The 114,923-nt window shown below is 48.0% G+C and overlaps 9 protein-coding genes, 1 long non-coding RNA gene and 2 pseudogenes across 25 annotated transcripts; 5 read left to right on the forward strand and 7 right to left on the reverse strand.

The window, feature by feature from the left end:
• Positions 1 to 2,062: 2,062 nt before the first annotated feature.
• LOC117834363 (cell division cycle 20.2, cofactor of APC complex) lies at positions 2,063 to 5,066 on the forward strand. Its single transcript, XM_034713963.2, has 7 exons — positions 2,063 to 2,625; positions 2,734 to 3,012; positions 3,124 to 3,393; positions 3,523 to 4,113; positions 4,198 to 4,418; positions 4,544 to 4,613; positions 4,702 to 5,066. The coding sequence occupies exons 1-5, from the start codon at positions 2,488 to 2,490 to the stop codon at positions 4,339 to 4,341; spliced, it is 1,422 nt and encodes a 473-aa protein (XP_034569854.1). The 5' UTR covers positions 2,063 to 2,487; the 3' UTR covers positions 4,342 to 4,418; positions 4,544 to 4,613; positions 4,702 to 5,066.
• Positions 5,067 to 19,251: 14,185 nt separating this feature from the next.
• LOC117834295 (valine--tRNA ligase, mitochondrial 1) lies at positions 19,252 to 29,127 on the forward strand. Of its 8 annotated transcripts, none has more exons than XM_034713922.2 (21): positions 19,253 to 19,612; positions 19,837 to 19,884; positions 20,089 to 20,174; positions 20,298 to 20,467; positions 20,575 to 20,647; positions 20,805 to 20,870; positions 20,954 to 21,037; positions 21,681 to 21,758; positions 22,772 to 22,855; positions 22,990 to 23,069; positions 23,225 to 23,282; positions 23,377 to 23,676; positions 23,770 to 23,940; positions 24,355 to 24,548; positions 24,673 to 25,075; positions 27,204 to 27,455; positions 27,538 to 28,038; positions 28,138 to 28,202; positions 28,331 to 28,430; positions 28,611 to 28,756; positions 28,857 to 29,127. In XM_034713922.2, the coding sequence occupies exons 3-21, from the start codon at positions 20,166 to 20,168 to the stop codon at positions 29,020 to 29,022; spliced, it is 3,000 nt and encodes a 999-aa protein (XP_034569813.1). In that variant the 5' UTR covers positions 19,253 to 19,612; positions 19,837 to 19,884; positions 20,089 to 20,165; the 3' UTR covers positions 29,023 to 29,127. The 8 variants fall into 8 exon arrangements, with proteins under 8 accessions (XP_034569824.1, XP_034569822.1, XP_034569813.1 ...); XM_034713916.2 differs by having other exon boundaries at positions 20,104 to 20,174; XM_034713927.2 differs by having other exon boundaries at positions 20,115 to 20,174.
• An 11,415-nt stretch (positions 29,128 to 40,542) lies between these two features.
• LOC117834399 (nuclear transcription factor Y subunit C-4-like) lies at positions 40,543 to 41,559 on the forward strand (annotated as a pseudogene).
• A 1,605-nt stretch (positions 41,560 to 43,164) lies between these two features.
• LOC117834383 (putative protein phosphatase 2C 23) lies at positions 43,165 to 44,528 on the reverse strand. Its single transcript, XM_034713979.2, has one exon. It carries the CDS (start codon positions 44,255 to 44,257, stop codon positions 43,247 to 43,249), a length of 1,011 nt encoding a protein of 336 aa, XP_034569870.1. The 5' UTR covers positions 44,258 to 44,528; the 3' UTR covers positions 43,165 to 43,246.
• A 1,466-nt stretch (positions 44,529 to 45,994) lies between these two features.
• On the reverse strand, positions 45,995 to 49,265 carry LOC117834408 (uncharacterized; annotated as a pseudogene).
• Positions 49,266 to 50,988: 1,723 nt separating this feature from the next.
• LOC117834415 (uncharacterized) lies at positions 50,989 to 52,084 on the reverse strand. 2 transcript variants are annotated; one of them, XR_004635741.2, is made up of 3 exons: positions 51,950 to 52,084; positions 51,695 to 51,849; positions 50,989 to 51,628 (listed from the first exon to the last, which is right to left on the reverse strand). It is a non-coding gene; the product is annotated as an uncharacterized lncRNA (long non-coding RNA). The 2 variants fall into 2 exon arrangements; XR_011897284.1 differs by lacking the exon at positions 51,950 to 52,084 and having other exon boundaries at positions 50,989 to 51,355; positions 51,428 to 51,628; positions 51,695 to 51,901.
• Positions 52,085 to 55,678: 3,594 nt separating this feature from the next.
• On the forward strand, positions 55,679 to 58,662 carry LOC117834391 (myb family transcription factor PHL11). Its single transcript, XM_034713985.2, has 6 exons — positions 55,679 to 56,193; positions 56,463 to 56,539; positions 56,661 to 56,718; positions 56,828 to 56,903; positions 57,751 to 57,820; positions 57,908 to 58,662. Exons 1-6 carry the CDS (start codon positions 56,043 to 56,045, stop codon positions 58,301 to 58,303), a joined length of 828 nt encoding a protein of 275 aa, XP_034569876.1. The 5' UTR covers positions 55,679 to 56,042; the 3' UTR covers positions 58,304 to 58,662.
• Positions 58,663 to 58,911: 249 nt separating this feature from the next.
• Positions 58,912 to 60,790, reverse strand: LOC117834373 (ubiquinol oxidase 1c, mitochondrial). Its single transcript, XM_034713970.2, has 4 exons — positions 60,095 to 60,790; positions 59,868 to 59,996; positions 59,297 to 59,785; positions 58,912 to 59,200 (listed from the first exon to the last, which is right to left on the reverse strand). The coding sequence occupies exons 1-4, from the start codon at positions 60,434 to 60,436 to the stop codon at positions 59,141 to 59,143; spliced, it is 1,020 nt and encodes a 339-aa protein (XP_034569861.1). The 5' UTR covers positions 60,437 to 60,790; the 3' UTR covers positions 58,912 to 59,140.
• A 1,360-nt stretch (positions 60,791 to 62,150) lies between these two features.
• On the reverse strand, positions 62,151 to 65,631 carry LOC117834341 (polyamine transporter PUT1). Of its 3 annotated transcripts, none has more exons than XM_034713956.2 (3): positions 65,308 to 65,466; positions 64,111 to 64,460; positions 62,151 to 63,984 (listed from the first exon to the last, which is right to left on the reverse strand). In XM_034713956.2, exon 3 carries the CDS (start codon positions 63,940 to 63,942, stop codon positions 62,500 to 62,502), a length of 1,443 nt encoding a protein of 480 aa, XP_034569847.1. In that variant the 5' UTR covers positions 63,943 to 63,984; positions 64,111 to 64,460; positions 65,308 to 65,466; the 3' UTR covers positions 62,151 to 62,499. The 3 variants fall into 3 exon arrangements, with proteins under 3 accessions (XP_034569847.1, XP_034569842.1, XP_034569836.1); XM_034713951.2 differs by having other exon boundaries at positions 64,111 to 64,485; positions 65,308 to 65,463; XM_034713945.2 differs by lacking the exon at positions 64,111 to 64,460 and having other exon boundaries at positions 65,308 to 65,631.
• Positions 65,632 to 73,800: 8,169 nt separating this feature from the next.
• LOC117834451 (cyclin-dependent kinase F-4) lies at positions 73,801 to 80,255 on the forward strand. Of its 5 annotated transcripts, none has more exons than XM_034714041.2 (19): positions 73,801 to 74,140; positions 75,188 to 75,448; positions 75,533 to 75,586; positions 75,689 to 75,850; positions 75,956 to 76,078; positions 76,187 to 76,265; positions 76,350 to 76,418; positions 76,499 to 76,588; positions 76,670 to 76,808; positions 77,289 to 77,391; positions 77,495 to 77,547; positions 77,641 to 77,707; positions 78,016 to 78,124; positions 78,700 to 78,765; positions 78,855 to 78,923; positions 79,015 to 79,081; positions 79,167 to 79,283; positions 79,384 to 79,494; positions 79,590 to 80,255. In XM_034714041.2, exons 5-19 carry the CDS (start codon positions 76,071 to 76,073, stop codon positions 79,820 to 79,822), a joined length of 1,380 nt encoding a protein of 459 aa, XP_034569932.1. In that variant the 5' UTR covers positions 73,801 to 74,140; positions 75,188 to 75,448; positions 75,533 to 75,586; positions 75,689 to 75,850; positions 75,956 to 76,070; the 3' UTR covers positions 79,823 to 80,255. The 5 variants fall into 5 exon arrangements, with proteins under 5 accessions (XP_034569932.1, XP_034569937.1, XP_034569915.1 ...); XM_034714046.2 differs by having other exon boundaries at positions 75,188 to 75,429; positions 76,156 to 76,265; XM_034714024.2 differs by having other exon boundaries at positions 75,188 to 75,429.
• A 251-nt stretch (positions 80,256 to 80,506) lies between these two features.
• LOC117834488 (protein Brevis radix-like 2) lies at positions 80,507 to 86,635 on the reverse strand. Of its 2 annotated transcripts, none has more exons than XM_034714060.2 (7): positions 86,196 to 86,635; positions 85,637 to 85,752; positions 84,014 to 84,203; positions 81,690 to 82,150; positions 81,464 to 81,605; positions 80,959 to 81,368; positions 80,507 to 80,850 (listed from the first exon to the last, which is right to left on the reverse strand). In XM_034714060.2, exons 3-7 carry the CDS (start codon positions 84,116 to 84,118, stop codon positions 80,772 to 80,774), a joined length of 1,197 nt encoding a protein of 398 aa, XP_034569951.1. In that variant the 5' UTR covers positions 84,119 to 84,203; positions 85,637 to 85,752; positions 86,196 to 86,635; the 3' UTR covers positions 80,507 to 80,771. The 2 variants fall into 2 exon arrangements, with proteins under 2 accessions (XP_034569951.1, XP_034569945.1); XM_034714054.2 differs by having other exon boundaries at positions 84,014 to 84,206.
• A 7,921-nt stretch (positions 86,636 to 94,556) lies between these two features.
• Positions 94,557 to 98,219, reverse strand: LOC117862569 (growth-regulating factor 4). The gene is made up of 5 exons (XM_034746099.2): positions 97,946 to 98,219; positions 97,594 to 97,811; positions 96,526 to 96,952; positions 94,932 to 95,356; positions 94,557 to 94,825 (listed from the first exon to the last, which is right to left on the reverse strand). Exons 1-5 carry the CDS (start codon positions 98,053 to 98,055, stop codon positions 94,818 to 94,820), a joined length of 1,188 nt encoding a protein of 395 aa, XP_034601990.1. The 5' UTR covers positions 98,056 to 98,219; the 3' UTR covers positions 94,557 to 94,817.
• Between the last annotated feature and the right edge of the window lie 16,704 nt (positions 98,220 to 114,923).

Genomic DNA, 114,923 nt, shown 5'->3' on the forward strand with positions numbered 1-114,923 from the left:
CCCCTCCGGCTGGCCGATCTTCACCCATGGGTGCTTGGGAGTGGCTGGATCTGGCCTAAGGTGGGATTGATCCATCCCTTCTCGGTGCCCCGTCCCTGCTCAGTGGTCGCTGCGGGTGGGGAGCTTGTGTCATTCAACCGGCTGACAAGTGGACTGGTCAGGATTAGCACGCTGCGGCTGCTCGGAGTGTGTTGCAGCCCTTGACACTGACATAAGACTGCTGATGTCGTCCATGTTGTTGCTACTTGGGTGTGAACACGCACTCGTGCAGGAGCACCTGCCGAAATCTTTGCTCGACTATGTGCTGGAGTCAGCAACGGCGACGCCCTCGGGCATCATTATATTACCCTTCCTAAAGGTGTAGTCATGGTGCTTCTTGCATGTTATGGTGGTTCTTCGATGAAAATCTTTTCTGGCTTGCCGGACAGGCAGCATCAGTGTCATGTACGTCGTGTTCTCCTTTGAGAGGTCGCTTAGGAGATTCGTTTTATGCGGTTTGGTGGCTATGGGATTTGATTTAGGTGCCTTACGACCACGATTATGCCTAGTTCAGCTAGGTCGTTGGTTTTTGTTGCGGTGTTTAGTCCTAATTTAGCTAGATACCGCAATCGTGTTTTGTGTGGTTTTTGCTCCGTTTCCTAACTGAACGACGTACCGTTTGAACTTATTTCTCTTAATATGAGGCAGCTTCTTCGTAGATGAAGCTGTAGTGCTTCTGTCTTTTAGTTTAAAAAAATGTATAATTGTGTACCATGCAACAACAATTAGGAGGAAACACCGGAACATCTCTTCCTAAAATTATCCTTTATCTCGATAATACTGGAACATTATCAATATTTTAGTCACATCACAGCTAACAATATACCAATGGTTAGAGGGCATGTTTGGTTTGAGTTGCTTATTATAAGCAATTTCTTAAAGTTGCTTATTTTTAGTTCAGCTGTTTGGATACCCTTGCTTATAAGCATTGAATGAGGTGGATATTGTCATGTTTGCCCCTAATTCTTGAGAGAGAGAGGGAGGATAACCAGACATTCAATGAGGACAAGAGGTGTAAAGTGCTAAAAATAAGCAGCCCCATAAGCAACCCAATAAGCAAGAGTGATTGGTTTCATAAGCAAATAAGTTGTTTATTTTAAGTTGCTTATGCATAACCAACCCAAACCAAACAGGGCCAGAGTCATCCATTCATCAGGTAGCTATTCCATTCTTCATGGAAATTACCATCCTCGTATCCCGGAGCACTTGGGCCCTAAGAAATGGAGTGATCTTCACATTGCAGCCATAATTGACTCGTGCAAAGTTACTTTCAAGTTTCAAGTATGAATTTGCTACAGTTATTCATGGCGCAAAGAAGTATTTTTTTCACAGATGTTAGAATAGCTGCATTCTCCTTTGTAATCAGCTCTTTCGTTTTCCTTTTTTTTCCCTTTATAAATGTTTTTATTTAGTATCCTTTGGCAGGGCTTATGGTTTTGGGTCAAAAAAGTTGGCCCGCGTCTGGCCCGTGCCAACCAACGGGTCAGATTTTTGGCCCGCACCGGACCCTCACATGGTTGGGTTGGGTCGGGTTAAACCCATGTTTTTATGTGTAATTTTTGGGTTGGGTCGGGTTTTTTGGATTTTGGGTTAAAAAGTTTGCCCTCTGTCCGATCCGTGTTTTAGATCGGGTCATAAATATCGGTCCGCGCCCTAACCATGGAAGGGTGGGAAGGAAAGAGAAGTAGGAAAGGATTAAAAAGGGAGTCGGAAGAAAAGAGAGAAAAAAAGAAAAATAGAAAGGAGGATAAGAAACAAGAAAAGAGATAAGGCTATTATAGTCATTTCACCTGAAGAAACCTTTTTACCAAATATATTTCCAACAAACAAGCTAAAAGAAAAAAGAAAAATAGAAAGAGAAGAAGAAACAACAAAAGAGATAAAGTTATTATGGTCATTTCACTTCTTCTTACTAATCCGTAAATCAGAATAAACCATTTTATCAAATATTTTTTCAAACCAAAAGTGAGCCACCTCTATTTTTAGACGAGTGCCGTGCCAAACGAACCCCTCGTGGACGCCCATTGGAGCCAGCTCTAAACCCCTAACCAGCAACGGCTATATTCTCCGCCGTCTCCTCTCCCCCTCGCGTACTAGCCGTTGCGCTGCGGTGGCGTTCCCCTCCCCCAACTCCTGCTACAAATACTCCTCAGCGGCCGATTCCTAAACCCCACAGCGCAAGCTGCTCTTCTCTCTCTCTTTCTTTCATTCTCCTCGCCTCCCCACGCCGATTTCAAGCGCTTGGGGGGACGAGATCGCGCTCATCAAAGCTCTCGACGTTCTTTGCATTTTTTTTCGCTGTTAATCTGCTCGTTTAATTATTCTCGTATTAATTTGTGCTCGATTCTAACTTGCTAGTTTTTAGTTCGCGTTTAATTTCGTTGCTTCTGCTGTTGCTATTACTATTCTCTGTTGTGCTTGTCTTGTTCGTTTGTTGCTGCTATAACCATGGACGCAGGTTCCCTCTCGATCTCCTCCGAGAAGAGCCGCGCCGCCGCGCCGCGGCCGCCGCTGCAGGAGGCGGGCTCCCGCCCCTACATGCCGTCGCTGAGCACGGGATCGCGCAACCCGTCGGCCAAGTGCTACGTAAGTCGTCTGCTCTTCTCCCCAATAATTTGTGCGCTCGCGTAGGGTGTTCGACGATTTGCCTGACCGGGCTTGGCGGCTTCTCCCTGTCTTGTTTGTGCGCTGCAGGGAGACAGGTTCATCCCGGACAGGTCGGCGATGGACATGGACATGGCGCACTACCTGCTCACGGAGCCCAAGAAGGACAAGGAGAACGCGGCGGGTGTGGTGGCGTCTCCGTCCAAGGAGGCGTACCGGAGGCTGCTCGCGGAGAAGCTGCTCAATAACCGGACGCGGATCCTCGCCTTCAGGAACAAGCCGCCGGAGCCGGAGAACGTCTCCTTCGCCGACGCGGCTTCCTCCAACCTGCAGGCCAAGCCGGCCAAGCAGCGGCGCCACATTCCCCAGGTATGTGCACGAGCTCTTCTTATTCCGCTTCCTAGTCATCTAGATTGATGCGTCTGATTTAATGGCGCTGGAATGGTGGATAGCTGACGCGGCTTGAATCAATTTGTGCAGTCTGCAGAGAGGACTCTGGACGCACCGGAGCTCGTTGATGACTACTACCTCAACCTGCTCGACTGGGGGAGCAACAACGTGCTGTCCATTGCTTTGGGCGACACGGTGTACCTGTGGGACGCATCGAGCGGATCCACATCCGAGCTTGTGACCGTCGACGAGGACAGCGGTCCTATTACTAGCGTTAGCTGGGCTCCTGATGGTCGGCACATTGCTGTCGGGCTCAACTCGTCTGACGTTCAGCTCTGGGACACCAGCTCCAACAGACTGGTATGCACATTATCCTTCATCCAACCTTGTTGTAGTGAACTTGTGACTCACTTCCATCCAAAATTGTTATGGTGATGGTACTGCAATACACGTTCTCTGGTGCTGAATTAGATCGTTCTTTCTGTACAGTTGAGAACTCTCAGAGGGGTGCACGAGGGAAGAGTCGGCTCGCTGGCGTGGAACAACAGCATCCTGACGACCGGCAGCATGGACGGAAACATCGTGAACAATGACGTGAGGATCAGGAACCACGTCGTGCAGACGTACGAGGGGCACAGCCAGGAGGTGTGTGGCCTCAAGTGGTCTGGATCAGGGCAGCAGCTGGCCAGCGGGGGCAACGACAACCTTCTGCACATTTGGGATGTGTCAATGGCATCCTCCATGCCATCTGCTGGCCGCAACCAGTGGCTGCACAGGCTCGAGGACCACATGGCCGCTGTAAAGGCGCTCGCCTGGTGCCCGTTCCAGAGCAACTTGCTGGCCACTGGCGGTGGTGGGAGCGATCGGTGCATCAAGTTCTGGAACACGCACACTGGTGCATGCCTAAACTCTGTTGACACCGGATCACAGGTGTGCGCTCTTCTCTGGAACAAGAATGAGAGAGAGCTGCTGAGTTCACACGGATTCACACAGAACCAACTGACTTTGTGGAAGTATCCATCAATGGTGAAGACGGCTGAACTCACTGGCCATACCTCTCGTGTCCTTTTCATGGCTCAGGTGAATTTTCACACACTTTTTACAGATACCATCTGCACTGACTATATGCAAAGCTTTGCTGATGGTTCTTGTGTTGTTAAACAGAGTCCTGATGGTTGCACAGTAGCATCAGCTGCTGCGGATGAGACCCTCCGGTTCTGGAATGTTTTTGGAGCCCCTGAAGCACCCAAGCCTGCAGCCAAAGCTTCATACACTGGGATGTTCAACAGCTTCAACCATATCCGATAGGATGAGACGATTACTGATGATCTTCTTTTGGATATGGTCCCAGTGTTCTTCTAGTTCATATAGATCGCCTCTCACTGGTATTTGTTAGAAACTCATCTGTTCCTAGTTTAACCATCTTGAGCATTGACTTTTTGTTGTTGATTTGAAGCTTTTGGGTTGGATTTTTTTTACTTATTGGTTCTCCTGTGCAATGTCATTGCAGATGTGATCTACCAAATTGGCTAAGCAGGCAGCTTGAGGGAAGCATTGCAATCCAAATACATCATTTTTAGGTATTGCTCAATTGCTCAGTACAAACACAAATCCAAGCTATTGTAAGTGGAAACTGATATGACGCCTTGTTCGCTTTCTTCTTGATAGTTTTCCGGAGGGTCAGAAATCAATGACACAGGGTTGCCTTCGTTGCCGTCTTCATCATCACAACATCACAGGCACGGAGCAGCATAACCTCCACATGTAGAGCCTGAGATTGAAATGCAGAATCGCAGAGCCCTTGACTTCGGACAAGACACGCTGCGGCCTAGCCTCAGAGATTACAATGCAGAGTCCGACAATTTTGCTACTTCTCCTGTCATTTGTAATTTGTATGCCAGTCATTAGTGCTGTTCGATGTAGAATGTTTTCGCCTTTTGATGCAACATCAAGAGAGCTTGTTTGATGTGGCATTAATTGTAAATCAAGACACAACCTTTCCTTTCATAATTATAATGGAATATTTGTTCTCATTTTCCTCTTCCAAAAGTGTACTGTGTTTGAAGCTCACTAGTTCAGTGTTCAGACATATGCAACTGGTAGATTAATTTAAATGACAAAAGATTGGCTGTAAGCAAGGCTGTGATAAACTGATATCCTTACAAAATGTCGAGACCAATGGCAGCTGGCAGAGTAGTTTGAACACATTACATTTTCCTGATTTTGAAACCATTTTCCATACTCAGAGAGCATTTTCTGTACTTTTTTTAAAAAAAGGAATACTCCATCAGTTTTGAAATGAATTTTATTAGCTAATTAGCTTGTCAACACAGGGTGCATGGAATAGATTTGGGCACGTAAGAGTTAAGACATTCACACCAAGGATGTTCCAACTAAGGACGCAAACGTAGTGAATTCATCTGGAACCGATGGAAACATAGGGCCGGTTTGGAAAAACTGGTGATGCGCACCACTGTATCACTACCTCACCAAGGTACATGTTGACTGAAGACATGTGCCATTACGATTCCGGCATTGACACGGCCAGCGGCAGGGGGAGAATTCGTTGCTACCTAATATTGGTATTTCAAATGTTCTTAGGAACAATGGTGATGATGATAGAAAATGGATATGCCATGAACAAGACCAATCTCAAAGTGCAAGTCCATCAAAGTTGAACTTTCAGTTCGTCGGCGGCCCGGCAGTACTTCATTGGAAAAGCCATAACTCCTTCATCCGGAGAGAGTTTGAGGTCCATGAGCACTTGATGGAAAGATTATTTGATAAGATTTCAAACGAATCTGGTTTGACATCAAGATCACATCGGCACGGTCTCCAAACCATCACGACAAGTTGCCGCTGTTTCTGTCGAGAGTTGTGTCGTCGTCATGGGCCTGATATTCACCCTTCAGACCCTGGCCCAAGTTGGAGCATGCCCCAAGGAGATGAAGAACACACAAAGAAAGCCCTTGGACGTCCTCTTGGCCACCTCCTTAGGAGGCCAGCAAGGGCGTCCAAGCCAAGCCAGAGTCCCAGTCCAACTCGAGTTCGAGTCTGCCTCGGCCTTCAGGACCAGTGTGTAGTAAAATGGACGCATTCGGACTCCGTTTTCAACGATCCACGTATGGATGGAAATATAATTTCATAAGATAACCAATGGATTTAGTTTGAGGTCCAAATTCGACCGGGGTGAATGGGAATCGTCGAAACAACTCAGCATCCAGAATCTGTCAGGTGCTGCGTCCCTGTTTTTGTCCATTAGGCTGTGTATGATCTTAGAGCCTGTTAGACAGCGCGTCCAGGGGGTGTGACAACCCTTAGACCTTACAATCTGTAGCCTCCACACACGTTAGGGTTTGGATTTTGCTTTAGATCAATCCGTCTTCGAACGGTCATCGTCTTCGATTGTGAAACCCCAACTTCGAGTGCTTAATCATTCATCTGCAATTGTCACTTTCAATTGAGTTGCTTCTTTTGAGTTCTTGTTTGTGTTCTTCGTTTCACAGGTAGGGATTAGCCTTCTTGGCGAGGTCAACTGGATTAGTGACACGATTGGTAACCAAAGGAGTCGTGGTGCTAAGATTGCAGAGTTTGGGTCTTTTGATCTGAAGCCGGATTGGTGTGTCGTGCTCCACCAAAACGATAGTTATCTCTACCTGACGGAAGATCGGGAACCCTATCTCCATCAATTGTTCACCTCTAGGACCCATTAGCGGGGTGTCTCAACATAACGTCCACCTTACGGTCTTCTTTTCGCCATCGCAGAAACTTTGCATGCTCTTTATTTCAGAACAAACGTTTCAAATGTGGTATTATTGGAGCATACAATATTACCTTGGCAGGGATTCTATTCTTGGGGCATTCACCCTCAGTATCACCAGGGTCATCTCGCCTGATCTTATACCGCGATGCACCGCAGACTGGGCATGCATCCAAATTCTTGGACTCCTTACCGTGGTAGAGGATGCAGTCATTATGATATGCATGTATCTTCTGCACCTCTAATCCCAGAGGGCAGACAACCTATTTTGCTTCGTATGTAGTGATAGGCAATTCGTCATCCTTCGGAAGCATATTCCTTATGATTTTCAGTAACTCCCCAAATACCTCCTTTCATTACAACAATTCCAGTGTGGTACCCAGCTTTTTCTGCCCCTCTTCGCAATTTGGGTATAGCAATTTCATGTGATCCTCTAACATGCGCTCGAACTTAATCCTCTCCTTTTCACTTTCGTAGTCTCTTTGTGCATCACGAATGGCCTGACCAAGATAATCAGTGGGCTCATCTTCTACCGCTACCTCTTCTTCAGCTTCCCCCATTGCAGTTTCATCAAAGGCACCGTATTTAGTGAACCCAGGAATGTTGTCATCGTCATCTTCTGCTTCATCGTCTTCCATTATAACACCACTCTCTCCGTGCTTGGTCCAACAAATATAGCCAGGCATGAAACCCGACCTAAACAAGTGTTCGTGAAGGGTCCTTGATGAAGCATAATCCTTCACATTCTTGAAAAGAACACATGGGCAGCACATGAAACCGTTCCGCTTGTTTGCCTCAGCCACACTGAGGAAAAGATGCACGCCCTCAATGAACTCTTGGGAGCGGCGGTCAGCGTTGTACATCCATTGCCGGTTCACCTGCATTACATGAGCATATCAAAAACTTGAACATGCCAATATCCATATATTACACAACATGCATGATTAATTAATTAATGAAAAGGTCCAAAATATCCATTACTCAACATGATTAATTAGTACCCTACCATAGCTGTTTGACTTGAACATTAATTTATTAAAGCCTTGATACAATGTAGGCAATCCCAAATAGCACTAAACAAACCAAACCTACAAGGCACTTCAACAGAATAAGGATTTCACGACCAATTCCAACTAAAACAGACAAATTCTTCGTCATTTCCTCATCAATGGGCTTCTTTTGCTGGTTCACCTCTTCATGCACATGTGCATTCTCATCAGCCGCCTCAGCCAATTTTTGCACGTGCTTAACATGCTCTTCCTCCCAGTACCAACCGGGACATCCAGTACTATCTGGCATACATCCATGGGCCCACCATAAGGTTTGTACTGATCCATACGAGAAGAAGTACACCGAGACATACCAAGACATGGAGACTATGATACAGGGTGGCGTGCTCTACATGGACTACCAGGAGACTAGTCATAGACAAGGAAACTACTCTTCCGAGTTAGAGTAGAACTCTGCAGTCGTATCTGACTAGTACTCTTGTAAAATAACCACCCTGTAACCCTGCTCCCCCAGCATATAAGGGTGAGCAGGGACCCCCTCAAAACAAGTTCGATCCAATACAAACAAAACAACACACATGACGTAGGGTATTACGCGATCTAGCGGCCCGAACCTGTCTAAATCGCGTGACTACGTACACCATGGAGCTCCTGATTTCGGCGACACCCACCAACCAAAACTCTACCTCGGGTACTCCCTTGGTAGGTTGCTAGATTTAAAGCACTGACAAGTACCATCCCACTAAAATTAGAACACCAAATCAAGAACTTTAATCAAAATCATCACAAAAAATGGCTACAATCCATAAAAAACATGGAGAGAACTCACATTGCGATCCGGACACCTGTAGAAGATGTGGCCCTTGTTGGGACACTCCTTCACTCTATACTCCAACACAATCTTATTCTTACACTCGCCGCACGCAATGAGAGGGAGGTCCGGCCTCAGTTGCTCACGAACTCCATGCGAGGCTGAGGACTCAAAAACAGTCGCCATCTATGCTATACCCATTTTGGTCAACTACTATAAATTTCTTCATTTTTAAACCATGAAATGAGCTATATATACTAGCAATGAAAGGTGGATACTCATTTTGATCAACTACTAAAAGCTTTCTTCTTCTACATATGCAAACTATCAAGTGAGTTTGAGCTCAAATGGGTATAAATAAAAAAATCCACCATTATTCCCAATCTAAAAGACCTCAAATTTCTCCATTACTAAACCATGAAATGAGCCATATATACTAGCTATGAAAGGTGGATACTCATTTTGATCAACTACAATCATGTTTCTTCTTCTACATATGCAAACTATCAAGTGAGTTCGAGCTCAAATGACGTTGTAAGGAAAATGGACCCTTGGCCCATTTAGTTTGGATTTTGGTGTTTGATGATCAACACGACCAAGTTGGACTAATGAATTTGCAAGGGTTTATTTTGTAGTTCAATATGATGCACGTGTGGAATTGGATGTAGGCGACATGGTGATTTGGATGATCAGCACCTCAAACAAGACTGAGAAGACATGTTGAAGACCTTCATTGATCAAGCATAGTCCAAGACTCAAGATAGAAAAGACCCGGAAGAAGACACGCGAAGAAACCAAACAAGTCGGTGCTGCACAGGAAGCACTGGACATGTCCGATGTGCTCAGGGAGGAGCACCGGACAGCATGGTGTACACTAGGCAACAACTGCAGCAGGCACATCGGACATGTCTAATGCAGCATCGGACATGCACCGGAGCCCTCACTGGATAGGGGTTCCATAGACAGTTGCAGCCCAGTTGGAGAGGCTGTTAAGGCACCAGACGTCTCCTGTGCTCATAGGTCTGGTGCACCAGAAGTGCACTGTAGCTCCAATGGTCAGTCCTGATAGCCTAACGGCTAGTCCACATGGCAGCACCGGACATGTCCAGTGACGGTGCAGAATTTCTGAGCCCGCCCCAATGGCTAGTTTATAAATAGGGGCTATAAATACCACCCCCAACCGGCCATTTGGGAGGTAGAGGATCAAGGAAACAGACCAAGAGAGTTGAGGCTCACTTCTAGTGCTCTCCATATGCATAGGGCTTAAAGAATCACTTGGTGATTAGCATAGGTGGTTTGCGAAGTGCTTAGGTTAGTTAGACCACGCTCATATGTGCTTGCTCTAGGCTTAGGCTTAGTACTTAGTGAGTTTTGCATACCTCAAAAGAAGAAGGTGCTTGCGCGCACCGTGTTTGTACTCGGCGAGGCTTGTAAGTCTTGCAAGACCACACCAACCGCGTTTGTGGTGTGGCCGCCATTGTGTACGGAGGGAACAAGGCCCGTGGCATTTCGGCTGGAAGCTTGATAGTGGAGATGGTGGGAAGCATTTGGGAGAGGCTATTTCGGAGACCCACTTGCGCATGGGAAGGCCTGGAGCTATCCATGGAGTTACCTGATCGGGAGCTTGGTCCCTGCGAGAGCTTCCTTGCGAGGAGCTCGAACGAGGACTAGGGGAAAGCTTGCACGCTTTTTGATACCTCGGTAAAAATACCGGTGTCGTCCAACGGGAGTTTATATCTCTATCTCAATTAAGCTTCCGCATTTACTTTGAATACCTAGGTTGTGTTCTTTATCTTCCTAGCTTAGTTGATAGGCTAGTTGATAGGATTGGAACGTAGATTGCATAACTCTTTTGCGGTAGAGACAGCAACACACCTAGAAAAACCGTAGTTGCACATTTAGATAGTTTTTCTCTCTCTGTTGCATAGGTTTTGCCTAGGTCAGAAAACTGAGGCCATAGTTTAGAAATAGATTTTAAGTTGCCTAATTCACCCTCCCCCTCCTTAGGCATCACGATCCCTTCAAGTGTTATCAAAGTTGGTTGGCTCATTTTGGACCTTTGGCTTCACCGCTGTTGAGCTGACACTAGATAAGAGTGGGAAAGGATGGATACCTTTAGGCCTTCGCACTTTGACAGGACTAAATTTCTCTACTATAGTGCTCGAATGGCTTGCTACCTTGAGGCGGTAGATTTGGGAATTTGGAGAGTCACTCGCGACAGGATGAAACCCCTAAAAAATCTCGAAAAACCAACCACAAGTGATGAAAAAGAAATTCATCTTAATGCTCGAGCCAAAATTGCTTGTTTGAATCCTTGAGCATTGGAATTTTTAACCAAGTGTTAACTGTCACACCCTGAAATTTTTGAATTTCAGGATGTGATTAAAAAGAATACATAAACAATGATTTTCTCATAATTTTAAATTTTTTTCCAACATTTATTTTTCTTCACAGGAAATTTAGTATAGGAAAAATAATTGTTTGTTTTTCAGAATTAAATAAGGTTGTTCTGTGTCTGTGCATTCATGCCGATGCATCTTGGTATTTCATGAGTGCAAAAGTTCCAAAAATGCTTTTAGACATGCATTGTCCAGACCCTTCTAATATTCTCCAAGTTTTTCTAAAATTTATTCTCCTTTTCCTAGAGTTAAATTCAATATTTGGAAGACTCTAAAATCCTTTTCACGAGCTCTGTTCACTGAGTCTAAGGTATCTTCCTTGCTAGTCCCTGTAGTCTACGGTTTCACAAATAAGTCCTTAGAACCTTGTTCAATCTAAAGGTTACACGTTCTAGCTCCGTTTCTATCCGTTCAAATTGTGTTAGATTTATAACAACATAAAACACACTTTAGTAGTGAGGTTGTCCACCATTGCATGTCTTTAAAAATAAATTTAATATTAATTTGATTAAAGCCTATTTGAATGTCTTTTCTTAATAAGAATTTAAGTAGGGTTTACATCGATTTTTTCATAATCAATATTAACTTGACTAATTCTTATTCAATTCGTTTTCTAAATAAAAGTTGGTTAGGTTCTATCCCATTTTCATAAACTAAGATTTAATTGGTTAATTCTTATTTATAACCAACTTTTCTAAATAAAAGATATCTAGTGTTATCCATCGGTTTTCATAAATAAGGTTAATATGCTTAATAATATTATAAATACCTATTCCACATTAACATGTTTAGTTGAACCCAAAATACAAAGTTCGATTAGATGATTTATACATGCTCTGAGTTTCTAAAGTTAATTGTTAAATTGGCATAACTAGTACTATAATATCTACAAATAAAATATGATTAAGTTTACCGCGTTTTCAATGATTAAATATAACTTGCATAATTCCAAATAGGGTCTTTCTTTGAAATAAGCTATGTGCATGTTTTATTTAATTAAAATGGATCAAGCATATAGTCTTTTTTATTTCTTTTATAAATCAAACCTCTCAATAGTTTTGCTTTGTCAACCATAGTTCCGTTCTCAGTGCTTCTTGTGTTCACGTGACCTTAGATTCGAGCCCTATCCTTTAGCATGCTCTTTTAAAACTTTTCTTTTATTTTGATGTATTGTTCTTAGTTATACTTGTTTGTTTGCTTTGTATATTTGTGCCAGTGTTTTCTTCGAGTAGAAGGATCGTTGCTCCAAAGTTTTGAAGATTTAGAGTTTCAAGAAAGCAAGATCTGAAGAGCAGTAAGAGTAACTTTTCGTTGGAGAAAGGCAAGTGTCCCTAACTATCCTTTTATCTATGCTTATTTATAATACCATGTTGATGTTAATTGGAACATGGAGAACCACCCAAGAAAACAGTGCAACCACAAGAACTATCATGGCTCTGGTCTTGGCTAATTAATTAGAGACATCAGTCTGGGGTAATCTTATCGAAAGGGCAAGAGGGGTGGCGGCAGATGGGGTATAACCCGGCCCTCAGACTGATCTGCTCTATGGTAGCTTCGAAGTCTTGAGAGAGGTTTATGCACACTACCGATCCGGAAACCTTAGCGGGTTACCACTTACTAGGGAATCTTTGTAAAGACCTCATAGTGTCCCTATGCAATCACACCTCATAAGTGTGGTATTGTGCCTGATCAGCACATCATGGTTGGGTCTAAAGTTCTTTAAACTTTTACGCAACTTGTGGGTAAAGGTGTGCAACCTCTGCAGAGTGTAAAACTGATATATCAGCAGTGCTCACGGTTAAGAGCGGCCTGACCCTCACATGATTAATTACACTTGAAGATGGACTTAAATAATTATTCTGGTTATTTCTTATGGCCTTGCTAAGAACCAACCATAAGTGTACTCACCCTTGCTTACTGCTGCTCAGAAGAAGAAGGTGTGTGAAAAATTCTGAAGATGATGCTGAGTTCTAGGCGTACGCAACCCCCAGTTGATTGCCTGTGAAGTTTGGAGCCTCCGTTTCCAGGGTTAAGCTGTGTATCTCTGATGGTCTTGTAAGTCTTTGTTTTCCTTTACGTGATAATGTTGCTGTTATTCGCTAATGATGTCACTATATGTATGAAACTAGATCCTGGCATACATATAGGTAGCACTTGATTTTGTTTTAAAACTAGGTGTGACATTAACCCCTGCTAATGTTAATAAAATTTTGTTAAAATTACATGAGCACCTTGAAGGCACAAGTAATGTCCATGAGCAAAAACATTGCCTAGCTAAACAAAGCTATGATTCCTTTAAAATGAATGAAAATGAGCTTGTTCGTGATATGTACTCTTGTTTGAATCTGATTATCAATGAGCTCAATTCTATAGGATTGACAAAGCTAGGTGATGCGAACATTGTGTGGAAGATCATCTCGGTACTACCACATAACAAATATGCAAGCATGATCACCATACTCCACAACATGGAGGACTTGAGCAACATGACCTCGGCCATTGTCATTGGTAAGTTGGTGGCATTTGAGATGTCACGCAAGATGGGTTAAGAAGAAGCTACTTCATCAAGCAAGAACATTGCTCTCACTTGCAACGAGCACAAGAAGATGAAGAGCAAGAAGCAAGTTGAGTCAAGCTCAAGCTCCTCAAGTGAAGAAGAAGATAAGGATGATGTTGATGATGATAAATCAAGTGATGATGACCAAGCCTCCTCCTCCTCCTCCTCTGATGTTGATGAAGAAACAATCAAGCTTATACAAGGAGTGGAGAAGTTGATCCATAAGTTGAATGTCAAGGGTGTGCCCATCCAAATTGAAGATTGCATCTTCACCAACCAAAGAAGAAAGCAAAGAAATAAAGAATGCTATGGTTGCAGCAAAAAGGGGCACTTTGTGGATGACTGTCCAAACAACCCCACACCCAAGGCAAAGAAGAAGGCATGCAAGGCCAAAGCCCTCAAAACAATCAAGACATGGGATGATTCTTCAAGTAAGGAAGAAGCCCATCACAAGAGACGTGACCGCAAGCACTCATCATCAAGATCTTCTCACATGTGCCTTATGGCACGAGGTAACGAAATCTTACCCTCTAGTGAGAATGATAGTGATAGTGATGATGATGAAAAACCTTCTTACGAAGAACTTGCTCATTCCGTCAAATTCTTTAATGAAGTTTGCACTAGACAAAAGGCTCAATTTAGTGAACGTAAAACTAAGTATGCAAACTTGAAATCAAAGTCAAAGAATTGTGACAACACTACCGATATGCAACTAATCAAAATAATCAATGATCTAAAAGCAAAGTTAGCTAGCTTTCAAGAAGGTCATGAAAATTTGCTAATTAAAATGCAAATCCTTGAAGGTGAAAACAATGAGCTAGCTAGCAAACTTGAAGCTATTGGTAGTACCCCCACCGAGGCACCTAAAATTGAGGAACCAATTAAAATAACTAAAAAGGATGCCTCTACTTCTTGCGATAATTTATTTAAATTGGACTCACCTCTTTGCGACCAAATTTTCTTTAAGAATGTGTTTTTAGAAACATGTACACAAGAAGTCGCAATGGAGAATGAGCAACTTAAGCAAGAAGTGGCTCGCCTCACCAAGGACTTGATTCAAGTAAAATGCAAGATGGAGCAAGCCCAACCTCATCAATATAACACCGTCAAGGGAGTGAAGAAGCTTGATGAGGGAGCAACCGTGGTTTGCTACGTATGCCACAATGAAGGACGCAAGTTGACAGGTCCATAGATCTGGGGTCCCCAATGGGACTGCCTTTCCGCAACACTCGGCCCAACAAGAGGTACAGCGACAACGCACGCCTAGGCCGGCCCAAATATGCGATGCCAGGCCGGGACCATAGTCCGATCCCAATCCAGTTCCCTCGACCGGGGGTATGTCGAACCGACGCACACCGCTCCTCCCGACCGACACGGTCGGGACCGACCGGGGATGCCCGCTCAGTGTGGGCCGGGGAGTACGTGGAGCAGCTAAGGGAAAACACCCAGGTCAACCACCGTACAAAGGATCGTACCTCACCACGCCTTGCGCACGCACCGCACAATGTCGTCATGCCGTGTTAGACGTACATTGTGCTACCTACCCGTCACAACGGAGCATGAATAGGGAAAGAGGGTGATGGCCATACCGTACCCGACGATGTAAGCAACGACAAGACTAGGCAGCGCCCGTGCACTCTCTCTCCCTCTCCCTGACTTGTAAGGCCGTCCCCTTGGACTATTAAAGGGGGAGGGCCCTCTTTCTCCCAGACACACACGAAGCACATCAAAACTCTCTCTAACTCTCTCAACACTTAGCGCACGTTTGAGCCCCCGTCACTCTCCTCCACTCGGACCTGAGCACGACCGGACCTCGAACACCCCCTTCTCCACTCCTCGCTCGTTTATAACCCCACTGCAAACTTTGAGCACCTGGGCTTAGGAATACAATCGACCAACCGACTCCTGACTGGACATAGGGCCCTCGACACTAAAAATGGCAACAGGTAAAACCCGCGCGGATATACGAACCACAAACCCGCACCCGCGATAATATATTCGTGCTCGCGCCCACACCCACCACGGGCAGCACTATGCGCCCGCGCCCGCTATCCGCTATCCGCGGGCATACCCGCCAGAAGTATAAATGGATGACATTTAACATATAAATAGATCACAACGTTCATAATCTCAATTCATCACAATCACAAATCACACAGCACAGTTCAATAGTTCACCAATCACCACGGTCCACACACTCAACAATACAGTACAGGACTACAAGCCTACCATACAGTACACATTGTTTAACTGCAAAGTCTTCCAAGTGATGCAAATAAACAAGACATGGACAGGTAATTAGTCGGAATCCGCTCTAGTGATGCAAGATTCATCTTTCAAATCTTCTTCATTGTCTTCAAGGCATGACCAAAAGCTATTGAACCTTCCATCACCCTCATCTACATTCAAGTTCAAACATTAGTAGCTGCAGTATACAATCCATGTATTAATGAAAACAATTCATTGTAAATGCACATTTTTATACCTTTGAGATTGTGATGAAGCCAACTTTGACTGCACATCAAAACTTCCAACATTTTAGGAGTAAGACGACTGCGATGCTCACTTAAAACCCTCCCACTAGTACTGAAAGCCGATTCAAAAGCTACTGTGGTGATTGGAATAGCCAAAATGTCACGAGCAATTAGCCTCAAAGTAGGATAATGAGCTCCATCCAACTTCCACCAGCCTAGGATATCAAAATAATCATTCTCATCATGAGGAAGAGTTTCCTCTTCTAAGTAGCGATCAAGCTCATTCTTACTTCTAACAAAGCTTGTAGTCTTCTTATTTGCAGTAAGGGTTTTAAATATGGACAACACAGCAGCTGCACTAACTGTAGAAGGGGCACCAGCAGAGGATGTGGCCTCATTATCTTGGTTCTGTCACATGATAATATTTCATTAAACTAGTAAGCAATTCCTGAGCCTCTGTAACATATTTTCCAGCAGCCTCTTTTCCAAAAAGAGCAATATAGCAAGCATGTAACATTATCATCTTAAGATGTGGATCAAGAATAACAGCAACAACCATAAGACCATGGATGTCAGCCCAATACTTATCATACTTTTCTATCATGGCAGCAGACATGTTCCTAATAGTTTCATCTTCATCATGACCCCAAGAGTTGAGTTTAAGTTTAATCTCACATACTTTAGGGAAGAACAGGTTAGTTGTAACATATTTTGTCCCAGAAAATAACTCAGTAAGCTCATAGAATATCCCTAATTTCTCACAAACATTAGTAGCAAATGTCCAATCATCTGCTGCTGGACAATCATAGTTCCTATCGAGCTCACCCAAACATTCCAAAACCTTCCTATAAGGTATAGCAATACTAAGCATGATGTAGGTTGAGTTCCATCTAGTTTTGCAGTCTAAATGCAACTTCTTGTCCAATTCAACATTTTCATCTAGAGCAGTTTTCTCAAACTTTTCATACCTTTTTGGAGTAGCAATCCAATAAGCAACACTTTCTCGGATGTGCGCAACCGCAGTTCCAATTACTGCCATGCCATCTTTCACAATGAGGTTGAGAATATGTGCACAGCACCGCATGTGCAACCATTTTCCTTTCAATAGCACATTAGCCACCCCAAGCCTTGTGTCCATTAAGCCAATCATGTTATCATTGGCACTGCAATTATCAAGAGTCACAGTTGATACCCTCCGATCAAGATCCCAACTCTGCAGGCATTTATGCAATGCGTCACAAATAACCTCTCCTGTACGGGGGCATGGCACATACATAAACCTACACCAAAACAATGCAATAATTCAGCTGAACAGGTCATAAAATATCCTGGATAGCAAGCAATAATTTAGCTGTACATAATTAACATAATTATACAATCTGGACAGCAAGCAGAATTAAGATATTCACCTCAATATGCAGCTTCTAAGCGTCCATGAGTCATCAATAAAATGTCCAGTCACTGCCATATAGCCTCTCTTTTGATTTTCAGCTGTCCAAAGGTCAGTTGTGATAGCAACACGACAATTTATCCTTTGGAAGAATATCCTAGCTTTCCTTTTCTCTCCCTCATAGAAACTCACGATGTCCCTTCTAATAATGTTTCTAGTTGCCATTTTGAACAAAGGTTGTAATGCACTAACAAATTTACGAAAGTCATGGTGATCAACAATGGACAACAGGTACTCATGCAGTATAATCATGGAATAAAGAGCTTTTCTAGCTACATCTTGATCAAACACATAGCTTTCTACAGCTACTGCCCCCTTTTCAGTGGTTGCAAACCTCAAATTAGTTTGAACTTTTGTTCCTACCTTATTGTTATTGTAGGCACAAGTTTTCAAATGAGTTTTCAAGTGAGTTATACCATTTTTTGATGTGGCTGAAAGCTTCTTGGTGCAGTGGTTGCATTTGGCCTTCCAAACTCCATCAACACGCACTTTTTCAAAGTCATTCCAGACTACAGATGTGAGCTTTCTCTTTGAAGGCCGCCTACCATCATCTGAGTCCTCCTCCCCCTCTGATACGTTCACAACATCCACAACTTTATCCTCCTTAGTACCAACTGCAGCAGTTGCATGGGAGGTTTGCACTTGGGAGCTACCGGGGTCGACATTGTAGCTGCACATCACAGTATGTATTAAATTATCACTTGATTTGTTACTCCAGTAGACTAGGCAGATCTACAATATGAAGACAAGCACCAAAAAGCATAAATATATCATAAATATATCATTGACTTCATTCTGAAAGTTGGGCCTTCTATTCACAAGTTGATCTTGTTTTATTCTGCCATCCATCCACTATATCCATGATCTATTAGTATGTGTAGACAATGGAATTGCTAAGAATACAAATTCAGGTAGTAAAAGATGTCTAAACATGCAACTCAGATTGCTTATAGTTAAAGGTGCAGTGAGTCAGATAGGAACTAGAGAGATTGAACTTCTCTCATAAAAACATGATGATTTATCAAACAATTCGAAAGCAATTCATTCATTTTATCTACTGAACACCACTGAAAAAAATCACAAAAAAACTAGTTCATGGATCTATCATTCTACTGAATAGAGATTGAAGAAAAAGAGAGAGGAAAGTGACTGACCTGGGGCTAGGGGCTGAGGCGGTGAGGCGGCGACGGGGGGAGCGAGGGCGTCACCGCGCCGAGCAGGGCGGGCCGTCAGGACTCAGGACTCGGGAGGGCGGGCGGCGGCCGGAACTCGGGAGGGAGGGCGACGGGCCGTCGGGATTCGGGACTTCGGGTGGGAGAGGCGGAGCGGAGGGCTGCGGCGCTGCGCCTGCGGGCCTGCGCCGCCGCGCCTGTGGGCGGCCGGCAGCGAGCCTGTGGGACAACAAGAGCGGGAGGCCGGAAGCCGGATTGCGGCTGTGGCGCTGTGCACCTGTGCGGCTATGCGGGGGCCGGGGATTGGGGTCTGGGCGTATGGGCCCGGGGGCGGTTGGGCAGCTGGGACTCGGGAGGATAAGGATTAAGAAACCCTATCAAATTCAGACCCACCTGTCATGCGGATTTGCAGATTTGCGGGTACGGGTAGTGTATTTTCATACCCGCAAATTTTTTACCCACAGGTATAAAATCAAACCCTCACCGATACCCGTATCCTCACCCTAACGGGTTTTTACCCGCGGGCACGCGGGTAATCTGTGCCCGTTGCCATCTATACTCGACGCGCCTGCCTCCAGACCAATTGAACGGCGCCGCCAGCCCTCCTGCCGCCAGTGCCCGTGCCTGCCCCTGCGGCCGTCGCGGCGCCGCCGCCCGCCCCACGGCTCCGCCCCCGCCAGAACATCACCGGCCGAGGCGCCGACGGCCGACCACCCGACCCGCCAGGGCCAGGCAGTGCCGCCACCCGCTCGCGCTCGGCCGCCGCCAGGCGCCCACCGCTGACCGCCCCACCGGACCGTCGCTCGGCACCTGCGCGGCCGCGCGGGACGGATCCAGCCGCCGGACCAGGAGCAGGACTGCAGGAGGCCCCGCGCGCTCCATCCCCAATCCCCGATCCAGTGGCCAGTGCTGAGTGCTCGACTTGATCTGATTTCTTCGTTTAGACGTAATGAAAAATTCAAACTCCCCTTGCCCTACACACCACCACCTACACACCGACCGCACCACCACGCCTAGGACTAGGAGGAGAACGCAAAGTGTCATTGTTGCCCAGCATCGCGACAACTACGAGCAACTCCGACTTCGCCCCTGCATACAATCGAACTGTCTTCTGTTTACAGTTTATAACTCCACAACTCACTCTATTTACTTCTTTGTGGATGCATGCAGCAGCTTTATGAGAAAAAGTTAGAACGGAAACTGAAGAACGATCAGAAGGTATTGATTAAATTCCATCTAGGGTTGCTCTCAAAAGATTTTTTTGTTTGTTTTCTTTTTTTTCTTTTTGTGTTTGGTGTGAATGGCTTAGCTGTAACCTAATGGCCTAATGGCAATTGGAATCTCACTGAATGGTGATTTTAGTGAGGACATAATTTTTTTGAATTATAAAATTTGTTTCTTTGTTACTCTTTGTGTGAGTAGCCATACGTGTCAAAGTATGTTCGCAGGCTAAAGAGAAAGAAGAGAAAAGACTTAAAGCAAAACAAAAGGAGGAATATATGTTTCAGGTTCAAATAAAGTTTTTAATTTTTATTATGCGAATGTGCAATTGATCCAGATCTGGTATAAATGAAATGATAATTGGAGATGACTTTACTTATTTTTTTTTCACACTGCCTCGGTTTCTGTAGGCAGAAGCAGCTTTAGATGGGCTCAAGAAGGTTGATAAGAAACAGAATAGAAAAGCTTTCCAGAATGGAAACCCTGAGGTTTTTATTGATCAAGACACTCCTTATGGGAAGAAGAAACAGCTATCACCTCAAATGGCCAAGCAATATAGTCCAAGCTTGGTTGAGAAATCGTATGATGCCAAGTTACCTTTTTACATTTCTTGATATTGTTAGGCCATAGCTTTGTAAATTTCTACTGAACTGCATGCCTTTAATTTTGTGTATCTTCATAATGCAGATGGTATGCCTGGTGGGAAGCATCAGGATATTTTGGGGCAGATTCTGCAAGCACAAAACCACCATTTGTCATAGTAAGTGTTTAATGCTCTTGAAGGTTGTGCATGATATGCTGTAAGCTTATTTAGCAAACTTCATCTTATATAATCACCTTTAGTGCTTTTATGTGGTCCAACCGTTGGCACAAATGCTGATTAGCTTCCAGCAAAGGGTTAAGTAATTTCTTTTCAGGTTATGCCACCTTCAAACTTGACTGGAGCTCTTCACATAGGCCATGCTCTTACAGTGACTATAGAGGTAGCCTTTTTTATGCTTGTAGAAATCTCTATGCTGTTTTAACTGTACTGGTATTTACTAAACAATGGTTTTGAACAATGCAGGATGTCATGATACGCTGGCGGAGAATGTCAGGTTATAATGCTCTTTGGGTCCCTGGAGTGGACCATACTGCCATCGGTATGCAGGTATGCATCTAGCAGTTGGTTCCATCTGCTGGAGTTCATCATATGAGACATACAGTATAGACAGTAGAATTTATTAGCCAATGTATTCCATGGTAGCACGTTCTGCCATTTGACTTATGGAATGGACATATAGAACTCAGTACTAGCAGTGGTAGCTGTCCATGTGCTGCCATTGGAAGAAAGCTTTCAACAATAGTATTTGTGCCATGCGAATAAAAGCACTTGTATAGTTTCAACAGAATTTTCAGTTTTAACTGAATTTTCATAATTGTGTTTTGAATCATGCTATTAATCCGTATACTTCTAGACTAAGCAACTGCTAATTCATCAAATATATGGCCGACTTTTTCCTTTACATACCGTCTAATCTTTTTTCTTTTGTTGCTTCTGCATCCTTTAGAAACTTGATACTGTGCATTGTTGTGCATATGCGACTAATTTTTTTATCCATTTATACTTGTATTTTTTTGATAAATTTAATTTAGTTTGGCATCTTTAGTTCCAAGTTCCTTTTCTGTGGACTCGGCATCTGTGGATGATTGACTATTTCAATTTTATGAACTTCCTTACTAGTGTGCTTCGTTTTTTTTGCGAGTTAGTGTGCTTCGTTTTGACCTCTGTCTGTTGCTGTGTTGAACATCAGGCTGTAGTAGAAAAGAAGCTTATGCGTGAAATGAATATGACAAGGCATGACATAAGACCTGAAAGTTTTCTTTCTGAAGTGAGTACCTTTTTCATAACATGTGATTACGTTTGTCAGCCAATGGTTTATTGATGTTAATTATAGTGTTGTCTGCTTTTTTTTAATTATTAATTCTGTACCTGATGTGATGCAATGCACTATATTGGAGGAACCACCCTGATGTGCTGATAAGTAGATATAGCGTGAAGTATTGAAGGAACAGATTCAATGTGAGTAGTATATAAGTCCCTAAGGACTGTCTGAATCCGACAGATAATAGATCTTAAGCCAAAGCTCACAGAAGAGATCTAATCCAAGATCTGAAATAGGAACATCTAGATAAGGTTCTGAGCATATGTGAACTACAAAATTAGAGGACGATGCCTCTATTTATAGGCTCCAAGGCCTTACACAGCTCATATACAACTAAGATGAGAACTAAAGTGACAACTAAGATATTACTCCTAAGTACTCTTCTTTACTCGATGACACCTAAGAGACAAGTTGTAGGCAATGTTTTAAAAAATGCTAGGCGCTAGGTTGGCGGTCAAGCTCCTCCTAGTGCCTAGGCATTCATAGGCAATAGTATGTTTTTCAACCGGTTAAAGTAATGCAATGTTAAATAGAGAGATTTGGCACATTACTTCTGTAACCATAAATTGTCTTCATCTCCAATGTATTCCAAGTTTCACATAGAGCAAACCCTAAGTCACACTAGGTGGAGAGGTGCCTAGACAAAGCAGGGCAAGGCGAGCTGCTGCTGCTCCATGTAGTGCCTAGGCGCTGGATCAAACCCTAAGTCACACTAGGCGGGAAAGAGCCTAGAAAAAACTGGGCTAGGTGAGGTGGACCGCCTTTCTAGAACAGAGCTTGTAGGATAGCCAAGTATCTTCTAGCTATATAATGACATATGCTATGACATCACCATTCTTCTTGAGCAAGGTTACCTTCATGAAACTTGTATTGATTAGTCATATGATTTTCCACATCATGATGTACCATTTCCCTTTTGATATTTTCTTATTCCATTTTCTCTTCCATCTTTTGTGAAGATTCGCAAACGGAAAGAGCAGTATTGTGGTACCATAATGAATCAATTGCGCCGCCTTGGTGCCTCACTTGATTGGTCTCGCGAGGTAACTTTTCTATTTTTTTCTCGAACTGACAGTTCTATTTTTTTCAGTTAGGAAAAGGCATTACTTGCTCTTGAACCATGCATGGTTCTGTAATTCGAACTCTGAGTTGTAACTTAGTCTCGTCATGGCATCAGGCTTCTACAATGGATGAGCAAAGGTCAAATGCAGTAACTGAAGCTTTTGTAAGGTTACACAAAGAAGGCTTGATATATAGGTAAGCTACCTCACTTTTTTGTGTTTTTAGTGTTAACATGGACAATATTCAACTATCAGTGTTGCTATGATGTTTTACCTGTTTATCTTGTACATTCCTATTTTCAATTGCCAGCCTAGTTTTTCACATGCTATGGATGATTTATTCCCTTGCAGAGATTATCGCCTTGTGAATTGGGACTGCACACTTTTAACTTCAATTTCTGACATAGAGGTTTGCGGAACTTTTTATTGTTCATTGTAGACATTAAATCTGCGCATACACGACTAAGATGTTTTTCTTTGTTGGAAAATGCTGTGTTTTTAAGGTTGATCATATAGATCTTAAAGAAGAAACAATGTTAAAGATCCCTGGTTATGCTGCTCCCGTACAGTTTGGTGTGTTGATATCTTTTGCCTATCCGCTTGAAGGACTAGGTGAGATTATTGTTGCAACAACTCGAATTGAAACAATGCTCGGTGATACAGCAATAGCTGTTCATCCTGAGGATAGAAGGTACCAGCATCTGCATGGACGGTATGCAGTCCACCCCTTCAATGGCCGAAAACTCAAAATAATCTGTGATCCTGAATTTGTTGATCCCACTTTTGGTACTGGGGCTGTCAAGGTAGGGGCTTGTGTGTAGCTACTTGTTATTGCTGTCTTGTCTCACATAGTTGGGCCTTATTTGCTAAATGTTGTGTGCTGGTCTTGTATGCAGATTGCACCTGCCCATGATCCAAATGACTTTGAGGTTGGACGACGGCACAACCTTCAGTTCATAAATATCTTCACAGATGATGGGAAAATAAACAGCAATGGAGGTGCACAATTTGAAGGAATGCCAAGATTCACTGCTCGAATTTGTGTTATTGAGGCATTGAAGGCAAAGGTATTAATGGATTTGTTTAATTATACTTTCAAAAATGTCTACATCACCAGAATCTCTAAAAGATAGTTACTGCATATTGATGGCATGGTATGGATTTGTATGCATTATAATGTAAAGCATGGCATGCATAACTTTAACAGAGCTATATTAAAACTAATGTGCATCATGTTATGGCTTTGGGATTTAGTAATGGGTATTCATAGTTAGGATATTATAAGTAGATCTCATGTTTTCGTGGGATCCTTGATATCTATGGATACTAGTGATAGACTTTACCCTTAATAAATCATGATGATTCCTTGTTTTTCCTGTGTGTGGTGGGTAGGGGTAATAGTGTTATTGCCTTCTTTTTTTTGTCTCATATTGTTTTAAGTAGTTCTGGACTTCTGACGATGTTTGATTATGCTAATTAAGGGCTTGTACAAGGGTACAAAGAAGACAGAAATGACTTTGTGCGTTTGTTCAAGAACCAATGATGTACTGGAGCCTATGATAAAACCCCCCCAGTGGTTTGTTAATTGTAACACCCTGGCAAAGGTAGGCCTTGATGCTGTAAGGTCTAAGAAGATTGAGATCAGTCCCCAGCAGTACGAACAAGATTGGTATAGGTATATTTATCCTGAGTTTACACACTTGATATATTGTCATATCTTTTTTTTAAAATCATGTCTTTTTGTCAAATCAATTAAATAAACAGAAAAAATTATAGAAAAATTGTCGCTATCTTTGCAGATGGCTTGAAAATGTAAGTGATTGGTGTGTTTCAAGGCAACTTTGGTGGGGACACCGTGTACCTGCATGGTATGTGACACTAGAAGATGACCCGGAGAAAACACTAGGTTCTGACAATAACCGCTGGATAATTGCAAGAAATGAAAGCACTGCAAACCTTGAGGCACAGAAAAAGTATCCAGGAAAGAAATTTCTACTGACTCAGGATCCTGATGTGCTGGACACATGGTTTTCATCTGCTCTGTTCCCATTAACAGTACTTGGTTGGCCAGATGATACTGCTGACCTCCGTGCTTTCTACCCCACTTCGGTACTAGAAACTGGACACGATATTCTCTTCTTTTGGGTAGCACGGATGGTGATGATGGGAACACAACTTGGTGGTGATTTGCCGTTTCAGAAGGTATGGCACAAACCCCCCCCATTTGATACCATTAAAACTATATGTTATGCTTAGTGGTCTAATATATGCATTTCATTCTCTTGCGTATTCGAGAAAAAATATATGCATTTCATTCATGTTGGATATTATTGACTTATTGTTTGGAGCCTATCATTGCCATCTATATCCCCATAAGATGGTTAAATTTTACTTTGCCAAACACTATAATCTAGGACCAATTGATGAACAGCTCTTCTGATGCTGACAAAAGACTCAATCCATGTTGCCAACAAAAACAAGCTGTAGGCCGATTTAGCATAGGATGATCAGATGTCAAGTGTTCATCTGCATGTCGGTTGTCGGTTGCAATATTTCCCAAAGCGGTAAATGTTCAACCAGCATAAGGATGGCTAGAGATATCCCTTAATGTCAGGAATTCCACTTATATTGATGAAGGGGTTGCTGAACCATACTTTGTTTCCTCGAACACTTGGTAACTAAGGCCAACTAATCATGAGTCAGGTCAGCTATTGGCATCCCATGTAGCCATTTTTCGGTCGAGAATATAGGTCGTCACCCACTAAAGATCAGCTACCAACGTCTCATTTGTTGTATTTACATCCACTGAGAGAAGCTAGTAAAAAGAGATTGTGTGTGTGTGTGTTAAACACTGAGAGATTGGAGTGAGGCAGGGGTGGATCCAGGGCCTGGGGGGCTTCAGCATGGGTCAAGGACGCAAAACCTTTATACTGCTTGCCCCACAACATGCAAATCAGCCCGATTCAGGGCCTGTTTGGCAGACGTCCCAGAGCAGCTTCTAGGCTGAATCCATGAGGAGCTCTACCAAACAGTTTGACTGAGAAGTGATTCTATGCTGATTCTGTGCTAGGAGGCTGGGAACTGAAACTTCCCACAAAGAATCAGGAGCGAGCAGGAGGAGCTCTACCAAACAGGCCTTCAATGGCATCTATCACCTGCCAAGCAAGCAGCGGTATCAATTGTGTGCTTGTTTTGTTGAATCTGCACGAACTCTACATGCTCCCACGCCACCACCCATCCTCCCTCATATCATATGACTCATCGGCACCCATAGTTCCCTCCTACCTATAATTATCTCTGTCCTCAATTCTCAACTTCTGGGAGCTGGTGCTTGATGGTCTATGCAACTGTTGAGTCATCACAGCCATATGCCCATCTCTACCTGGCCACAACTTTACGGCCTGATTGTGCAAGGGCACTCTGATTTCATTTGGTAGTAGTTTTGGTGATGAACTTGAAGTGTTTTGACAATATAATGAATAGACTATACACTATAGGTAATCAATGATTTTGCAACAAGTGTCAATGGTGTGGGACTGGTCCTGAATGATATTTATTGGTGGCCGCAATTCTAAATTATTGGATATTAAATTGAATACGTAGGCTCAACCTGAATTTTCAAACCCCTACAAGATGCAACACATGTTCTCTTTGTATTACGTCTATGATGTTGATGATTTGGATTTTTGTGAAGCATACTGGATGGGTCAAAGATTCAGTATCTTAATGCTTCATGAATACCAAAGGTTTTTCTAGGTCACAATGAATTAAAAAAATAAAAGGCCATGTATTTTGTGTTACTACAAATTTTTTGTTATATATCTGTATTCTTGTCGTAATTACTGATGTTTTGTTAATCGTTAGCATGGCATGGACATAGGATTTTGTTACTTATTATATCTATGCAATATATAGTTCAGCCCCCTTCTTGATTTCTGGATCCGCCACTGGTTAGGCGGAGTTGATTGGCTGGGTCATCTCCAGCAGTGGTCGCATGGTGAAATCAGATAAAAATACTGGTTTCCTTCTGAATAATTTCTGTTTCTTGGTAATATCAACCACATATTACTCACATTTTTGCCCACACTATCCTTCATCTGAGTGGTGCTGGACTGCTGGTGACATGGGTTCGTACTTTTAACAGATATAATGCCACCACCTTTCCTTTTACTTTTGGCTGTAAATAATATATTTCTGAGTCCTTAACTCACTTTGTAAATCAACCATGAGGGAAGGTTCTATTAGATATTAATTGACTAGGTAAGGCAGTATAGTAGAATATATGTGCTAATTATCTCTTTTGCCATATCTAATGACTATGCCTTCTTAGGTTTATCTGCATCCTATTATCTGTGACGCACATGGCCGAAAAATGTGTAATTCACTTGGTAATGTCATTGATCCTCTCGAGGTGATAAATGGCATGACACCTGAGGGTATCGCAAAACGTCTGGAAGAAGGTAATCTGGATCCAACTGTATTAAACATTGCAAATGAAAGGAAGCTGAATGATTATCCTGATGGCATTGCTGAATGTGGTACCGATGCCCTCCGCTTCGCACTGATTTCTTACACTTCTCAGGTTTGTAATCAGCTTTTCATTTGAGTTTTCTGCATTACACTCACAGTTCAGATTTTATGGCAATCTCCTTTTCTTTCTCAAGTCTGACAGGATAAATCTCGATATCAAGAGAGTGGTTGGATACCGACATTGGTGCAATAAATTGTGGAATGCCAGCCGCTTTGCCATGGGTAAGCTTGGTGACCACTACAGTCCACCTGCAACTGTTGATGTGTCTCTCATGCCACCAATCTGCAAGTGGATACTTTCTGCACTAAACAAAGCTACTGGCAGAACCATCGCCTGTTTAGAAGCATACAAGTTCTCTGATGCAGCATCTGCTATATACTCTTGGTGGCAATACCAGTTATGTGATGTATTTATAGAAGCTATAAAACCATACTTCTTCAATGACCCTCAAGAATTCGAATCCGCAAGGGTCGCCTCCAGAGATACTCTATGGGTTTGCCTGGACACTGGTTTGCGCCTGCTCCACCCATTCATGCCTTACTTAACAGAAGAGCTCTGGCAGCGTCTTCCACAGCCCAAATATTCTTGTAGGCAAGCTTCAATTATGATTTCTGAATATCCATCTCTTGTTGAGGTAATATCTATTTGCAAAAGAGGTTTGACTGATATTCAGAGAACTTATTCTTTAAGTACCTTTTTACTCACATGGAAAAAATCTGGTTCTTTATGACAGGAATGGACTAATGACAATCTTGAACACGAGATGGACGTTGTCTTAGATGCCGTGAACAAAATAAGGTCTCTGAAGCCTCCAACAGAAAGAAATAAAAGCTGTGTGTGCATGGTGATCATGTTTCTTTGTCTGGTGTTTGCTTGCTTTATTGGTCTTGTTAACAATGCTGTCACTTTTTCTTTGCTCTGAACAGACGGCCTGCTTTTGCACTCTGCCGAGGCCAAGATATCATTGCCACTATTCAATGCCACCAATCTCTCATCGTATCACTTTCTTCCGTTTTACTTCTTAAGGTTCTGTCTTACACTTCTGTATGACTGTTTACATTTTTAATGGAAGCTTTTCCTTGCACAGTCTGCAATTATTTTCTCCTTTGTGGATCAAAATTTATGTATATTTACAAATGTTTTAAAATCAAGTTAAGTTTAAGGGCTTTCAACAAAGTTGCTGATCTGGTACTGGAAATTATTCAGATCTTGACCGAGAATGACGAAACTCCAGCTGATTGTGCAACTGCTATTGTTAACAAAGATTTGTCGGTGTACCTTCAGCTTCAAGGAACTCTAAATCCAGAAGCTGAGCATGAAAAGCTAAGAAAGATGACAGTTGAAATTCAAAAGTAAGTGTGCTTATCTTGTCCTACAAATTTGTAAGGATCTGGACATACTTCTCTTTTATTCCCTAGTATCAGTAGCATGGTCTCGTGTCATACAATGCAGGCGACAACTTGCTCTGACTCAGAAGATGGATGCTTTTGGTTATCGCGAGAAGGCTCCTCAAAGTGTACAGGAAGAGGGCATGAGAAAGCTCACTGCTTTCTTGGAACAACTGATCGTCATAAGTGAAGCTGAGAAGAAATTAGATGCCAAAACCGACAATGATTGACTCTGATGATCACTGTCTATAAGATAATCATAATTTTGATATTTATTTTTCATCTTGTGTGAAAAGTTGATCCCACATTTTTAATGAACGGCAAAGTTATGTGTATACTTACAGAAAGACATTTGTGTTGGATGTTTTTTTAAGTACTTTATACTCCCCTCCGTGCCTGAAAGTTAGCAGTTGTAGCATTCAATTGTTGACCCCAAAAGAAACTTTTAGGCCTTGTTTGGATAGACGTGGATTGGTCGGGTTTGGGGCCGAAACCCTGTTGCCTGGGGGAGCAAACCCACGCTGGGATGATCTGCGCCTGGTGCGTTAAAATCGCATTTCACAAAACCCCGTCAAACCGCGTGGATCTCACGCCACGCCACCCCAGGTTGGGAATTATTCCTGCGCTTAGCGACCTCAGTGTTGTCTCAGCAGCTGAGACGGCAGTCTCTGCTGAGATGCTGCCGTCACCGCCGCTCCCTCGCGCCATCCTCCAATGACAGCAGCAGGTATGCCTCCTCCATTTCTTACTCCGCCTCCTTCCTTCCCTCTTCCCCTCCTCATCTTTTTTCCTTGCTAGGGCTGGAGTCAGACGGCGGCTGTTGTTGTTCTTGCCGGCCGTGAGATGAGGATTCTTGCTGCCGTGCTAGACCCAAACCTGTGCAAGCTGCATCCTCGGCCAGCCGCATGTGCGTGCTTCTCCTCAGGACAGGTTTGGCGCCTCTTCTTTTTCTTGTGCCGTGTTTTTGTTGGATCCATTGGTTCCTGCTTCCTGGTAATGCCTGCCATGGACTAAGTGCTGAAACACATGAGGAAGATGAGTCCATTGTTCTTGTTCTGGCTCTTATGCTTGTGTAATTGCTTTAGGCATTGGTCTAGTATGTTGTGATTAGTAACTGTTTAATTTCTCTAGACATTGAATCTTTAAGTAGCAATGAGTATCCGCAGAAAATTGTTTTGCTACAGAGCCCTGTCAATTACTTCAAACTAAGCTCTCAGTGAGCTACTCTTTTGCAATGGAAATTGTTTCCTGAATTGGAGATGTGGTCTCCCGTCTCACTAGTCCTTGATTGATGATGTGTGGATGGATGATAGCGATACTGGAAAATAACTAAAGATGCTCCTTGCATTTTTTTTCCTTTTTTCCCAGACTATATCTTGCAGCTCTTATGGAGTATTTGGTTTGGGGAATCAACCAATTCTTGATAAGATGATGCATCATGAGTCTATCTCTCAAATTTAGTGGAATGATTTCATTCCTTATACTAATACTAGTACTATTTTTTGGCTTGTGAGGATGGATCAACTCATTTCATTTCATAAACCAAACAAAAAAATGAAAATTGAGATGATGATGGACGACCTCATTCCACAAACAACCCCCCCCCCCCCCCCCCCTTGTGTTAGCATGTTTACTTCCTTCTTAATTGATAGTCGACTGATGCCTGGGTTCTCCCTCAAGCTGTCCACCAAAATCTGGAATTTAGTTTGCCACTCCTCACTTCGCCCTGTTCGGCTCTCATCCCTCCTACTCTCATCTTCGGGTCTTTGGCTGTGCTTGTTATCCTAACATGTCCACCACTGCCCCTCACAAACTTTCCCCTCGTTCCACTCTTTGTATTTTCCTGGGATACTCTTCCAATCATAAGGGATTTTGATGTCTTGACCTCTCAAACCGCATCATCATCCCTCGTCATGTCACCTTTGATGAGACAAAGTTTTTCCTTTGCCACGACATCGTCTCCTCCCACCACTAATGATTTTGATTTTTTGGTTGAGTTTGAGCCTCCAGTGAGCCTTCCTGGCCTCCTGGCTCCTCCCTTTCAGGTACTCCTGGTGGAATCACCCCTCCTGGTCCGCATGGCGTCACGTCACCTGCTGCTGGGACTCCTATTCCACCACTGCTGGCTGTGCCCCTGGCCCTGGACAGCCCTTGCCAGCCCTCTCCCGCGCCACGCGCGGCCTTGGCTCCCTTGTTGGAGCATCATGGCGCCCCTCCCGCTCCTCCAGCTCCACCGGCGCCCCCTGTGCGCACCATCACTCATGTCTACACCCAGCATCACCCAGCCCGTGTTCCTGTCAGCTCTCCGGCACGTCCGTCTGTTCAAGCTGCTGCAAATTCTGGGCTGTCACAGGGTACTTCAGCTGCTGCAGATTTTGAGCTATCACAGGTTGCTCCGGGTGCTGCAAATTCAGGGCTGTCACATGGTCCCTCGGTCAGTGCTGCTCCTGCTACACTGCCCTAGGGCACTGTTCCAATTCCTCAAGTGGTGAACCATCACTCCATGACCACAAGAGGGAAACTTGGCTTCCGTCAGCCAGCTGTCTATCATGCGGCAGCCATCTCTCCCATTCCGAAGACATATCGGAGTGCTCTTGCTAATCCCAACTAGCGAACTGCAATGGAAGAGGAGTATGCTGCTGTTCTGTCCAACAACACGTGGGATATTGTTCCCCGACCGTCTGGTGCGAATGTGGTAACTGGCAAGTGGATTTTTCGCCAGAAGTTCAATGCTGACAGCTCCTTTGATCGGTACTAGGCTCATTGGGTTCTTCACGGCTTTACCCAATGTCCAGGTGTTGACTATGATGAGACTTTTAGTCCTGTGGTAAAACCATCAACAGTCTGCACAGTACTCTCTTTGGCTCTCTCATAGTAGTGGCCTATTCATCAACTAGATGTGAAAAATGCTTTCCTCCATGGCACCCTCTCCGAGACTGTTTATTGTTGCCAACCCACTGGATTTGCTAACACTGCACTTCCTGACCATGTTGCCGCCTCAACAAATCTCTGTACGGTCTGAAGCAGGCTCTTCGCGCTTGGTACAGTCGGTTTGCCACCTACCTCTTGTCTCTCGGGTTTGTTGAAGCCAAGTCTGACACTTCTTTGTTCATCTACCACCGAGGCAATGAGATTGTTTATTTGCTGCTCTATGTTGATGACATTGTTGTGACGGCCTCCAATGCCTCTCTTCTTCGCCGCACAATCACTGCCTTGCAACAAGAATTCTCCATGAAAGACCTTGGTCCTTTGCATCACTTTCTGGGAATTTCAGTGAAGCAGCACTAAGGCGGTCTCTTCTTATCACAGCAGCAGTACACCATGGACAACTCAAACATGCTGGCATGACTGATTGCAAGCCGTGTAGCACACCAGTTGACACTCACGCCAAAGTTTCTGCTAATGATGGTACCCCTGTCACTGATCCTACACACTATCGCAGTCTTACTGGAGCCCTCCAGTATCTTACTTTTAACCGCCCAGATATTGCTTATGCTGTTCAACAAGTGTGCCTTCACATGCATGATCCTTGAGAACCTCACTTGGCTGCTGTTAAGAGGATTCTCCGGTATCTTTAAGGAACTGTCAGTCATGGTCTCCACCTTCAGCCCTCCACTACTTCAGAACTAGTGGTCTATACTGATGCGACTGGGCTGGGTGTCCTGACACTCGCCACTCTACTTTGGGCTATGCTGTGTTTCTTGGTGCAAATCTGATTTCTTGGTCTTCCAAATGCCAAAACACAGTCTCCCATTCAAGCGCTGAAGCGGAATACCGGGCTGTGGCAAAAGGAGTTGCTGAAACCTGCTGGCTCCGCCAACTTCTACAGGAACTGCATTCTCAGCTGCCTCGGAGCACACTAGTCTACTGTGACAACGTTAGTGCAGTCTATTTGTCCACCAATCCCGTTTAACATCAACGCACAAAGCATGTCCAGATTGATCTCCACTTCGTTCACGAACGGGTCGCCATTGGTGATGTTCGTGTTCTTTACGTACCTACGACGTCCCAATTTGCTGACATCTTCACCAAAGGGCTTCCCACATCTGTGTTTCAAGATTTTTGCTCCAGTCTTCACATCAGCGAACCTGCTGATTCGACTGCCGGGGGTGGGAGGGTGGGGGGGTGGTTAGCATGTTAACTTCCTTCATTGTTAGTCGGCTGATGCCTGGGTTCTCCCCCAAGCTGTCTGTCACCTGTTTACTTCCCCTATTCATTGCTAGACGGCCGTTGCCTGGGAATCTCCCCTGGCTGTCACATGTGTACTTCCCTCTACCTCTTCTGTTAGTTTAGGTCCGCTATATATCCCTGTAATCTGGTTTTGCTATCTATCAATGAATACGAGAGCTAGTTCATCCTCTATCACCTTCATTCCTTGTCTTTAGGGCAACTCCAACTAACCCCTCAAAATTTGCCCCCCTACTCCCACAAATGAGAGTCCCCCATCCAGATTCAAGCCCTCATTTCTCTCTGCACTCCAACCGAACCCTCATTTCAGCCTCCCTATATTTCTCACCTATATTTTATACATTTTACACATAATTTCTAACTACCAAGTCCAGCATTTTGTATCTACACCGAGTTATTTCAAATTGGTATTATTGGAATTCACTGCCAATAGGTACTACGAGTTTGATCAGTGCCTTGAACTGGATCCAATCTAATTTGTAGCCATGCCAACACCAACATATTGTCTTCCTGGACAGTGAAATTTCTAGTCCTCTTCTTACTTGCTTAAAAGGAGGAGTAGATTGTTCAACAACTTGTTCAACATGTGTTTCAGCTTGAAAGTAATCAAAAAATAGATCATTGGTGTCCCCATTGCCCGAGACCAAATCAACCCAACTCTGCATTTTTTTGTTCCTGCATATATGAATCGACTTGAGTAGTTCTAAGAACACACATAAATCAACTTCAACAACTAAGTAATAAGACCTTAATCTTTCTAAAACCAGTAAATAATACTCAATAGTTCTAAAAAAATCTCATAATCTTCATAGTAGTTCTGCTGGAAATTTTGACCATCTCATAATCACATAATGTTCAGAATAGTTCTTCAGCTGTTAAATAAATCTGAAAAATGAAAGACCTCTAGCACAGCAAGGGGCGAGCTGCAACTGGCCATGCAGCAAGGAGCGAGCAGCAGGTACGAGGTCCATCAGGCCGCGCAGCAGGGGGTGAGCGGGAGGTGGCTCGGGCGGGCTGCGCAGCAGGTCGTGACTGAAAGCTCCATGTTTGGTTTTGGTAATTGAGACAACTAGTGGATTAAACTTGTACTCTAGTGTTGTGATTGAGTAGGTTAAGTCCACATCCAAGTTGAGCAAGAGATGGCAACCATGGTGGAGGTGGTGATGGCCAAGTGAGATGATCAAGTGCTCAATTTTGAAAATAAGAAAGGGAAAAACAAAATGAATTGGCTCAAGGCAAAGGTATAACCTAATGCCATTTTGTTTTGCCGGTCAAGACGCAATAGAGTGCGTGACCGGGTTTAGGATAGATGGTCGTACTATAAAGAGGGAAAATCTCAAGGCTAATACGGTTATCAAAGTGCCACTAGGTAAAATAATTCCATGCATGTGCATTAGGACCTAGTGAGCTAACAAACCATTGAAAAATGCTTTGGAAAATGCTAACTCGCGTACACAGGTGATAGTACAACTTGGAGCTAGCACGTTTGAGCAAGGGTTGAAAGAAAAAAAAAAGAAAGGGTGTTGTCCTAGGGCGTCGGACCCTGGCAGTGTAGGCGTCGGACCAATAGGGGCACGGTACGACTGCTACCCTAGTGGCTGAGAGCAAGCACAAGTGAATGCGGGCGTCGGACCCAGTAAAAACGCGCCATCGGACCGCATGGACACACTGTTCATGCGTCCGATGGTTGGCGTGCAGTGAGGGCGCGCGCGGCTGTAGGGCATTGGACCGGACCACAGTCCAACGGTTTTGGTGCTCTCAGGAGCTCTCTGTGTGGCGTCGCACCACGGGACAAGATGGTCCGATGGTCGTCGGACCCTGGTGACTCGGTCGCGCGTGAAAGAGACGTTGGGTGCCAACGGTCGAGTTTAAACGGTCGACTCCATGTGGCGCGTCCTGGAGGCGTCCGACCCTATCGGAATTGGTTGGGAGATCTATGCTTGGTGAGTATAATGTAAGTGATGCCTTTTGGGCGGAAGCTATCAACACGGCATGTTATTCAAGCAATAGGCTCTATTGTCACTGGCTCTTGAAGAAGACACCATATGAGTTGCTCATCGGAAGAAAAGCCCAACATTGCTTATTTTTAGAGTCTTTGGTTGCAAATGCTACATATTGAAGAAAGACACAACATTGAGCAAATTTGAGAAGAAATGTAATGAAGGGTCTATGCTACATATTGCAAATGCTTCATCAACTTGGATACTCCACACCTAGCAAAGCTTATAGAGTCTACAACAAGACACATGGTATTGTGGAAGAAGTACATGATGTTGAATTTGATGAAACCAATGGCTCTCAAGATCAAGAAGAAAATCTAGATGATGTGAGAGGCATCCAATTGAGCAATGCAATGAAGAACATGGCAATTGGTGATGTGAGACCAAGAGAAGTGATTGAAATTGAAGATGACAAAGATCAAGTGATCCCTCCAATAAGTGTGCAAGCGAATAATCACCTAGCACAAGTGGCTCTCATGATCAAGTTCAAGTCCAACAAGATCAACATGTGGCTAGTTCATCCCAAGTGGCACAACCAAGTGATTAAACAAGCTCAAGCAATCAAGTTCAAGTTGCCCAACCGGTTCAAATTGCAAGAGATCATCCATTGGACCAAATTGTTGGTTATTTGAGGAGTGATGTTCAAATAAGATCAAGGTTAGCATCATTTTGTGAACACTATTCATCTGTGTCATCCAAGGAACCAACCAAAATAGAAGAAGCACTTATGGATGTAGATTGGGTGAATGCAATGCATGAAGAACTCAAAAACTTCACCCGCAGTCAAGTTTGGAAACTAGTGGAAAGACCCAAGAATTACAATGTGATTGGTACTAAATGGGTGTTTAAAAACAAGCAAGATCAAGATGGCATAATAGTAAGAAACAAAGCAAGATTGGTAGCATAAGATTACACTCAAGTAGGTCTTGACTTTGGTGAAACATATGCCCCGGTTGCAAGATCGGAAGCAATAAGGATCTTATTGGCATATGCTTGTGCCCACAACATCAAACTCTATCAAATGGATGTGAAGAGTGTATTTCTCAATGGCTATATCAATGAGCTAGTTTATGTTAAACAACCGTCTGGTTTTGAAGATTGCAAGAAACCCAACCATGCGTACAAGCTCAAGAAGGTTGTGTATGGTTTGAAGCAAGCACCTGAGTATGGTATGAGAGATTGGAGGACTTCCTACTCTCAAAGGGGTTCAAGATGGGCAAAGTAGATACAACCCTTTTCACCAAAAGGATTGGTAAGGATTTGTTTGTGTGCCAAATATATGTTGATGACATTATCTTTGGATCAACAAATCAAGAGCTTTGTGAGGAGTTTGGAAATATGATGGCTAATGAGTTTGAAATGCCAATGATTGGAGAGCTAAGCTACTTCCTTGGACTTCAAATCAAGCAAATAAAGAATGACACATTTGTGAGTCAAGGGAAGTACATCAAGGACATGTTGAAGAAGTTTGGGATAGATGAAGCAAAACCAATTCACACACCTATGGGCACTAATGGTCATTTGCATCTTGATACAAGTGGTGATGTGATAGATCAAAAGTTATATCGGTCTATGTTGGAAGCCTACTATGTGACTACATTAAGGCCGGATGTAATGTTTAGTGTATGCATGTGTGCAAGATTTCAAGCCTCACCAAGAGAAAGTCATTTGAAAGCAATAAAAAGAATATTGAGGTACTTGAAGCATATACCCAATGTTGGTCTATGGCATCCCAAGGGGTCAAACTTTGAGTTGATTGCATATTCGGACTCCGACTATGTGGGTTGCAAGGTGGATAGAAAGAATACATCGGGCACTTGTCAACTCCTAGGGAGATCACTTGTTTCTTGGTCATCAAAGAAACAAAATAGTGTTGCACTATCAACTTCCGAAGTGGAAAACATCTCGGCCGGTAGTTGTTGTGCACAATTTATATGGATGAAAGCACATTTGCAAGATTATGGGATCAAGATCAAGCAAGTGCCATTACCATGTGACAATGAGAGTGCCGTGAAGATTGCCACCAACCCGGTTCAACATTCAAGAACAAAGCACATTGATATCCGTCATCACTTCATTAGAGATCATCAAGCAAAAGTGGATATCACAATTGAGAGTGGGCACCAAAAATCAACTTGCAGATATATTCACCAAGCCGCTTGATGAAGCAAAATTTTGCAAGCTTAGAAATGGATCGAACATCCTTGACTTCTCCAATATGAATTGATGCACCCCACATATATAACATGCCTGTCCTCCAACAAAGCAAAGGTAAAATCGCTTAACATATGCATACATCCTTACTAGTATGTGTAGGTGCATATAGACATATTTAGGGACAATCTAGGTCATTCTTTGAAAACCAAATAATTTTAGAGTTCATATGGTACCACTATTGCTTCTATGTTTGATTGATCTAGTGATAAACATATGACTTGTTCATGAGATTGTGAACCTAGTGTTTGATGTAGTGTAGTTGCTAGTGTGTGCTTGTGTGATTCAATCTAGAGATCATAACAACTAGAAGATGTGTAGGGGCTTGCATGTGGTGAAATAGAGCTAGAGCAATAGTTGCATAGTCGCTGCCCCCTCTAGGGCTTGTGTGATTTAATCACTAATCAATCTTGCTCTAGTGCTTTGTAGTGATTTTTATAGGCTATTCACCCACCTCTAGCCATTTAGATCCTATTAGCGACCTCCAGCAGGCCGCGAAGCAGGGGGCGAGCAGGAGGTGGATTTGGCAGGCGCAAAAGCAAGTGGTGAGCTCCACCAGGCCATGCGAGCAGGGGGGCGAGCTCCACAGGCTGAGCAGGGGCTGCTCCGGTCGTCCGACAGGACTCCACAGGAGGGCACAACCGCAATAGAAGGGGATCGGCGAAAGCACGTGCTGCACGGGAGCAGCGGCGGCCATGGGCGACACCACAACGAGAAGAGAGGGACGGGGACATACCGGCTCGGAGAACTCCGGGGCGGCGCGGGAAGACGACCGTTGCTCCTCTCCGGCAGGTGAGGCTTCGGATCGGAGGCCCTCAGATGTGGGTGGTGAGGAGCGAGGAATGAGGCACCCTCATCCGTTGGGGGCCGGATAGGAGACCGGTTGGAGAACGATTTTTTGCGTTTTGGACCCTCAAAATGAGATGAGGGCTCGGATAGGACCTTGGTTGGAGTTGCCCTTAGCAGTTAGGCCCCACTTCTGAACCTGAATGCCCTACTTATGGGTTCTCATCTTCGTGTTGACATATTCTTTTTATCCATAATTTACTTTGCAGATAAGGATGATTAATCATCATTTATTCAGATGAATCTCTAGATCTTTCTCTATCAGATTATCTTGATAATGAACTTTCTAGGTTGGTAAGTACGAGGAATGTAGTACGATGCATAACCTTTCTATTTGCAAATCAGAAGTCGATAGTTGTTTTCAGGAAAACTGGTTGGAGGGATCTTATCAGAAGTTTCTTTTCTTTCCTTTTTTTTTGAAAAAAATGTACTGTGCTTGCATTTTTTACATCTCAAGTTCCAGCTTCATTGCAATGCATTTATTTACAGGAAGCAGACATGGAATTCCATGATATATGCGTAACTGAATATTATTTACAGGAAGCAGAGATGCAATTCCATGATATGTGTGTAACTGAATGTCGGAAGCAGTTTTTGGAGAAGTTCACCAAGTCAGTCCACAAGCTGCTGCCCAAGAAGTCAGTCCACAAGCTGCTGCCCAAGCCCACCATCCACAAGCGGCGCTCCACTCTACCTCGTCATAGCAGACAGGTTGATGGGGTGAATCCCTGCTCGCCAGGCTTGGTGGTCACTAATGCCAAAAAAGAGTAATCGGACAGGTTTGCTTTGCTAAATATTCATTCAACTTTAGTTTGCGTTTGTACAAATTCTATGTTAGCAAGAATGGTTTTGGTCTGCTGGCTAAATATAATAGAGAGCTAGATTCCTAATTATCGTGAGGTGAGTACATGGGTAGCTGAAGTGCAGAGTGGAAAATAGATCAGGCACCATTAATCTAGCCGAAACTTCAAGCAGGAGGTCCAAATCTAAATGCAGAGAAGCAGGTGTACATCTCTGAACAGAAAACATCCTTCTGACCTCATAATTATCTCTCTGCTTTGCAGATGGCATTTTTGCACTAAAATGGCGTACCCAGTGCAGAGAGCTCCCGCTCTGTGCGGGGTCTGGGGAAGGGTGTCAGTGGCAAGCCTTACCCTCGCCTGTGCAATGCGAGGAGACCGCGACTCGAACCCGGGACCTTCCGGTCACAGGCGGTAAAACTCTACCGCTTGCACCAGGCCCGCCCTTCAATTTTTGCACTATTTAGATATTTAGATTACAGATAGACACTTTTGAGTTTGATTACAGTTAGACATTTTGAGTTTCATTTATCTCTTGTTTGTGGTATCTCAGATGAGTATTTATTCCTTATAAGCAGTTCTTGTGCTTCTACTTTTACCGTTTAGAGGCTTACAAGCAGTTCTTGTTTAATGCATTGTACACTAAACTTTGATTTTGCTTATTGGCCTCAAAACATGCCTATCTGTGTCCCTAAATCAGTACGTATAATGTACTCCCTCCATCCACAAAATAATGCAATTATGGAAACCGTGCCGGTCAAACTAGCTCAAGTTTGACCAAGTTTATAGTAAGTAGTATTAGCATTTATGTCTCCAAATAAATTTATTATGAAAATATATTCTATAACAAGAGAAGGAAAGTACAAAAGTGGTTGGGGTGAAAACTCATTAATTTACCAAGTGATTTTTTAGAAACTATTAGAGATGCTCTAACAGAGCTAACAGAAAGTGAACCATCGAACTAAATTGTTTTTTCCATCATCAAAGCTATTTGCAATATCCGTAACCTGTTTGACCAATACTGGCAGGGACTGACTGGTGGTGCAAATACCTACTTTTAAATTATTGAAACTGGGAGCATGAAAGATAATTTTGCCTCCCTGTCATGCATTATAGGGAATCAGGGGCAAGGTTAACAGATGTTGTGATTTTTTTTTAAAAAAATCTTGTCTACTTTACTGTATACCAGTTGCTGTGTGTTCTTTGAGGATACGCCCCTTGTGATTTCACTTGTTCGAAGTAATCATATGTTTGTTCCATGTTTAATGGAAGTTTCTGTGTTTGTGATATTGGAATCAACCATCAAGATAAATGTTATGCCAATGAGCTATAGCACAACTGCAGTTGCTCTAAGATGAATTTGTGCTTAAGATGAAATTTTACAAGCAAGCATCTTTTGTAACTTCAGTCAGATTATTCAAGCTACAAGAATATATAAGATAAAGGCCTGTGATTTTCTTCTTACACAAAAGGCATTCCCAATCCCATCCATCTACATAGATCTGAGAATTTTAACAATGTTATAACCTGCAATATGTCTTTTGCACTTTTACAAGTGTTATGACCTGTAATTTTGTAATCTTTCTGGTTGATCTGGATGGGAAGAAACATCTGATCAAATTTGCAATTGTTTTCCAAGGGTCAGGACAATCATTGATTTTGGACAAATAAGCTGGAACCATCCTCACAGCCTCAGCCAGTGATGGGTGTTGGGTCACAACCTTATCCTGCTGCTGCTGCCTATGCACCACTCACAATGGTACCTGGAGCTCCTGCTGTTCCTCCTGGCTCACAGCCAGCAGCACCATTCCCCAATCCAGCTTAACTCAGTGCTCAGCACCAGATGGTCTACCAGCAGGCTCAGCAATTTCACCAATAACTTCAGCAACAGCAGCAACAGCAGCTCAGAGAGTTCTGGACTACCCAGATGGATGAGATCGAGCAAACAACTGACTTCAAGAACCACACCTTGCCACTTGCAAGGATAAAGAAGATAATGAAAGCTGATGAGGATGTGCGGATGATCTCTGCAGAAGTGCCCGTTGTCTTTGCGAAGGCATGCAAGGTATTCATATTAGAGCTGACATTGAGGTCATGGATGCACACAGAGGAGAACAAGCGACGGACCTTGCAGAAGTACGACATTGCAGCTGCCATCACCAGGACTGATATATATGACTTCCTGGTGGACATAATTCCGAGGGATGAAATGAAAGAAGAGGGACTCGGGCTTCCAAGAGTTGGCCTGCCGGCTGCTATGGGGCCCCAGCTGATCATAGTTCTTATCCATATTACTATGTGCCAGCACAGCAGGTATGATGTATGGTGGCCAGCAGGGTCACCCAATGACGTATATGTGGCAGAAGCCGCAAGGGCAAGAGGCAGCAGTCTCCCTGAAAGTAGCCAAGGATAGTAACAGAAAAGCAATTACATCTTGGTCTGAACTTAGGCCTCTAAGCAAATATGATTTGGTTATGTTAACTGCCGATGATTGCTGGCTGAAACAGTTGCCATTAATTAGGTCATAGGGTTTCCTGATGGTAGTTTCGACTCCCGACGCTGCCATGGCAGCAGTAGAAAATGATTGTGATTTGCAAACTAATGTAGTATAAGATTACCCTTTTCTGTCTAGTCCAATATACCAACTGTTGGGCCAATGGAGGCCCTTGTAGCAACTGAGTGATGGGACTTCATGCGACGCCTGTGTTTGTTTGCCTAATTTGTTAGCCATTGTGCTCTTTGCTTGACTAGTGTTTTGCCTTCCTGATCACTCACTCAGTCACCAAAGTTTCATAGTTAACACTTAACACAAATGCTTATTTCAGGCTAAACTGGAATTTTTCTTTCACTAGATATATGCCCGTGCGTTTCACGGGACTATGAATTTTTGTCCACGTCTATGGCGGCAAAGAGATATTTTTCATGAGCCCCATTCACCTATGCTGTTGCAGAACCAGAGCTGCAAGCATTGCTCCTTGCTGAAGACGCGAGGCACAGTCCGCCATGATCCGGCATGTCTGCCACATAGTAGGACTCGCCTGCATTCCATGGTGGTTGTGCCCAGCACCAGGATCCTCTCTACGAGATTGTAGTGTATGCTTTTCTTCGTGGTCGAATTCGCCAGTGCGCGAACCGCTCGTCGCTGGAGAGTGGGTAAAAGCGATGACCTCAAACGAGACGCTACACAATATACATAGATATAAATTATAAATAGAGACAGGTCTCCAGTTCCAAATCCATACATAAATTAGTAACACCAAAGTGTGGTGGTTGAAACATTTGATTCAGAATTAGGATTCATCCTTCCTTTTAATAAAAAAATCATAAAACAAAGAGAACAAAAGTGCAGGTGTTGGAGCCACCTAAAATGCTCGGATAATATTAGATTTAAGGTAAACGTTATGGTCAGGGCGTCGGACGTTTGGACGCTCCCCACCGCTCCATTCCTTATCTGTTTCTACCGTTTTTTTCTTCCCCATCCCTTTTCTTCTTCAACCTTCCATCCCGACGTATTCCTCATCCATTCCGGCGGCGGCACGCTCCCCAACCCCGGCAGGTTTGTCCCGCACCCCGGTGGCCTCGTCCCCCACCCCGACGGCGACGCGCTCCCCCACCACAGCGTCCTCCTCGTCCACCCCGGCGGTGGCGCGCTCCTCCACTCCAGGAACCTCGTCCCTCATCCTGGCGGCGCCCTTCCCCCCACTCCGACGTCCTCAACCAACCGGGAGCGCCCAACGCCCTCGGATCCGGTGGCCCTCTCCCCGACCCCGGCAAGATCCGAGCGGGGAAGGATCGGTCGGCGGCCATGTTGCAATAGGTATCTCACGATGTTGCAGTAGGGATTCTTGAATGTTGCAAGCGCTGTAGATGCGCACGGGTGTTGCGGATGAACGTATCGTCTGATGTTGCACGATTGATTTTCTGAGATGTTTCGATGTTGCAATAGTTGGCTTTTGTTGTTTCATCTGTCAATTTTTCATGTTGCAATATTTCTTCCCGTACGAGCTCAACCCCAACTCAACATATGATGATTTTTTGGAAATGTTGCATGAAACATGTGTTCAATGTTGCAGTGGGAATTTTTCCTCACGAATATTATGTTTACATTGAGCTATTTTTTCGCATCTTTTCATGTTGCAACCATAGATTTTCAATGTTGCAGCTATTTTGTTTGATGTTGCAACGGAATGTCGGGTAATTAGTGGTATTTATTATGGTACTACTATAGCCGTCAGATTTAAAACGGATGGTGATGCATGCGTCCGACGAAAGTTGCTCCGCCAGACGTCCGGACGCTAGCAAGCCCGTAGATTTAAATACTATATGGCCGGATGGGATAATACCCATGCTCAACTCTGATAATGAACCCCAGGTCCCCAAGCTGGCCAGCACTGAGCATTACCACATCACAAATCGGATTGGACAATGAATGCTATTAGAACGGTAATGTCGTCCGGCTTCCCTTTGCGCAATCGCTTTGAGCTTGTTTGATTTGACCTCTCGTAAGCGACGCCGGCGATGATGTCCGCCATGTTCTTGGGCGAGAAGCCCAACCTGGTGCCCATCTGCACGGCGAGCTCCAGCTGCTCCTCGAGAATGTTGTCGAAAAGCCCGTCCGTCCCGACCACCACGACGTCCCCAGCCCTCACCGCGAGCTGCCCTGCCTTGGCATCCAAGACGCTGTCGCTGTGTTCGCCTGCCGCGCTGAGCTGAAACGGCGGGTCGGAGGAGGAGAAGAGACGCTGTTTCCGCCGGGCGGCAGTGGAGGAGAAGCGAAGCTTCTTTAGCGAGGTGCGGGACAGGTGCCGCTGCGGCGTCGACAGGAACACGATCTTGCTGCCCCGAAGCACAGCGAAGGCACTGTCGCCGATGTACGCCCACTCCAGAGCGTTGCCTGCGAGCGACAGGATCACCGCCGTCGACGCCCCCGGCGCACCGGACGCGGCCGTCTCGTCGTAGGCCCGCTCCAGCAGCGCGCGGGGGCAGACGTGCGCGCCGGGCTCCAGCGCCGCAACCTCCGCGGAGGCGTTCGTCATGAGACCGCGGGAGAAGGCGCCAGCGTCCACGCCGGACTCCGCGTACGCGCCGACGCCGTCCGCCACGCCGAGGACGCCGGCCTTGGTGTTCCCGAAGTGCGCGTCGTGGTCGTGCAACGGCACGTAGCATGACGCCCAGTCAATCCTCGGCGCCGCGGCGTCGTGTTCCGTGGGGCCGCGGTCACCGGCACCGTCGTCCGTCGCCGGCGGCTGCAACAGGGAGGCGGCGAAGTCGGCGACCTCGTCGTCCTCGCCGGGAGCTGGCGTGGGAGACGCTCGGTAGCCGAGCCCCAACGCGACGCGGAGTGCGTCAGGGACGCGGGCGTCAATGTCTCCGAGGGTTTGGTGGATCTGCTCTAGATTCTCCATCGTCGTTGCCATCGTCCGGCGCCTCCTGCTTGCTTAGATCGCTTCCTCTTCTAGTTTGGAATTTATAATCTAAAAATACCAATCCGCCAATCCGGACGTACTGACATCGGACTCGGAGAGGGAGATCGACGGGGTGACCGACTCATGGGAGATTGGGAGGCGTCCGACGATGGATCTAGTAGCAGTTGATGTTCGGGTCTGTTTGGTTCAACCTGTTAAAGTTTAACACCCATCACATCGGATGTTTGATACTAATTAGAAATATTAAATATAGACTAATTACAAAACTAATTGCACAGTTGGAGTGTAATTCGCGAGACGAATCTATTAAGCCTAATTAATCTACCATTTGACAATGTGGTGTGTAGTAACCATTTGCTAATGGTAGATTAATTAGGCTTAATAGATTCGTCTCGCGAATTAGCACAGGGTTCTGCAATTAATTTTATAATTAGCTCATGTTTAGTTCTCCTAATTAGCATCCGAACATCCGATACGACACTGCTAAAATTTAGCACCCCGTATCCAAACACCCCCGAAATCGATCGATTAACTTCAATCACGGACGATGGATCTAGCAGTTGAAATCGATTTCGCAGACTGTAATCAAAAAGGAAAAAGGAAGAAACCAAAAGGAAGGAGAAATCAAGCAAGGAAAGCACCAGAAATACACAAATCGACGTCGAGAACTCTATATCGAGGTCAACGATGATGATGGGGATCGGACCTGGGAGCCTACAAACGGTGGGTGGATGGATAAGAACGGTGCTGTACAGAATTGCAGGAGCTACAAAAGCTTGGTTCATGGACCGAGGGTCCCACGTGTAAGTGTCACATTTTTTTAAACCCAAACCACAGGGTTCCCATATGTACTTCGATTTAAACATGCACTTGTGGCAGATTAATTGTCAAACATACAATTTATATTTTTGTTTGGTCTTGACACGTAGTACCTGTCGAAGTAGTAATCACATGTGTTTATTTGCTAATCAAAACTTAACAGTGATTAAAGAAAAGTTTTCTTCTCAAGAATTTGAAAGTCTCGGGCATTTGGTGCAGAGATATCGGCTCGTGAAAGCCGATTCCAAGAAATGCGTAAAGATAGATATCAAAGGAGGGTTGCTAATGTTCGATCGTATTCTTCAGATTCTGATGAGGAGTTAGAAGTGGGGGATTGGCTGAATGGATCAGAAATAAAAAGCCAGTTTCCTGTCCTTGGGTGAAAAATTCGCTGGAAACATATAGTTTTGATATTTCAAAAGCTAATAAGATCTTTGGTTAGTTGTTGCAACAGGGACAGATCCAGTTATCCCCAAATCATACGATCCCATCGGTTGAAGAGTTTAAAGCAATACTAATGATTGCAAAGTTTTTTATCAGCAGATCCAATCAGCTATTGAATAAGGTGGAATCAAGTTCGAAGGAGTCAAAAGGTCGATGAAGATAGATGGCACCCTTTTCCGACGGGCACAAACATGGTGGAGATCAGCTTGGTGAAAGGAAAAGCTAAAGGCCTGCTTGTATTCACTTTTCTGAAACTCGCTTATCTGGCAAGCAGGTTTAAGAATCCGCTGTCTGAATAAGCAGGGTGTTTGGCAATCCTGATTATTTTGTATCGATTGTCTGTCCTGGCTGGTAAATTGACCTGAATGCCCCTAAGGCTAATAATAGCTCATTTTTTTTGTGAATATGAGGAAAAGACAATAATTCTAATGTCTTTGGGTTTGTTAAATAAAAATTGCATTACAATAATATGAAATTGATATGATAGATCGGTCTAGTATGAAAACATTCGTCATGGGTACAACAACGAATCACGAAATCATAGCGACAGCAATAGCATCACGCAATGCACCCAAATCCATATCATCTCCTAAAGCAGCAGCACCACCATCTGTGCTAGGCTGGGTTGGATTAGCATCATCTTTCTCAAAATCCTAATCAAAATGCACGTCATGTACGGCACTATCTCTGATGAAATTGTGAAGGGCCATACAAGCAACTATAATTTTGGACTGCTTGTTAACCGGATAACTGGGCAAATTTAAGACAATGCGCCACTTCATCCTTAGAACTCCAAATGATCGCTCAATCAAATTTCTAAGGGATGAATGTGCATGATTAAACACTTCTTTCAATCCCACCGGATGCTGACCATGCTGCCATTCAGAAACATGATACCTCTGTCCCTTGTAGGGTGCAAGAAATCATTTTCTATTAGGATATCCAGAGTCAACAAGATAGTACTTGCACGCATGTTATATTTATATATTATATCACAATGAGCACATATTCTCTGGAAAATAAATTGCAATATAACTCGTTCTTACCATCGGGAGGATGTAAAAATTTTTCCTTGTACGTGAGAAGCATGTCCAATAATACATGAGTGTCATGGATAGAACCAGGCCAACCAGTGACAATAAATATGAACCGCATATCAAAGTCACATACCGCCATAATATTTTGTGAAGGATACCCATGCCGGCCAATGTATTTTGGTTGATCAGCTAATGGCACAGTTACAGGTATATGGGTACCATCTATTGCTCCTATGCAATCTTTGAAATGAGGCCAGAACCTTGCTTCTTGTAGTTTAGGATGAACAATAGAAAATTTTGGGTCCTTAGGTCTCACAATGTCAACAGCTAATCTCATGATAGATTCAAGAACCTCTTCCAATTTCCTACTGACAGTTTCTAATGAGCAACGAAAATTATTCTTGCATTGCCTAAAAGATTGAGGTGCACCACAAGCCCATAGAAACATTCCTAATGCTTCCTTGCTACAAAATTATCTACTTGATCTCAATCCATAATCTTGTACCCAGGTGTCATGAAGGCTTAAGAAAACTGACCTTCTCATTCTGAACATGTTAAAGCACTCCACTTAATCTTATAGTTGCAACTCAACCCATTGTATTCCAGTCATCCTTGGTATCGTAGTAGTAATCTTCTTCTTGTTCATACTAGATGATGCCATGTAGTCCAGATCAAGCATTGCCACTATGTAATCATCATCAGTATCATCAAATTCATCGACATCCATGCTATGAACAGAGTCACTGTTGCCTTCACATTCACTAGAGGTACTCATAAAAAAATGCAAGCCTGTCAAAAAGTACTAACCAGATAATTAGATGAATTTTTATTGGTACAACACAACTGATAAAAGGTATATAGTCTCACACAGCATACTTAGGAACATAAAAGAAACAAAAGAGAAATGGCATACTAATGCAAGACCCTAGTGCTTCTTCCTTATCTCCCAAGCCCTCCTCAGCCAATTCAACCTTCCATTTGATGTCTTCAATGTAATGAACACATCACGGTTCTCCTTTTTTTAAAGAAGTTATGTGGCATAGAAGTGTTCATCACTCCCCTCCTCAGCCTCATCCTTGATGACTTGATCCAACATACTTCCAATCTCATCTCTAACGTGATCAACAACTTGTTAAGTGGCTAAATATTTACTACTTTGAACTTTCAACTCATGCATCGACCAAATGGTTCATGCATTGGTCTCTAAAAATCTTCTTCTTCTTTCCTTTAGGGGAACTAGGAGCTGGCCTTTTTGCAGCCCTCCACTCAGAACTTGTTGGGGCCTTAGGTGCCTCCTTATCAATGTCACCCCCGGCATCAGCAACATCATGTTCATCAACATCAACATTGCCATCACCACATGGAACATATGAAGTCTCATTTGTAACAATGACAGATTCAAACATGATTCGCATCTAATCCTTATACTCAAGCGGGGCTGTTCTGAACCGGATACAACCTTGCATAGCCTGTAAAATAACACCAAAACAGTATGCCATTAGACCTTCTGTTCAAAACAAACAATGTGTATGTGAACTATCTCTAATCGGGAGTGTTAGTGGGCTCACCGCATTTTGTTATTCCCACCATTCATTATCAGCCACAATACAACTAGTAACAGGATCTCTTCCCAATTCGGTTGCTCTCAAGTTCAAAACCTTCCATTGGGTAAACATTTTTTTCAATATATCCCACCTGTTCTTCATTTGAGTCTCATTTTATGGCATCTTGGTACGCTCATAAAACTTTCTAACAAGATTTGCATATCCCACCACATTCAAACATTGTTGCGGCCAATTGAAAACAAGTACTTCTTCCACACAAATGTCATTGAAAGCTTTCACGGCAAATGAATCCCATTTTGCCACAATCTTTGATGACTTTTCCATCTAAAATTTGATTATAGTACTGTACAATTAAATATAAATCTAGAATCTTGTTTACTGACCATAAACTGAGAGCGTCATTAATCAAGAAGTACTACTATGCAATTCACAATCTGCCATTTGCACAATCCATCAAAAAATTCATACCAATTTTACCTTGCTCTTGCTCTTGTGCAATCCGTCTCAACAGCAGCACCTTCTTCTCAACAGCAGCACCTGAGGGGAGCCAGCACCTGCGGGAAAACAGCAGGGGGTCACCACACAGGTCCAGCACATAGGGGACAGACGGGATCTGCAGGAACAACAACAGGGTGGCGGATGGAATCTGCGGGCCAGCACCTGCGGGCAGTAGCAACAGCAGGCGGAAGGGATCTGATGGCCAACGCCTGCGAGCAGGAACAACAGCAGGCGGATGGGAACTCCTACAAGAATAGCAGCAGGCAGGTGGACAGGATCTGCTCAATAGGGAGGAGCCGGGCTGGATCTGGGCAGGGAACCGGTGGAGGGTGGCGGCCGAAGCCGGATGGAGGTGGCTGGAGCCAGTGGCGGACAGGGTCGGCGGCGGACGGGCACGGGGAACGGACGGCAGGTGTCGGTGGGGTGAGGGGTATCGGGAAAAAATTGGTCTGCTTGCGGGAGAAGCGTCCCAGAGGCCGCGTACAGGAGAATCGGAGCGGTAGTTCTATTTTGGATTGTGGGCTAAGCGGCTTGGTGGGTAAGCAAGAAATAACCAAAGTGTTTGGGTGGGCTTATGGCTTATTTCCACCGATAAGCGGGAAATAAGCGGATACAAATAGGGCCAAAGTATTGACATTGGCTAGAGAAAAGGAGTTTGGAGCCGTGGATCCCAAGGTGCAGCTCTCAGCCGATGAGTTTAAAGAGGCCGGGAAGCATCGTGCTAAAGCCGATATGAACAAGGCGAGACATCCAAGTCTAGTGCTAGTAATCGTCCACGTGTCACGACTCAAATGCTACTAAGTAAATACAAGTGCCAACAAGAAAAAGAGTATCGGCATCAGAAAGAGGAAGAAGAATACTTGCGCCAATATGAAGAGAAGAGATATGAAAGAGAACAGACTGAATTGCATCAAACAGAAATCCGACAGAAATCAAGTTTGGCGCATCAAACAGAAAGCCAATGAAGGTAAGCCATCGGCTCCAATAAATATGGTTTTTTTCTTACCTGCAGGTTTTAGGGCTTATTTTGATGAAAACCATGGAGAACCTAAAGAGATTGAAGAAGCAATGGCACAATTAACTCTCCAACCACAACATGCAGTATTTGATAAACCAGAGAAGCATCAGCACCTAAAACCATCGTATGTCAAAGGATATGTTGATGGAAAGCCGATGATGAAGATGTTGGTTGATGGAGGAGCTGTTGTCAACCTTATACCTTACACCACATATCGGAAGCTTGGGAAAGGACCTGAAGATTTAATCAAGACCGATACGATGCTGCTGGATTTGGAGGAAACGCATCTCAGACCAAGGGGGCATTAAATGTTGAATTGATGATTGGAAGTAAAAGTCTTCCTACTACTTTCTTTGTCATCTACGGAAAGGGTTCATATAGTCTGCTCATTGGTCGAGATTGGATTCATGCTAATTGTTGTGTTCCTTCGACAATGCATCAATGCCTAATCAAGTGGCAAGGTGATGACGTTGAAGTGGTCCAAGCTGATGCATCAGTTAGCATGGTTACAGCCGATTCATTAGTATGGGAGTTTGAAAATGTCGAGTGTCTCTCTGAAAGAATTTGGGAATGAGATTTTATTCAGACTAATGATCAAGGTCTTTGGAGTTTGTCCAAGCAGACAGCTCTGAAAGTTTTTTTTAATGGATAATTGATCGTGATGTTTTAAAGATTTGATAGCCGATGATTATGAAATCTCTTATGGATGATGATTTGGAATAATTAAATTGTTATTGGCTACATGCACTGGAACCTTTTCCTAAGCGCTCAATGGAAAATATGGGTTGATACTTAAAAGCTGATGGATCCTACATCAGCTGGGTAATAGCCGATACCGCATGGTATTACCTTTAGAGGTAAAAAATGAAATGATCATGAAAGCCGATGTGACATGCATCGCCTCTAGAGCAAATAATATTACAAAAAGAAACGTTGTTCATCATTAAGCATCATGGAGTTTTTCAAGTTAACCAGATGAAGGGCATAGTTTTTACAATGATCCTAGAGTTTTCTGGATCGCGTTCACCGCACGCAGGTGGATCTGGTCAATTTCATCAATTATCCGATTATCGTCTTCAACAGTTCCTGGAATCGGTTTGATACTTTGATGAAGAGTGCGAGCTTGACGAATCTTAAGGACCACCTCTTCTCTGATTTTACCGACAGTTTCTGGAAGTTGATTCAGTTTCTGCTCTTGATCGTTGATGGCGACTCGGACGTCCTCTAGTTCTTCTAGAAGCTAGGCCTCTCTGACTCTAAGTCGATCGAGTTCCTAGTTGATCTAGGCTGGGGCTTCTCCGAGGGTGTCGATTTGTTTCTTCAATTCTGCAACTTCCTGTCGACCGGTGTCCCTTTGATTGATCATACCTTGCTGAGCAGATCGGTCGGCCAAGCGTTGTTGTGCTTGAAAAACTTGGAATTGATGGCCTTCAATAAAAGCTGCAGGTATGATGGCTGATTCAAGTTCTGGGGTCAGGTGATTTCTGACAGATTGAAGAATGGTGCAGATCAGCTCAGCATCTTGAACCAATTCGATTATATTCTAGTCCAGAAAAGCCAACATCTCTTGAAGTCGATTCTTCACCTCATCGGCTAAGGGTGTCACTATTGTTTGTTGAGTCGATGTGCTTGAAGGGCCTACTTCGTCTTCAGCCATGAAATCATCAACATTGAAGGAGAAGAGACTATCGGACGGAGAATCTTGGGCCTGCAAGATTAAAGATAAGATTAGAAACAAATTGTTAAAATTAATGCAAAAGACTGAGGTAAAGAGATATGCTTTTTTCAATTGGATTTCTTAGTGAACAGAAGGAACAATGGCCGATGAGCCTGATGTAGGCATTTGGGGAAACGTCTCATTGGTTGATGGTTGCGCATATGGATCAGAAGAACTAACAGCCGATGAAGTGATAGGCAAAATTTGAGTTTCTTCTACCCTCTGGACAGTCGTCGGCTGGATATCAGGAGCTGGAGCAGATGTCTAAGAGAAAACTTTGGTCAATATAGACAGAGCATAAAAGTCAATTTGTGTAAGAAAATGAGTTACCTGAACAGTTTCAGTTGACGATGGTATCCCAGGAGCGGTAGATGATGAAGAGCCAAGTTTGCGCTTCCTGGATGCCGGTCCTCACATCAAGTCAGTCATAGTAGGAGCATCGGCTCCCATAATGGGAGAGGTTGATGGTGGTGCGCTGCTCGCTCCTGCTCATAGTAGGAGGCTCCACATCAGCATCCGGTGAAGAAGCCGATTAGATATTGTTTAAAGATAACAATAGTGAATTGGCTGATAGAGATTTCTTACTTCATCACCAGATTTGATATATTTGGCATCCAAGTGTTGACAGTAAGTCTTGGAAGATTGACAAAAGAGATGTCTCTTTCGTTCCAACCACCACTGACTGAACAGTCTCGAACTAAATACGTCGTACAACCATTGTATCAATCCGATTGGTGGAAATGACTAAATACGTCGTACAACCATTGTGTCAATCCGATTGGTGGAAATGTCGATGCAAGGGTCTGTATTCTATTGAATTCCAAGGTACTATATTTCCAAAAAAAAAGAATCATAGGAACTTAATTTTGCAATAAAATTGCTGGCTGGTTGGAGGCATATTAGTATCAAATCCACCGTAAAGGACAAAGAACTAAAGAATACTCCTTTGGAGTACTATCACTATGAGGGGCCCTGTAGAAGGAACAGTGCTTCCATGTGGACCGCGGACTCAGGGTCTGTTTATTCTACATACTAAAGTTTAGTTCTTATCATATCAAATCTTCGGATGCTAACTAAAAAGGCTAAACATGATCTAATTATAAAACTAATTGCACAGATGGAGATTAATTCGTGAGACGAATCTATTCAGCCTAATTAGTCCATGATCTAATCATGGACTAATTAGGCTTAAATTCGTCTCACGAATAAGTCTCTATCTATGTAATTGGTTTTGTAATTACTCTATATTTAATACTCCTAATTAGTATCTAAATATTTAATGCGAGGACTAAACAGTCCGTGGAACCGAACGGGCCTCGTTCTACCACCCCCTTGTCGCGTTGCGCGCCCCGCTGAGCTTGCCAGCCTTGCCGGTGGCGGGCGGGGAGACCGGACCGGAGAGCCGAGCCGAGCGCGAGCAGCGGCGTGGTGAGCGCCACTGCGCAGGGGGGAGGAGTAGAAGAATGGTGGAGAGCACGAGAGATTCCGCGTGCTCCCCTCCCTCCCGCCGTTCCCACGGCCGCACAGCTCATCCCCCTGGCACACTGCCGCGCCACCACCCAACAACCCGCGCTCGGCTCTCGGATCCCCCTGCTGCTCGGACACGGCCAGCGGCATGTGATCCCCGCATTGACAAGCCGCCGCTCCGCATGTGGTGGAGCGGGGGCTTGGCATGGCAGAGTCTGGCTGCGAGCGACGACCCCGTCCCGGCCCGCGGCGCGCCGCGCTGTCATGTGTCGCGGCGCGCCGCGCTGTCATGTGTCGCGGCGCGGGGCATGCGCGCGCACGGCGTGCCCGCCCGGGAAGAGGGCTGGTCCGTTCGGTGAATTCCCTGTCACGTAGTAGTCGCGGTCCATAGATGCCTGCAAAACTCACAGGCGGCTCAAGGAAATGCGTGTCTGATGGTTGTGATTTGTGAAATTGGTTTGAGCTATCAACAAAAGTCACTCCGTACTAATGTACTCCCTCCGTTCCAAATTGTAGGTCGTTTTAGCTTTTCTAGATTCATTGATATTATTATGCATCTAGACATATGCTATATCTAAATACATAATAATATCTATGTACCTAGAAAAGCCAAAACGACCTACAATTTGGAACGGAGGAAGTACTATGTAAGGATTGGATCCGGGTATTCAATCCGCCGCTGAGATGCTCAGTTGACTCGCGGAGTACTAAATTCGTGCATAAGGGTAAGGAACTTTGGATGAATTAATGCGAATGGGTGTAAGCCTCGTAGCTCGGAAACACCCAGTGCAGGTAATGTCAGTTGGCGAAGTGGCGTTAAGCATCCCTAGCGGTACGCAAAGAGAGATCGTGATGATATCATCTACGTCCGTACCGCTCTCCTCGTGGAGTAGATCCCGCATCCAGGCCAACCCTTTTTTTGACCTGCAGGCAGGCCAGCTGGGCCGTGAGCGCGGTGGGAACGGGCTTCCCAAAAAGCGAGCCCCGGCCCGACGCAGTTTATGTTACTGATAACACGCGAGGAAGTAGGAACTGATCAGAATTGTGCGACGTCCTCCCTTTAAGCATACGATTCCAGCTCCAAAACTGAAACCTAAGTATGCGATGCCGCTGAAAGGCGTTTGCTTTAGACTTTAGGGTAGGGTAGAGTGGGAACGCGAACAAAGACAAACGAATCGTAGCTCGGATAGCTAGCTCCTCAACCAAATCTATACGTGCCCCGGCCCCAAAGAAGAATATCTCAACCTCAAGGTGGCCTACAGTCCTAGGCATGGGAATTGGGAACGGAACGGCATCTTCTACAACCTACATACACTATTTCTTCATCTTTATCTTCCACCCTTTACTGTTACTCGCACCTAATTGCCACCAAAACCGCCCTTTAAAATCCCACGCCTCGGATACCATTGTCCGATCATGTACAACAGTACAGAGATCACTTATTTTAAGGGAGATCGAGGCACAGTTCCTTTCGTTTTCTTTTTAAGTTTTGAACGAGGCAGGGGCACAATTCAACTCCGTAGCTCACGTTATGCGGAGTGCTAAGTACTAACCATGTGACGTGCATGCGTGCCATTAGCCATCATGATTTTCAGTAGCATGAGAAATGAGCATTGTGCATCGAGCACGGGCACGGCAGGAAGGAACATCATGCACCGGCGGCGCGCAACGAACGCCGGGCCGAGCCAGGCGTGTAACCGTCGGCACCGAGCTACCAGCAGCTAGCTAGCTCCTCGGTCCTCGCCACGCTAGCCAGAGCTCACGCTGACGCTTGACGCCCTCCTCGACGTGCGGTCCGGCTCCGCGGCCAAGCGATCGGGAGAACACAAGACGACGAAAAAGCGGGAGGCGATTTGGGCGCTCGGCCTCGACGGACGGAGGCGGGGGTGGGGCGGCGGTCACCGCCAAGTTGGCGCCGCGAATATTCCCTCCCGCCGGGCCCGGGGGAGGGGCCACGCGACGCCACCGCCAACATCTCCCCGCGTCCCTCTCGCCCGCCTCGCCCCCAGGGCCCCACCCCGCTTCCCTTCACCGCCCGCCCTTTCGCTCTCCGCCCGGCCGCTACGTGCCGCCGGAATATTCCCCCTCGGCAAAGGCCTTTGTGCAGCTCGCTGTCGGTCATCCATCACCAAATTCCGTCGGCATATCCACTGATGGCATAGGAACGGTCGTTCTCGCGAGCTGTTAATTCCGTAGTGCTGATCACCACCTCCTCGTTTGGCGCTGGTATATCCAGTGGCGTCGTTCTTGATCCCGAGCTCCCGGCCGGCGAAGCTCCGGCTGTCGCCGGCATTGACCGCCGGGATGGGCAGGACAGGCAATGGCGCCTACTAGGCACGTACAGCGCACGGTGTTCTCGAGGCAAATCTAGCAGCGATCAGACAGACAGCTTCTCTGGCCTAGGACCGGAAGACACAGCACGGCACGCACACATGCCAGCCCCGCCCTTGTCGGGGGCCGGCCTCCACGTGGCGCGCCGCCGCACATGCCGATTGACCTGTCCTGTCCCGCGCGCGCGCCCTCCCTCCCGATCTCCGAACTCTGAACCCAACAGAAAGCGACCCCGGATCGGACGGCGTGGGCGCCGGTCGCCCGCGATCGGACGGCCGCGGTGGTGCGGTGCCGTCGTGCCGAGTGCCGACGACCCGCTGGCGTCTGTTAGTTTTTGGTTCCGGCCGGGGGCTTGCCCCCCGGCACAAGGCTCCCCCAAGATTCCGCGCACACATGACTGGCGAGTACATGGCGATGATGATGGCGAGGCGATGCCGATGCGCTCCTCCTCGCTTTCTTTCTCTGTCTACTACATATTCTTCCTCCAGTCCTCTCCCCCCCCCCCCCCCCCCCCCCCCCCCCCCCCCCTCTCTCTCTCTCTCTCTGTGTCCGTGTCTCTCCGCCCAGCTTTCGAACGCGCCACTCATCGCACACATTCCCGTCGGGAATCCGCCTCGGGCTTCGCCGAAATTCTACGCTACCTCTCATCTCCCCCGCGACCGCGCGAGCACCAGATTCACACCGCGCCGTGTGCGGAATCTGCCTCTAGCAAGCTGCGAGCCGCAGCCGGCCGGGCGGACGTGCGCGCGCGCAAGCGTACGAGTCGCAGCGTGCGCCGGGCCAGCCAGACCAGCTGCGGCGTGATCGGACAGCCGGCGGCGGCGGGTCGGGGAGCGAGGAGGCCAAGACCGAGAGATACACAGGCCGCGGGGTCAGCAGCATGTTCGAGGGGATGGAGAGGGCGGGGTACGGCGGCGCGGCGGCGATGGGCGGGGTGGTGCTGTCGCGGGACCCCAAGCCGCGGCTGCGGTGGACGCCCGACCTGCACGAGCGCTTCGTCGAGGCCGTCACCAAGCTCGGCGGGCCCGACAGTGAGTACCTGCACTGCATGTCCTCCATTTCATGCTTCCTTATTCCTCTAGTAGTGTACAAACAAGCACAGACAAGCTCCCATCAGCTCGATGGAACAGTGGTGCTAAACAGCAGCATGCATGCTCCATCTTCGAATCCATCTGAATACTTGCTCTAACTGATTAACAGCTTCACTGATCAGGGCTCCTAGTTGCCATCACATTACTACAACTTCTGCTTCGGAGGTTCTGACCATCGTTTTCCATTTGATTTTGCTGTGCGACGGCAGAAGCGACGCCCAAGTCGGTGCTGAGGCTGATGGGAATGAAAGGGCTCACCTTGTACCACCTCAAGAGTCATCTCCAGGTACCAGCTACTCCCATCTTCTTCTCTACAAATTCATGTGTAAATGCTGTCCGTCGTCCACGTTGTATCGCTTTGTCCCGTGCTGATTTCTGCTTGTTGACGACGGTCCCTCTTGTCGCAGAAATACAGGCTTGGCAAACAGAGCAAGAAAGATACAGGCTTGGAAGCCAGCAGAGGGGGTATGTACCTTGCAAATACCACTACTGAATACTGAGCTGCTAAAATGAAAAAAAGGATAAAGCGTTCTTTTCCAAATCTTACCCTCATTTTTTTTTATCCTTTTCACAGCATTCGCCGCACAGGGCATCAATTTCTCCGCTCCAGTGCCTCCTAGCATTCCATCTACTGCCGGTAACAATACGGGGTGAGTAGCAGTCACCATCCTATCCGGCACGCTTCCTTTAACATCAGTGTCTCAGTGCCTAGATTCATGCATGTCTGCTTTTTGGCACGGCCATGATGTGAAGAACATGCATCTATCGTCTCCCTCGAGCAGCAATAATTCAAGGACAAAAACCTATTTTGATGATGTGCATCAGTAGAACTGAACTGTCGCTGCCAAAACGCCATGATGACCATGAAGTAGCATAGAACGAATTAGCAGCGGTTTTTGTTGGCAGTGTCTGAAATAAGATGCCTTTTGATCGTAATATCTTCGTCCAAAACAAAGGATATAGGTCGTACTATTAGTGATTCAAATATACTCGGTCTACTCTGATAGAAGAGAAATATCATCCTCACAACGTGCTTACTCAAATAGCACCGGACGGTCAATGATTGGGCAGATGAAGTCACACGAAAGGGACGTTGATGTGTCAAGGTATAGGGCTTTATCGAAGCCTACAATTTAGGTGTTGTTTAATAAATTGCATAACTGAATTTAGAGTCTCATCACACTTGTTAATTGTTTAAAAAAAGTAAACGAAAAATAACGTATTATATGATTGATGAAGTGATGCAAATTATATGCCTGGGTTGGGATTCAGAATAGCTATACCTTTGTCAATCAATTGATGCAAGTAGCAATGTATGAATCGGGAGCTGGATTAATCATCTACTCGAACAAAAAGAATTAAAATTTGCCAAGCAAGCTGCATTCCGTACAGTCATTTTCTGGAGTCTGAATTACTAGTTCCAGTTTTAGCATTTTTTTCATCACAGTTTTCATGGTCTTGTTTCTGTTTGGTTTACCGTTTCTGAACATGGATCAGAGAAACGCCACTTGCGGATGCGCTGAAGTACCAAATTGAAGTCCAAAGGAAACTCCACGAGCAGCTTGAGGTGAGACTACCAAGCAATCTTCCCCATTACAGCTTTTGCAGCCACGAACAGAAAATTTTGACCTCTTAATTTCTTTTACACATGCAGGTGCAGAAGAAGCTGCAAATGCGAATAGAGGCGCAAGGCAAGTACTTGCAAACAATACTAGAGAAAGCCCAGAACAACCTGTCCTACGATGCATCAGGAGCTGCGAACCTGGAGGCAACCAGGTCGCAGCTGACAGACTTCAACCTCGCGCTCTCGGGTTTCATGGACAACGTGTCACAAGTGTGCGAGCAGAACAATGGCGACCTGGCGAAAGCCATATCCGAGGACAACCTCAGAGCGAGCAATCTAGGCTTCCAGCTGTACCATGGCGTTCACGACGGCGATGATGTCAAGTGCACTCCGGATGAAGGGTTGCTGCTGCTGGATCTGAACATCAGAGGAGGCTACGATCACCGATCCGCTGCGGATTTGAAGATGAATCAGCACATGAGGTGAAAGATTCAGTAGATGGACGGCAACAACCGTAGTTTAATCTAATAGTTCCCCTTGTGTTGTGAGAAATTCTTTCAGCATTCCGGAGGATGCTTGTTTACAGCGTTGGTCTAATGTAAAATTTGTGGTAAGAGGCTCCGAATAAGCATAGAAATTGAGCTAATCTTACACGAGATCTGTGTAATTCATATGTATCTAGAATCGAAAGAGCTGCAATATGAGGTCATGCAGCATTTGCAGCAGGCCGTTTGCAAGCAGGGTAGTTTTGTTTGTCTGGTCATCCGTGTAATTCATATGTATCTAGAATCGAAAGAGCAGCAATATGAGGTCATGCAGCATTTGCAGCAGGCCGTTTGCAAGCAGGGTAGTTTTGTTTGTCTGGTCATTTTGGTTGAGCATGTAAAATCAGATCAGTTGGTCTGTTGGAGTACTACAGAGGACCTACAACTGAAACTGAGCAGGGTGGCATGCTGACAGGAACAGGTCATTCAGAGTGCAGACATACGGGTGGCTGCATTTAGTTTATAAAGAGCATTAGTAGATCCCTGAACTGAAAGTGGTCACTGAGCGAGAAAAATTACAAAAACAAGGCTCCGATCAAACAACAGAAATGGGAAAACAAACCAAGCAGGTTGCTTTTGAAGCTGATGGTATTGAGAAGATTCAGTAAGCTGAATAGTCAAGGACGTATCAAGGTCTGATCTCTACTCACAAACACAAGCGTACAAGATTTAAGAACAACCCATGAGACTCCATTAATTTGTCAAGTATTACTAGCTACCTCCATCTTATTTTTTGAAATGGATAATGAAGAACTGAGCTGATTAAAAACCGGTTTGTTCAATGATATCCAAGCGGCGCAGGCACCTCCTTGAGCTCCATCCCCTGGAAATGGACGTCCTGCACATAGCGGAATTCAGAAATCAAAATCCGTGTGCACATATAAGATTTGAGTATTTGACAGAGGTAAATCCTGCCAAGTGCCAATGGACATACCGAAGCAAAGTGGTTGACGTCGCGGTGGTGCGCCTCGTCGGCCCTCACCACGGTAACGACGTCCTTTAGCCTGGCATCGGCCGGGAGCTGCCAGTAGTCGATGGCGATGACCGGCGCGGGGACGTTCTCTATCTTGCCGGCCTCGATGTCCTTGAGGAACTCGGTGTAGGAGTGGATGGCCTCCTCCTCGAGGTAGCCGACGACGCGGTGCGCGAACTTGGGGGAGACGAGGTAGCCGAGAAAATAGGCGTTGAAGAAGACCCCCTGCACGGCGAGGACGAGCGCGCGCTCGTACCACCTGGGCTTGGCCACCTCCATGAAGGTCATGAGGTGCATGCGCTCGTTCTCGGCCTCCTCCATCAGCGCCCGGATCCAGCCGCCGCTGTGCTCGAAGCGGCGGAGCGAGCGCAGGTGCAGCAGCATGCCGCCCACCATCCCCGGCACCGCCGCCACCGTCTCCAGCATCATCGCGCGGCAGCCGTACCTCCTCTGCGTCCAATTCTAGTCAGAATTGGCATGTGTGCTCTGCTCCAGGAAAATGGGAGAGGCGAGCAAGAAATTGGGAGGTCACCTGGAAGAATATGTCGGTGGGAAAGCGCAGGGATTTGACGGTCCAGTAGGCGATCTTGTCGAGCAGCACCTTGGGCTTGTGGTGCCTGGTGAGATCGATCGAGGTGTCCGGTTTGTACGACTCCCACGGCTGCAGGATTAGCACACGGGGACGGGTCACGCCAATTGAGACCCAGATCAGCAAAAGGTGCGCGGTCTCTGAACGGGAGACGGTGAGCTACGACTTACCCTGAAGCAAGACCACCTCCACTCGACGCCGTCCTTGCTCACCAGCTTGGACGGCTCAATGCCCCAGTAGCTGCTGACCACGGGGCTCTTCTTCCCGTCCCCCTCCCTCGCGGCCTCCGCCGCCTCCGCCTTGGCGGCCGCGGTGCTGCTGGCGTTCCCCTTCGACGCGGCCGCCTCCTCCTTCACCTCTGCGGTCGATGTGGACAGCAGCCGCACCCACACGGCGGCGGCGGCCTGGGCGAGCAGGGGCCTCGGCGCCGCGGCCACCGGAGAGGAGACCGGGCCGAAGACGCGCGGGCCCAGGTGGCGCAGGAGGACGGATCCGGCGGCGCGGGAGCTCATCGTCGCCGGCGAGTTGTTCGGTGAACCAAAGGATCTCTCTGGAATGAGCTTGCGAAGCTGCAGCTGTGGTCGGGTGCGGTGAGCGAAACGTGGTCGATCGTGATCGCGGCAGGCGTCCCCAATTTTGGACGCGACGGCTGTTGGGTGCAAAATCCAATCAGGGCCCACCTGTCATGCTAATCGGAGGCTGCTAAGCTGAAAAAGAACACGATGAGGCGCGGCAGCAAGCGGAGTGGAGCCATGGGGATGTCAAATCATGGTGGCTGCTAAGCTGAAAAAGAAGAACACGAGGCGGCCGCTAGCGAGTGGAGGCTGCTGCTCCACGATTTAGGGGTGTTTTCAAGCACAACTTGGGGCTTGGACATCATATGGTTGCCGATCCTTTTTGCTGCAGTGTCCTGAACAGCCTAGCCATATGCGCGACAAACACAAACTACTAAAAATACCACCACTTGAAGTTAAAAAGCCATGCGTGCCGTGCCAGTTTGGTCGGTTCCTAGGCTTTCGGCTTTGGATTCAGGGGTGCTTGGTTCCACGAACAGGTCACTGCCATATCAAATGTTTAGAAGTCTCATGTGCTGTTGTTCTTTCTCTAAAATTGTAAAATTGAAGCGTGCACTAGAATATACTGTAAAAGAATTTTGGTTGATGCCTCCGGAGTTTTTTGGTTGATGCCTCTGGAGTTTCCACAACTAGCTAGGTCATGAACAGAAAAGACTACAGAAAAGCAATATGTTGGGGATAACACCTTCGAGCGCCGCCCACAGCATAAGAAACCCTTTGACCTCGCAAGTTCTACATTGGAGTGTTTGGTTCCACGGATTAAAGTTTAGTCCCTATCACATTGAATATTTAGATACTAATTATACGTATTAAGCATAGACTAATTACAAAACCAATTGCACGGATGAAGGCTAATTCGCGAGACGAATCTATTAAGTCTAATTAATTTATGATTAGCACATATTTACTGTAGTAGAGCCCTTCTAGCCTCGCGAGTTCCAAACCGAGAAGTAAAACTCAATTACCCTCGAACGTCATTAGCAGTTCTCAAGATTAACCTCGCAAGTTGCGCTTCGGTAGCAAGGAAAGTGGAACTCATTTAACCTTGCGCGCTATATGGAGGCACTTCTGACAGTAAATCTCGTGTCCTTGCATCACCTATGCTCCTAGGAGGACTTGAGGGCAGTGATTGACAACAATAATAGCTAACTCCCACTAGATTAACCCTCGAGTGTTCTTGGTCGGTTCCGAACACTATGCTTTTATCTTTTTTTCTCCTTACTTAGGAATGATGCTCAGAAAAGAACTATGCGAGGTTGGAACCTTAGATTAACCCTTGAGTGTTCGTGGTTGGTTTCGAACATCGTGCTTTTATCTTTTTTCTTTTACTCAGGAATGATGCTCGGAGAAGAACTAGACGAGGTTGGGACCTCTCGACAGGACTCCATGAAGGAAGCGCCTTGAGGCTAGACATTCGCCTTAGATCGCAGATGAAGTCTTGAGGCTGGACGATTGACTTCGAATGAAGATGAAGTCTTGAGGTTAGAAGACGGAAGGCGTAGTCACGACGATTGACTTCGAATGAAGATGAAGTCTCGAGATTAGAAGGCGGAAGGCGTAAGAAACGTGACTACGTGGTTTCTTCAATTACCTTCATCTACGGCATATCGAGTAAGAATATTTTTGGAATGTAAGGTCATGAATCACTACGAAGGTAAACAGAGACCTGTTTTTCCAAATACGAGTATTATTCCCACCGAAACACGGATCGTTCGGTGTCAAATTCCTTTGACACCGACACAATGGTTGTTAAAACTACCAGAACTACCAGAACGCTATGCTTCATCCTAGGCGAGCAAAAGCCAAAACAACAAGCCTCCAGCGTGTCACGCGACTTAAATCAAAGTCGCGTAAAATAAGGGAATGCGAACCTCCACGAGCTACCTTTTGATATCCGAGCCCACCCCGGCCTCCAAGCCCACTCACATCTCTTGCCGCGCCATGTGAGCGAAGCCCAAAACTAGCTCGGTTTGGCCCTTTGACGCAGCCCACCCTACGGGCTACGGCGCCAGCGGCTCGTCCGCCGCGTCGGGTGCGCGCCCCACGCCGATGTCCGGGAGGTCCGAGTTCACGGCGAACCTGAGCCACCCCTTCTTCTCCACGAGCCTCAGCAGCGGCTGCAGCACGAGCCCGACGGCCACGGCGCCGAGGCTCACCAGCGCCACCTTGAGCGTCGACAGCGCGAGTACCACCACGATCAGCGCCGTGGGCGGCACCAGCATCGCCACGCACCCGGCGGTCCCGAGCGGGACGCGGTACGGCCGCGGCGCGCCGGGCCGGCGCACGCGCAGCAGCACGAAGGCGACGAACTCGAGCAGCATGCCGAAGCAGTAGAGGAAGTTCTCGGCGGCCACGATCTCCTGGAAGCTCATGGAGGAGAGCAGCAGCACGCCGGAGGCCGAGAAGAGGATGCCCACCAGCGGCGTTCCGTGCCGCGACCGCCGCGCGAAGAAGGCCGGCAGCATGCCCCGCTCCGCCATCCCCAGCAGCTGGTACGAGTCGCTGCTCATCTCGGCGACGAACATGCCCATGTTCGACAGCGCCGCCGCCGCCTGCACCCACCACATCAGCCACGCGCCGCCGAGGAGCTTCGCGAGGTCGGCGAAGTAGCCGTCGCTCCACTGCGACCGGTCCAGCGGCACGGCGCCGGTGCCGGCGAGGAGCGGGTACAGGTAGCCCACGACCACGAAGATCACCGCGTAGAAGAGCGCCTTGGGCAGCGTCTTGCCGGGGTTCTCCACCTCGCCGGACAGCGTGCTGATCGAGTCCCAGTAGTTGAGGTTCCAGAACAGCGTGTTGAGGTACAGGTTCCAGTCCACGTCGTGGAGGTCGACGACCAGCCACCTCGCCGGCCGAATCTTGGGGAGAGAGATGAGCCCCATGACGAAGAACGGCAGGACGGAGAACACCCCGAGGCAGATGGCGACCCAGCCGACGACGGTGAGCCCCCGGTAGTTCAGCAGCGTCAGCACCGCCGTCAGTCCCAGGACCGCGAACGCCCGCGGCGGGCCGCCGCCCAGCGCCGGCACGGTGGACTTGAGGTAGTCGAGGAAGAGGACGGGGTAGAGCGCGTTGTCGATGACGCCGCTCAGCCACTTCATCCACCCCTGCTGGAACCCCCAGTAGGGGCCGAGCGCGGAGGCGACCCACACGACGTACCCGCCGTTCTCCGGGAACATGGTGCCGAGCTCCGCCGTGATGAGCGCCTCCGGGATGCTCCAGATGACGGGGAGGACCAGGAAGCCGGCGATGGCGAGGAGCGGGCCTGCCGCGCCCACGCTGTCCTCGATGCCGAACGGCCCGCCGGAGACCTCGTAGAAGATGAGGAAGACCAGCGGGACGATGGAGACCTTGCGGAGCGTCTCCGGCACCGACGCCACGCCGTCAGCAACGGCGCCATTGCCGTCGGGGAGGCCCCTGTACTCCGTGCTGCATTCGCCCATTGGAGCACTACTTGCTGCCGGTGCAGTGTTCTGGGGAAGCTTCTGCATGTTGGACAAAGATTGATCGATCAGATGATTGCACGCATGAATTGCAGCAGTAGGATTCGAGTTCAGCATGGTGCTAGAATATCAAAGGAAGGGGAAATCAGATGTCAGACCAAATCATACCACGTATGATCACGAACACATGTAGCAGATTGGAAAATGGAGACAGAGATTCACCGTCACCGCCAGAAACACCAGCTGTTCAGTTTGGCCTTGCAATGTCTCTTCTCATACGACATTCTCGCGTTCTACGCTTCTGGACTTGAAACATTGCAATTGGAGATGTATCCTGTGTCTCAGACTAGTCGAAGTCGTAATCGAGCGGGAGGCTACACAAGTGTACAAGCACCCCGAGACAAGGACTCTGCTTCAATTGCTCGTCTGAAACGAATTCATTGGGCGAAGCGGCGGCGGCGTTCAGGCTCCAGGGTGGCGCCCGGGGACACCTGTCGCTGCAGAGACGGGCATGCAGCCTGCGCCGCAGCGCCGGGGTTACACCTGTAAGAGCAACTCCAAGAGTATCCTAAAAAATTCTTCCCAAAACTATGTATTGGGGGTTCTTCCAAAAAAAATTTCCCCCAAAAACATATCAGTTCACAGCAGATCGCTAATAAATAGCCCCCAATATTTCAAACACAGGCCACGTCATCGTATTGGGCCCATCGGAAGGGACTGGCGGGCGTGCAGGAATCAGGATTGGGGGAGGAACACCAACGCTAAAATATACGTGGTGGCAGGCTGTTTTTTAGCGTCGCTAAAAAATTAGGGAAGGTTTAGGTGGATTGTTGGAGTTCATTTTTTCTCTCTTTTTTCCTAAAAAAAGTATTGGGGGTAAGATTAGCAGCCTCTTGGAGTTGCTCTAAGGAAAGGAATCACGGCCAGATCGGGATGGGCGCCCACTCACTCCACTGCTGAAAAGCCCAGTTCCGTTTGGGCCGGCCAGACTACCTACTAACTGGACCAATTTTGGGCCTTGGCTGCCTGACTATACGGCCCGGAAAAAAGGACGGCTTGAAAAAAAGTGGCAAATCATTGATGGGGTTACCAAGACGACAAAGGTCAACGGATACCGGGATACGGGATTGTCCGGCGGCGAGGCAGGCTGGCGAACGGGGAGTCCCAAGCAAGTCGAAGCAAAGAGCTCCACGTGCGCCAGGCTGCCGGCCACCGTGACCGGAGAGCAGGGCCAAGATGAACCGTTCTAGCCAGCTTACCCGCTGCTCAGCGGCGGCGAACACAAGGAGGGTGCAGCAAGAAATAACTTAAGACAAGTACGGGCGGAGACGTGAGCTAGACGGGAGCTAGAGCGAGGGAGCTCACCTCTTGCTGTCCGGTGTCGGTGCCAGGCTCCGCAGGCTGCGGCACCGGCGACGTCGCCGTCGAGGCCGGGCGGTCCTGGAGCACGGCCAGCGGCACCTCCGACCGCGCGTCGCCCATGTCCAGTCCTCCGAGCTCCCCGGGTGATGCTTCTCCCTCTGGCGAGCAAGGCCGTGCGGTCTGCGTATAAGTACTGAGCAGAGTGATTTGGGGCCGAGCGAGCGAGGCAAAGAGGTCGCTTTCCTTGCGATTGCAGCGTCAAGGACCCCGAAAAGCACACGCTTGCACGATTGGAGTTCGCACCAAATCACGCGTTCACGCAAAAGGCGTGCGGTTCATGGCACTGATCGACATGAGAAAAATTCAGAACACAAAGCAGCAATGGCGCACTCAGTCTGCAGGAATGGATATAAAAACAGAAAACAACAGAAAAGGCTTCGCCTTTATCTGGGAGCAACCGCCCATGCGGCGCACATGGCCAGTGCCGTTTCTTAACATTTTTCCTGCTACCGCTCGATTTGTTTCAGCAGTGCAGTACAGTAGGTTGTGGTTGCCTCGCTAAACCCCTAGCCAGTCCAGCCTAATGCAGCTCTACGTGTTTGGTTTAGATCCTATTTGGCACAACTTCACTCCTAAACTCCAGCAACTACATCAAAAAATTCAGCCTGCAAATGAAGGTGGAGTTTTGGAGCACCTCTTTTGTTGCTCCAGAAACCACTCTTTTGAACCTCCTCGTGGAGTTGGTGGATAACCAATGCCATTGGTTATGGAAAAAATGTTTCGTCTGTTCCCGTCCCCTTTCCCCGTCCCGCGCCTCCCTCCGTCGCCTCTGTTCTCACGACAGCACGGCGCCATTCGGGTTTTGGCCACCGCCGGCCGCCTTCGCTGCCGGCCAACCAAGCCCCGCCGCCGGCCGCCCTAGCCCCGCCGCCGACCGCACCCCCCGCCGGCCGCCGCACCATCCCGCCGCCAGCCCCACCCCCCGCCGCCTGCCGCACCATCCCACCGCCGGCACCAGAGGCCCCAGCCACGCTGGTCGCCGCAGCAGCGAAACCATTGGAAGGGGCGGGGCTGCTAATGGTGCCTTCCCCTTCTCTTCCTTCGGGTGCGAGTTCCCATGCCCATCCTCGATGGCGCAGCCCCCCGACCGACGAGCCCCGCCGCAAGGGTGGGGGTTGACGCCATCCCCATTCCGGCCATGGCCGAGGCCGAGGCCGAGGCGGCCACAGCCGCTGTCAGCCGCGATGGCCGTGTCAGCGCCCCATCCTGCCATGTCCATCACGACGCTCGGTGTCGGTGGCGCCGCCTGCTGCAGGAAGTCGTCGTCCCTGTTGTTGTTGTGTTCTGGTGGCGCGGCGTGGAAGACGATGGCCGATGGCGCCTGCGTCAGTGGCGGGGACGAGGACGGTGACGCGGCGGTGGCGAGGATGTCCCGGCTGCGCTTGGCGAGGGTGCGCTCGAGCTTGTGCGCGTTTTGGTGGCCGCCCAGCGCCTGCGAGCTGTAGAACCTGCGGTGGCAGTAGTTGCAGGTGAAGGACTCCCACAGGCAGCAGCCGCCGTCGATGGCGGGGACGGCGGCAACGGCGGGTCCATGGCAGCGGCCGCGGGGAGAGATGTAACGCCCGTAAAATACACCCAGTTAAATCACCCGTTAAAAACACTTTCCAAAATTTTTCCGACCGCCGAGCTCCGTCAAATCCTTTCCTCTTCCGTCGGACTCGCCGTCCTGGCCCCGGCCCGTCAATTCTCCATTTTTCCACTCCCCGTAATTTTCGACGCGTGCCCGTCAAATCCGTCACCGCGCAGACGAATCCCGCAATTTCCGCCATCTTTTTCCCCTCCCTTCCCTCTCTTTCTCTTCCCTCTTTCTTTTTCTTCCTCTTTCTTTCCCTTCTCCTTTTTCCTTCTCCTTCTTCCTCCTCTCCTTTCCCTTTCTTCTCTCTCCTCTTTTACTTCCTGGCACCCCCACCCACTTGCACCGCCCCCCTGCCTGGCACGGGCGCCGAGGCGCCGGGCCGCGCTCGCGCGCGCTGGGCCGCGCGCCCGCGCGCCTCGCCGCGCCGCGCCCGCGCGCCTCGCCGCGCCGCGCCCGCACCGCGTCACGTCGCCGTGCCACGCCCGCTCGCGCCTTGGCGTCTAGCGCTTGGCTCGGTGCGTCGCGTCGCGTCGCCGGTCCCCGGTCGCCGCCCCTGTGGCCTCGTCGACCACGCCGCCACGCCATCCACGAGCTCCACCACTCCGGCACGCCACCGGTCAAAAGTCCGGCCGCCATCATTACCTCGGCCCTCGCCCGCCCGCGCGCCGCCTATAAAAGGAGGGAGCCGAGCCTTCACCTCCACACCCTCACCACGAGCACCTTGCCTTCCTCCACTCCCACCACCAGAACGCCGACGGCCATTTCTCCTCTCAAGCTCCTGATTGTTTCCAGGAAGAAGAAGGGGTAAATCCCTCTCCTCGCGACCCAACCCACAAATTTCCCTGATTCGCGAACCAGTCCTTCCACCATTCCAAAAATAATTACAGATAGGCCCCTACTCTCGCGGTTCAGTCCTAAGCCCCGTTTTAAAGCCCCTAATACTCCTTTAACCCGTCATTTCATGCGCCAAATCTCCTCCGATTAACCCCAAACTCGACCACGGCCTCCTCTCATATATTTCCGCCGAGGCATATCAAAATCCCACGAAAATACCCTTCCTACCTATTTTCCGTTCATGTTTCCTAATCGGAGGTCATCGGGTAAAACCCTTTTTCCTTTTTATTTATTGTGTGCTCGTTTGTGTGTGCCGTAGATCGTGGAGTACCCGAGGAGGAGCGCGAGGAGGAGTTCGACCGCGAGCCCGAGCCCGAGGACCAGTACCGCGAGCAGGAGCTCCCGGAAGGCTTTGAGAACTGCAAGTCCAATCTCACCCTTTGATGCATACTTAATACCCAGTTTTTCAGACACAACCTATTGGCCTGTTTTATAACATGCATATTGTTTTATCGCAAGACATGGTTGGATAGCCACCCCTTGATTGTTACGACTATTCCTTGATTGTCCCATATTTATCTCTAAATATGAGTTGCTCTGTTTAGATGATAAATACTGCTAGAACGCTTAGGAACTCATTATCCAAACTCAACTTGACTACACTTGATTACTCGAAAATTAATGTGTGAGTATGTTTAACTGAGGAGTAGGGTTTTCGGGTGTTAAGAGAAGTGGTGGATGAGATGGATGGGTGTTTCTTGTGTGGAACGCCGGGTTGATGGGCTCGTACCTCAGTGGTTGAGCAGTGTGGGAGATATCCATCTTGTCATGACTAAGGACCGAGTTGATGTGTCATCCTGCCTAATTCCATTATCGTACAACCACTCGACCGTTGTATGGGCAACGGCTTAGCATAAATCCCACTAGCTAAACTGCTAGGCTTCAGGTGTGCTGGTGAGCAACGGGAGGCCTTGGAAAAGGACTAAACTCTTGGTGACTTAGGTCCCGGTTACGGCCCCGTGGATGGGTTGCTAACCCCTTGAGCGCTCTTGCGTTGACTAGTCAGTGTTGGCTAAGGTGGGTAATGGCTTTGTTAGGATCCGTACCGACACTAAGGTGATCGCGATACGGTACCCTACTTGTGGGAAAAGTGTACAACCTCTGCAGAGTTAAAACCTATCCGGGTAGCCGTGTCCACGGCATTGGACGAGTTACGGCTCGGTCACACAACTAGCTTTTGAGGATGGCTGGTATTTCTACTGCGTGTGTGGGTGCGTGGAATTTTGGAAGTGTCCGGCAGATGTGCCGTGCGCTACGGCGGACGGGGAGTCCGGTAGCGATAAAACTTGGATCCTTTGTGTAGGATCAACCCCACTTGATATATTGTTTATTAAAATGTTTTCATGAAACTTCTTTGAAATGGAACCCTGCATGTGTCTAAAATTTAGCTTTACTGCAAATAAACCATAGCTTATTCCTTGATTATTCTTGTGCATACTCTGTTGTATTTCCCCTCCGTGGATGGGGTTGGACTTGCTGAGTACTTTTGTACTCACCCTTGTGTTGTTACTTCAGAGGAAGATCCGGACTTCGTCGCCGAGGACTTCGAGTAGGAGGTTGCGTCTGCACCCAACGCTGCCTGCGGTGTTGGCCCTTTTGCAGGATGCTTCCGCTGACGCTTAGCTCCGATTGCAGCCCGGAGTCCGACTGGACTGCAACTTGGATTTGTGTTGTTATCGCTTTAGTCTTGCTTTGGGTGTGGCTTGCCCGCCCGCTCCTTCGGGAGCTGTACGGTTTCTGAACTATCTGTTGAATAAATGTGTTATCAGCCTCCTAGGACTGATAATTTGGATCACATTTAGTCTCTACTTATGTGGGGACGCTTCAAGAGAGGTCGTTGAGGCTGACACCGTGGGCACCCGACATCGGCAGCTCGTTCTCCATCGATCGGCGGCCGGAAGTGAGGAGGAGATCGAGGGAGGAGCTAGGTGTGACCGTGGTAATGATGACCAGTGGGTAACGGTAGAGAGACAGAGGGAGAAAGAAAGGAGGAAGAAAGGAGAGGGAGAGGATGACAAGTGGGGTCTGAATTGGGGGCAACAATGGCAATCAACACTGAAATCGATTTTTTTGAGCTGAGAGTACCCATCTAGCCAAACACCCCATTTTATTTCTGGAGTTCTGGAGTGGAGCTTGACTCTACCTGGAGTTCTGGAGTAGAGCAGCTCCACCTAGAGCTGGAGCCATGCCAAACAGGGCCTTAGCCAGGCCACCGAGGGCTCCGGCTCCTAGCCTGGCTGAGCTAGTACGCCCAAATCAAGTTAAATTGTAGCAGGATCACATCAAAGGTTCAGATGCTAATTAGAAGGACTAAATACAAGCTAATAGTATTAATAGATTCGTCTCGCGAATTAGACTCCACCTGTGCAATTAATTTTATAATTAGACTATGTTTCATATTCTTAATTAGTATCAAACATCCGATGTGACAGGTGATAAAAGTTTAACGGGTGTATCAAACCCGATGTGCCATGTGATAAAGTTTAATGGGTGTATCCAAACGGCCCTAACTCGGCCAGGCTCTGTTCAGCCCCCGTTGACCCAAGTGAATGTTTCGCCTCACTTCCTGCACCGCTCCAGCTGCTTGTACCCCGCCACTGCCGCGGCGCAGCGCGAGCATCCTACCACGCCCGTGCGCTCGGCCCACGCCTACTAGTGCCCCGCCGCCGCCCTCACGCCCAGCTCGTCGGCGCTTCCCTGGCCGCGCTCGCGCCGGCTCGTTGTTGCTGCCCCGGCACCGCGCACTCAGCTCGCGCATCGCATACGCCTCGTGGAAGCAGCGACGAGGACCGCATGGCCGCCGCGGAAGCCGGAAAGGGTGGCGACAGCCGTGGACGCGGTGGCGTCGGGGAACACGCCGGATTCGGTTCCTCGGGCTCTCGCCGAGTGGTACTAGCGCCGCTCGCTGACGCGCTGGAGAAGGCGCTCGATCTGCTCCCTCCAGCTTGACCTCGACAGGAGCATTACCGATGGATTGGATCAGGGGGGAGAAGGATGGGTGGGATGGGTTAGCTTTTGGAACCGGAAGAGATCGAAGGGAGAGAGACGCAGCAGATGAGCTTGCTGGGCAGCAGCAAGAAGCCAAGAAATATGTAGTGGAGACAGGAGATAGAAAGGGAAGATAGCGGTGGAGGTAAAAAAACAGAAGAAACGGAAATAGATTTATGTAACAATAAAAATAGTTGAAGTAAATAATTAAAGAGAAAGATAAATGAGAATGGAGTGTGAAAGTGGTGATATGCACCCACCCATAGAAGGGCTAACCATACACAATGAGCTTGCTGGGCAGCAGCAAGAAGCCAAGAAATATGTAGTGGAGACAGGAGATAGAAAGGGAAGATAGCGGTGGAGGTAAAAAAACAGAAGAAACGGAAATAGATTTATGTAACAATAAAAATAGTAGAAGTAAATAATTAAAGAGAAAGATAAATGAGAATGGAGTGTGAAAGTGGTGATATGCACCCACCCATAGAAGGGCTAACCATACACAATAGAGTTCACGCAACTAAACATGGCTATGCAACCAAACATGATTACAAATACAGTCCACGCAATCAAATATGGTCATGCAACCAAACATGATCACAATATAGTCCACGCAACTAAATATGGTCATGCAACTAAATATGATCTCGAGAATTTAAGTCAGCAAACCAAACACGGATTTCTTGTATCATACGGGCTCGATCTAGGCCAGACAACAAACACAACTCTAGAAACCTAGAGCGCCAAGGGAAGGGCGTGTCGCCTGGGATGCTGTGCGGCGCCTGCACACAGAAAATGTTTGTTGGTTTCGTTCCGAGCAAGGGGAGGCCAGTTTCGTGGTGAGCTTGACCCACCTCTCGGCGCACAGGCACAGCACAAGACGCGGCGCGAGACTGTGAAGCTTGGGAGAGCATCTTGCCATGTGCGCGTGGCAAGGGTCATTCACCTCATCTGTCTGTTGCCTCCATGGGTGCTGCAGCCAGATCTAGCACGTGAGCGAACAGTGGGATTTTATCTGTACGTCTTGTTTAGTTCCTAAATTAATAGTGACAAAGTTTGCATTTTGCTATAAATGTGCAACTGTAGCATTTCGTTTGTATTTGTGAATTATTGTCCAAACATTGACTAAGCTCAAAAGATTCGTCTCGCAAAGTACAACAAAACTGTGCAATTAGTTTTTGATTTCGTCTACATTTAGTATTCCATGCATGTACCGTAAGTTTGATGTGATGGAAAATTTTGTTTTTACATAGTGCTAAAGTTGGGATTTTGAAGGTAACTAAACAGGCGACTGATCCGCGCCGTCCCGTCTGATCCGGAACCGCTCGGTCCCATCAGATCAGAGGCAGGAGGACGACGACGAGAAGAAGCAAAGGATCCTCCAATAGAACGCTGGGATACGCAGGCTGTACCAAGCTTGGAGTTATGATGGATTGCAGTGCAGCTGGGTAGCACCCAGACTTTGGGGGCGGATGGCTGATTCCTTGTGATTGGGGAGCTGGGAACTTGGGATTCAGTTTCAGCATGTCAAGATTTTGTCATTTCAGGCTTGGCCAGCAACCGATCGCTTATATAATTCCTGGACACTTCTGTCATCTCACCAGTTCTGGAGCTCACACGATCGAAACACCGAAGAAATCATTGTACCCGATTTCCCCAGCTAGGGTATTGTTTACTTCCCAATTTGGGAGTGGCAAAATTAGTATTTTGCCATAAATGCGCAACTGTAGCATTTCGTTTGTATTTGTGAATTATTGTCCAAATATTGACTAATTAGGCTCAAAACATTCGTCTCGCAAAGTACAACAAAACTGTGCAATTAGTTTTTGATTTCATCTACATTTAGTACTTCATGCATGTACCGCAAGTTTGATATGATGGAGAATCTTCTTTTTGCATAGTGCCAAAGTTGGGATTTTAGAGGGAAGTAAACAAGAGATAGAATACAAAATCCGCGGAGAATAGAGAACTAACTAAACTCCCCCAATAATAGCAGAAACAAGCTTATAATTGAGCATTCCACACTATTAATCGGACCGACTCGTCCGTTGGAACAGAGCAGCCTACATACCACGATGGGACTAGCGTCGCCGAGCTCGCAACGGCGACGGGCCACCAACCGGGAGCGGAGATCCGTGTCAGCTTGCTTGCTCGCTTGCGTCAGGACCAATCCACCGGCATTAGCTCACTACTACACACTTCCCACTCGGCAGCGCTGCGGCGGGGACCGGCCGTGCTGTCGATGGCACGGAATGTGGAGACGCCGGCACGGCATGGTGCTGTGCGGGTGTGGGGGTGGCTCGTGAGCGCCCGGGCCCTCCTTTGTGCCTTGCAGGTGCGGTGCGAGGGCGAGTGCCAGACCTAACAGGCAGCAGGTAGCTAAAAGCTAGGTTGGTTGGTCGTCTAGGGCCATCGAGCTCCGTCACCATCCGGCGCTGGCCCGGTGGAATGATCCGAGTGGAGATACCGGTGAGAAAGCAGCAGGACCCGTGATCATCCCGTGGCGAGAGAATTTTTGGAATGAACTGCAGCTTCGAGCGTGAATGGATATGAATGAATATTCAAAACGTGCCGTCTCGGGTTAAAACGGAAACCGGATGGAGCGGGTACGGATTTGCTTAGATCGCATCGTCGCAGTTGGTATGGCTTGATCGCTAGCTAACAGAGGCGTCGCGATCGCGCAGGAAAAGTCCACCCGAGGAGATAAGTGGCCCATCATCTCGATCCAAATCGTGATTAACAATGCATTAGGCCGTGATCGCAAGCTAGCCAGCCAGCCGGCTGGCAATCGCTGCCATCTCCTTTTCCCCAATCCAACGCCCTGACGCCCACTTGCTTGCCAATCGCAGGAGTCGTCCCCGTAGAAAAAAAAAAACGAGAAGAAGAGGACGGTGAAAGAAAGGCGAGCGCTTTCGCGTCCGCCGGGGCGACCGCGAAAACGAGCTGGGAGCGGTTAAAAGCGGGCAAAAAAGGGGAGGGGCGCCGCGAGCGGCAGGCAGACAGGCAGGCAAGCCCAAGCAAGGCGGGGGCGGAGTGCGAGAGGCGACGCAACGCGAGGAGAGCAGGCAGGGTTGCTGGCGGTGGCCTGCCATGGTTATAAAAAGTAACGGGGCGCGGCGCGGGTAGAAACCGGAAGGCCCGCGGCTCCCCCATCTTCCCTCCCCGTCCCACACACCCCACGGCGCCGCCGCCGGCGCGGCGAGCTTCCTTCCTTCCCCCCGGTCCGCGCGGCAGGGAGGCAGGCAGGGCAGGGCACGCTGCAACCACGTGGGGGGCGCGACTCGCCACCACCCTATGCTCTGTCCTCTCCCGCAGGGTAAGGTATGGAATCGATTCCTTCTCCTGTTCCGCCTCTACGCACGCGCCCTCGCGCTTTTTTGTCCGCGCCCGCCTGCCTCTGCGTTTGCTTCGCCGCGCCGCGTTGCTTTGCTTGCTCGGCGGGATTTTGGCCCCGGATCTGCGCACCAGGCGCCGGATCTGGGCGGCGTCCGGGCGCGCCGCTGTGGCCCTTGCGTGATGCTGTGTTTTGTGGTACGATGTCTTGGATCTGTTTCATTGGATTGGTTGATTTGTCTTAATGTCGGAAAAGGTCCCCTTTCTAGCTTCATCTAGGATGGTAAAAGTCTCCTTTTTTTAATCTCTGCAAGGATGATTAAATGTTGCTTTTCGTTCGGAGAAGGTTTACATTGCGATTAAGGGTCAATGCAGGTCGTTTGCCCCATGTTCCAGCTTAATGCTATCATTTTCCTGCTCCGTGGTGGTTGTATGTCCTTGACTGTCTTTGTGCGATGGATTGTTGTCGCCGCTAATTGCCTGATGGAACCACTTTCTATGTTCTTTTTCGGAGTATACCATCGTTGATTGCCACGCTGAATTGTTGTTGCAACTGATAGAAAAGAAGCTAGCTTTGTTATGCTAATGTGCATATCCAGAGTTGTCATGTTCTACATTGATAATAAAGTTCATCTTCCATTTAACTGCAATTGCAATTATGTTGGTTCTCCCATGGGCATGATCTTCAATTATTTAGTATGTGCATATGAATGTGGCCTTGCTAGCAAACACGTGGTGGGTAATAATTTCATTATTTTTCAAAAGAGGAGAAAAGGTGCCTTTTATTTCTATGTATTCTAATATATGTTGGCATGGTAGATGGATTCATTGTGCAACATTTTTGTCTTGCATTTGTAGCTGTGAATGTTGTCAAGTTTGATGAGTGTAGGCTGTTTGAAACTGGTTGCATATGGTACATGTTGGAAAGCTGGATGTCGATGGTTTTAGTACCTTTTGCATATTTCGTGTCCATCATATGTGCAAGAATAGTGCCTGTAGATACTGCAAAGCTTTCTGACTTAAATTGTTGACTAGATTGCACCAGCGGTGAATTTGGGAGCTTGAATTGTTCATCCGAGACATGGAAAAAGTGGTCTGCCGGGCATATCCCCTTCAATGCAAGCAGTTCTTTTCGAAAGAAACACTTGATTGGCGTGCCTTTGCTCGTGAGAACACCCATCTCTCCTCTCTGGTGAACTACACATAGCGGCTATATGCCCCTCTATGCTCAACAATAAGCAGGCCGGTGCGATCTTTTCCTGAAGTTATATTTCAATGTATGCCAGACATCTACATGTAACTTCACCAATTTGCTCTTCATTTCTTTTGTGTTACTGTGCTGTGCATTTTGGGTTCTCATTTTTCCCTTCTTCCTACCAGCACATCAAATCCTGAAAAGCTTCTTTTCAAGTAGATGGTGATCATATAAGTGGGGTACGCACATCTTTCTGCACTTTGCCACATACATTGGCATGCGAAGAGATTCTATTCTAGTGGCTTACTTGACATGTTCTAAATTTCATTTCTTGTTTGCAGGATATTAATCTTTGCTGCATTCAGCAGACATCTCTTGCTGCCCTAGTTAGTTGTTTTGTTTTTGAGTACCATTTGAGGTCAGGGCTCAATCCTTGCTACATTTTGCAACTCCATACTATGGTTGCAACGGGCTTGTAGTGGAACAGAATCCCACACACTGAGGTATTTTGTTATCTTTCAGAGCTTATCAAACCTTACTGATTATTTATTTTTCTCTGCTCTAAAACTACTAATTGACTGAATCATGTATCTTATTTGCTATTGCAGACAAGAGATTACTCAGCTAAAACTTGCGAACACACTTGCGTTGGCTGTTCATATTTCTCTGGACTTGGTTATTCTGAAGGGAAAAACTTGCACAAGGCAGCTGGGGTACCTAACAATGGATAGGTAACTTTTGTATTGAGTGGCTATTTTACGTTGCTTTTTTTCTTACATGTCACAGTTCTACAGATCCTCTATTTTAGGTTGCTTTGCCTTACAACGTGTCTTCTTCAGATTCAAGTTGATAAAGGAAGTTGGTGATGGGACTTTCGGGAGTGTATGGCGTGCTATAAATAAACAGAATGGTGAAGTTGTATGTATCCGAAGATTTAGTTTTTTAAAGCTTTTTACAGTGAGCTCTGAATGAAATAACAATAATGTGGGAATGCTAATGTAGGTTGCTGTTAAGAAAATGAAGAAAAAGTATTATTCTTTTGAGGAATGTATGAGTCTGCGTGAAGTAAAGGTATTCTAGACCAGTGATGTGTTTTCTGACATCTTATTTTTTGCTTTGTTCTTTCAACTGACATTTCTTTTTTTTTTAAGTCTTTACGGCGCATGAATCATCCTAACATCGTGAAGCTCAAGGAGGTTATCAGGGAAAATGATATACTTTACTTCATAATGGAATACATGGTAATTAAGGTGTTTTTTATAGCAAATATTCAACTGCCCCATTATTGTGCTCTTGTTGAATCAGAACCCTTGTTTTTTCAGGAGTGTAATCTCTACCAACTTATGAAAGATAAGGTCAAACCTTTCCCGGAGTCTGATGTCCGCAACTGGTGCTTTCAGATTTTTCAGGCTCTTGCTTACATGCATCAGAGGGGCTACTTTCATCGTGACCTAAAACCTGGTTAGCTCTCGTGTTTTGTCATTATTCAGTTGAGATGTTTCCATAGCCTGTCAGAAGCTACTCCAGTTGGTGACAATTTTTTTGTTATTTTTGGACATCATATGTTACTAATACGCTACTTTGACTGCTTGTATGAATAATGTTGCAATGTATGGGGTGGTCTAGTAAATTCAAATACTCCATATACATTTCGTCTCAGCCGAGATACTCCCACATTGTGGGATACACTAGTTGCAGTAACAACAAACAAGAGTAGAACAAAGGCTTCTATTGCATTATATTCATAAAACCTACTCTTGAAGACAAATCTGCCCATATCATTTTCAAATATTCAATCTCACCTTATATAAAAATGTTATTTATGGCTGAAGTTAAGATTATAACAAAAAAACAATACTTTCTTGTACTAAGGGAGTGTATTGCATCAAAATCCGGAGCACAATCATGCTTTACTGATAATTGCATGACTTGATTGTGCAGAGAATTTGTTGGTTAACAAAGATGTCATAAAGTTAGCAGACTTTGGTCTTGCAAGGGAAGTCTCATCAGTGCCACCCTACACAGAATACGTCTCAACTCGCTGGTTAGCACTGTGCACTCTTCAAACTAGACACCCAAGCACACATCAATAAAAAGGAAACAGTCCTGTCTTTTCTTTTGTTGATCCCTATGTTTGAATGTCTTAGGTATCGAGCACCGGAAGTCTTGCTCCAGTCATCTGCATATGATTCTGCAGTTGGTATGAAAATAGTTACTGCTTGCTTAGTTTTAGGCTATCCATGGAACCAACTCAACTGATAAATTGGCATTTCTTCCCTTTGCGAACTTGTAGATATGTGGGCTATGGGTGCCATAATGGCTGAGCTGTTGACACTCCATCCTCTTTTCCCTGGCACCAGGTAATGGTTGACTATGTACGCTGCTAAACTTGACACTTTCAAATCTGTTTGCTCGTTTTGTTTGGTGCTTTCTTGTTGGTGGCACCTCAATGATTGAGTGCGCACTAAAGGTTGTCTGTTGATATATCTTGATTTTCAGTCCAGACTTGAATATTTTTGTCGCAAGATTTAATTTCTTTTGGTTTTATTATCTGTCTAGATTCTTTGCAGATCCCTAACCCCTCATTTCAATTAAAATAATTATCTATTTTGTTCTCTTTTCTCTTCATGGTTGTTTTCTCTTATCCCTTATTAATTTCACCATTTAGTGAAGCGGATGAGATTCACAAGATATGCAATGTTATCGGTAGTCCAGATGAGCAATCTTGGCCCCAAGGATTGTCTCTTGCAGAAGCCATGAAGTATCAGTTCCCACAGGTCAATATTCACTAGTTTCTTTCCTCTTTGATACTGTCTCAAGTCAAAAACATGTGCCCACCTAGAAGGATGCAGCCAGTGTATATGAATCTAATAATAAAAGTAGGGTTTCCAAAAGAATACATTTTCTGAAAAATTATTTTTTTAGGTTTAAAAATTATTTTTCACTAAGTTGTTGATCAAGATTGCGTTTAAGAAACTATGTCACTGTCCAAAACAATGCTTATTTGTCAATGGAGGTAATTCTCCTGGGGATACTTTCTTTTGGTTCTTGTTTATTGCAATAAATGAAAAATACATCATACATGTCACTTGAGTCAGCCTGAATTGTTAGAATCTGTTATCCCGTACTAAGTTTTTCTTGAATCCTTGTCCATTCTTATACAGTTCCATTTTATTCTATTGCCATTGTACTGTGCATGCTTCTGCTTCATGATTGCTAGTTAACCCCAATGGATGGATTGTGCTACCTTTGCCCGCCCCCCCCCCCCCCCCCCCCCTCCCTCATTGTGAATACATGTTGAATGACATCCTGATGTTTAATCTAAGGTTGAGTGTGTTTTCTAACCATGCAGATCAAAGGCAATAAACTATCGGAAGTGATGACATCAGCTAGTAGCGAGGCAATCGACCTCATATCAGTGAGTTCCACATTTATATTATCTTTGATGGTATATCATTCAATCATTGCATTAATTGATTGCTTTTATTTTATTGTCACATCTTGCAGTCACTGTGCTCATGGGATCCTTGCAAGAGACCAAAGGCCACAGAAGTCCTCCAGCATACCTTCTTTCAGGTAATTGTTTTTTTCTTCACCATTTCCATTGACAAGGTTCTGTTCTTTTCTCCTCAGCAGAGTAATCTGTTTTCTGGTTGCCAACTTTTAGGGTTGTACATACGTTCCACCACCTGTTCGGTCGAAAGCTTCAGCACTTCCTAAAACTCCTCCATGTGGTTAGTTAACAGACTAGTATTTTTCTTTGTAGCTAATTCATTTAGGATACTCTTGTTTTATCTGTTCTCGGTTCATTTGTTTTAGTTGGAGCGAAAGGAGTTTCAGAGAACAATGTTGCTCGAAGATACTCAACTGGAACTCTATCCACGATGAAATCTCATAGCACCACATCCACAAAATTAAATAGTTTATCTAAAACTGGTAATATTTCTTGCCTGTTTTTTTTAATTGGGCGGAGTAAGCCAGCATTACGGCCTTGCAGAGTGTTTTTTGATTGTTTATTTCATTACCGGCCTTACAGGTGTCCAAAGAAAACTTCACATGGATCGTCCGGCACCGCAGAAGAGTACGAGGCCACCAGAGAACAGCAATAAACTAACTATGAATCGGGTACCAGCTCGGAATAGCCCAGGCAAGTCTCCTATAAATAGTTGCCTTGCCCAATTCCCTGCATGGCATTTGGGTTTTGATTGTTGGAAATATCCTTTTCTTTTCTTGGGATTGCAGGGAATCCTGTACTTAGGCATTCACGCAGTTTGCCCGAAACTGGACGGGGAACAATACAGAAGGTCTCGTCAATTACAGAGAAACTTTCCCATATGTCTGTGACATCCAGAACACGAAGCACTCTGAAGCCTGCTGTACCGATGTTGAAGGCTGGGCATGGCAAGTCGGACTTCCTCGGGAAGTCTGACGATATCCCTCCAGCAAAGAGGCTGACACGAAAATTGGTCAGCTAAATGAGGACATGTTGAGCTAAAAATTGGTCAGCTGCAGGAGGGGTATAGAGTATACTGCACAAAACCAGTGTGCCGAAGAGGATAGCAGCAGTGTGATGGTTACGTGAATGTGCCATCTCCCTAGTTTTGTTGCATTCAGGCGACATGCATGGTAGATTGGGTTGCAAATTCCACTGTAGAGGGCTCGAGCCTGCTGACCTTACCCTCTTCTGGGCCGTTGATATGCTTTTTGCCTGCCTCGAGCTTGTCCCCCATGTTTTTATCAGCATGATTGTGCTATTAATTTGAATTTGGTTTGTCATGCGATGTTTCTTGCGCCAGTCCTGTCAAACTGTTTGTTTATATGCACATTAACAGTCTGTAAGTCCTTGGAGCCCTACAAGGGGAGAACATATGGTTTGAATGTACAGTGCACAAGTTTTTTTGGTGAGCACGCAGTATAGTATCACTTTTGCAGTACTTTATGTTGGTATGAATACTACACATGACCAGCCAAAAACCCTGAAACTGCTGAGAGTTTGTGTATCGCATCTTTTGTCATTGCTAGATGGTGGTTCTGCTGTTATTAAACGTGGGCAGATGTAGGTATGCAAGGAGGCAAAGAGCCAATGATTGAAAGCTGGAACAGCTTACAGGATTTGTGTATGATTCGTGCCTGCACTCAGAAAATGTAAGCACAGAATCTGAAGAGACAAACACCATATCAGCACATCAAACGAAAACAAATACATTGGTCATCAGCACACAAACCCTGATCAGCAGCAGTAAACATGTTTTACACAAGCTCCATCCCCCACAACCTCTTTCACCTCTCTCTGTTCACCCAGTAAAAACTAACGCTAACAGATAGTAGCCGCACTAGTATCACAGAACCCTACTCTAAACGTTGACCGTGGCATGATGGCTCGGCTTCCAGCTTCCATCAGCTCCGCTAGAGCTCACTCCGGCGTCACAGGTACTGCGCGTGTATTCTGTCCCTGTTCTGCTCCCACCACACCTTGGCCCTCTCCTCGCCGAACCTCTCTCGGCTGCAACAAGAAAGGAATTCAGTTCGAATTAGCATGAGCAGGCTAGATGTTTGAAGGTGAATTTTTGCATTGGCAGATTGAGCAGCTAACAGTGCGCATTTGACTTGCCTGAAGCGGACGCGGCGGAGCTCGCGGGTGCCGTCGCCGAACTCGCGGATGGTGATGCACACGCCGGGCTCGTCCTGCTCCACCCACTCCGTGGCCTCCAGGTCGCTCGCGTTGCTCACGGACACGGACGCCTCGTCCAGGGACGACGTCGTCGCGCGCGACGGGTCGAAGTGCGGTGGAGCCGGCGCGGAGTTGAGCAGGTTGAAGTGGTGCGCCCACACGTGGTCCGAAGGGTCCGGCACGGCCGTGGACGACGGGTTGCACGCGGCTCGCGCCGTGGAGGACGCCGCGGCCATCGCCCTGCACGACGCGGCGCGGGCGATCGGCTGCTGCCGGCCGGCCGCCGTCGGCGGAAGGATCACCGGGCTCTCCCTCGTCGACCCGGCGCGGGAGTAGAACGAAGAATCTCTCTGCATATACATACGTAGGATACCGTTTCAGACGGTGATCTGATCGGTGACGAAAAACAGAAGACTTGTTAGCTACGTGCAGGATCCACACGCACCTGCGTGGCGTCGTCGACGGAGGACGTCGGCGTGGAGACGCCCTGCTGCCGGCTGAACGTCTGCACGTTGTACAGCTCCACCACGCGGTCGTAGTTCTCCCCCCACCACCGCTGCGCCTCCCACTTGTTGAACATCTCGCGGCTGCGACACGCACGCATCCAATGCTCGCGGTTAGTTGATCATGCACCTGATCACACACAATTCAACTGATCGCGGTAAGCGCACCTGAAGCGGATGCGCTTGAGGTCGTTGCCGGCACCGCCGGGGATGGAGACGAAGGTGATCTGCACGCCGGGCTCCACCTGCGCCGTCCACTCCCGCGGCACGCGGTCCTCCTCCAGCACAACAACCCCCTCGTCGTCATCCTCCTCCTCCTCCTCGTCCTCCTCCCCGATGCTCGGTATCCAGCTCGCGCTCGGGCTCCTGGTGTGCTGCGGGAAGCCACGCACGACCTTGGCCGCCTCCCAAGGCGGCGGCGGCGGCACGGATCTCGCGGCCGCCGCCGTCCTCATGTAACCGTAGCCCTCGGCGGCACCGTCCGACGCGAAGCCCGAGTCGTCGATGACGCCCGGGTACGCGGCGAGGCGGCTGTTGCGGTGGAAGCGGTTGCCCCTGAACGAGGGGCTCCCCGCGGCCTTGTACTGCCTGCTGCCGGAGCCGGAGAACTTGAGCACCATGTCCTTGAGCTGAAAGCACATTTGCGGAAAAGCTTCCTCCGTCAGATGTGATCTCCACCGCGGTGCAGAATTATCATACAGCAACTAATACATTTTTGTGTGAATTAATTAACGTTCGGTTCTAGTACTTCGCTTATTGTTCCGTACGACGCCTTTGAGCAACCTCAATTTGCTTAGCATTCGGTGACAAATCTTGGAACAAAGATGATTCCTTTGGATGATATGCGCACATTTAGTTCCCAACAGCATACAAATTACAAGAGGAAAAGCAGCGCACCTTGACAGACAAGCAAGCGTAAGCGAGAATTCAGTCTTTAAGTAAAGTGTCAATGATAACAGCAGACGGTTGATGATAGACACGCCGCCCTGATTAGGACCTAAGCTTAGCAAGGCACAAACAAGGCACTTGAGGCTTTAGGTTACTAAGTAGCAGATGGCTCGAGAGAGAGCACGAAAGCACACTCCTAACCCGGAACATCTTTTGTCTGAAGCAAGGAACAAAGCACCAACAAAGCAGTTGGGTGCTGGCCATAATAACACCCAGAGGGGATAATCGGTCCATAAGTGCATGTGTTGATGTGTGCTGTGCGGACACGCTTGTACCTTGCCTTAAAGCACAGCAAAGGCAAAAGCAAGCAGGAAGCCAAAACAAGGATACTCGAGTCCCCCAGTGATGCATGAGGCCTGGTCGTGTCATGAGGATGCGAGCTGAGAGGGTTGTTGCAGCTACATGAGGCCCAGCCTGGGCCTAGGGCCCCCGAGCCAGCCCATTCACTGGACCAAACCACACACAAAGTGTCATTTTACTCTTTGCGTCGCCAGAAACACCCTTTCTTTTTCTTTTTTCATTTTGCTTGCCAGGGACCAGAGGAAACATTCTTGTAGGACGGAGTAAAGCTCAGGTTAAATCAACCAAAGAATGTCTTTCCAGCTTCGGAAGATCGCATCTTCGCAGATCAAGAAAAGAGAGAGTAAAAATATCACCTAGGAGTACTAGCAAGCAGGATTATTTTATCTTTGGAGTAAAGATGACAGAAGAATGGCAGCAAAGTCAGGAACTAGTAGCTAGCAAGTGAGAAAACAAAAAAAAAATAAAGGGTAGGGGAATGGGGGAACAAAAGTGGCCGAAATCAAATCACAACATCACATTGCGCACAGAGTCCAAACTCCAAAGCCTGGGGTGGTGTGGGGATCCATGCAACGCAATGCAAGAAAAAGCAGCCTTCCTTCGCCACATCTACTCATGTACCCACTCGGCCACATTCCGCTGGGCGCTGGCCCCTTGACCAGCTTTACCAACGGGCGGACGTCTTGAAACCGCTACGCTACAAACACGCCGTACCCGTACCACGTACCAACACTGTACTGCAACGCAACATGAAAAAAAAATGGAGTTTTTTACGTCGAGAAAAATAGAAAAGACGAGTACGAGCGTCCCAATTATTTTGTGACAGGGAGAAAAGCTGCGGCAGTGCTCCCCTGTCCGTCTCAGGCCCTCTGTTGGGGCGTCAACAGCGTGGAGACAACCGGGCCGGACAAGCAGCCAGCAGCAACAGCTGCGCTCGCACGCCGTGCGAAAATTATGGGAGGAGAGACGATGACGAATTGACGATGAAGCTGCGCTGCGCAGACAGGAGGCAGCGCATTCAATCCACGACGGATCAATGCGTCGCGTGGTACTGCTGGCGGCGGCTGCTGGTCTGGACGACGGCCAGGAAGGCAGGAAGGAAACGGAAAGCAACGCGGCTAGCAGCCGTATCCTCGTTTGCTCCCTCCTTCTCTCGGCTAGCAGCCGTATCCGGCCGCGTCACATCCATGATCCACGTATGGGGGAGCGTGCAGAGGGCAGTGGGGTTGGGTAATTGGGGTTACCTGGGAGGTGAGGGACTTGCCGGCGTCCCTGCCGTGGGGCGTGGCGGCGCGGGGGCCGTCCTGATCGCCGCCGTCCTTGGCCGAGCACGCGATGCACGCCAGCATTTTCAAACCTTTTGCCGCCCGCACCCGATGGATATCCTCGGGCTCGGGGCTCACCTGCCGATGGAATGGAACAGTGCTGCTGCTGCTGCTGCACGTACACCAGAACAAGCTCGTCAGTAAAAGCAAGCAGATAAGCATACTACCTCAATCATAATCTTCACAAGTTGGAACCAGATCCAACAGAGATTTCAATGATGCGGCGAGGCACAGAGGCCAGAACAAACAGCTGCGCTCGAAGATTTCCAGACCGGATACGACACCTTGCAGCGCGCAGGAAGCGCATAAACACGGGCACACGCACCCGATCCATACTACCTAGGCAGTGTGTAGGACGGGAAGGCGGCAGGCTATCAATTCCAAGCCAGTGACGCCGTCCGTTCCGTTCCAACGCACGCCACCATCAGGATTCAAGCGGAGCTGCACGGCCGGGGACAGTGCCCGCTAGAGCCCACGCGTGCGCGCGAGGGGCCCGACCCGACCGTCCCCGTGGCCCGGCCCCGTCCGTGCGTGCACGCGGCAGGCCGTAGCTCAGACTCAGCGAGAGCCTCAGACTAGCTCCATGCATGTCGCTGGCCAGGTCGGGCACTGTCTCTACCCTCTAGCTCGCTACGACGTGCAGTGCGTGCTTGTCCCACTGGTCGAGCTCGCCCTAGCTACAGGCTACACAAGGGAGTAGGGGCACTATGCGATGCAGCAACGAAGCTGGACACGAAGTCAATGCCGAGTGGCGGGGGACGCTTCCGCTTTCTTTATACACTACCACTACCACGGCACACAGAGAGCCAGAGAGGCTACGGCAAAGCAGAAGGATAGACGGATTGATTGATGCGTGGCACATGCATGCGGTGACGGTTTTGGCTGCAGCAAAGCTGGCTGCTGCGCCGGGTAGGCTCTTGAGCTAGAAGAGCACGAGCAGAGTGTCCTTCCAATTCCAAGTGATGGCTCCATTCATGACCGTGAAGGTTCTGATGGATCTCCGAGGTGTTACGTGCGTATCGCTCGATCTGAAACCAGAGGGTGCGGAGAGAGGTGCGGGAAGGACTGAAGAGATGCTGTGCTGGAGGAAAACAGGAAACAATGAACAGCAACAGTGGCCAACAGTGGCTGGCAGCAGCACACCTAGCAGGTTGGTTGACAAACACTTGGAAGCCAATTAAGCCTATGCCACGGGTACGTGGGGTCCCCTTGTGCTTTGAAAGCCCTTTGTTTCCATTGAGAAGAAGCTGGTTAAGAATGAGCAGAAGCAACAAGGATGCACATACTGCCTGGATAAATAGGGCCTTTTAGGCAGGCCCAGGGGGCCACAGCATTTGTTTTTTCAGGGACTGGGGAGTGGTGCCCACTACGGGAAAGATTGGCGAGCACAAGCTGTCTGTATCAGCCAAATCTCCCCCAAGAAAGATGTTATTTAGAGATTAACAACCGCCTAAGCACCTTTGCCGGGAAGGAAGAAACTACGTACAGTAAGCAATCAATAATGGCAGTGGATGATGCCAAAGCGGGGCACAGTTAACTTACTGGTCAGCGAGCGACCATCGACTCGAATTTGGCAGCCACGGAAATGCTCCTTGCGCCGCAGCAACAGTGCCACCTGCTCACCGCAGCCTCTGACTCCGAGACGAGCTGAAGAACACCTGCAAGACAAAGAAAGGGGAATGACTGACTATATGAGCAAGTGGGCATCCAAAACTCGTGCCACGAATCATTCCGCGAAGGGCCTGGTGCGCTTATGAACAAGTAATCGTGTCGCGGCAAAGGAGCAAGCGAGTACTCATTGCCGGGGCAAGGGTGTCCGCGCCAGAGCAAAAGGCAACAGCGGGAAACAATGGTGATTGCCACGGACCGACCCCTCACGGATGGACCCCGAGAAAGGGTCGGAGATCTTGATGATCGACATCATGTCACAGCCAACGCAGAGATAAGCCACTCCCGAAAACTCTTTTTTATATATAAAAAAAGAAATGCGTCGACGAGAAATGAAAAGCGAGAAGCAGAGTAAACGAATAGCCCGAATGCGAGGTCTGATAGAACAAGATCTCCTGATGGAAATGAGGAGCAGCAGAGTAGTCTCCGTTACCTTGTTGCTTCTCTGATGAGTCGTCTCCCTCCCTGGCTTCCGCCGTCTCCCCACGGGTGAAGTGTCTGGAGGCAGGTGGCGGTGTTGGAAAGACGGACCCCTGTGGGCGGCGGCGGAGCAGCAAGATCCCCCCGGGGGCGACGACACGGAGAGCCGGAGATGCAGAGCAAACGCGCTGCCGCCTTTTGGATGGTTGCGGCGGGCCGCGGGCGACGCCAAACGGGAAGAACACGAGGAAGAGTTCTTCCCCTTGTTTTTTTCCTCCGAGGCCGAACTCAGCAGCGGAGCAGAGGAGAGGAGGCGAGTGAGGAAGAGGGGAAGGCAGGCAAGGCAGCCAGGGCGCCAGGCAGGTGCCGGACGGGGCCCCGGATTCGCTCCCCGCCGTCTGATCCGCGACCCCCGAAATCGAGCGAGAGCACGCGCGGAGCGAGAGCCCCTCTTCCTGCCTCCGAGTATTTATACATGGGGTTGCAGGGATGGCGGGCCCCACGCGATCCGGGCCGTCCGTATCGCCCGCCGGGGGACCGCCGGGACACTGGACTGCCTGCGTGGCGCCGTAGGCCCCATCGGACGGGCGGGTGTGGGTCCGCCGCCGCCGGGCCCCGGGACCAACAATCGCACCTGCGCCACTGCCAGCGGCTCTGCACGGCACGCAGCGGCGCGTGGGCGCGGTAGCCTGGTAGGGCGGACATGATGCGCCGTGCCGTCGCGGGCTCGCGACCAGGCCACGGCCACCGTCCGGCCGCCGCTGTCGTCGTCGACGTGCGCCGGGATGGGGTCGTGGTCTCGATGGCTCGGTGGTGCCACACGCTAGGCGCTAGGGCGCGCATCATCCCCTCAGGGCATCATGAGGGCGGGCGGTGGCGTTCTCGGCGTTCCATCATTCGGACCGCGCCGTGTGGGTGCCCGGAAATGGTAAGCACGCTGTTGCCTACTGTTCCCGTGCCCGTCTCCGATCTCGCCCGCCTGCAGTGGGCAGCGGCATGATGCGCGGTCAGAACACGAAGGGCACGGCGATCACTGATCAATTCAGCGTGTACTTAAGAGTGGTCAAGTCGATTTGGTGGCCCGATCACGATCAGAACGAAAACAAAAAAGGACCATTTGGTGGCAACTCGTTCGTGCGCGCAACGGGCACTGTCTGCTGCACAGGCGCCACTCTACTGACCGGAGAGGAACCGGCGGTTCGCGTGGAAGCATCGATCATCAGTCACCCATCAGTTGGTTCTCCAAGTACAGTGGCCCTGATGTCAAAGGAGAATAGTTGATGTGTGACGAGCAGTACAGTTGCCTTAAAGGGAAACTGGACTTTACAAACTCTTCCTCCATTGGTGGTTAAATACAAGCAAGCTGTAAGCTCAATTGTTCATGCTCGCCGCAGTTGGTGCACACCAAATTTACACAAGCTTCGAATACTTTAACTTCAGTATGTTTGAATGCTTGAAATTGAATCTGACTGCATTACTGTAAGACGTTCTAGAAATAGTATGGACGGCGAATTGTTCCCTTCTCACTGAAGCTTCAACACAGGGAATAAACGAGCTGCCTTTGGCAATACGGCAATACGGCATGGCGCACTCGATTAAGTCCGATCTGCATAGTCCCTCGAGAGGCTTTGCGAAAAGAAGCGTTGGCGACGTTAGGCCCGAGCGCGCAAAAGCTAAAGAGAAAAACTAAAGCGGTTGAGTTTGCGGTGGCTGCATGATAGTTTCTTGAGAACACCGAAGAAAAAAAGGCAGGCTGTCATGCCATGGCATCGAGCGACGGGCATCGTCACTTGCCCCTGCCGGCTGCTGGCGCTGCATCCGCGAATGGCCATGGGGACAGACAAAAGCATGGACACACGATAGCGTGATCACTGCGCAGTGCTGCGTTTTGGTTCAGAAATTTAGATTATCCACTCCGTGCTGCGACACCGTGAGAATGATATCAGATCAAAACGCTAGAGTTTGCCAACAGAAACACTCTTCCTCTTCTTTTCCCCTGAAGAGTTTGGGTCTTTGGGGGTGACAATGGCATGGCTAGCTTGGCCACCGCTCATAAGGTAGCTGCTTAGTACCATTGCTAGTACAAGTCCGGTCGGTGTGTGCCTGCTGCAGACGACACGCCATTGTTGGAGCACCGTCTCGGCCATGATGCCTTTCCGTTCCATCTCCACATGTTTTGCCGGCACGGCGGTAATCACCGGTGTAAAAGGCAATCATTAGGGCGACAACCCGCGCTGTCGTTGCTGAGTTATTTATGGGATCAAAAGAAGCAAAAGGCGCCTGATATACATGGCCGATGCAAATAAACGGCTACCGCAGGGAGGCAATCAGGCAAAGAATCTATTCAAAACATCTAGAGGGGTAGCAGTAGCAGATTGGCACTGTTGTGGGAGGCGTCCCGGGCCGGCCAGGGCAGCAACAATACTGCGTTGGTTTCCTGATCCCGAGGCGCATCGCATCTGCCGCAAAGGGAGATTCCCGCTGCAAATCGGCTGCGAGTGGCGGAGAGCTCGGAGGTCGGACCAGCAAGATGCCGGGCGCCTTCTTTTCCCCGGCGCGAACTTTGCTGCAGGGGAGGGGGGCAACGGCGGCCGGCAGGTACGTGATACTGTTTTGTTTATCACCGTGTGTGCTCCCTTCCGTGCACACGCATCCCCACACGAACGGGAAGGCGGTCAAAGGGGGGCACATCGAGCGCGTCACTTCTGTACGGATCGCGCAGCCTTTTGTGCGTCGGGTTTCTTCCACGGGCACTACTTCTCGATCCTAGAACGAGGACGACCGGCCGGCTCGGAGAACGCAGTTCAAATCCGCTCGGCACGCCTTCTGAAATCAGAAATCTAACCAACCTTGGTTATTGTCCGCTGAATTTCGTCTCCTAATTCCTGAAGTCCTGGTACCAATGATCATGCTGTAGCCGGTTCAATTGAAGAATGTTCAGTACGGCTGTACTGAACCAACCGGAACCGGCTGGTTGGTGGTACTGGTACGTCTTTTGATGCATAGAGATGGTGCGTAGCCACGTAGTACTCTGATCGCGAGACGTCTGCCTCTGCCGGGCCCAAAGTCTTCGGCTGGACAGATTTGGATAGGGCAGGTCGGATCCTAACGCCATCGAACACTGTGCTACGCCACTAGTAGTGCTACTGTGCCACCAGTTCCCGCTTTCGCTGCCCATCCCGCCGTGCACGAAAACCGCCAACCACTTGATTTCTGCCTGCCAAGCACGAAAACCTCCCCGGCGCCGCGCGTCTTTCTTTACGCCGCGGCCCCCGCCCGGTGCCTGTCCGTTCCAGCGCTAGCCGACCCCCGCCGCCCGGCCGCGCTAGCTCGCAGCGGCGCTGGGCCGGGCGAGCGAAAGCGACTCGACGACGCGGCCCGGCTCCCGCGCCCTGTGCCGCCGCGCCGCAGCGGACAGATCGAGGTTTTCGCGATAAAAGCAGGGCGCGGAGGAGGAAATCTTTCACGAAAGGGGGCGGGCAATGAAAGATAGCGGCTGGCTGGCACTGCCTGGCCGTGGCCGTGACCGCGGCGAGCAAAGGCGGGCGGGCGCGAACTAAAGGCGGCACAGTGCCGGATGCGATCGCGTCGGGCTGGGCGCGCGGCGCGGCTAGCTGCCTGCTGCGGGAGCAGCCTTTGGGAAAAGGCCACTCGATCGAGCCAGTTAAGTTCCCCGCCGCTGTTGGGCGGCGAGCGCGATGGCAACGCGACGCTGCGTCACTGTGCCGTTGCTGTTCCTCCCCAACAAGCGCGTCGTGTGGCTGGCTGTGCCCGCCTGGCCGGCTTCGGGGCCAAGAATGGGACAGTGTGCCCTGTGCACGGGAAAGCCTAGCCCATCTCGGCCCATCGGAGCAGCAGGCAGCGCAGCCTAAGAAAAGACCCGGCACCCTCAACGTTTCAATTCCCGCCTGCTTCCTAGTACCACGCGTCTCGAAAAGAAAACGAACTGCGTTCTGTGTTGTTACAGTAAGCTCTGCAGGCGATTGATTGCGAGTGAACAGGAAAGTATGGAGGATTGATGGAGTGCACACTGAGCACGAACAAATGGAGCAAAAAGCAGGCGAGAGGTCACGCGATTATGCGCACCTCTTTGGGCGATTAGACGGTTCGCCCGATCGATTCACCAGCATTTGACCCGGCTGTCACGTCGGCTGCGCCATTTTTTGATGGTTTTGACGCGCACTACTGACATGCCAAAATGCCATGACCGATCGAGCTCCCCCTCTGCTGGCCACTGCCAAAGCATGTGTACGCACCCTGCGCTCGCTCTCTCGCTTTCGCTGAAATCCACTTCCACTCCGCGCGATGCATCGGCATTGCTGCACGCCTGCACAGCACCTCCAGCAGCTCGCTTTCTCGCGGTCCGAGTCGATGATCGGCCATGCACGCGTGCTTCAAAGGAGGGCGACGTCTACTCACTCTCTCGCCATCTAATCACAGCATGCACTGCAGGGCAGTGCGTGGACCGCAGCCTGTCTGTCGCGATTCGCGAACGCATCCAGCTCTGGGTGCAACAGGGCGGCAGCTAGATTCCGTGTTACCTGACAGAAAAGGTAGCAATCCGTACTGTCCCCGAACTCGTCAACGACCAACGGGAAATGCGGTTTAGAGACGTAGCGAGTCAAATAAAATAAAATGGACCGGAAGTCAAGTGCAAGGTACTGAATAGCATTTGTAATATCCGCAATAGTGGTCCCTACAGCCGACTTTTTTATTTTTTAACCCTTTTTTCGAAAAATTCTCACAAATACGCTTCCGACAGAACCAATTCAAAAAATCCCCTTAGCTTGGCGCCATCCACGCTGGCGCCAAGCTACAACGTCTCGGCGCCAGCTACCTTGGCGCCAAGGTCCATGCGCAGCTGCTGACGCGGATGCCGATGTGGCGGGGGCTTAGCGCCGTAGATCTTGGCGCCGAGCTATCTACCTCGTACCTCTTCACGTTTCGAACTAAACAAGTACAATTATTCCGAGGAGTGTACATCAAACTAAGCTGTGGTTCAACTGGTTAGGAGGTGGGCTTCTTATCCTGGAGACCTAAGTTCAAACCCCTGTGTTGAAATCAGTTGAACCACAGCTTAGTTTGTTACACACTCCTCGGAATAATTCTACTTGTTTAGTTCGAAACGCAAAGAGGTACGGGGTAGATAGCTCGGCGCCAAGATCTAAGGCGCCAAGCTTGGCGCCAAGATCCATGGCGCCAAGCCCCTGCCACATCGCCACCTGCGTCAGCAGCTGCGCATAGATCTTGGCACCAGGATGGCTGGCGCCGAGATGTTGTAGCTTGGCGCCAGCGTGGATGGCGCCAAGCTAAGGGTCCATTTTTGGAATTGGTTCCTTCAGGGATCTATTTGTGAGAATCTTTCGGAAAAAGGGCTAAAAAACAAAAAAGTCGGTCGCTATAGCGGTAGCGGTACTCTACCGCTACAAGGTAGCGGACCTATTTGAACTTAGCGGCCGCTATTGCTTATGGTAGACCGCTATTCGCTATATTTACAGTTCAAGTGACATATGAATATGAATCAAATGGTAATAGTTATGTTTAAAATGGTTATTTAGGTAATGATAAAGAGTTATTGGATGACAAATGAATTTTTTATTTATTGATATGGTAATTTAATGTTAATATATATCTATACATCTTAAGTATACCTATTTATTTGTGATTCTTACCATGAAATGTAATAGCTAACTTAAAATTATAATAAGTAAATTTGATGTTAATATTCATATATGCTCTAAAATTGTGACTATTCTTTGAATTCCGCTATTTGGACTTAGCGTCCGCTATAGTACCCGCTATTCGCGATCCGCTACACGGGCACTAATATACTATTATGTCGCTAAACACTATTTAGTACCTTGTCAAAATGTAGTGAGAGTTACTTTGATATACTATGATATACTAGTACTATTTTCGTGACGAGTAATATACTGTCATGTGTCATGGGCACTGCCGCATTGGAGTCCTGGACGAAACCGTTTGCGCATACGGAGTAGATTGGTTGTGAACTTGTGATGGTCTGATGGAGCGCCGATACGATAGGATGAGACGGTCCGAGACCTGTAAGGACGGCCGCAGCTCTGAGGTGCTAGGGTACACCTGAATGAACAGATTGTCACGTAGATGTACCACCGTGGCGCGACAGTGCGTCAAACCGAAAGGTTACTGGAAAAGGATGACACTGACTTGGAGGAAGAAATATACTCTTCTATCACGTAGGAAAAGCAAGTTTATGATGGACATCGACAAGGTTTCAAACATTTAGCTGATGATGTGGTCCGTTTGAGTTCCTGTCATATCGAATGTTTAGGTACTAATTAGGAGTATTGAACATAGATTAATTACAAAACTAATTATAGAGGCTAATTTGCGATGAATCTATTAAGCCTAATCAGTCCATGATTTGAATGTGATGCTACAGTAAACATATGCTAATCATGAATTAATTAGACTTAATAGATTCATCTCATGAATTAGCCTCTTAATTAATTTTATAATTAATTTATATTTAATTCTACTAATTAATATTCGACGATATCCTAAACTTAACGATCCAAACACCGAACGGCTCTGCATCTGTTGTGCAGTACTGATTACTGAAACGGGGCCGCCGGACAGAGAGGCTTGGGCTGCCCCCGGGGACAGCAATGGGCTCTTCAGCGCAGCCCAAAAGCAAGTGGCGACCTCGCAGGTGGGCTGGGTCACTAAAATAGGCCCACTTGGCTGGCTTGATTTCAACCATTCAGGTCGGCGCACGAACTCGGTCCATAAAGGACCACTTGGCCAACATAAGATGGCTGCTCTGAAATGTTGTCCTCCTTCCTTCCTTCCATTCCCGTCAGTGAAGAAATGACGAAGCAAATACGAACCGGGTAAATCGAGTACGAACACTTGTAGTGGTGGTAGCATACAAGAAGCCGAAATAGCTGTGGAACTGTGGAAGTACAAGTACAACGTGTGGATCCGTGAGATCGCAACCGAATCGGTACCAGCGTACTACCACGAGTCCCAGCGGCAGCCTTTTTGTTTCATCCGCCCTGTAGGAGTTTTCACGTGCTCCTTGAACGGACTTGACTAGAGATTTTGACATTTGGAATTATAATTCGTGAACCTTTTAAGAATTTGAGTCATTGACACATGGATTAGTGTGTCAAATCTTGAAGAGCTCAAGAATTGGATGTCAATTTTCGAAATTACTCGGAATTGAGTCATTGACAAAAAGGAGACAAGTTAATGAGATTTTAAAGCTCGGGATCCATCCGAGGGCTGCTGGATCTCTGGTTTGCCGTGACTTTGCAAGTGCCCAACTGGACCCAAAAGGTGCATCACCGCAACTACTGGCAAGTGGCACGGTGTGGTCACGCCCTGAGGCTCTGGCTATTGTCCTTGCCGCCTTGCCGGAAGATCGGAAACCACCGATCCGCCCGGCCAGGGAACCCGTCACCACCCCACCATGGGTTCCGCTGAAATCGAGCTCCTCCTTTCGCGGCAGTCACATCACATGCACCACCGCACCAAGGCACCAACACGCGCCCACATGCCGCCTTCCTCACCCGCCCGCGAGGAGGTGGCCTCATGGCACGTCCAAAAAGCCTCCAAAGTCTAACCGTACCAATCAACCGTAGCCTTTGCAGATCGCTCGCCACCACGTCCGGACTACGCCGCTTGCGCATCCCATGCCATTCCCAGGATGCCCGAGTCCCCCCGCGCCGGGACGCGCCGCCGAGCACAGCCGGGAAGAACTGCACGCTCCGCCCCTGCCCGCGCTCGGCGTCCAGCACACAAGCCTGTTTCACCTCGGCCACCCAACTTTGGAAGCTCTGGTAATCATAGAGGAGGGGCGGCGAGGTGGAGCCCCGGTAACATGCGGGGGTGGGGGCGATGAAAGGAAAGGCGCCTGCTTGTTGGTGGTGGATCTCGGGATGGCGTGGGGGAACTGGGGTGACGGCCATTGCTTGTCACGGGTTCCAGGTGACAAAGCGGCGGATCCTGCTGCCCGATCATGTTCCGGGAAAAAGGGAGCCACGAGTCGCCTCCGTTGTGCGCTGCTAGCTGGCCGATTCCGGCCGGCCTGCCGCCTGCCTGACGAATTGCTACTACCTGCAGCTGCAAGCAAGCCCCGCGTCTACTGTCTCCACTTACAAAAGGAGTTTGTTGGTTACCAGTACCACTAGCAGTTGAGTAGGGCACTCGCATGATAAAAGGGCTCCATCCATGCAGATCGGGGGACAGCCCGAGAGGGCATGAAGCGTCACGTTGGTGCACTGTCTGTCAGTGCCTGCTTCGGCAGTTGGGTTTATGCAAAGCAGGCTTTCAGATACAGGGGAGAGAGAGAGAGAGAATGAAATCCATCAGTGGGGGCACACAAAGCTTTGAGCCTAAGGAAAACGGTCTCATGTTCACCCACGTGAGGCGACGGCGGACGGAGTCCGGTCACTTTGGTTTGGTACAAATCTGATCTGACACGGAAAAAAAGACCGACGAATTATACAGAACAAGCATAGATTGGGTTTTTCAGCTACTGCGTGGTGGGGAGCAGACAAAAGTGTCCTTAAGAGTCTAGAGAAAATCAGAACGCAACGAATCCAATACTTGGCTCAGGGACATCCACCAGTCCAGTCCACGGGCACCATTAGTCATCTGCAGAGACAAAAGACATGGTGCCAGTCAGTAATCGAGCTGGACTGTGTCACAGAACTGGCAGTATAACAGCCGTTAGTTTCTCGTAGCAACAGAGCTAGCTTACCGTTCGGCGACTGAGAGCTTGCCACGGAGAAGTCCGAGGACGCCATGGGTATGGAGATCGACAGCTGGGTCGCCGGGAACGAGGCGAGGTTAGTGTTGTCGTCGGAGAGGCCCGGCCAGGAGTCCCTCGCCTTGGGCCACTCATCGAAGAAGGGCCGCAGCGTCTGGTTCTCCTGCTTCCCGGAGTCGACCGCCCCGAAGTCGTTGCCTAGGAAGGAGAGTGGCTGCCTGTCCATCTTCGAGAGCGAGCTGACCGTGTTCTGACCCAGGTCGCTCAGCGCCCCGAGCTGGGGGTAGCTCGAGAGAGGGAAGGAGGAGTTTTGGGACGGCGGGAGGCGCCACTGGCTCTCCATTGATGAATCGATGGCTTCTGCAATAAGCTGATTGTGCTCGTCTGCCAAAGTTCTTATCCCATAAGCATTGTACCTGAATTTCAGAAAGTAGGGTGAACACCGGAAATTAGTAGGGATTGGTATATTAAACTACAAATAAAGTTTCTTAAAAAGAACAGACAGCTGAAGCACGACACAAGTGACAATTGTACTGAGCTATTCTTCCAGAAATGCAAGGTTTTCAGAACGAATCAGTACATGGTATTACAAATACAACCAAAGCATTCAAAATTAAATTAAATTAAATTTGCCTTTCAACAAACTGTTTTATTTTAGACTTACATAATGACCAAACGGTACCTAAAACGAAGTTACCATGATTGGTTTCTAAAAGGTATGACAAAACGTATTATTAACAGATGAAAAATTGTAGTTAGTTATCAAATCCTACATCATTTTGAGTAAAAGTGATCATGTCTCGGTAACTTAGCAACAGCTCGATAGTACACAAGTAGCAGCAAAGTAAAAGGGCAGATGTTCATCCGCTTAATTAGAACATCTGTTCAGTTAAATCAACAATATGTATAGGTGGAAAGAAAGGATTTGTATGGGCAAAAAGAGATGCACTTCCACTATAATGCCCATGCTGCCCTTCCGGTAGTTACAAGGACCAAATTTATTGTATCCTGCGCCCTAAAAGAGTTGCAAGAGAAACGACTTGATTCTGCAACAATAAAGACTTGTAGTAATGGTCAGGTGATGCCAGCATCAGCAGGCCCAAGCACTGCGACCACTGAACACAAACAAGCTTCATCTTTATGGGCAGTACGTGTTCTAAGCTTAGTCTGTGCCAAAGCCAAGAAGGCTGTGCACTGCGCTTCCACCTGACCTGAGGACAGATATCGCGTAGAGAAATGGACACTGCCCTGGGCTTCAGCCTTCAGGGTCTTAGAACTGAACCCAGAAAGCATGGCCAGGCAATGAACCAGACTACCAGACCCTGAACACTAACGTAATTTCTTGCAGTGAGTAAAGTCCCAGTAGGTCATGCTTATTGCGCGTGGCAGCAGTAAAAGTACTGAGCACGCACTACTGGTTTTGATTGCCACTGATGCAAAACGAAATGTAAGGCAGTGATTGAAGGATCACAGGTAAACAGTTATCTGCGTGACCATCTCTGACGCCAATCAGTTAAAAGGATAGCACTGTTGAGAAACAGGATTGGCATTGGAGAAGAAAGAAAAGCAAAGAAAGAACAGTCACCTGAGATCTTTGGCCGTTCCACTGCCAAGAGATGCATAGCTGGCAGCATTGTCCATGTGCAGCTGAGGCGACGACCCCAACGGCGAGGAGAACGTGCTGGAGATGTTGCTGGTCCCGCCGCCTCCACCGGTGCTGCCGGCGATGGCCGGGTAAAGAGAGTGGTTCTGGAAGCCGCTGCCGTTGGTGGCGACGGCAAGGGGCGCCGCGGCGGAGACGGCCGCGGCCGCGGTGGCCGGCGGCTGGGACGGGGGCACGAGCTGCGTTTCCACAGGCTTTCTTGAACGGTTGCGGCCGCGGTGCATGTGGCGCTCGCAGTACTTGGAGTCCGGGGCGGCCTCCTTGGAGCACCGCCACTTCTTGCCGTCTGTACGCCGGCAACGGCCCGGCTCCGGATCCAGCTTCTTGCCGAAGTACGATCCGTACCCAACTGCACAAAGCACACCGAGCAAATCAGACGCTGTTATCCGTTATTTAAGCATCATTTATGCGCTAGCTTTTTATCTGTGCATCTAGCTGTGCAGCATCCAAATGGATTGGCATTTGGTACAGGACAGTACCGACGCAGACGCAAGGCAAAGCTTCCCATTATTAGCAATGGGCAGAAATGGCGAACAGTGGAGCAGCTGCCGCTGCATTCAATGGATTTGCTTGCTCGCGACCTCACCATTATTGATCATGCAGAAAGAGAACAAAGAAATGGCAAGAGAGCGAGCTGGTTTCTAAAGCATCAGTACTCTTCGTCCACAATGGTGCTGACGATATTAACCTCTATTTCAACCACCATCAGGTGCAGTATAAAACCAAATAGCACAACATGATGGCCTAGTTCTCCCAAATCGTATGCTGAATCTTGAAGAGAGCACAAAGATCGGATTAAAAAAAACAGAAGCTTTCCAGGAACAAATCGGGCTATTAGTATAAAACTGACGCACGGTTCTTGAATCGCGCATCAGTGATTAACAAATGACCGGAGCAGATTAACTAATGTAGGCAAAGTACACCTGATCGGAATAAAGAAAGAGTCCGGAATAAGCAACACGGCAAGTATTCGGGAGGAAGATGCCGTACGTGTGGGGTGGCCGTAGAAGCGGGTGGCGAGGGAGTCGAGGCCGCGGCGGATGGGGAGCACGAGATCCGGCGGGACGGGCACGCCGGCGACCAGGTACTTGTATATGAGCGCCTGCTGCTCGAGCTCCTCGTACTGCGCCGGCGTAAACGGCACCGGCCTCGCCGCCCACCTCGCGCTCATCTGCGCGCCCTCTGCCAGACCGCCGCCGCCGCTAGCCCTGCGCCAGCAAACATAGCCACGAGGTCAGAACTCAGAACCCAAGAAGAACCACCAGGGAGCAGCCCTACGGGAGGACCGGGCCGAAATGGCGGTGAGAGAGAGCACGGAGTGAGAGAGGAGATGGGCACTCACGCCGAGACCGAGAGCGGGGTGGAGCGGCAGAAGGGGAGGAGGGAAGCGGTGGCGGTGGGCGAGCGGTGGTCGGCGCCTGCCGGGGAAAGAGAGGCATACGGCATCGCCATCCTCTCGCTGTCTCTCTCGCGCGCTGCTTGCTCCCCGCGGCCGGCCGCACCCGCACCCCCCTCTTTAATGAGATCCCCCGGGGGCTGGCTGGCTGGCTCGGCTGCGGCTCGTGATGTGCTTTGCTTGCTTCGCTCGCTCAGCTCAGCACCCCCGCTCGCGCGCGCTCGCCTTTATTGCCCGCTTTGTCTCTCTCTGCGTCGCTGTCTGCCCCGCGCTCTGCGTGTCGTCTCCACGCGAGGAGGCGGGGTGAGGCGAGGCGAGCGGCGAGCCTAGGCTGGTGGTCTCGTGTGAGCGAGCTGCGAGCCCGACACTGGGATGACACGAGCGCGACGGGGTGGCTGCGCTCCGGCCGGCGATCCAGCTGCAAGATGACAAGCGACGCCTGCCTCGCCGTCTGTCCCTCTAGCGTTGTGGTAGTCCGTAGCAGGCGTGGTGACTGGTGAGGTAGTGTGAACCGTGTGAGCGTGCTTCTCTCTCCTACCCCCCTCCGGCTCTCCCCTCCTCACGTGCAGCTTTTTCTTCTGTTTCCTATGCGCCTTTGTTTCTTCCGGGGCCTATTTTTTGGGCGAGCGGAGTGGATTTGGATGCAGTACTGTAGCGAGGGTGGTGACAAGCATCGTATGGGAGGAGAGAGAGACCAGGCGAGGTGACTGTGGATTTGGGCGTGTCTGCGTCGCGGTTACCGATGCGAGGCCGGCACAGGAGGGTGTGGGGCGCCGTTGCCGTTGCCTCCTCTCCTGCCATTTCTTTACTTGCTTCCTGTCTTCCGTCAGGCGACGTCTTGATCGGCCCCTAGTGGCTAGTGCGCTAGCTAGTACGCAGCTTGGCCAAGTTTCTTTTGTTTCTAGACTACTATCTTCAAGATCGAAACTTTTGTGAAAAGAATCACGTTACAATTTTTTGCATGATGGTGGTACCGCTGGATTTGTTACAAAAGCATTTGTAAGTAGACTACGTAGGATCAACCGGCGTCGACCGTGGATCGAGAAAAGTTTAGTAAGAAACTTATTTTGGAAAAATTTAGTAAGAAACTTACATCAGCGCTAGCAAAAGCCAAGTTTTTGGACATGACACTTGACATGAAGTTATCTTCACATTTAGAATGGAATTTCTAGAAAAGTCATCAATTGAATTGTAACAACGTCAAAGTTCGAATAAGGGTCATCCGAAGCGGTGGCAAGCTTGATGAGGCTCAGATATCACTCATTACATGGTAAAATTCAGTGTTCACTAATGGAACTTACTAGCAACATGGGGGCAACGGCTACCCTTGGCCAGAATTAAGCTCCGCCCCTGATCCAAAGGTACTATATGAAAGGCGATCATATCATATGTCCCTTTGGTCATTTCAACTCATTCCATTTCTTTTCAAGATCATTTTACAAAAATTTAAAAGGCGAACCAAATTACAGATCAGATGGCCTTGCGTAATCCAACTTTCTTTCAATTCAGCACCAACTCTCACACAATGCTTTTTGAAAAACCTTATATAGTTCTCATGCTTCAATTTCATCGGGTGTTACTAGCTCCTAACTTACTCGTCAGTATTTTCCTTTTGAGGAGCACCGCATTTTCACATAAGAAGAAAATCAAACCTGGATTACATAGTCGTTATGATTACGCATCACCATAATTTGAGTTAACCCGCTGAACCAGGGGCGGAGCCACCCTATCGGTGGGGTGGGGCGGCCGCCCCAGCTACCGGCGTGCTCAACTCACTAGCACCCCTTCTTCCATTGCTCCTTGGCCGATGGCTGCCCCCTTAGCTACCTCTCCGTGTTCCTGTCGAGGAGGCATCGGCCGTCATGGCGAGGACGAGTCGGCGAGAGAGCCGCGAGCGCAAGAAGATGACGCACCCATCGCGTCTATTAGTTTTTTCCTAGGCCAACCCAACAGCAGCCCAAAGATTGAGGGCCCAAGTCAATGAAAAACAGCGGACTGTCCTTCGCTAACACTACCAACGCTGCCCGCCAGTCCTTGCTTCCAACGCTGCCTGGCTTGCGGTTGCAAAGGACGTGGTACCAACAGCAGCGCGCACAAAGATCAGCATTGGTTAGAGTATAGCGTGTCAATCGATCTCTTTATACAATTTATTACTGGTGCATCCATTTCTATTTTTGTACGCATTGGTACCAGAACTATAAATTCATCATTCAACGGCATGATCGGCTGGTCTTATAAGTCGGCTGAAAAGCTGAAACGGCTGATTTGTTGTGAGAGAAAAATACTGTTCGGTGGCTGATAAGCTGAAGCGAACAGTCTGCAAATTTGAGGTAGCATCTTAAAATTCAATTGTGTTGTTCATCCACCTTTCCGTTATAATCGAGCACTTGCAATATGTGGATGTAGTGTGCATTAGTGCATTTTTGCTTTTGATTACTCTCTCGCTAGAAGTCGCCCCACCTATAATTTTTTCATGGCTCCGCCACTGCGCTGAAACAAGATTGTTTCTTAACAGAGCACTACACGCGTAACTGGATGAGATATTGCAAAGATCGACAGTGTCCGACTGAATGCCATACCTGATACCTATACGTACTGCTTAATACAAAATAATATATTGCCGGAAAGCTGTATAGCTGTCTGATAGGCTAATCCCCAGTTTTGCCAAGTCAGAACTGTCAGCTGAAATCGGCCTTGGCATTGTTTAGTTGCCCAAGGTGTACCAAAATTACTGTAGTAATACTGTAACGTTTCATTTGTATTTGTGAATTATTATCCAAATATTGACTAATTAGACTTAAAAGATTCGTCTCGCAAAGTGCAACAAAACTGTGCAATTAATTTTTGATTTAGTCTACATTCAGTACTCCATGCATGTACCGCAAGTTTGATGTGATGGAGAATCTTCTTTTTGTATAGTGTCAAAGTTGGAATTTTGAAGTAAGCCATTATCTCTCGTGGACTGTTGAAGCGTCGTTGTAGCAGATGAGCAATGCTGAAAGGATCTGGCCAGTGCCCATCAGGATGGCCGATCGATGCACCGGGCGCAGTCCTGAAGTGTCGAGTCTGGTGCTCTCATTAATGGGTGAAAAGACGAGAGCAGTAATAACCAGCTCTCGAGTCTCTATATAGACAGTAAATGCTTGCACAAAAGTGGGCAGTAAACTGTCATCTCGGTCAAAGGGGTACGTATCTGTTCGGCCGTTCCTCCGCTCTCTTCTGACAACATTTTTTTCCTCTAGTCTCTACGAAAGAACCTGACTACAAAGACAACTGACATATCAACGTTATGTACTCCTAGACGCCATGTCACGTGCCAAGATGAAAAAAGAAATCCTACTGCCAAGCACAAGCAGTGCTGATGAACGGACCGAAAAATTGTTTAAAATGCCAGGGCCATCGTGCTCACGTACTCACGTCCCAGCACCAGCGAGCCAGCGACGTCACACTGAAGTGAACCGCGCCAGCCGCCAGGCTCGGCTGCGGCCTCTGCGAAGCTGAGCGCCGTGGCGAGAGAGCCTGCGCGCTGCGGCGTCCATCACGCCTGGTCGAATCCATCTCGAAGCTGCCGTGACGACTCGCGCCGTGCCGTGCCGTCCACTGGCCAGTCAACAGCCCGCGTCGACGTTGCCGTGGCACGGCATTGATTAACATATGCCGCCGCTGCTGCCTGCTGCTGCAATCTCACTCCGAAGCAGTACTGTGCTGCACAGTCTACTCGAGGCGCAGACCACACGTCAGCGACCAGGAGCAGTGGAATCGGGGTAAAAATATTTGGTCGGTCGCGTCCAATTTTCAGCTTTGCAGAGTAGTAAAAGAAAAGGAATCCGGACGGAGCAGCAAGCACGCATGGGCCGGCCGTGCGTGCGTACGTACGTGCATGGCATGGCGCTATGGCAGAATGAGGGAAATGGAACCCTGGCTCCGCCCGGCGTCACCCAGATGTCTTCCGTGATGTTTCGAAAAAAAGATGTCTTCCGTGCAAACGAACGGCACCGGGCAGCCGAAAAAGACGAGACGACCGCATCGAAGAAAAGAACCGAGAAAAAAAGGGCAAGCTCGGCGCGCGCTTGGGCAGCAGGCAAGGGATCGCCGGATCGGTACGAATCCACACGCGAGAATCTCCCGGACGGCGGCGGAGGGGTCGGACGCCCGACGCCGGTTTGGGAACAGTGGCGAGTTGGCGACCGGTGGAGATTCGGTTGGCGGAGCGACAGGGGCGGGAGTAAATGGCCGTAGGGGCACGGCCGCCCCGCGCGCCTCGGTCGCCATGACACCTGCAGCATCGGCCCCCTGCATGCATGCCATGCATGGCAGCGGCAGCACTTAGCAGCACAGGGGCAGGTAGGCAGCGAGCGGCCAGCGCCCAGCGGGCTCCGTTCCTGGACGCACCTTCTACTGCTGCTCGGCTGGCGACTGGCTATGGCCTAGCTTTCCGTTGGCCTGGTTGGGCTTTGCAGGACAGCTGGTGCACGTGACGGGGCGGGAGGGCGCATGCCTCCCTATATTAGCCACATCTAGCCGCCGTAGCCCCCCGCACCTAGCTACTCGTAGGCCCGGCCGGCCGGCCGGCCGGCTGGCTTTTACTACGCGCGGCCGCGCGGCTTGTGCATGGATGGAGCTGGATGCCATTGTCACATCACGCACCTGCCGCTGCCGCGCACTTGCCCGCAGGCTCCCTTCCCGGCCGGGGCCTTTCGCGTCAGGCACCGTCACTTCAGGTTGTTGGGGGAGCATGGCTGCATGGTGTGCCATGGCATCATGCCTAGTACAGCTGTTAATCGCGATCGATCGGCTAATGGGGATCGATGGGTGGATAAGGATAAAGCGTTGTGTTGTTAGCTGGCCTCGTGCTGCTGGCCGGAACTACTGGGGCGCGATGCGTTGCTTAACGCCGAAGCTTCGTCATTAGGAGTGTCTATGGTTAAAACAGCTCAGATCCCTACTCTCTCTTCCTTGTCGTCTTCCTCCCTCCAGGCCTCCACCCTTTTCTTCTTCCTCCCCCACCCCTCCGCCGCCTGCCACCGAGGCCCTCCCCCACCCCTCCGGTGTGGCAGGCTAGGGTCTGCCTGAGCTCCACGCCGGCCGGCCCTAGCCCGCCCACGCCGGCTGCCTCCTACCCCTCCCGCCGCCACCTTCCACCGCCGCTGTCACCATCGACACCCCCGCCCCGGCACTGTCCAACCGCCATCCTCCGCCGCCCGGCTGGCGGCGCTACCACCACGCCTCGCCGCCCCCGCGCCCGCCACCTCCGCCAGGCCGGCCTGCCGTCGTCGGCCCACCCTCTAAGGCTGGCAATGAGCAGCCCCACCCTCGGCAACCCCCGAACCCCTAACCTCATGAATCTCGCCGGAGTTGGAGAAGAAAGGGGAATGGGGTGAAGAAAAATTTAGATGAGATGAGATCCCATCTCACTCGGATGAGATTTAGCTCTCCCTTCTTTATTCGGAGAGTTCGTGCATTGTTCCGCTGCTCGTATTATGTTAGGGTGCGGAAACCACTTGACGCTGGCTTATCACTTTTTGTGCAGCCACAACTGCTGAGACTCCGCACAGTAAGCTACGTGAGGCGTATCGATCGGTGTCGCGTGGGGACAAGGTTAAGTAACAGAAGAACCAACAGGAAAAGGCAGCAGCGAGCTGCAGTGCGCGCCCAGCGCAAGCAGGCACCAGGCAGTACGTAGCTAGGCCTTATCCGCTCACAGCACCTGGTGGCTGCCCGGCTGGGGGCGCTGGGATGGCGCCTTGAGTCCTTGACACAATGACACTGGTCGTGGCAGGTGAGCCGGCACGATCTGTACGAGCTGAGCAATCCAATAGGCAAGGGACCGTACGTAACGTAAATACTGCTGTATGCATTTGGCACGAATCTCAGGCTCATAGACCTATTTCAACTCGCACTTCACGACTTCCCCGTTCACGGACGATGACTATTGACGGGGTGTTCTTGCACGGAGAAAAAGCATATACGACACGCTCAGAAAGTCACTGATACGTGACTAAAGTTTACCCCCCTAGTAGTGGTAAGCTGTAACGAACTCACACTGAACTTTTACTGCATTTGACTCCCGCAAAGCTTGGTCAAGGAAAGTGACCTGACCGGCCTGGGTGCCCTGGTAGCAAGACGCTTTGCCGCGAAAAGCAATCGAAGTGACGATGCTGGGCTGTAACCTTTAAGCCGAGACGTGATTTCCCGCAGCTGATTGACGTTGATACCTCCCAGGCTGCCACTGCTACTCCAAGCAGCAGCAGCAGCAGCCGGACGTGGTGGGATTTGAAAGTTCAAGCAGTATATATGGTCAGGCGCCGCCGAACAACAAGAGGACAGCATTTGCTCCCAACGGAGCGGTCCTGCCCGCGTCGCACCGCCGGGCGAGCGGCCGCCGGCCGGCGACGCCCTGGCAACCGGTGGCATAGGCGTGTGGTCCAGGTCGCCGAGCGGGCAGGCGCGCAGGCACGAGCGCGCGGTGAGGTTCTGGTACCACAAGGCCCCGAGACGTCTGGCGGTCTCGCGGAGCAAACTGCCACGCGTGTCGTGTAACGATCAGATCGGAAACCTAGCTTTCCGCTTTAAGCTTGCCCGTGGTACGCCGCATGCGACGGAATTGCAGAAAAGCTGTGCCGTCAGAGCTTGCCGCTTTGCTGGGTTATTGCTGACCCTGAGACGCCGTTCACGTGCGCCCGGGAAGAAAATTGAAAGCTGAAGCACGACGACGACGACGACGATGCTAGAGCGAGGCAGCGCCGTGGGCAGTTTTTGGCTTCATTCTGCTGCGAGAGCCCCTGCGACTGGCTCGACCGTCAGCTAAGTCAGCATGGTTCCAGCTACAATGGTCAACGAACAGCATGAACTGATATTGTAGACATAGAAGTCTAGACAAATAAGGTACAAACATGTTTACCGCAGAGTAAATCAGGAACTTGAGCTACCAATGCAATAAGCATACGGTTTACCCAAGCCATTTGCACCCAATCGGGCGAAACGTGTCTGTGGCTGCCCGACCCGGCGACCCCCTCATGGCTGTGCAATAGAACTGTGCAGCCTCAGCAGTGCCAACAAAGTCATGAACCTGACCAGCAGCGTAACCAGAAGTTGCTACGTGTTCACGGGGATGGCCCCGCAGGACAGTGTGGCAAGGACCAGTAGACCCCGGCCCGCGGCCGGTGCTCCATCCCGGGCTCCACGGCGAGGCCCAGCTCGCTCCGCCCGGCGGCCTGCTCGGCCGTGCCTTTACCGGACAGCACATGCACGTGACGGCACGGGGGAGGCATGCCCCCTCCAGGACCAGTCCCTCCTCCCTCCGTCGCGCCTCCTTGTGCTCGTCCCCGGCGGCAGAGCCGTCCATATCCGCCGACTGTTCCGCTGGCAGGTGGCCCCGTCGGCTCCTCTCTCTTCCCCCTGCGCCATTATTGGAGGTAATGATCGGCTTCTGCAGTCTGCACTGTAGACTTACTTTGACTGCAGGAGACGACGGTTTTGGAGCTACTGTAGAAGTCAGCAGAGAAAGACGTTACTGTATGTAAGTTTGAAGAGGAACAGTGAAGCAGTGAGCCAGTGACGAGGATTGGCGCCTTGCACTGCAGCAGTAGCCGCTCCTGCTTACAGGAACACGGGGGCGCCCTGTTGGCCGTCGAGGGAGTAAAAAAAGAAGCAAGGGATCTGTCATCTGAGCGGAGGCGGCCGAGTCGAGCAGCCGAGCAGCGAGCGCCAGGGAAACGGGACGCAATAATGTGGGAGTAGACGAGATCAGTAGTGCGGCTGCTGCATGCAGGTCTACGTGCATGTGGACATCCATCGCTACAGGTAAAACATGGTCAACAGTGAAGCCATTCTGTCCTCCGTTGCCCTGTCTTTTATCCGCTGGGACAAAGACGCCAGATTTTACTGCTTCACAAGATGCCCTACGTTTTTTTTTATAATGCAAGATGCCCTAATAGTGATGCGATGCAGTGCAGGCAACAAACAAAGTACGAGCTGCACAAGTATGGCGATTTTGCGAGGTGTGTTGTGATCGTAACATGTTAACCACATTGCTGCGATATGACTAGCGAGCTGCGGCCGACCCAGGATTGGTGATGGACGGACCATCCAATGGAGGGTGTCACAGGGCACTGATGGCGCCAACGACTTTACCTTTCCAGAGGAAAGAGAAGGGTTTTGGTGCATTTGACATCCAGCTAGCTGGTAGGGCCATTTGCCCACTCAGTGACAAGACAACGACCTGTCAGCCCTATTGTTGCTACCCAACTGGCCTACTCCGGCCCATCCGGCCGCATTCCAGCTGGACGCTCATATGCAGTTTCGTAAGGGCGTGTACATCAGTCGGACGGCTACCGTCCGCAAATATTCGCCACATCACATATACAAAGTTAAATAGAAAGTTTTTACTGTAGATCGTCTATTTAATTGTCCGTATGCTATTTAATACATGCATACATCCATGATTAAGTATGAATAAGATCCTTGTATGACATTCCGTTGCTTCTTTAATACTAATAAGATGAACATATATAGAATGTTTATAAAAATTACGTTATGAATCAACTCACGGATACATAGATCAACTCGTAAAAGATTAACTCACATAAGCTCCAATCTAAAACTCAGCAAGAAAAGAAATTGCAAGGCAATGCCTCTTCTCCCTTCAAGAATTACAAGACTGGCAAGCCGTCATCGTCCTGTGCCTCAGCTTCCTCACACCGACAGCATATTGCAGATAACACGAGCTGACATCTTTCTCAAAATAACATCTCCAAGTAGTTCCTGACCAAAGCTTTGCTGTTCACACAAGATAGGTTCAGAACATTAGAGGACGTTGAAAGATTTTTTGTTCGCACTAGATAGTTTAGAACATCTTACTATTACTAATTGGAGGCTCCTTTTAAAGTCTCTAGGTGAGCCACCTAGTATTCTAGGTGGACACTCTAGAAAAAGAGAGAAATCTTAGAAATTCTCACAAAAAAGAAAAATATCTACCCATCAATTTGTAGACTCGAATCATCATAGCCATGGATCTATTATGTTTTCTAAAAAAAGACCCACTTATACCATTATGAAAATAGTCTAAAGTAACCCCCTAAATCTGCCTCTAAATTACCTACCCATGCCATTATATAAAATAAACTAAAGTAACTCCTAATATACTCCTAATCTAACTTACCCTAACATGATGTGTACAAAAAATTCAAAATAGATGCACGTAAATCTAATTTGTTACGTGACAGATGCACGTAAATACGTGATCTATTTTTTCTAAAAAAAATACTAATGGTTGCATGTGAGTAACCCCTAATCTAACTACCCCAACGTGATAAAACTTCAAAAGATATGTATGCAAATCTAATTCCATTACGTGACAGGTGCACGTATGTACTTGATCTATTTTTTTAGAAACATATATCCTAATGGTTGCATGTGAGTTGCAATGTACATATGTAAATATATTTCTTGACATCTAATAGATTATTCTTTAGGTAAGTAATAATTGCGTTATATGCAACATATTTCAAAAGAGACGTGGCAAGTCAAATTTTTAGGTGAAGTAACAATTGTATCCTATGTAACATTGTAACAAGAAATTGCTTGGCCATGAGATTAAATTGTTAGCAACATCAGAAATAGCATACATGTGCAGATGTGACAAATAGAAATCATACTGTGAGACATGGCAGACATGGACCTACATGCCGTTGCACGGTAGTAGAGAAAAAAAATGTGGAAAAAAAATTAAATGTTTATGATGCTATGCACGCATGCTGACAGGACTTTAAAGAGATAAAGACTGGATGGATGCAAGCATACATGTCACCGGTAGTTGGAAAGAAGTGGGTTGGTAGTTTTTTTTCTAATTGGATTTTTAAAAATATAGACCAATATATGGTTCTAAATCATATATTAGTATATGATATAATTATTATGGTACATATGCATGATGTGTGTCACGATTTATAAAGCTATAGAGTAAGTGATGAGAACATTGATTTCTATTTTAAAAGTATAGCTCAAACTTAGGATCCATTATTAAAAAAATTGAAGTGCATAACTGCGATGCAACGTGAAAACTTAAAGATTATAAATATGGATGAAAATATTATACAGTACTAACTAAAATCTATCACAATTGGATAAAGATAATAAGTATATATATCTATATAACTATTGTGTTCGAATATTTAACAAATGAGAGGTAGATCAAGGTAATATAATTACTAACTAAAATTTATCACAATCGGATAAAGATAATAAGTATATATATATATATATATATCTATATAACTATTATATTTGAATATTTAACAAATGAGAGGTGGATCAAGGTAATAGTTTTGTAACAATGCAGCCTCACTTTTTTTCCATTGGAGACTAAGTTCTATGAGACACGCTAGAAAAAAGGATAAATTCTAAAAAATTCTCACAAAAATTAGAAGCATCAAACATCAATCCAGTAAACTCTAATAATCATAGTCATTAGTCTGTTATATTTTTAAAAAAGTTACCCACCACTTTCATTATGAATTTTTTTTAAAATAAACACTAAACCTTTATATAAATTGCCGAGCTCTTCCAATCTAATTTACTTATGCATATTATTATAGCATAACTTAAAATGTCATTCTAAATTTATATCTAAGTTACCCACGTATGTTGTTATTAAAAAATCTAAAGTAAGCACGTAAATCGTAATCTAATTATCTTCATGCGCATCATACATAAATGTACAAAAGTAAGCTAATAGATGATTCTAAATTACCTATTATGTCATTGTTAATATACAAATACTAAGTTAAGGTATATACACATGATGAGTGACACCATATAGACCATTTATACATGTATGTGAGGAAGTGATGAAAAATATTGATTTTTATGCTAAACATAATATATGGAGGTGCGATACAAAATGAAAAAAATTGTGGATGTGGATGAAAGGTGTAGAGTAATTATTAATTAAAAATTAATCACAACTACAAAAATATAAGTAGACTTCTATATGAGTATCATGTCGAAGGATTAAAAAATGAGAGAATAATAGGTAAACAATTTTAACTATTAATTAGAAGTTTAATTTCTAAATAATTTTTAAATACAATAACTTTTAAAAGCATTAACCCGTAGCACGGGTTGATAGACTAATTAGCTAAATTAGAATGACAGCATGAAGAACCTATGGACCAGCAGTCAACCATCAAGTAAGAGCATTTTCCTCGAGTTCGTTCAAAAAAAATTCCCTTGTGTATTGATCAGACCTCCTACGCTCCAAAGGATCACAATTGCATTTTCCCACTAACTCAGAATAGCTAGAAAATGTTAGTCAGGTAAGATCACAGACACAGGTTTCGACCTTTTCTGCATCTGATATTTTTGTGCAACGTCCTTTGTTAGGACAAGGTTATAATCTCTAACAGTTTGGCCTCTTTCTGCTCCTCCTCACCGCAAGATGGGCAATCGTCATTGATTCCATCTTCTCAATTGATAAATTTTCATTGATTGCATCTTCTCGACTGAGGCGGTTTGCATGAGATTCATACTCAATTTTACCGTACTGGAGGAGAAATCGGAGGCTTCCATTGGCGGCTGCATACCACAAAGCTCCTCAGTGAGGATGGTGGTGCTGGTGAGGAATTCTGGATACGGAACCTACCGATGAATGAAGGGGCGCCGGTGCAGCTTGCCACGATTGCCATCGTCGATGGAGAGAAGGACGGTGCCGTCAGCAGCACCCTAGGCCGCAGCCGATCTGCTGGTGCCACATCTAGGCCCGGAGCTGGCCGCTGCTCAGCGCTGGCTGACCACCGCCGATGTGCTCTCCTATGCGGCTGCCGCGCCGTTCCCCCCGCGTCGCCGCCTGTATCGTGCTGTTCTTCCCTCGTGGCCTAGCTGCTCGCAACGAACTGACTTGGTGAGGGAGGGGGAAATCGACGCGCGCACGACGGAGCTTCGGCACCATCATCGATTTCTCCACATGCCAAAATGAGCTCGCCGCAGTGGATCAGCGGACACCATCGTCGGGAGGCAACGATACGTACAACGCACCTTGCTGCGTTGATTTCTCCTTAGAGCACGGGTTGCGGCTGTCGTCTCGCGAGGCGACGGCTCGCTCCTCTCTCATCATTTACTGCGGAACACGTCAGCTCATTTTGCATCTGTGGCACAATACAGACGACTGCTGACTATGGGTTGTACATACCCTTAATCAACTCATCCAAGACCTTTTTATGAATGCATGGTATACTTTACTACTCCGAGCCACATGGTACAGGTTGAACATATTATGGAGTACTCCATAATATGTAACATATATGCAAAAAGAAACGTACGAATTGGCCACACTAAACAATATATACTCCTTTGTTCCTAATACATTATCGATGGGCATGAAATCAAAAGGTTGTCACAATGCATCATCGAAATGTTGTACCAAGAAAATCCCCTCCAGCTCCAAAACGCCTAGGAAAGGAAATATATGGAGTGATATCAAAAGATGGATACCTGGCTAACTGCAGTTAGTCAAAAGATTATAATAACACCCAGTCTCCTTTGAGTTTAGTGCTAGGCTTAGCCAAAATGGGTCCTGGCTCATACACGATTTGAAATTAAAAGCTCAAACCAATGCAGTTTAGATTCTAAACCTTTTTTCTATGCTAATGCTTGTGGAATCTTATATTCTGCGAGCTCAAAATTACAGATATATTACTCCCTTAATAGTTGGTTTTCACAAAATTATAATGATAAGTAGTAAGTATTTTTAAAATATAAATCATATAGTAACTTCAATTTTGTGTCAAAAAGTCATTCTTTGATGAGTAACGTTGATTATAAGACTTGTCTTAACTCGAGGAAATAAGCCTTGCAATATCAAACAGATAAGGAGTATGAAGCAACAGACATCCTTGTTCTTTTGCACACTTCAAAAGTTACTATCTCGAATTCTCTCTCTTCATCCCCCGTTTTATCGATCCGTATCCTTTTAGTTTTGCTTCACAGCCTAAAATCTGATTTCTTTTGTAGAGAAAACAGCAGTTACAACAACTACATGATAGATCTTCTTAACTTTTTGGATGTATTTATTCACATAGTGACAATTTCTTATAATCTCTACGATACGAAGAAGTTTGGTTAGGCAAGGGTGGAGTTCCACGAAGTGATTGGGTCATCTGATCTAATAAATGAATTTTAGCTCCATTACAAAATAGAAAATATCTTGTAGAAAGACAAATTGGCAACGTACTTAGAACAAAGATGCCGGGGCATAAGTAAGTCCCTTGGCACCTAGAGTTAGGAGTTGAGGTTGGTGTCAGATCCTTTAAGTAGAGCTCAAGTAGCTCACGAACCTCGCAAGCATTCCTACGGCCTACCCGAGACTCTAGAGTCTGAACCTGCTACCGTCTTCTAATTAACCCCATAGCTAGCCTAGGTCCACAGTTCTAGCCTGCCCCTCGATACCTCCACGATGAAGTATATCATGTTCTAGCAGCCTATGTTCATTCACCGCACTAGACCGCTAAACTTCCCACGTTGCACGTACTACTGATGTTTCGAGTGTGGGGGCGTCAATAATTTCACTTCCACGGTAAAAATAACAGAGTTTACCACATAGTACGAAACAAATGAGCATGAACAGCAGAAAGGATAGTCCTTTTGAAAGAAAAAAAAGAGAGAGGGATGAGAGCACGTCGACAGTCAACCTCAGCTAGCTGGATGACGGCGATGTGAACTCAACCGAACCAATCATGGAGAGGCAGGCAGACATATCTAACAACACTTATCACATGCGAGCACCCCAAAACAGCCCATCTCGTGATCTCGAGACAGGAGCGGCCCGGGACGACGAGATGGAGTTGCAGTCGGGACAGGTTGGACACGGATGGCCCGGCCAGTCCCGTCACTCGATCAAATCGCCGCTATTACCTCGCTCGATCTCCCCCTTCCTTCAAGATGGCTCAAACTCAAAGCCAGCCGGCCGGCCATGCTCGAGTAGCCGAGTGTGGGCGCGCACCGGGGGGCACTCACGTGGCTCCGAAAGCCATGGATGCTGCGCGCAGCACGCTGCTCCTTGCAAAGAAAGGGAAGGGGAGGGGGAACTGATTACTGATGAGAAACTGAACATGACCGCCCGCGAACATGTGTCGTGTTAGTTGGCGCCGCTGTTGCTCCTCGGTAGGTGGCAGGTTGGTAGGCCACCACCTGGGTTCGGAGCGAATGCATGCAGATGCAGGAACGAAAAGGCACCCTGCTGCCTCCATGCATGGCATCTCGGCTGGTCCGTGTGGCTGGCTGGCTGGCCCCGGCCGGGCCGGATGCCGTGGATCGGGTGGCCCTGTTGCCGATGCGCCGACAGGTCCGGCCTCGCCGCGTCAAGACGACAGTTGTGCGAGCTCGGCTAAGCTCCGATGGGCATGTCATGATAGCGTGCGGTGGCACATCTCGGGCGTATACGTACGTACGTATAATTGCGGACCCAGGCACACAGCTAGCGCCGGCCGGGGCCCTGGCGTACTGCGTATCTGTCTGTCGCGGCGCAAAACTGACACGACACTGCTTGTGGACCACAACTGATCACTCTCCAAGCCTCTCTCTCTCTCTCTCCTAGGCGGCCACGCTCGGGCATTCATGAGTATTCAAATTCCCTCGTCAAGAGCGCGGTCCTGAAGAAATGGAATCGAGTGGCCTATGGGCTGGTAGCCTGGTACTGGCCCAAGCCCCTATCGCCCAGACTTTGTTCGAAAAAAAAGGGGGCAAAAGGAAGAACTACTTTGTCCATGGACTGGGCCACCATGTGGGTAGAGTCGGGCAGAGAGAGACCAGGCCCACATTAAACAACCCAAAGAAAAGCCCACACGATCACGGGTCTTTGCGACAACTAACGATTGGTTGGCTAGGATGTGTTAATTCTTTTTCTTCCTAATGGGACGGACAAGCGATATAAGGGCCTGTTTAGTAGAGCTCCACGCAGCTCCAGATCCTCAAAAACAGCTCTGCTCTAGATTTTTTAAGCCAAACGGTTTTAGATCCAGCAACTCCACCACGGATCTGCTCCACGAAAACGGTGGATCTACCCCCAGATCCATGGATTTGGTGGAGCACCCCCTGGGGTGCTCCACGAAATCAAATTTGGTGGAGTTGGAGGAAATTACCCACCACTGCCATGGAAAATGACCGGTTCGTTCTATTTCTTCACAGCTTCCTCTCGCGCTGCCATGGCCGCGCCCCGCTCGCCGCAGCCCCGCCGCGCCCCGCCCGCCGGACCGCCGCCCCGTACCCGCCGGAGCACCGCCCCACCCGCCGGAGCGCCATCTCGCTTCGCCGGCGGCACGCGCGCCCCACCCGCTCGAGCGTCGTCCCGCCCGCCGGCGCCCCATCCCGCACCCGCCCGCCTGGTCACCGGCGAGGCCGCGCCTGCCATCACGCCGCCTGCTGGAGCGCCGTCCCGCCCGCCGGAGCCCCGCCCCACACCCGGCCGCCGGTGAGGCCGCGCCCGCCCGCCGCCCCGCTCCTCCCGTCGGAGCCCCGCCCCGCCCGCCGAAGCCCCGCCCCGCACCCGGCCGCCTGGCAGCCGGCGCGGCCGCGCCCGCCCGCGCGCGCGAGGTCGCCTGGCCGCCAGCGTGGCCGCGCCCGCCAGCCCGCCAGCGCGCGCGAGGCCGCCGGCGAGGCCGTGCCCGCCAGCACCTCAACCATGCGTGCAACAGCGCTAGGAAGGAGATATTTTTTTATTCTGATGAATGGGCCCAAGTTGCCAGTGAGATAAAGATAAGAATGGAGCTGTACCAAACACTTTTTGAGATATTAGATCCACGGTGGAGCAGCTCTATGGTGGAGCTAGCTGGATCTATGGATTTGGAGCTATTTTTTCAGAGCTGGAGCTCTACCAAACAGGCCCTAACTCAGTGGTTTCCTTCGTCGCTGCTCCCAGTCGGAGCGCCACCTCCTGATTCGCCAGAGTCAGGGAAGGAGCACCGTGATCAAGAGACGAAGAGCTCCACTAAGCAGCCTAACGAGACCTCCAATTTTTTTAACTATGCTTCCTGCCCTTAGAAAGGGAACAACAACTTGGAAAGAAATTGATAATATCTTAGCTTGTGTGAGGCGTAACTAAGGCTCTACGGTGTAAATCAAGGGGGCATGTGCCCCTTGCCCCTTCCAAATCTCCACCCATAGGTGAGGAATTTGGTGGTTGATAAATTTTAGTTAACAAAATGGACAAACACTATTTTATATAGATAAACAGTCCAAGTGTAATAATGTATGCTCCATTCGTTCCAAAATGAAGATCATTTTGGCTTTTCTAAACACATTGATTTTGCTATGCACCTAAATATAATGTTATGTCTAGATACATATCAAAATATATGTATCTAGAAATTAAAAGCCAAACAACCTACATTTTGACATGGATGGTGTAGGTTCCAAGACAATAAATAATATTTCTATATGTAATTTTTTCTCCTTTATAATTCTATTACCTTCATTTATAGCAATCTCGACTCGACTAGTTTAGGCCTTACAATATTATTTTGCTCCAAAATTGTATGGTTTGATCGATTTACTTTAATGGATAACTAGAACACACATGTACCCTATCAGATATTTCCTAGTCTTTTATCGTGCCAAAATATTGACTTCGCTAAGAGTTTTCTAGACGGAGCTATCTATATACTTAGGTTAATCCTCAATATATTTATGTGTTCTAGAGTACTTGGAATATCCTCCGATGGATAATGCAACCTAATGAGCTCAGTATTTGAAGTGCTCGTCGAGGCCCAACTAATATTTCAGAAATTTTAATTTTTGAAATTAAAATAACGACATTCAAAATACATTATTCATTCATCGTGCCAATGTTATTTTAATCTTACCAAAAAATCATGAAGATGTTTTCAAAATCCGTCGGACAAAATCTAGAGAATCTTTGACATTGTGTTTTTTT

This window comes from Setaria viridis, chromosome 1, assembly GCF_005286985.2.
Source record: "Setaria viridis chromosome 1, Setaria_viridis_v4.0, whole genome shotgun sequence".
Classification (NCBI taxonomy): Eukaryota; Viridiplantae; Streptophyta; class Magnoliopsida; order Poales; family Poaceae; genus Setaria; species Setaria viridis.

Coding starts and splice junctions, on each gene's coding strand:
- LOC117834295 (XM_034713906.2), top strand. CDS start 19,831: ATGCAGCAGCTTTATGAGAAAAAGTTAGAACGGAAACTGAAGAACGAT. Junction 25,076..27,203: donor GTGATTTGCCGTTTCAGAAG/GTATGGCACAAA, acceptor ATGCCTTCTTAG/GTTTATCTGCATCCTATTAT. Junction 28,203..28,330: donor GATGCCGTGAACAAAATAAG/GTCTCTGAAGCC, acceptor TGCTCTGAACAG/ACGGCCTGCTTTTGCACTCT.
- LOC117834341 (XM_034713945.2), bottom strand. CDS start 65,424: ATGGGCGACGCGCGGTCGGAGGTGCCGCTGGCCGTGCTCCAGGACCGC. Junction 63,985..65,307: donor CCGACACCGGACAGCAAGAG/GTGAGCTCCCTC, acceptor TCCAACATGCAG/AAGCTTCCCCAGAACACTGC.
- LOC117834451 (XM_034714041.2), top strand. Junction 78,125..78,699: donor TGAAGTATCAGTTCCCACAG/GTCAATATTCAC, acceptor CTAACCATGCAG/ATCAAAGGCAATAAACTATC. Junction 79,082..79,166: donor TCCTAAAACTCCTCCATGTG/GTTAGTTAACAG, acceptor CATTTGTTTTAG/TTGGAGCGAAAGGAGTTTCA.
- LOC117834373 (XM_034713970.2), bottom strand. CDS start 60,436: ATGAGCTCCCGCGCCGCCGGATCCGTCCTCCTGCGCCACCTGGGCCCG. Junction 59,786..59,867: donor CCACCGACATATTCTTCCAG/GTGACCTCCCAA, acceptor AATTGGACGCAG/AGGAGGTACGGCTGCCGCGC. Junction 59,201..59,296: donor ACGTCAACCACTTTGCTTCG/GTATGTCCATTG, acceptor CGCTATGTGCAG/GACGTCCATTTCCAGGGGAT.
- LOC117834363 (XM_034713963.2), top strand. CDS start 2,488: ATGGACGCAGGTTCCCTCTCGATCTCCTCCGAGAAGAGCCGCGCCGCC. Junction 3,013..3,123: donor AGCGGCGCCACATTCCCCAG/GTATGTGCACGA, acceptor CAATTTGTGCAG/TCTGCAGAGAGGACTCTGGA. Junction 4,114..4,197: donor GTGTCCTTTTCATGGCTCAG/GTGAATTTTCAC, acceptor GTTGTTAAACAG/AGTCCTGATGGTTGCACAGT.
- LOC117834488 (XM_034714060.2), bottom strand. CDS start 84,118: ATGCTGGCGTGCATCGCGTGCTCGGCCAAGGACGGCGGCGATCAGGAC. Junction 82,151..84,013: donor GCAAGTCCCTCACCTCCCAG/GTAACCCCAATT, acceptor ATGTGCTTTCAG/CTCAAGGACATGGTGCTCAA. Junction 81,369..81,463: donor CCGTCGACGACGCCACGCAG/GTGCGTGTGGAT, acceptor ATGTATATGCAG/AGAGATTCTTCGTTCTACTC.
- LOC117834391 (XM_034713985.2), top strand. CDS start 56,043: ATGTTCGAGGGGATGGAGAGGGCGGGGTACGGCGGCGCGGCGGCGATG. Junction 56,540..56,660: donor ACCTCAAGAGTCATCTCCAG/GTACCAGCTACT, acceptor CTCTTGTCGCAG/AAATACAGGCTTGGCAAACA. Junction 56,904..57,750: donor ACTGCCGGTAACAATACGGG/GTGAGTAGCAGT, acceptor AACATGGATCAG/AGAAACGCCACTTGCGGATG.
- LOC117834383 (XM_034713979.2), bottom strand. CDS start 44,257: ATGGCAACGACGATGGAGAATCTAGAGCAGATCCACCAAACCCTCGGA.
- LOC117862569 (XM_034746099.2), bottom strand. CDS start 98,055: ATGGCGATGCCGTATGCCTCTCTTTCCCCGGCAGGCGCCGACCACCGC. Junction 96,953..97,593: donor CTTCTACGGCCACCCCACAC/GTACGGCATCTT, acceptor TGCTTTGTGCAG/TTGGGTACGGATCGTACTTC. Junction 95,357..96,525: donor GGAACGGCCAAAGATCTCAG/GTGACTGTTCTT, acceptor TCTGAAATTCAG/GTACAATGCTTATGGGATAA.